Source organism: Homo sapiens, chromosome 10 (assembly GCF_000001405.40).
Source record: "Homo sapiens chromosome 10, GRCh38.p14 Primary Assembly".
In the NCBI taxonomy this organism is placed as follows: domain Eukaryota; kingdom Metazoa; phylum Chordata; class Mammalia; order Primates; family Hominidae; genus Homo; species Homo sapiens.
This window is the reverse complement of record NC_000010.11, coordinates 42,374,157-42,497,761: the sequence shown is the minus strand read 5'-3', so window position 1 is coordinate 42,497,761 and position 123,605 is coordinate 42,374,157. Positions and strand designations below refer to the sequence as shown.

Below are 123,605 nucleotides of genomic sequence, written 5' to 3'. Positions count from 1 at the left end.
AACTATGTTAAATTTAGTGGGTTGAATTGGCCACACGGATGGCCACTGCTGTAGAGAAATGATTGAAATGTCCGCTCCTGTATCTGCCAAACCTTTAAATTTCTTTCCCTGAATAGTTATGTCACAGGTAGGACGTTTATCAGTAATTTGATTTACCCAATAAGCTGCTTTGCCTTGTTCATTCGTGCTTCCAAATCCTCCTGTTCATTTAATTTCACTTTTTCCCATTACCACATACAGCACAATCAGGAGCTGTACTATGCCCTCTCCTAGCTCTGCTTTCCAGCGAACAGAAGTAGATATAACAATGTGGATTTCCCCATTGTAATCTGAATCAATGACTCCTGTATGTATTTGTGCCCCCCCCCTTTTTTTTTTGAGACGGAGTCTCGGTCTGTCACCCAGGCTGGAGTGCAGTGGCGCAATCTCAGCTCACTGCAAGCTCCACCTCCCTGGTTCATGCCATTCTCCTGCCTCAGCCTCCCAAGTAGCTGGGACCACATGCACCCGCCAAGACGCCTGGTTAATTTTTTGTATTTTTTAGTAGAGACGGGGTTTCACTGTGTTAGCCAGGATGGTCTCGATCTCCTGACCTTGTGATCCGCCCGCCTCGGCCTCCCAAAGTGCTGGGATTACAGGCGTGAGCCACTGCGCCTGGCCTTGTGCCTCTTTTAAACTTAAACTAGACTTTCCTAAAAGTAATCCTATTGTCCCCGCTGGCAAGAGTCTACAGACTTCTGTTGGGATCTTTTGTGGGGGTTCCCCAGGCAGAAGGCTCACAGCTTTTGTGCAATATAAATCTACTGCGGCACTACCAGCGGTGGTGGGTGACAGACATTGTACAGGGGTGAGGGAATGGCCTGAGCTGGAAATGCCCCGGTTTAGAATGGGGCCCGGGAAGGGCCCCTCATGGTATTTCCCAAAATCGGGTTTCCTACTTTATCAAACTTAAGAGTGACAATGATTAACCCAATGTTTTCCTTTTTTACATTTTGGACATATTTCAGACTCAGCAGTTTTCTTTTTTCCCCTATCTGGCAGCCTGGCTCGCTGATTTTTTCTACATTCTTTTTTAGTATGACCATGCTTCCCATAGTTAAAACAAGCTCCAGGAAATGGAGTATTTCCTTTGTCCACTCTCAGTCCTGCCATTGCCTGTGCCAACAAAGTAGCTTTATGCAGATTACCTGTGATACCATCACAGGCCTTGATATAATCAACTAAATGTGCTTTCCCTCTGACAGGTTGCAGAGCAGCCTGGCAATTGGGATTAGCATTGTTGAAATATAATAACTGCAACACTATATTCTGAGCAGCCGAATCTGCATCATCTTTTTAAGAAGACTCCTGTAACCGAGCTATAAAATCAAGGTATAGTTCTCCTGGTCCCTGTTTTATAGCACTAAAGGAAGGGTATTGTTCTACACCTATAGTGATTTTTTTCCCAAGCTTTAATGCACACTCTGTTAAGCTGCTCTGTGGCATCATCCTGCATGACCCCTTGGACATCTAAACTAGCCCAGTTGCCAACCCCCAAAAGTTGGTCTGCAGTTATACTAATTTGAGGTTGGGCCTGGGCATTGCAAGCAGCCTGAATGGCAGTTTCATCTGCCCACGAAGTTTTAAATTTTAAGAACTGAGCAGGAGTTAGACAAGCTCGAGTAAGAGCATCCCAGTCAGTAGGAATCATCCAACTGGAAACAGCAACATTCTTTAACAGTCCCATTACAAAAGGAGAACCTGGTCCATACTGATTTATAGCTTGTTTAAATTCTTTGAGTAATTTAAAAGGAAAAGGCTCAAATGTAGCTATAATATTTCCCTGTTGATCTGGGGGTGGTGTATTCTAACAGGGAACTGCCAAGCCTCTAAATCACCCTCTCATCTAGCTTGCTGAATTCCTGCGTGAATAGAACTAAGAGCAGTCGCTTGAGGTGCTGCTCAAACAGTCACTGGGGCAACTACTTTTCGCCCAGTGTCCTCTGGAAAAGAAAGATCTTGAAAGTCATTTTCTTCAAAATAATCATGAGGGGGTGCAGAAGGGTAAGGATGAATCTCTCCCTCCTTTGCTGCTTTAGCTTTAGCTGGTAAATAAATGTGCTCTGTACTCTCTTCTGTTACTTCATTAAACTCTCCTTCCTCCTCATCATCCGTGTGAAAAAGTTCCAAGGTGAAACAAACCAGACCCCAAACGTGTCCCATTGTTACCCTGACGCTTCCGAGCGCCCCTTCTTACTCACCAAGGAGATTGCTTTAAGAGTATTCACATGTCCTTCAGCTAGTTTTCCTTTCCAAATGTTGCTCCGGTGACCCTTCAACCTGGATTTGAGCCCCCACAATGGACTCCACTTGCTGAGACCAGCTCGGTCAGGGAGACCCTAACCCAGCAGTGCTAGAGGAATTAAAGACACACACACAGAAATATAGAGGTGTCAAGTGGGAAATCAGGGGTCTCACAGCCTTCAGAGTTGAGAGCCCCAAACAGAGATTTACCCACGTATTTATTAACAGCAAACCAGTCATTAGCATTCTTTCTATAGATATTAAATTAACTAAAAGTATCCCTTATGGGAAACGAAGGGATGGACTGAATTAAAGGAATATGTTGGGCTAGTTAACTGCAGCAGGAGCATGTTCTTAAGGCACAGATCACTCATGCTATTGTTTGTGGCTTAAGAATGCCTTTAAGTGGTTTTCCACCCTGGGCAGGCCAGGTGTTCCTTGCCCTCATTCCTGTAAATCCACAACCTTCCAACTTGGGCGTTATGGCCATTATGAACATGTTATAGTGCTGCAGAGATTTTGTTTATGGCCAGTTTTGGGGACAGTTTATGGCCAGATTTGGGGGGGCCTGCTCCCAACAGCCCTCATATTTTATTGGTGAAAAGGCAGATCCCAAGAGACAATGAAAAAGATACTTGATTTCTACTGTAGGGTTGATCCTGGAACAATCTGGGCCTGAACTGTGCAGGTCCACTTACAGAGGATTTTTAAAAACAAATGCAGTAGGTCCGTATGGGCAGTTTCCACATTTGAAACCAAACGTGGTAGGAAAATACAGTATTGGTCAGGTTCCAGGCCTACATGCACAGAGGGTTGACTTTTCCTACCCACAGGCTCCACAAGGCTGATTTCAGGACCTGGGCATACATGCATATGTGCCGAGACCAGCTTGGTCAAGGAGACCCCAACCCAGTGGTGCTAGAGGAATGAAGACAAACACACAGAAATAAAGTGCAAAGTGGGAATCAGGGGGAAAACAGCCTTGAGAGCTGAGAGCCACAAACAGAGTTTGACCCACATGTTTATTGACAGCAAGCCAGTGATAAGCATTGTTTCTATAGGTTACAGATTAGCTAAAAGCATTCCTTACGAAAAACAAAGCATACTTAGAGAGGAGTAGAGAAACAGTCTCTGGCCGATTATCTGCAGCAAAAACATGTTGTTAAGGCTCAGGCCACTCATGCTGTTGTTTGTGGTTTGAGCAGTTTTCCGCTCCGGGTGGGCCAGGTGTTCCCTACCCTGCTCCAGTAAACTAACAACTTCTAGCAGTGGGCGTCATAGCCATCAGGAGCACGTCACATTCGTGCAGAAATCCTGTTCATGGTCAGTTTAAGGCCTGTTTATGACAGGCTTAGGGCCTGTTCCCAGCATGTCCCCTTTTCTGTTTTTGCAAAGCGATAAAAGCAAAGGCAGCTTCGTCATGGTGGGCTACTTCTCGCAGGATTCGGGATCCACATCTGCAGACTACACAAAGACAAACAATACAGATTAAAGGCACAATCATCATTGAAATCACAAAGTCTCCAAGTGTCTTGATCCACTTGTATGGGTGAATAGCTGCTAATCCATCTGCAGCTCCTTCAAGCACTTTAGTTCCTGTCATTAATGTCAGATGTGCCTGAGAGGCTTGAAATATGTGTTCCTTCAGTTTTGCAATATCCAAAGATAAATTTCCAGTATGATCCTTTAAATGTCTCTTAACTCTTTCCCACTCATGCTCTGTTTCATTATACAGGTGAGGAGTAATGCAAAAATCAGAAGTATTTCAATCACATTGTTAACTGCATTCTATATTTTAAACTAACTACATGATCTCCCAACCATACGATAGTTTGTCGGAGATCATTAATCTGATTGGTTAATTTCTGGTGTATATTAGTTTGGGAATTCCACAGCAAAGTAGAATTTTTCTGCCAATTATTTACATAATCTGCTGTTTGTACTGTGTTGGTAAAGCAACTCCAGCTACCGTGGCAGTAGCTGTGACAGCAATCAATCCCATAATGATTAAAGTAGCAATGAAACCCTGAGAGTGCCTCAAAATCTTTTGAAGAATTTCAGTAATAATATGCACAGAAGGAGAGGCTTCTCAAGGACGGGAAAGCTTTACAGGTATCCATACTCCTTCTCGGGCTCTTACCACTAAGATAGAATGATCAGTATTATACAAGGAAGAATTCACACAAGAAAACAATCTACATTCTTGACAGTCACATGATGATTAGGGAGATCAAGTTTTAAATCACTCACTACAAGCAGAAAGGGAGGACAGACACAACTATGTATCCAGACTGAATCATTGTGAGCCAATTCTAACATGTAATTAGGATTATATTGGGATGGCTTAGTATATTTCCCTTCCCAAATCTTTTATCTTTTTCAGTGCCATTAATATTTTCCACAATTCCTTATGTTTAGCTCCTACAGCAGGTCGTATCATTTGGGGTCGAGGTTCCACCATATCACCATATGTCCAAATAATAGGAACTTTTGTTGTATTTTTTATAGTGTCTACCATCTGATCATTTTCTTTAGATGCAGGGTGACCATTACCTACAGATTGAGAAGTGAGCCTTATAAATGCCCCTTTAGGGGACCAATCAATAGTGACTCCATATGAATCATTACACAACACCTTTGCTTGCCCTGCAATACAATCTTCCCAAGTAAATATCTTCATTTTTTTCTGAACATGTTCAATCCACTATACAGATAGGTTTTTGAGGGCGGTAAACTTTGGTTACAGGGGCATAATCATTGTAATAAATACTAAGGTCAGAAAGCATATGTAATTGTGCCACAGAGATGTTACCTTCAGGCACTATTGCCAGCCAAGATTGATGACTGGGAGGTAAGCACCTGTTGGCTTTTCCCAAGCAAGTAGTTAAATGCTCAAATCCCAACGAAATATTCATAATTGTTCCCTCCTTTTGGGGGTGAGATGGGCCTCTATCATCTGTAGAACCAGGTATCCAAAAGCTATCATTAGTGTATACCTCCACTGGGGGGTCTAACCATGTCACTGGCCATGAAACTGGTGGAAAAGGAATATATGCCCAATAAGTATAATGTTTTTTGTTTCAGCAGGTGCTGGGGGAATACTCATGGCAATGGTGAGCACAGCCATCATAGCTACCATTAGATTACTCATTGTAGCTGGTCATCCGCTTTCTTCAGATTTTCTTCCGCCATCTGTGTCAACTTCTTGATCTGGCCCCACATGGGTGGCTGTGCCCGATGAATGTTGCTTGCTGGGACTGATGTCTTCCTTATTGTCAGTCTTGACATGGCTGCAACTGGGGGGTCCTTGGGTTCTTCCCAAAATCTCTTCCTCAGTATCTGGCTCATGACAAGATTTCAGGTGTCTTGATGGTATCCAAATCAGTTGCTGGTTTTGGCCTGGAGAAACACAAGCATAACCTCTACCCATGTTATTTTTACCTATTTCCCAACTTTCTGTTATCGGATCTCTCCACCAAACCAGTTGCTCTGCTTCTGTCTGCAGCCGGTTTCTGTAGATGCTGTTCAGCTGCTGATTGCATCTGGCCTTTAGGCAGGCTCAAAAAATTTAAAGACAATAATGCTAGATTCAATTGCATATGTGGAGTCCCGTAGTCATTGTCTCCCTCTTTCTGTTTATTCAATTGTCATTTTAGGGAGATATTCATTCATTTCACAATGGCTTGTCCTTGTGAATTATACGGGATGCCAGTGATATGTTTAATATTCCATTGACAGAAAAATGTAGCCATAGTTTGACTAGTATATCCTGGGGCATTGTCCATTTTAACCAAAGCTGGAATACCCATGACTGTGAAGCATTGCAGAAGATGCAATTTAACACAGGCAGAAGATTCCCATTTGACAGATAGGCCAAACAAAGTGAGAAATTGTTACCTACACATACATGCACATAGGCCAATTTACTAAAAGAAGGAACATGAGTGACATCCATTTGTCAAAGACAGTTTGGTTGCAATCCACAGGGGTTAACACCCCCAGTAAAGGACAGAGAATGAATCATTTGACAGGTTGGGCATTGTTGAATAATGGCTTTAGCCTCTTTCCAAGTAATATTATATCTTTGTGTAAGACCAGAGGCATTTACATGAGTCAAAGTGTGAAAGTGTTTAGCATTAGATAATGCCGTGGCAACTAAGTGGTTAGCCACTGGATTCCCTGTAGTTAAAGGTCCTGGAAGGGGTGTATAAGCTCTAATATGAGTAATGTAAAAAGGGTGCATTATATTCCTAACTGCAGTTTGTAACTGGGTAAATAAAGTCATCAGTTGTTCATCTGTATGAAATCATAACTGAGCATTTCAATTAATTGTGTGGAATGAGCCATGTATGCAGAATCAGAAATTACATTGACAGGCATCTCAAAAGCAGTCAGCACCTCAATTACAGCTACAAGCTCCGCTTTTTGAGCTGAAGTATAGGATGTCTGGAAAACTTTATTTTTTGATCTGGAATAAGAAGCTTTACCATTACTAGACCTACCTGTAAAAACATTTTCAGAACATTCAATTGGTTTAAATTTAGTTATTCTAGGGAGAATCCAATTAGTTAATTTCAAAAATTGAAATAACTTTGTTTTCGGAAAGTGATTATGAAGAACACCCATGAAATCAGCTAAATGGGTTTGCCAATTAAGAGTATTTATAAAGGCCTGTTGTATTTGTGCCTTTGTAAGAGGGACAATAATTTTTCCAGGGTCATATCCATGCAATTTAACAATTTGAGTTCTCCCATTTCCTATCAGAGTAGCAATTTGATCTAAATAAGGAGTTAGAGTCCATGAATTACTATGTGGAAGAAAAAGCCATTCTACCAAGTCCTGCTCTTGGACAACACCACCAGTAGGTGAATGCTGAGTTGGAAAAATCAATAAGTCTAAAGTCTTTTCTGGATCTATTCTATTTATTTGAGCCTTATGCACTTGCTTCTCAATCAGCTGTATCTCTGCCTCAGTCTCTGTTGTTAATTGCTGAGGGCTAGTGAGACTAGGATTTCCTGTAAGGATAGAAAATAGATTACTCATGGCATAGATAGGAATGCCTAGAGCAGGTCGTGTCCAATTAATGTCCCCTAGTAATTTTTGAAAGTCACTCAAAGTTTTCAATTGAGGCCTACGTATGGTTACTTTCTGTGGCACAATGGTAGTGTCATTTACTAAGGTCCCTAAGTAGAAGTAAGGAGTAGTAGTCTGAATTTTGTCAGGAGCTACAATTAAACTGGCAGGAGAAATCGGGTTTTGCAAGTGATCATAACATTGGAGTAATATTTCCCGAGTGGGGGCAGCACAAAGAATATTGTCCATATAATGAATAATTTAACACTGTGACAAATCTTTTATGAGTAAGTTCAATTGCTTGTCCTACATAAGTCTGACAAATTGTTGGACTGTTTAACATGCCTTGTGGCAACACTTTCCAGTGAAAATGCTTAGCAGGCTGCGTGTTGTTTACTGCAGGAATTATAAATGCAAACCATTCACAGTCTTGCTCAGCTAAGGAGTTAGTAATGAAACAGTCTTTTAAATCTATGACTATTAAAGGCCAATTTTTTGGAATCATAGCAGGAGAAGGCAACCTGGGCTGCAATGCCCCAGTAGGTTGTATAACTGAATTAACGGCTCTAAGATCTGCCAACATTCTCCATTTATGTGATTTTTTCTTAATAACAAGGACTGGAGAATTCCAGGGGGAAAATGTTGGAACTATGTGTCCTTTTTCTAATTGTTCAGTAACTAAGTCCTCTAAAGCCTCCAGTTTTTCTTTACTCAGAGGCCATTTTTCTAACCAAGCTGGCTTATCTGTTAACCATTTTAAAGGCATAGGTTCTGGAGGCTTAACAATGGCCTCCATCAAAAATGATATCCTAACTCTGATGAGAATTCTGTCCTTTCACTTGAAGGGGTTTCTTTAACCCTTGTAAATTTTTTCTTAATCCCATGCCAGGCACATACACCATCTCTTGCATCATATGCTGACTCTGAGAGCTATATAATTGTTCTGGAATTAACATTTGTGCTCCCCATTGCTGTAATAAATCTCTTCCCCATAAATTTACAGGTACAGAAGTTACAATTGGTTGAATAGTCCCAGATTGTCCATCGAGTCCTTCATGATGCAAAATATCACTGCTTTGATATACTTCAGAGGCTTTACCAACTTCAACTGTGTTAAATCGAGTGGGTTGAATTGGCCATGTAGACGGCCAGTGCTGTAGAGAAATGATTGAAATGTCTGATCGTGTATCTAACAATCCTTTAAATTTTTTGCCCTGAATAGTTATTTCACAGGTAGGATGTTTACCAGTAATTTGATTCACCCAATAAGCTGCTTTGGTTTATTTATTTGTGCTTCAAAATCCTCCTGTACATTTAGTTTCACTTTTCCCCACTTCCACATACAGCACAACCAGGAGCTGTGCTATATGCTCTCCTGGCTCTGCTTTCCAGAGAACAGAAGTAGATATAACAATTTGTATTTCCCCATTGTAACCTGAATTAATGACTCCTGTATGTACTTGCACTCCTTTTAAATTTAAACTAGAACTACCTAGAAGTAATCCTACCGTCCCTGCTGGCAAGGGTCCACAGACTCCTGTTGGCACTTTTTGTGGGGGTTCCCCATGCAGAAGGCTCACAGCTTTTGTGCAGCATAAATCTACTGTGGCACTACTGGCTGTGGCGGGGGACAGGCATTGTACGGGGTGAGGGAGTGGCCTGAGCTGGAAATTCCCTGGTTTGGAATGGGGCCTGGGACAGGCACCTCATGGCATTTCCCAAAATCAGGTTCCCATCTGTCTCAAACTTAGACTGACACTGATTAGCCCAGTGTTTTCGTTTTTTGCATTTTCGACATATTTCAGGCTCAGCAGTTTTCTATTTTCCCCCAACTGGCAGTCTGACTCACTGATTTTTTTCTACATTCTTTCTTAGTATGACCATGCTTCCCACAACAAACTCCAGGAAATGGAGTATTTCCTTTGCCCACTCTCATTCTTGCCATTGCCTGGGCCAGCAGAGTAGCTTTATGCAGATTACCTACGATACCATCACAAGCTTTAATATAGTCAACCAAATGTGCTTTTCCTCTAATAGGTCACAGAGCAGCTTGGCACTCAGGATTGGCATTGTCGAAAGCTAATAACCAAAACACTATATCCTTAGCAGGCGAATCTGTAATTACCTTTTTAAGAGATTTCTGTAACCTGGCTATAAAATCTGCATAAGGTTCTTTAGGCCCCTGCTTGACAGCACTAAAAGAAGGGTATTGTTCTCCTCCTGAAGTGATTTTTTTCCCAACCTCTAATGCACACTCCTCTAAGCTGCTCTATGGCATCATCCTGCATGGCCACTTGTGCATCTATCTAAACAAGCCCAGCCACAAACCCCCAAAAGTTGGTCTGCAGTTATATTAATTTGAGGTTGGGCCTTGGTGTTGCGAGCAGACTGAATGGAAGCTTCATCTGCCCACCAAGTTTTAAATTGTAAGAACTGAGCCAGAGTCAGACTAGCTCGAGTAAAAGCATCCCAGTCAGTAGGAATCATCTGACTAGAGACAGCAACATTCCTTAACAGTCCCATTACAAAAGGAGAACCTGGTCCATATTGATTAATAGCATGTTTAAATTATTTAAGTATTTTAAAAGGAAAAGCCTCAAACATAGCTATAATATTCCCCTGTTGATCAGGTGGGTGTATTCTAACAGGGAACTGCCAAGCATCCATATCACCCTCTCATCCAGCTTGCTGGATCCATGCCTGAATAGAACTGAGAGTGGTCGCTTGAGGTGCTGCTTGAACAGTCACTGAGGCAACTACTTTTCGCCCAGCGTCCTCCAGAAAAGAAAGATTCGGAGGGTCAGGCCACTCTTTTTCTTCAAAATGATGAGGGGGTACAGAGGGGGAGGGACAAACCTCCCTCCTTTGCTGCTTTAGCTGGCAAGCAAAACTGCTCTGTCACCTCTTTTGTTACTTCATTATACTCTCCTTCTTCCTCTGATTCCTCCTCATCATGATCTGTGTGGAAAGGCTCCAAGGTGGGATGAACCAGAGCCCACACTGACCAGATATTTATAGGAATATCCTCAGCACCATCCCTATATGCCTTTTTCAGTGCTCTGGCTACCTTTTCCCAGATCTCTATATTCATAGTTCCTTGGTCCAGAAACCAGGGGCAATATTTCTCTACCACACTACAAAGCTGCATAAGTCGGCTAGTACTAACCTTCCTTCCCCCTTTTCTGAGGAGCTGCCAAAACAGACTCAAATAAGACTCATGCCTGCTCGACCCTTGTCCCATTGTTACCCTGATGCTTCCAAGCTCCCCGTCTTACTTACCAAGGGATTGCTTAAGAGTACTCTGGTGTCCTCCAGTGTAGTTCCACGTTCTCCGTCGCTCCAGCAACCCCTCAACCCGGGTTTGAGCCCCTTGTTGGACGCCACTTGATGAGACCAGCTCGGTCGTGGAGACCCCAACCCAGTAGTGCTAGAGGAATGAAGACAAACACACAGAAATAAAGTGCAAAGTGGGAATCAGGGGGATAACAGCCTTCAGAGCTGAGAGCCACGAACAGAGTTTGACCCACATATTTATTGACAATAAGCCAGTGATAAGCATTGTTTCTATAGGTTATAGATTAGCTAAAAGCATTCTTTACAGGAAACAAACATTCTTAGTGAGGAGCAGAGAAACAGTCCCTGGATGATCATCTGCAGCAAAAACATGTTGTTATGGAACAGGCCGCTCATGCTGTTGTTTGTGGTTTGAGCAGTTTTCCACTCTGGGTAGGCCAGGTGTTCCTTGCCCTGCTCCAATAAACCAATATCTTCTAGCAGTGTGTGTCATAGCCATCATGAGCACGTCACATTACTGCAGAAATCCTGTTTATGGCCAGTTTCTTTAAGGCCTGTTTATGACAGGCTTAGGGCCTGTTCCCAGCAGATTTGGGTGTCCAAAGTGGGTCCTGGAACCAATCCTCTGGATACCAAGGGACAACTGTGTTTGAACCATGGTTTGAGTTTGGAGAGATTAATGACAACAGTGGCTAAGCATGGGAAGGATTTCTATGGTGGGACTGCATTGGACCACCTCTGAATGTGTGTATTATGACTCACTGGAGCCTGTTGTGTTAGCCCATAAGGAGGGTAATTATTGTTGACACTTGCTCATCCTCTACAGTTTAGTCAATTGAATGTGCAGTTTAGTAAATTAAACAATTCTAAATTATTATTTGATTGGGGTTAGCAGGATGCAAATAATAAGATTAACTCAGAGTATCCTAAAAATTCCCCCAGTTGTATTTAGTTTTGTGGAATTATGTCCTCTTTCCAATTTTGCAACATTTCCTTGCATGTTAAAACATTCTTCCCTGAACCCACAATGAGTCTTTTACAACTCTTCTCTGATACAAGAAAAAAAGATATTTCAATGAAAAACAGAGCTTGATTTTGTACATAAGCTAAAAACAAACAAAACAAACCCAGAGGTGTACCTGCTCTGCTCATTCCCTTGTGCCCAAGAGAAAAAAAAGAACACACCATCACGGAAACTGATGCCTTAGGAAATCTTTTATTCATCACTTGGAAACTTATAACCAGCACACTGAGGGCAGTAGCCATTTCTCTCAGCTGCTTGTAGATAATTCACATCTTTGCCAAAAGACTCTCCTTCAAAAAATGTGGAAAACTGATTTCAATGAGTTAAGGAAATACAAGTGATGAGGAATGGAGAAAAAAATAACACAGAGATAATCTGTCTTGTCACATTTTATGCCTAGATATTGAGAGTATCAAGGAGATGTGTGCCTGGTGATGAATAAAGACAACCAGCTGATCTTTGAGGCATGGAATTGGGACTTGGAACTGCACCCCCCAGCTCAGATTTTCTGTTATTGACCTTCTGGAGAGACAGGCATATTGGCGTCCTTGGTTTACCTACACTAAACTTCTTGCATACAGATGAGCAAACTGAGAGCTAGCAAAATGAACTGGCCCAAATTTACAGAATTAAGTGACTTTGTCACATGAGTCAGTGAAGAGCCTCAAAGATTAGTGAAGTCTATAAGATTGTGGGAGAGTCATCAACTAAGTTATGCAAGCTGTCCCATCCCTTCCCAGATTTCACATGGAAAATTTCAGTGGGAACAGAGGCAAATGAAGGGAGTTGGGTACACATATGAGGGCTGGTGTGGCCATTGAGATGCCTGAGCATTTACCAAGGGAGTTTTTATTTTTAGAAGGAAATATCTGCAGCATCTTACCAAACGCTTTGCCCGGGATCTCAGAGGCTCTGAGAACACTAAGCTCTGCCTGTGTTCCTACATTACGAAAAACCAAGAGGGATGTCGCCCTTGTGCTTGTGTTTTACTGAGAGGGAGGCTCATGGTCCCATCCAGACAACCTCCACACCCCGCCTTTGATCCCAGAGGCTGATGGAGAATGTCTTAGCCAGCTGCAGCCCTAGGTATGGTTCTAACACATGGAGGATCCTCTGAGAAATCTATAGGGCTTCATTAGGGCCATTAATAGGGTTGTTTGTCTTGCCACATTTCTGGGACTTTCAAATTTTTTTAATGGGTAGCTTTAATATTATTATTATTTTTTTTAATGGAGTCTTGCTCTGTCACCCAGGCTGGAGTGCAATGGCACAATCCCAGCTCACTGCAGCCTCTGCCGCCTGGGTTCAAGCAATTCTCTTGCCTCAGCCTCCTCAGTAGCTTGGATTACAGGCACTCACCAACAAAACTGGCTAATTTTTGTACTTTTAGTAGAGACGGGATTCCACCCTATTGGCCAGGCTGATCTCGAACTCCTGACCTCAAGTGATCCACCCTCCTTGGCCTCCCAAAGTGCTGGGATTACAGGTGTGAGCCACCACACCAAGCCATATTTGCTTCAATATTTTAACACAAAATGATACTTTAACTTATCATCCAGTGTTCCCACTATTCAATAGGATGCAACTGCTGTGCTTTTTTTGAAATAACTATTTTTGAAAATAATTATTTCAAAATGTAGTCCTCCCACAAAGTCCTATTTCTATTGGGATTTTAAAGGATTACACAAAATAGCCATCACATTTCACTTAATGTGCCCTATGTAATGCAGCACCCAGCCTGCTACAGCCACTTGGGCGGCTTTTGCCCACTTTCTCCTCCAGGATCTCTCACATGAATCAAGGCTGTGATCAAATAGAACATTCTCACTCCATCCCCTCCTAACCCCCAATTCAGATTGTAGCCCACCCCTCAGCAGTCCCTATCCCCTTTCCTTCATTTTGTTCCATAACTTTTGACACCTTCCCACATTGTATGGTTGTGCTTTTCTATTTTTTTTTTTTTTTTTTTGGACGAAGTCTCACTCTGTCGCCCAGGCTGGAGTGCAGTATTGTGATCTCGGCTCACTGCAAGCTCTGCCTCCCAGATTCACGCCGTTCTCCTGCCTCAGCCTCCTGAGTAGCTGGGACTACATGTGCCCGCCACCACGCCCAGCTAATTTTTTTGTATTTTTTAGTAGAGACGGGGTTTCACCATGGTAGCCAGGATGGTCTTGATCTACTGACCTCATGATTCACCCAATTCAGCCTCCCTAAGTGCTGGGATTACAGGTGTGAGCCACCATGCATGGCCAGTTGTGCTTAGTTCTTTAGTGAACTATTTGCTCTTCTGCACAAAATTGCAAGTTCCACAGGGACATATTTTTTTTTATGGCTTTATTATTTGCGGTATGTCCAGTGCCTAGAAAAGTACCTGGCAAGTGTTGTGAAGTATCTCCTGAATAGAGGCTGAATGTTGTGGTAAGTTTCACTGTGATTCCTCATCTTGTGCCTGCACTTGCAAGTTTCTTCTTGTCTGCCCGGGGAGGTGCACTCAGCACTCTCAGCCCCCCACCACTCAAGGTCCCTGTCTGCATCAGTGTAATTGCCATCGAGTGTCAACAGCACAATCCCTTCCCCCACTCTCATTCAGAAGCTCCTCATCTGCTCTGGGATGGGACAAACTCACTCTTGTGTCATCATTCTTCCAAGTTTATTAAAATTCAAAATGTGAGTGTCTACTCTTTTCTTTCTCTTTGTCCTTTTGTTAAAACTTCCCCTTTGAAAGAGGAGATGCCAAGGTTTAGACTAAATGGGAGAGAAATAGTGGGAAACTGGAGAACAAGGGAGGAAAACCACATTGGTTAATCTATCAAATCATTATATTTCTATATGATTAAGCATAAAATAAAATGTCTTTGAAGAAGTTATGCAGTCCAAGGGGTCTCTAACTAATAAGCAGGTCCTGAAGGACATGGTAAAGCCCATATCAAAGCTGAGTTAATTAGCATTATATCCTGATGAATCTGTGGGGACAAGCAGTTCAGCTAAACTTTCATGAAACAAGGACAGCATTTGGGGGGGTCTGTGTCTGACCTTGTCATAGGTGGGACATCCTTTGAGGGGGATCCGTGAGTCTTAGCTAAGTCAACGGGGAAGGGGAATTCTTTGCGGTAAGGCAGGAACACAAGGTGGGGATTTCTTTAACCATCACAGTTTCCCAGTGCCTCAGGGCTCAAGTAGAATTCAACAGTGTCGCTATCAGTACCTGAGCATATATCATGAAAGAAATAGCTTAAGGCTCCAAATACATATTTACTGTGGAACTGCCAAACAACCATGTTCATGGATTTTGAAAATATCATGGCATGCTGCATCTTGCCATCTGGGACATGTTCCAGACTCAAATGAATCCCATGGACATAAGATTAGCCACAGACAGAATTGTGAAGAACAACAAAACTCCTTAAACTACATGGGTAATTCAGAACCTCAGTGAAAAAAAAAGAAAACTGGAAGGCATGGGGCCACTCTGTGAGTTATGAGGTGCATGATTCAGGCCATTCCTTTCAACCACAACCACAGATGCAAAAGACGGTGGAACTGAGTAACTTGCAGCCTTGTGATGAGCACCAGAATCAAGAAGATTGATAAATACCTGTTTCTCTATGGAATCAATCATTCTTTTCTTTTTTCTTTTCTTTCTCTCTTTTTCTTTTCTTTTCTTTCTCTCTGTCTCTCTCTCTCTTTCTCTCTAATTTTGAGATAGAGTTTAGCTCTTGTCACCCAGCCTGGAGTGCAGTGGCGCAATCTCTGCTCTCTGCAACCTCCGCATCCTGGGTTCAAGTGATTCTCCTGCCTCAGTCTCCTGAGTAGCTGGGATTACAGGCACCCGCCACTACACCTGGCTAATTTTTTGTATTTTTAATAGAGACGGGGCTTCACCATGTTGGCCAGGCTGGTCACGAACGCCTGACCTTGGGTGATCCACCCACCCTGGCCTCCCAAAGTGCTGGGAATACAGGTGTGAGCCACCATGCCCGGCTCTCTATGTAATTTTCTAATCTTCAATTTTGTAATATTTAATTTTCTTCTATAGAAGACTGAAGATTTTCTATAGAAATTAAAGATTTTCTGTAAGCGTCTCACTCTGTTGCCCAGGCTGGAGTGTGGTGGCACAATCTCAGCTCACTGCTACCTCTGCTCTTGGGTTCAAGCGATTCTCCCACCTCAGCCTCCTGAATAGCTGGGATTATAGGTGTGCACCATGACGCTCAGCTAATTTTTGTATTTTTAGTAGAGACGGGTTTCGCCATGTTGTCCAGGATGGTGTTGAGCTCCTCAGCTCAAGTGATCTGTCCCCCTTGACCTCCCGAAGTGTTGGGATTACAAGTGTGAGCCACCATGTCCCGCCTTATGTTGTTAGTTTTTAATCTAAAAGAATGCCTCTGTCTTCGTAGAGTTTTGCTCAGTGTTAATGACAAAATCCTTGCCAAAGTCCCACCAGGTGCCCCATGTGCAGTGGCAATGCCCTGAGCTCCCGCATGTTGCAGGCTGCTTCACTGGATGCTGAGACTTGGTTATTGCAGAAATGCTGAGACTGCTAATTAAGGAAGGAGGAGATTATAAGTAAATAATCTTCCTGAGGATTTTTTTTTTTTTTTTTTGAGATGGAGTTTCACTTTTGTTGCCCAGGCTGGAGCGCAGTAACGCGATCTTGGCTCACCGCAACTTCCGCCTGCCAGATTCAAGCGATTCTCATGCCTCAGCCTCCTGAGTAGCTGGGATTACAGGCATGTGCCACGACGCCCAACTAATTGTTTGTATTTTTAGTGGAGACGGGGTTTCTCCACATTGATCAGGCTGGTCTTGAACTCCCAACCTCAGGTGATCTGCTCGCTTCAGCCTCCCAAAGTGCTGGGATTACAGGCATGAGTCATCATGCCCAGCCTTTTTTTTTCTTTTCTTTTCTTTTTTTTTTTTAAGATAGAGTTTCGCTGTTGTTGCCCAGGCTTGTGTGCAATGGTGCGATCTCAGCTCACTGCAACCTCTGCCTCCCAGGTTCAAGCAATTCTCCTGCCTCTGCCTCCCAAGTAGCTGGGATTCCAGGCATGTGCCACTATGCCTGGTTAATTTTTGTATTTTTAGTAGAGATGGGGTTTCTCCATGTTGGTCAAGCTGGTCTCGAACTGACCTCAGGTGATCTGCCTGCCTCAGCCTCCCAAAGTGCTGAGATTACAGGCGTGAGCCACTGTGCCTGGCCTTCATAAGGATTTTTTAAAGCTATTCACAAACTTCGATCACAAATCTACCCACAGAAGTTGTTTTCTCTGGGAAACTACATTCCCATTTGTGCATAACACAGTGTGGACATGGTGGCTGCAGCTCTCCTAGGGCCTACTGTGGAAGCTTCTTCCTCAACAGAGCCTCAGGATTTATCAAAGTAAAAAAAAATAAAAAATTCATATGGTATCTGACTGCTGCCACTGCTGAAGGAATGTGTTATTTCTCAACCACTAATAAAACACAGAAACAGTTTCATTAAAGATGAGTTGTTGCTTTTCTTTTGAGTAAGAATATCATTATTCTAAGACTTCTATAGTTGTTGATCTGATCAAGTAAATATAGTGAAAGTTTTTTTGTTTCAGGTTATGAAGCAAAGCATTTTATTAGATGCACCACAAAGGGCATATTAATAGTAAATGGCAACACAATTTTAGATTATTAGCACTAAACTACATTTTAAAGATAATGTATAATACTTCTACACAAGGCCTGGCACGGTGGCTCAAGCCCGGAATTCTAGCACTTTGGGAGGCTGAGGTGGAAGGATTGCTTGAGCCCAGGAGGTGGAGGCTGTAATGAGCCGAGTTTGCACCACTGCACTCTAGCCTGGGCCACAAAGTGAGACCTTGTCTCAAACAAACAACAAAAACCAAAAACAAAAACTTGCCACGGTCCACGGGGAAAGTGGCCATGGCCATGTCAACAGGACACTTCAAACCCATGGTGTTTGTAGGTTTGAGGCAGCCACAACATCAGATGTGTTTTCTGGGCTCTGCTGCAGGAACGGAGGAGCTGTGCTGGGCCCCTCGCCCCACTCTGAAGTTTGGCCATGGGCTGGATGTGCTTTTGCTTAAGGAAGATGCCACAGGCTCCTTCCTCCTTCCCAGAGACAGACACAGGTCCCCAAAGCCTCCCGTACCTGGCTGAGGAAGCCAGGCAGACATGTTCCCTGTCCAGAAGGAAGGCCCCAGAGCTCCTCAGGATCTGGAAGCTGAGGAGGAATGCAGAATGGTGTCCCTGGTCAACCCCACTGACCTTGGGGTCATCTGATTTGCAGAGCTGATACCCTGGCTTGTGGGGGAAGAAACATTATGTGTATTTTGAGATTTGTGTTTGTTAACACGTATTATTATCAAGGCCAAGGAAGTCTACTGAGAAGGAAGGAGGAGGACACTGAATACCAGCCCAGGCTGCAGTGAGGCCTCCAGTAGCCTGCTGTATGACTTAATAAATGCTGAGTCAATGCAGAGTTGCGCTTGAAATCATCTCCCAAATCACTCCATTTAAATGGATCTTCCTGAGTCTGAGCTTTCTGCTTTTGGGAGGGTTGTTAATAATTTGCCCACATATATTCATAATGAATTTCTTCATAATGAATGAATTCATGTGGTGTGTTACTCCCCTTCATGCCAAATATTTTCTTATGCCACATACCAACTGCAGAGCTATCAGATTAATTTTGAAGACTTCAGTATGTTTCAAAGACAAGGTATCTGACCAATTCTTATGCAATTGTTTTTTTGTTTTTAGATCTCAAGTTATAGTGTTAAACGCATAACATTTTTTCACTAGATTCAAATTACACAAAGCTTTTGGCTCAGAAAATGCTTAATCAGCATTTGATTGCAGAAAGTTAATAAGCTAATATACAGAAAGTTAATAAGGTAACATACAGAAAGTTCAGTTGCTAACTTATCCCATTGCCAGGCCTTTAATTTGGATGGCCACAGTTGACACTCATGAAAGTCACCACTGATGTGGTGCTGGCTGTGTCCTTCCTGCCAATGTTTTGTGGGTATCATCCATGTGGAGACCTCGATTTTCGGTGGAGTGGCTCCTGGCTTTCTCCCCACTGGACATATCCAGCTCAGCTCCCTTCATCTCCTCTTCCAAGATAACAAGTGTGTTGTTTCACCTCTTTCTCCCTACAAAGCCAGACAGCTTACAAAGCAGGGGCTGTTCCATGTACATCTGACTTTCTCACCCAGGTCTGTGTGTGCACATCTGCATGTGCCTGTAAATATGTGTGCACATATGTGCATTCATGTGTATATGTGTGCCTGTATGTGTGTCTGCACATGTATGCCTGTGTACCAAGAACCCTGAGGTCAGTGGCTGAGTATGAGGAACTTGAAGCTCTTACAAGTACTTTGAATACGGAAAGACACATTTGTGCCACATAGGTGCATTAGTCCTTTGCAGTTGCCTAACAGTCCATTTTATTTTAATGCTAATGTTTGTGATTGTGCGGTGGATTCACAGAATGACAGAGTCGGTGCCTCCCCAGCATCATTGCTCTACATGCATGACCATTATCCAGTGTGTGCACATGTGGGCTGCTAGAGTATTTAGAGTAAACTGGGAGTTCATGGAAACCTGGCTGCTCCCAGAAGCACTCAGCACAGCCTAACATGACATAAAGTGTTACAATTAATAAATAAATTAAGCAAAGCTACTGCATACAAGATCATTATCAACCAGATTACTATATACAACTATGAACACAAAGAAATGAAACAACAAAAATCAAACTAGAGAACAAGAACCTATGACAAAAATAAGCCAATAAAGGGCTAACTTACAGATTTTAACAATAAGTCCTTCAATTTAACATAAGGAAAAAAATCCCTAAAGATAAATCAACAAAATAAGAAGAGTATATGAAGAAAAGTAAGGCACAGAGGCCAATAAATATTTTCTAAACTCTACCTCACATGAAACAGGTTACAGCAAGAGGATCTCTGCAGGGCAGGAGTCCAGAAACACTGAAAATCAATCACCTCAACTTCTTTTTTTTTTCTTGAGAAGAAGTTTTGTTCGGTTGCCCAGGCTGGAGTGCAATGGGGCGATCTCGGCTCACTGCAACCTCTACCTCCCAGGTTCAAGCGATTCTCATGCCTCAGCCTCCCGAGTAGCTGGGATTACAGGTGTCTGCCACCACGCCCTGCTAATTTTTGTATTTTTAGTATAGATGGGGGTTTCACTATGTTGGCCAGGCTGGTCTGGAACTCCTGACCACCCACCTTGGCATCCCAAAGTGTTGGGATTACAGGCGTAAGCCAACGTGCCCGGCACCTCAACTTTTTTCTCAAGAATCAAGAAAGAAAAATCAAGTGCAAAGAATACAGGATGAAGGCAATAATAAAGATAACAAACATCAATGAAATGGAAAAAAAAACATAACACAAATAAACCAAGGCTAAAAGTTGTTTTTATAAACAACATAGTTAATAAACCACTAGCAAAACTGATTAAGGAAAAAAGATTAAAGAACACAAGAGACCAGTATCAGAATCAAAACAACAGCCTACGTAACAGTATTATAACAAGATAATCAGAGAATTTTGTGAAATTCTCCCCGGGAGGCCGAGACTCCTGCTTGTCCTTCCTCCGCTGCCGGCACCCCAGACTCCCGGACTCACCCTCGGCTGGGTTGCCGTCTTCTCCTTTCAGAGATGGATGCCACAGGTTCCGGGCTTCTTGGGCTCTGGGAGGACGCGCAGCGGAAGGCGAGGTCGCTATATGAGGCCGCTCCAAAGTCGCCTCGCGCTGTTGCTGCGTCACTGCCTCCAGCCTCCAGCATCCAGGGAGAGTGCAGGCAAAACTGATTAAGGAAAAAAGATGAAAGAACACAAGTGACCAGTATCAGAATCAAAACAACAACTCTACATAACAGTATTATAACAAGATAATCAGAGAATTTTGTGAAATACATATGATCAAAAGTCTGACAACAGAGATCGCAACAGATGCTGAACCCAACTTACTAAAACTGGCACAAAAATAGCATAAAATAAGAACACTCCTATATATATTAAACAAAATTAACTAACTAATTTTAAAAATCCAACAAATCAACAATAATGCTCCACAAGGAAAACACCAGGATCAGACTTTGAAAATGTTCCAAATATTTAAGGAAGAAAAAAATATTGACACTGCTCACTCTCTCTCAAAGAGAAAGACGAAAGGGATGGTTTTTCAATTTGTTTCGAGAAGCCAGCATTACATTAATACACAATCTGATCAGACAATAAAAAACCCAGAAATAATAGATGTTCTGTTTCACAAACACAGATACAAATATTCTAAGAAAAATATTGTTACATGAACTAAACCAAGCAAGAAATTAAAACTGAAATTAAACAACAAAGACCAGAGTAGGAAACAACAACCTACAATAGAAATGAACCAATAAAGGACTAATCTCTAAAGTGTCTTTAAAAATGCTTCACATCAATGTAGGAAAAACACAAATGATCCAAGACAAAAAGAACACTATGAAGGAAAAAAAAGGGGGGTGCATGGGCGAATAAATATTTGCTAAGCCGTACTATGAAGAGGGTTATTTCCAGTTCCAGATGAGAGATACCCACAGGCAGCCCGGGGGGTGGGACCCCAGGGGACAGGACCCCCAGAAGGTGACAGAGATCCTGGCAGTGGGGGACCTGGGGCAGAAGGTGACCCCATCCTCTTCCCGGGCTGCCGCTCAAGGCTCCTGCCGCTCCCGGGCTCCAGCGCCCTCTCACCGGGTCCTGATCAGGGCTCCCTTTCTCACCCCGGGTCAGGCAGAAGGCCCCGGACCCCAGTCCCAAAAGAAACGGAGGCTGCAGGGCTTCCACGCAGGAGAGAAGGGGAGGGCTCCTCTCCGACCCGGGCTCCTTCAGCGCCCACCCCAGCGGACTCTGAGAGGGCGAGGAGGAGGTCGGGGGCTAGGTTCAAGCCGCACTGGGCCCCGGATTCAAGAAAGAAACGGGCTCCTGAGACGCCTGTGCATCAGAGGGGTCCTGGCTCGGCCTGGGATGGGGCTCGGGGAGAGTCAGACGATCTGCCAGGCTCCCAGCCTGAGGCCGCCCTCCCCGGCGCGCAACCCCCGCCCCCACCGCTGGGGCCCTCCTGCCTTTCCCGGCACGTCGCTCCCCGAGAGGCCGAGACTCCTGCCTGTCCTTCCTCTGCCGCCGGTATCCCAGACTCCCGGACTCACGCGCGGCTGGGTTGCCGTCTCCTCCTTTCAGGGCTGGACGCCACAGGTTCCAGGCTTCTTGGGTTCTGGGAGGAGGCGCAGCGGAAGGCGAGGTCGCTGCATGAGGCAGCTCCAAAGTCGCCTCGCCCTCGCGCTGTTGCTGCCTCACTGCCTCCAGCCTCCAGCATCCGGAGAGAGTGCAGGCAGGCGGCACCCAGTTCTCTTCCTTCTCCTCCTGCCCACGGCGGAGCAGCCTCCAGCATCCAGGGAGAGTGCAGGCACGTGGTGCCTGGCCCTCTTCTTTCTCCTCCTGCCCAGGGCGGAGCCATACAGACCACGCTGCCTGGAGCAGGGTGAAATGCGGAAAGCCCACGGAGCAACTATTTATAATGACTTATTTAACTAGATATCCTGTAAGGCATGTTCGGATTGGATGAGAGCCACTGTGCAAAACAACTCTGATTGGATAATATGACCCAATCAGGGCTGGCTGAAATGTTCCTTCTCGTCCTATCAGACTCAGGGTATAGATGCTGGGGTGGGGCAGGAGCCAGCGCCCCCACCGGAATTTGTGGCCACTTCGCCTTTGGCTTTGCCTCCTGCCATGCCCCGCAGGCCCGGAGAATGTGGCCCCAGACTGAAATGAGAAGAAGGTGGCCCCGCCGAGGGTGAGTCTGGGGAGGCTGGAGTGGGGGCTGTGAGGGGGTGCCCGGGCAGGAGTCTCGGCCTCCGCTGGGAGCAGCATATTCAGTGTGTAATGTGAATAACAGGCAAAATAGGTCTTAATTTTTTGTATTATTAGTGACAAAGACTTCCGGTCAACCGCAGGCCGTTAGGAGTTATGCTTTGGGGGAGTTGAGAGTTAAACTTGGATTTTTGACTGTGGGGGGTTAGCATCCATATCCCCCACATTGTTCAAGGGTCAGGTGTATTTTAGAGCACTGGCATGAATCACTTTGGGTCCCACTTGTTGAAAATAGGCATTGACATTTGGAGGCGCCTCCTTGTAGCGAGCAGGTACTACTGATCTCTCTCTTCCACGTACTGACCTTTCCCCAGCTTCTGTGGAACCCTGTTTCCTGGAGTTTACTTACATTCTTTAGTCAATTCTTCTCTAATTCTTCTGAAAGTGGATTTGGAGCAAGGGAAGAGAAACCTGCAGTCTTGGCTGTGTCCAGGTTTTGGTTCTGATTCTTGTGTGCGGTCCACATTCAGATTGGGGTCCTTAATGAAATCCATGGCTTCATCTCTCCTTGCATGCCAGCATCACCCAATCGTGTATAGTTAAACTCGAACTCCCTTTGCACCACAGACTCCCATCTCCAGGTGTTTAACAGGAATTGGATACTGAGCATGTGATATTTTTACCTAAACCTAAATACATCTTTTTTCCTTGTTTCCCTGTGTGCTTGTCCCCTGCCCAACCATCAGCACCACAAATCTAGACGCCTAAAATTCATCCACCTCCTTTGTAATGGCACCCAACCACCACATACAATCCTTTTAAATATCTCAGTTCTGTATTTGGAAAATTACACATTTTAACTGTCTTTTCACTTCATTGCCTTTCCATTACTCTAGGCCCTCATGGTTTCTTCACTGTTAGACTAATGAGCTATGAGTGTTTACCCTCCTAATCCTGCATACTCCTTAAAACCTCAGGCAGAAAATGGAAATTAAACTCGTGGGCATTCAAGGACACCCCCACGATTTTCAGGGTAAAGTTTTTATGGCTTAGCTTAATGCCCAACGACTTTCACATTCCTCTGTTGATAATTTCAATCTCTTGAAATTCTCTCAAACAAAAATAACTAACACTTGTTAACAACTTCGTGTTTCCAGGAAATACTTTAAGCAATTAAAGTCATAATTAAAGTAACATATGCAAAAACCCTATCAGTACTGCTTTTATACTTAAAGTTTTGTTTAAACGTAACCCTGTTTACTTGTTTATGTGTTGTCTATGGCTGCTCTCATGCTGCAGAGGTCGAGTAGAATATGGAATAGATGATGTGGACCACAGCTCCAAACATGTTTACTGTTTTGCCATTTTCAGGAAAAGTTGCTGGATGACTCCTAATCTAGTTGAATGTCTGTGTTACTAGTACAGGGAGATCCTTGCCAGCCAATGTCAGATAAACAAGTTGATTTTATGGACAATTTGTCTCATATATACAAGCACATTTCCAGTTTTTGTAACTGTTAACGATTTATTTTCCCACTTAGTTTGCTCCCTGTAACTTTGAGTGGCTCAACTATTCATCCTGTTTTGATTTCTTCATACCATTTACCCTCCTTCCAGATTATTTAATCAGGTGTTTTTATATTATACCTCAGCAGGGTTCTGAGCTTCTTGTTTGTTTACATGTCTCTATGACCCTCTTTGTTGTTTCATAAATGGATTGATGATATGTAAAATGTACATATTCATGGAAATAGCATTTGTTCCAAGTGACAAAACTATTTATAAAATGAGGATTGTAATTATGTGTGCTATTTGAATTCTGTACATGTATATTTCTGTCCTTGGATTGGAGGCAGAAAAGGGGTGGATTTTGGCTTCAGGCATGGTTTTCTCATCAGAATCCTAAGGTTAGTTCCTCTAGGCATGGGGCTGTAGGATGAATATCCCAAGGTGACAGTCATTGTTGATCCTTAGACCTTATTCTCAATGGGATTTTTAATAAGTGTACTAACATTTTAAGAGCTGTATTAGTTATAAGAAGAAATAGAATCAATTTTTATTTTAAAACGTTTCAATTTGAAATAATTATATACTTCAGAAAAATTGAAATAATATTAACAGTATTTCTGCATACCCTTCACCTATCCCTAATGTTAATGTTTAGCATAATCATAGAACAATTATTAAAGGTGAAAAACTCATACTGAGTCAGTACAGTCAACTAATGTTCAGAGCGCATCTGAATTCTCCCTCCAGTACCCATTTTCTGTCCTCATTGCATGTAGTTCTCATTTTTCGTCAGCCTCCTCCAGTTTGCATAATTTTCTCATTATTTCTTTTGTATTCATGGCCTTGATACTTTTTAAGAATTATATTTATTTTGTAAATATTTTGTAGACTGCACTTCCATTTGGGTTTGTGGAATGTTTCATCATGAAGTAACCTTCCATCTAATCATGAGGCAACATCAGACAAACCCAAATGAAGGTACAGTCTATGAAATAAATACGATTCATGTGGCAGGAATGTCACAGAAGTAATGTTACATACTTCTCAGGGCATTTTATCAGATGGTACGTGATGTTGCCATTACTGGTGATGTTAATCTTGGTACAGTGGGGGCTGCCAAATATTTTTCCCTTTTTAGCTGAAATGTATCATACGGGGAGACATTTAGAGATATACAAATATCCTGTTTGATATTGTATTCTCCCCCATTAGTCCTAGGACCCATGAGTAGATTTTTACCTATAGCAGTTATTACGGTGGAGGTTGCCTAATGATTTCTTTCCATCATTACTTCTGCATTTATTTGGAATGTTCTAGTAGGAAACAGCTGTTGCTTCTACACCACTTATTTATTCAATTATTTATATTATTATGGACTCATGGCTGTTTAGTGTATTCTTTGGATTATGATCCAATGCTAATATTATTTATTTTATTTTCAGGTTGTCTCAACTGTTGGAGTGATCAGACCCAACACCAGGCCATGGGGGCTACTAAGTCTGGCGGAGTCAAAGGAACGAGAAAAGACAAGTTAAAAGAGAAAGTGGGACCATGCAGCCAATGCTAGTGTGGAGGCTGCAAAGGCCCTGAGCTCTGGGATCCCACACTATTTATTGATGATCAAACAAAGAAACAGGCAGTGAAGATGTGGGGGTTGAAAGGAAGCGGTGTATCAAGTGAATGAGCTACAGCTGTGACGGTTTAGCATTTTCTTTGAAACATACGGCTACTTGAGATAAAGGGAGTGCTAGAAGCAAGGAGCCAGCAAGTCTAGACACATTCCAAAGACCACGAGGGGTTTTAATCCTAGACCCTGGACGTGTTCCAAGCCCTGCCTCAGCTTCTCTCCCAACACTCAGCTTTTCTCCCAACACTCAACATTGGCCATTGAGAGCCCCTTCAGGTTGGCACCTGTTTCCTTTTGATATGCCTTCATCATTTTTGAGTTCTTCCTTATTTTTGGCATCACAAAGTGTTCCAGGCTTATCATGCATCTTCTCTGACCTCAGCCCTGAAATTAACCCTATTTCTAGGGAGCCCTGGTTCATCATTAACTGGAGAATGGTACTAGAAACCATGATCTGAGCACTAGGTGTGCTCATTAGCACTGGAATGTCATTTACTCTAGGATCTCTCCATTGACAGAGCTAAGAACTCTATGTTGGTGTACTCACACATGCATTGACATTTGTCTATACCTATCTGACTGTGTACCTACCTACCTACTTATAAAAACTGTGAGTTCTTACTGTTGCCTTTGATTCCACTCTAACACCACTGAGTTTATTCTAGCTTTTCCTTCTTTGTAACTTCTAACAGTGAGAAAATTGGCTTTTATTTTCCAAAATATGTTAACTTGTTTGTTTGTTCCTGGTGTGTGTGTGTGTGTGTGTGTGTGTGTGTGTATGTGTGTGTATAGTAGATTGAGAATTGTGAAACCGTATGCTTGTTGAGAAATAAATTTACTAATTAGAAAATAGTATTTGTGGGACTTTTTTTTGTCTTTAGCTTTCAACAATGAAAATAGTTTTCCAAAGTTACTTAGGCTAGTTATGTTCTTCCCCACCTCTTTCTGCATGCTCATATTATTAGATTTCCTTTTATTAGATTCCCATTTCATTAGGTTCCTTTTTATCCTTTTTAGATATCTTATGCACAAATGTGCAGATAACATGTATAATTTTTAATATCCCCTTCTCATTATATGAAGTGTAGCTTATACCACGTGTGTGTGTGTGTGTATATATATATATATATATACACATTCTCGCTCTGTGTTTTGCATTTTTTCTTTCCACTTAACAATATAGCCTATATTTTAGAACATATTTAAACTTACTTTCATCTTAGCATGCTGTGATAGCAAACAGTTTCATTATTTTTCAGCCATAGAATTTTGTCTATAAAATATTCACTTCAGAAATGTAGAAATAAAGCATCAACATTAACAGAAACATTGTCTTTTTAAGGTTTTTCTTTTTTTTCTTTTCTTTTCTTTTCTTTTTTTTTTTTTTTTGAGATGGAGTCTCATGCTGTCGCCCAGACTGGAGTGCATTGGCGCGATCTCCACTCACTGCAACCTCTGCCTCCTGGGTTCAAGCAATTCTCCTGCCTCAGCTTCCCTGAGTAGCTGGGACTACAGGCGTGTGCCACCACACCTGGCTAATTTTTGTATTTTTAGTAGAGACAGAATTTCACCATGTTGGCCGGGCTGGTCTCGAACTTCTGACCTCAGGTCATCCACCCACCTTGCCCTCCCAAAGTGCTGGGATTACAGGCATGAGCCACCACGCCCAGCCAAGGTTTTGCTTCTTAAAACTTAACATTCTGGGGTCACTCGGGTATTTTCCCACTGTAGACTTATGTTAAAGTAGTATAAATTTTTGGTAGTAATTTAAATGTCTTTATTTATAAATGCACATTTGTGTTTCATTTCTAGCTGGTTGCAGTGTTTGATAAGCAAGATCTACATCATGGAGGTGATGACATCAGTGCCAGCTCCATGCATACCCAGAGCCCGGAGAGATTTACTAGTGCTAGTGAGCTTGGCACCAACAATGTCTCAGCCTTTCAGTCTGATCAAGCAGCAAGTGAAATTGAGGTCACATCTTCAGTACTTCATGCAAGTAAGTGAAAGCTCTTTCTTCTCTGCATACTTCATCTTTTTTTTTTTTTTTTTGAGACGGAGTCTTGCTCTATTGCCCAGACTGGAGTGTAGTGGCGCAATCTCAGCTCACTGCCACATCTGCCTCCCAGGTTCAAGCAATTCTCCCTGCCACAGCCTCCTGAGTTGCTGGGCAGCTGCCGCCATGCCCAGCTATTTTTTGGGTATTTTTAGTAGAGACGGGGTTTCGCCATGTTGGGCAGGCTGGTCTCGAACTCCTGACCTCAGATGATCTGCCCACCTTGGCCTCCCAAAGTGTTGGGATTACAGGAGTGAGCCACCACACCTGGCCACTTCATCTTCATTTGAAGGATACAAAGTTTTGTCATCCATTCTTGCTTCTGTGAATGCAAGGAATTCATTCCTTAAACAGATAATAGAATTCATTACCTGTTTTTATCCAGAATTCAGTTTAGAACCTTGGCAAATGTCTTTCAAGAGAAGTAGGCATATTAAAATCACATTTTAATGAATTAAACTTACTTTAGTCAATTTTTCATGGCAGGGCAGGATCCATCAAGGCAGGGGGATAGAGAAATACTTAAACACTGGTATGGCCCAAGTCCCAACCAGTTTTAGTATATGTGCTGCTGAAGTGAGCACCCAAAGTCCCAACCAATCTGAATGAATCATTCCACCATATCCAGCCAATATTAATATTATTCATAATAAAATCTTAATAAATGAAAGTACAGTAAATAAAAAATGAATATAAAATACCTAAACATAAATATGTCTTAAAACACTAGTTGAGGGTTCTAAACATACCAAAAATAACTGTTTCAAGACGCTTTAAAGCATTGCAATTTGTACAACCAAAAGGAAATACATCTTAAGGAAAAAAATGAATTGCCAAACAAGGACCCTAAAACTGTTTGTTGTTGGCATTGTTCATCTTCAATTTGTAGATCGGTATTATAGGATGAAGGAGATGAGGAGAAATAATACTTTAATTCTGTCATTCCTGGTGTCATTGAGGACCTAGGATTCTTAGTATAGGAGAAAGGGGATACAGATAGAAGTTACAAAGTAATAAACAACTACTTTATAGTCCTCAATTTGGATAGGACAAGTCATCATGGATTCATGATTGTTTTTTCTTTACAACCTACACTTTATTGATTTTATAGCAGGAAATTAGAATGGAGAAGATTAAAAGCTTAAAGACATTGAACTGTCCCAGAATGATAACTTTAGAACTTGAATGAATTCAGAAATCTGAAAATTTAATGAATTTAAATTATATTGTGGAAATTTCGAATTGCTTTAGGACTGGATTTAGTCTATGTCTTTCAATATATCAGTGTGTTGTGGTTTCACAGACCTACAACAATACACAGAAATATTTGATACAGGTTGCTATTTATAGATTTTCTTCTTGTTATTTGGTTTGAAAGTGCATATGTTATTGCACTTTCATGCAGCTAATATGATGGTTATTGGTCATCAGTAATAATTTCTTGAGCTCATGATTGATGCAAAGCATTGTGCTAGGAGTTATGGTGGATACACAGAGGTTTAGAACTACGATCCTGGCTTTAAGGAGCTTGCTATCCAGTTAGGTAGGACTGATGGGAGTTCCCCCCTTCACCCTTTGCACATTTTGCACTGAGAATTTACTGATCACCTAAAGTATATCACAAAAACTGCTGTACATTTTCTGTGTACTAACTCATGTAATCATCAAAATAAATAGTCTGAAAAGGAAACTGAAACTCAGAGGCATAATTTAACTTGATTCATGTCATGATATGTTTTAACTCTCAAAAAAAAGAGAACCCAGAAGGAAGGAGCACTCCTGTATGTATTCACAGAAAAAGGCACGAATCAAGGACCAACTTAGTAAGGCAGCATTTCTCATATCCAGGCTGTATTCTGGAAATAACAATTTTTTTTATAAAAAGAGATCAGAGTTCCTTGGAGAAATACCTGAATTTAGGTCTGGACAGAAGATGTATGAGATGATTCTGGATCAATCTGACATATCATCAAATAAGGATGCTATGAAACATAACTAGGGTATATCAGAGGGCCTAGGAGATGACATGATGCTCCTACTGTCCAAAAACAGGACAATTGGAACTTCAATTGGTATAGTAACAGCAATAAGTGCATGGATTTGTAATTATAATAAATAAGTTTACAAGCAAGAAAAAGGCTGCGAGTGATCCAATTTATTATTTGGAAAGCTGATAAGGGAATAATTCATCTATTCTGCATTTCCTGTGTGGGTGATGTCACTGGATAACTAACAGATCAAGGGGAAGTTACTTTTTATGTAAGTATTTCAGCTAATAAATGAAGGTGTAATGATAGCATTAGAATATTACTATTTTGCAACTCCTAGTGAAATAATAGATCTAGGGATTGATCATTGTATGAAAGGACAATAAAAACTGGGGACCCAATTTACTATGCCAAAAGAAAAAAAGGTAACCTGAAAGCTGAGTCATGCAAGAAGCCACCTTTCCTTGCCTTTGTAAGCAGTTACAGATAAAAGTTTAAACATTTCCACAGGTAGCTACCCCGTTCATCTTTTCTAATTAAGTGCTGATTTATTGAGCATAAGATCAGTACATAATTGACTATTTCCCTACCTGCTCCTTTTCTCTTGCAACGTGAGGATCACCACACATTTCCTATTTCCTCTCTAGGTCACTTTTCCTTTTTAAATATTGAAGCCCTCAAAATCATCTTTGGAGAAAATCAGAGACCACAGACTGTGTCTGTGATTCTGTATTTATTTCTTCTGGGCATGTTCTTAACCTTGGCAAAATAAACTACTACATTGATTGAGACCTGGCTGGGATACTCTTTGGTTTTACAATTGCTATGGTCTTAATGTATCCCTCAAAATGTATCTCTCAGAACTCTAATCCCTAAGACAGTAGTGTTGGGAGCTGCAGCCTAATGGAGGTGTTTAGGTAAAAAAGCTACATGTTATTTGGAAAACTGATAAAGGAGAGAATAAATTATTTATCTATTCTGCATTTCCCATATGTGGGTGGTATCTACTACCCTGTAGTAGATGAGGGGGATGTTACTTTTTATATACATACAAAATAGTTACATCTTATATAAGTATAAAAAGAGCTTGAAGGAATCAGTTTACTTTTTGTCACTCTTCTGTCATGTGAGCACATCACATCCATCCTCTCTCCCTTTCACCTGCCTCCATGTGAGGATGTAGTAGGAATGCCCTCTCCAGAGGCCTCTTGATTTCAGACTTCCCAGCCTGCAGAACTGTGAGAGAATAAATTTCTGTTCTTTATGAGTTACCTAGGTTCAGGAACTCAGTTATAGCAACAGAACACTCCCAACTGGAGTTCTTCAGCACACCCCAGTCCATCCCCTCACTAACCCCCCACCTGTCCAGTCTTATCTGCCTTTATATCAAAAGCCCACAGCTAACCCAGAGGGCTTCAGCCCTGCCCTGCCTGACTTCCTAGGAAGCCCCCCTCTCCACCCACCCTGATCAGAACACTGTCTGAAGGTTCTCTCTCACCATTTTAAAAAGAAATTTGTCTGACAGAGAGGTTCTGGTGAGGAGGCCAGCTCCCACATCAGAGGGAGATTGCAGTTTGGGCTGGACCAGGATAAAACAGTGCTGTCCTGGGGCTGGCCGTCTGATAAGGGGCTCCAGAAAGTGCAGTGATGGAACCCTGGGAGGCTTTCTGCTCTCCTGTCTGCAGGTTCCTGGTGAAAGGACCTATTGGCCACTAGGGTGTCTGCATATGTGTTTGCATGTGTGTGTGTGTCTTTGTGTGTGTGTGTCAGAGTGATGTGTGTGTTCTTGGCTTGATTTCTTTCAGCATGAAGCCCACTTTTTTGCTGAATGTATCTCATTGTTTCCTGAAACTCAGTGCATTCAGCTGGCTCAAGGGTCCTGGGGCCTCGCCGTGGCATATTTGCACAAGCCTAGTGTCTGTGCAGACTGTACACTGGAGTTCAGTTGTAAGACCCTTTTGATCCCTTATCCTGACCCTGTAATAGAAAAGCCATTTCATTTAATGGAATAGAAACCCAGATCTAATGGAGAGATGGTCTAATCTGCCATACATTGGAGCACTATCCATTGATTTGGACTTTGTGGCATTGATGGACATTTCCAGGTTCTCTAGGTGGTGGGCAGAGACCTCACTTTTTAAGAAACTCCCCCACTCCACCCCTGCCAATGAGGACACTGCTTGAGGACATTCCTGTTAATGTTAAGTAGAAGAGATGGTTTCTTTTCTTTTTTATTTTTTTGAGAAGGAATTTTGCTCTTGTTACCTAGGCTAGAGAGCAATGGCCCGGTCTCGGCTCACTGCAACCTCTGCCTCCCAGTTTCAAGCGATTCTCCTGCCTCAGCCTCCCAAGTAGCTGGGATTACAGGGGCACAACCCCACGCCCAGCTACTTTTTTAATTTTTAGTAGAGACAAGGTTTCACCATGTCAGTCAGGCTGGTCTCGAACTCCTGACCTCAGGCTGTCCACCTGCCTCAGCCTCCCAAAGTGCTGGGATTATAGGCATGAGCCACCATGCCTGGCCAAGAGATCATTTCTTGATGTTGAATTTCAGGTAGGGAAGCCAGCTCCTGCATATCAGGGTGGCGGTGCTTGGGCTGAGACAGGTCTAGACAGCACTGTCTGAAAATGGGCTCAAGGAAGTAGCTGTGAAAGGCCCCTGGGATGTTTTCTGCTCCCCTCTCTGCAAATGTCCTGGAGGGACATCCTGTCACTTTGGGGTGTGTGTGTGTGTGTGTATGTGTGTGTGTGTGTGTGTGTGTGTGTGTGTGTGTGTGTGTGTGTTCATCACTTGGTTTTGTTTATGTTTTTGCTTTTCTTCATGAAATCTGCAGAGTTGCCAAAAGTACCTTGATGTTTTCTGAAAGCAGAGCCAATGACCACACTCCAGGGACTGAGTCCTCAAATCTGTGGTATTTGCTAAGGATGGGTGTATACCTGCAGACAGTGTGATGGGGTTCAGGGCCAAAGAACACTAGTTTCTGTGCCCTGTTTCTATGTTAAAAAGACATTTCATTCAACTGGATAACAGGGCAATCTGGTGGAGAAAATGTCTACTCTGCCATAGGATGGGGCAGCAGCCTGCAGTTCAGAACACTGGTGTGTGTCTGGAAATTTCCAGAGCCTCCCGTTGCTGGTAGAGGCCCAGAAGGTAGGGGGCATTTGTCTGCAGATCAAAGGTGAGGGTTCTGCTCACCCCATTATCTTGGCCGTGTTTGCACCCTTGAGTTTGAGGGTTGGATGTCCTGACTGACTGTGCCATAGGAGGGTATGAGACTGAGGGTGTGACAAAGCTATAGGCTGTGGGGATGATGTACATAGGGAGCTTCCCTGCTGCCTGTGGCAAGAGTAAAGAGTGAAATGCTTGGGGCAGGGAAGAGACAACAAAAGTCTACAGAATCTATTGTCCCCAGATCATCTCCCATGGTAGTCCAATCATGGCCTAACATCCTTAGCTACCAATTGCGGAGGAGACTCTGCGCATTTGTGTTCATGTGGCCTTGGATGTTGGCAGATTCAGATTGGTGCCCCAGGCACCTGTGCCTGTAACTGCAGTTTCAGCAGGCTCAGGACTAGGCTAAAGAGCCTCCAAGCTTCCTCCAGTTTCCTGGTGCATGCATGTGCAATATGCTCCCCTGGCCTGGGTCTTTTCTGCCTCTTCTTGCCAGTTGGGTCAGAACTAGCTTATTAACCAGTGTTTTCTGAGATTTAATAGAACTGGCTCAGACCAGTTGGAGACTTGAAAAGGGCTATGTGATAGTAATAGATTTTTAAAGATACATTATTATTTTAGAGTAGATTTGAGTGTACAGCAAAATGGAGTGCAGAGTCCAGAGTTCCCATATGCCCTCGATTCCTGTACACTCTTGGGTCGCTCCACCAATGACCTCCTACACCAGAGTAGAATATTTATTATAGTCAGTGAACTTACATTGACACATCATCATCACCCAGAGCAATACTCTTGGTGGCACACATTCTAAGGGTTTGGAGAAATGTATAATGAGAATGAAATGTATAATGAATGTATCATTATAGCTGTTATGATATCCTGCAGTGTATTTTCATTACTGTAATAATCTTGTGCTCTATTTATCCTTTCTTTTCCTAACCATTGGAAACCACCAATCTTTTCATTCTCCATAGTTTTGCATTTTTCTGAATGTTATATACTTGGAATCATAGCGTAGATAACTTTCCAGATTGGCTTCTTTCAATTAGTAATATGCATTTAGTGTGTAATACACAGTTAGTAATAGCTCATTTCTTTTCAGAGGTGATTAATACTTCATTTTCTAAATATATCACATTTGTATTTATCATTAAGCTACTTAAGGACATCTTGGTTCCTCCTAACTTTTGGCAGCTATTTTAATAGCTGCTATAAACATCTGTGTGCAGGTTTTCGTGTAGACATAAGCTTTCTGGTCATTTGGATAAAGACCTAGGGAGTGCAACTGCTGGATCACATAGTAAGAGTGTGTTATAGTTTTGTAAGAAACTGCCCATATTAGGAGAGTCTTTAGAATGGTAGAAGAGAACGTGTTCACATACTGAGAATCAGTCCCATGAAGGAGGTAGAACTTGAAAATCCAGAAACAATGACATAACCATGAGAGCTGTTAAAAGATACAATTAGGCTCTTTGAAACATTAGGAAGTATATTTGAGCATTCGGAAATGTATAAACCAAGCAGCCTGAGACTGCAAACATCCCAGAGCTCCAACAGAGAGGCTTAGGGAGGGTGGGGGAAGGCTTTTATATGGTGAATATGAAAGAAAAAGAAAATACTTGATTGGGGAAAGTGCAGCAGTGGCCTCATTTGGAACATTACGGTGGAAAGTCTCTGGTTAGATGATAGTTGGTGGCTTGATTGGTTAAGCTTAAGTTTCCTTTTATTATTTAATTGAGTCAAGTTTTGGTTTGTTGAAGGAGGAACTGAGCATACTGGAGCCACCTCAGCCTCATAGCCATCTGTTTATTTGATCATTTTTAACAGAGAAGATCCTTTTAAAAATATCTGTTGCCCCACCTGGAGTGTGGTGGTGTGATCACGGCTCACTACAGCCTCAACCTTCCAGGCTCAGGTGATCCTCCCACCTCAGTGCTCCCCACCCTGAGTGGCTGGGACTACAGGCATGTGCCACCACACGACCATGCTCAGCTACTTATTTGTTTGTATTTGTTTTAGAGATGGGTTTCCCTAAGGTGCTTAGGCTTGTTTCAAAATCGTGGGCTGAAGTAGTCTGCCTGCATTGGTCTCCCCAGGTGCTAGAATTATAGGCCATCTAAACCTTTTATCTCAGATTTGCCTTGTGAGAAAAGGAAAGGTACTTTTTCTGATATGATGAGTCAGAGAAAGATGAGGTGGTTGCATCCTGTGCATATTAGTTTCTTAGGTGATGGGAAGATGATCGGCTCTTGCCTAATGGGATATATTTTCTCCTTGAATGATATGGCAAGATATTCAGGTGAAAGAAGTAGAATAAAAGTTAGAGGAACATAGAAAAGATTGGTTATACATGTTGGGTTTCTGAAGAAATGATGTCATTGGAGAAACAAAACTTTTATTGATTTTTGGAAATATTTAGGGCCAATTTGTTATGTAAGTAATTTGAATTTATGATGACACCTCTGACCACTTTTTGATATTTTTCTGGTTCAGCTGAGTGGTGTCATTGAGCCAACACAAAGTGGTGCTCATCCAGGGATGAGATTTTGCCAGAGAAAAGACAAGCATTGAGTCAGGGAGCTTAAAGTAATTAAGAGAAAGTGACTATCTAAAATTGCTTAGGTAGGAGAGAGATTGGATTTTTGTGTATTTGGTATTTGGGAGAAGAGGGGTGTGGGTATGTACATGAGATGTGTTGTTTATTCTCTTAAGAGAGAAAATGAGGGGATTAATGGACTGTAGTTCTGGACAAGGTGGAAAACTCTTAAAGTGGAAGTATTGGTGCAAGTGCTGTGACAGGCTGGAATGGTGCAGTCAGTCCCTTCATCCATAAATCAGTAGAATATTAGCAGTTCAGACTCAAACCTTGTAAAAAATAGGTGGAGAAAAGGAAGTCCCTCACAGTAACTGGCACCATAATCAAGACAGAATGTTTCTAGAATAAATGGAGTTATCTGCTTTCAGCTCCAGGTTGTAGCTATTCTCTGCCCTGATGACATGCGATAATAATTTGTGATCCTGATGTCTTAAAATGGGGTCACTCATCTCCAGTAGAATTAAGTCCACAATGAAGTTGTCCCCTCATCCCCAAAGAGATAAACATATATGATTGGACTGAGACGATAACAACTACTGCTGCCTGGGATCATGAGAGACCTGAAACGAACTGATAGGAAGTGAAAGGTGGCTGAGAAAATGAGAATGGACCCATCTGCATAGGATCATGAAGCCAGCAAAGATAAGGTCTTGTCCAAGATGCCTTCAGAAGCTTTGTCCATGAGAACTCTAAGGACTTCTCCATACCTGGTGGCTGCTGCTGTGATCTCTGCCCAAAAGGAACCTCTGACCAGTATCTAAAGGGCTTCTGGACCCACTGGACTCTTCTGGAGGCACATTGGTCTCCCGAGTCATTGTTGTGGTTTTTTACTCCCTTTATTACTGCCTGTGTGTAGAATGATATTGCCTAATTGATTATGTGAATAACTCTTGATACATGGTACATCTGAGCATATGTAATTGGCTGCCATGTCATTGTGAAACCTCACAGCTTCACTCAGTGTCAGCACAGCTAGGCAGCCTGCACCTAATGCAAATATCAGTGGGCATAGTCTGCAGGCACCTAATGACTCAGGAACTTTGACAGTCACTAAGAGTGTATCTCCAAGGAATAGTCCAACAACACATGGCTGGCCTGACCCAAGGTAACTATATGTCCAATCCAGGGTCATACTGAGTGGACATCTGCCAAACACAGGTCATTCCCCCTGCCTGCCATTGAGCATTCAAAAGTGACTGGTGTAAGCAGACATGAGTGAGCTTGTTCAACTCAGTATTTGCTTCTTCCGATGGAATCATACTCAGGATCTAGGTCATTGTGCCTTGTTGGAGTCCTACACATTTCACTTGTAAATTATATTTGAAAATTAAATTACCATGTTGCTAGTCATTCACAAAACATTTTTAAAAATTGCATTCTAGAACCCGTGTTAACATCCTGTGACCTGTAGAAAACAATAGAGAAACGTATTAGGCAAAAAGTTCTGGCAAAGACCAGTCTGATACTGGCCTGATTACTCAACCTCAGGCATTGGTCACATTAACTCACAGAGCTAACAAAAATAAAAAGTACTAGTCTTGTTACTCAAGACATTAGGAACTATCAATTTAGATAGATAAAAGATTTTACCTAACAAAATATTATAATGTCATCCTGAAGAATATGTCCCTCTTCCAGAGAACCTAGGAGGTTATCATCATGTCTGGAAAGCCCGACCAGCAATAACAGTGAAAGTTACATAGCTGCCTGAGTGCAGAAATATAATCTCTACTGAAAATAAGTTTTATACTAGGCACAAATTTCAAGACATCCATAGAATTTTTGCTCACAAAGTCAAATCACATGTACAAATTCCATATGGTTTAGAAGTTAATGGTGGTAAATTCATTATGCTTAAGGGAAGCAAAGTAGGACAAATGATTGGAATAGAAAATAACTCCAGGATTCATGATGAATTAATTGCTAGAGCACAAAATATCCAAGACCTTCATGACTTATGCTGCGGATGGGTAACAGAAGTTGGATGAGACAATACCCAAAAGTGATTCCCAGGTTTACCTAAACTAAACAATGGAAGACTGTAGGAGATGCCATTAAGATATCTCATGAATATGGAAGATTATTATTCACTTTTGATGGGACAGGACTTTATAGGGCACCTGGAAAAATTCTCATGAAAAACGACTTTTACAAAATGTCAAGTTATGATATCCAAGATGAAACCAGTGAGTCACAACATTCACATAATATACTGTACAACCCTGATCTCTTGACTGTCATCAAATGTTTCTTACCTCTAAACCAAAGTTTCACTTAATAATTTAATTTTTCTCATTTTTTCTGTCCTCTCAGCTTAAGAAAAGATCATTACAAACTTTTTTGTATGTTTTCATATATGCTTGCAAAGGATTGTAAAATTTTATTGTGATTATTCTTGCTTTAAGCCAAAACTTCCCTAATCTTTCTTTAGAGATTGTGGAATGGCATGCTAGTTTCCTTTCCATATCCAATTGTTTCTTCTGTATTCATTACCCTAGCTATATGATTATGTCTTTTGAACCTCCCCTGCAGCTAGGTGTGGTCTTGTGACTAAGTTTTAAGCCAATAATTTGTAAGCACTGTGCTATGAGTACCTTCTAAAAAACCTTCCTTCTTCTTTACTCCCTCTACCCTGTTGTCTGGAATGAAGATCCAATAGCTGGAGATCAGTAGCCATCCTAGGTAAAGCAGGCAACATGGTCTGTTAACTCCCTTACTGGAAGATAAGTTTTACAAGAATAAGAACCTTGTTTATGTTGGTCCAAGCAATAGCCCCAGAACTTACATACAGTGTGCGGCATGTTTGCTAAGGGCTCAGGTACTAAATAGGTATTGAATGAATGGATGAATTAGTTTACTTTGGAGCCATAAAGAAACAAGGTCTCAGCTCATTTCACAGAATCAAGCTCCTGATTAATTCAAATCACAGTACTCCAACTTATTTCTCTTTGCTCTCTCAGACTTGCCAATGTCATGGTAGGATAGGATTTTTCTTAATGTACTTCAATATTGTCTTCAACCAAAATGTTTTAAAATCTATTTTCATAACAATGCTTCCCAATATTTTCCTGTTTAGAGAGTTTAAAATTCTTCCTTTTTAAAGTCATGGATATCTGTGGGCCGGGTGCAGTGGCTCGCGCCTGAAATCCCAGCACTTTGGGAGGTCGAGGTGGGCAGATCACGAGGTCAGGAGCTCAAGACCAGCCTGACCAACATGGTGAAACCCCGTCTCTACTAAAAATACAAAGATTAGCTGGACATGGTGATGTGTGCCTGTAATCTCAGCTACTCAGGAGGCTGAGGGCAGGAGAATCACTTGAACCCAGGAGGCAGAGGTTGCAGTGAGCCAAGATTGTGCCACTGCACTCCAGCCTAGGGGACAGAGTGAGATTGTCTCAAAAAAATAAAAAGTAAAAGTAAAGTCATGGATACCTGTTTTTGAGTGTGTCTGTTGTTAAGTGCAGGCACTATTTTGTAACTTTAAATAGACATCATCTCAAGTCAACAAAAATTATCCAAAATGGTATCTAATGATATTTCTAGGTCTTCAGATGCTATTAACGCAGATTGTAGCCACTAGGTCCTGAGGGTTTTACTAGATATTGGTTACTGAAACTGAACTTTCTTGAATTCTTTTTTTTGCCACTGTGGCTTCCCACATTTCAATGTATCACCTATTTTTGTCCTCGAACTTAAATATTTTCAAGAAAATTAAATTACATATGAATCATCCCTTCTTCCCTGATTTTTGAAATTACCCATTGCTTCCTATGATGATGATTCTTCTAGTCCTTTTTGTAGTGAACTTATGTTAGAGTTTGTAAATATTCACACATTTTGGAATTTCATATAATTTTCTTCTTCTTTTTTCCTCTTCCCCGAAAGTTGTTGTTACTTCTTTTAACTCTTTGTGGGAAAAATTAAACCCATGTTTCACTTTTTTGATATACTTACTGGTAATTGAACTCCTTGGTTTATGCTCAAATTGCTTTTCCAGTTATCCACTTTTAGGGAAGACATTATTTGGGTTTTGTTTAGTGTATCAAGCTTTTTTGTTGTTGTTGTTAGATGTATCAAGAATTGTAGACTTTTCTATACATAGCATCCTTTTTCCCACAGTAGTTTTTTGAAAAGTCTATTAAAATAGAGGTCATCAAAAGATCTCTTCCTAAACCTTTCCTCTACCAGAAATATCTCTGGAATGACATGGTCCTTTCTCCCATCTTGCTTTTGTAGAAGTCCAAAGCTAATCTGCCCTGATCCAGATTGCATGCACTTGTGCCTTTTGAGGGCCCTTCTGCATTTGTTCTTCCTTCTCTTCTAAACTCAAAAATGTATTTTCTCTGTTGACTCTTTCCCTTTAACATAGAAGTATACTCATCCTTTTTGTTGAATCTTGGAATAAAAGACTTTCTTTACCATATTTACCCTTTAACTACTACCTACATCTCTCTTCTCAGCCAAATACTTGGAAAGAGAAGCCCTCAGTTTGTGTCATTGTTTTCTCACCTCCAGTTCAATACTTTACCCATTACCTGACATCCAGCTCACTCACACACACACAAGCCCAATCACTAAGTTATCATAGCCAATTTGTAGCTTTCCTGCCCTCCTGGCAACATTTGACTCTGCGCATTGAGATAATACATGTTGAGTACCTATTGACCAGGCACTGTGTTAGGTGCTGCTGTTATAGAAATGAAAAGCAGACATCATCTCCTTTCTAATGACTTACAGAGGCAGCCATTCCTGATTTATATGCAGGTCTGTTGACTCCCAGTGCTCACTTTGGCAAGCTTCACTTAATGCCGTGGAAATCACCCTATTCTCCAGGTTTTTTTTCCTCCCAATTCTTCTTACTGTACACAACTTCTCAAGGTAATCACTTCCATGACCATGGCTTCAGTTGCATTCTCTATTCTCTGAGGACAATAGAATTTTAAATGTTTTGTTTCATGTAGTAGCTTTATTTTATACAAGGTGCCTCATTTGCTATAACCATAGATTCAGAATTGCTCCATGAAAGTAATAAATGAAAAATGGTGATATTATTAGCATGCAAATTTTAGAAAATTTCCCCAGTTACTCTTAATGGTTTGATTTAGTATGTGTGTTATTTTTGAAAACATATGTTGGGATGTCACAAATGAACTTAGCCTACAGAGATTTATATTCAACTTTTGACCATAGAATTCCATTTTATGTGACACTGAGAATAAAAAACTATCTTTTCCTCCTTACCTATTTCACTTCCTACATTCTCTGCCAGGAGGAAGGCACTGCTACATACCCAGTCTTCCCCAGCAGAGCCTGAGCAGCTCTGTTTTCCCTCTACTTCCCCTCTTCTTTCACATCTCTTGACCACACACTTCCTATTCCATCTCTGAAATGATCGGAAAATTTTTCCTCGACTTTTGTCACTGCCACTGCCTTTATCATTATTCTTCTTTTAGATAAAGTCTCTTAATTGGTCTTGTTACTTCCTTCAGTCCTTTCTTATTATACAGACCACTATACCCACATCTGACAGAGACTCTTCACCTTTGTATGGTTCAGTGACTCAAATTTTCAGAATAAAATTAAAACCATCCCAGCATCAAATTTGGGGTCAAATAGAGGTGAGTCTGTATCCCAGGTTTATACCCTGTCCAGCAGTGTGGTCTCAGACAACTGAACTCCTTAAGCCTTTGTTTTTGTATCTGCCTATGAGCATTAAGAGTTAGGACTGTTTTGGTCTGGCGCGGTGGCTCATGCCTGTAATCCCAGCACTTTGGGAGGCTGAGGCAGGCGGATCACAAGGTTAGGAGATCGAGACCATCCTGGCTAATACGGTGAAATCGCGTCTCTACTAAAAATAGAAAAAATAGCCCAGTGTGGTGGCAGGCACCTGTAGTCCCAGCTACTCAGGAGGCTGAGAAAGGAGAATGGCGTGAACCTGGGAGGCGGAGCTTGCAGTGAGCCTAGATCGCGCCACTGCACTCCAGCCTGGGTGACAGAGCAAGACTCCATCTAAAAAAAAAGAAAAGATGTGAAAGGACTGTTTCACACATACAGTGCCTGGCATGTAGAAGGGACTTAATCAATGTTGAATGAAGGGGAGGCATTTTAAAATCCACATCAAAAAAAGGTTTTTCTTTTAAAAATGTACTAATCTACTATGTCACTTTCCCTCCAAGCTTGACTTCTACCTTTACTTTCTGATATGGTTTGGGCATGTCCCCACCCAAATCTCATCTTGAATTGTAATCCCATAATCCCCACGTGTTGAGGGAGGGACCCAGTGGGAGATGACTGGATCATGGGGACAGTTTTCCCCACGCTGTTCTCATAATAGTGAGTGAGTTCTCACGAGATCTGATGATTTTATACGTGTTTGACAGTTGCTCCTTCACACGCTCACGCTCTCTGGCCTGCCACCATGTAAGAAGTGCCTGCTTCCTTTTCCACTGTGATCGTAAGTTTCCTGAGGCCTCCCCAGCCATGTAGAACAAGAGTCAATGAAGCCTCTTTCCTTTATAAATTACTCAACCTTAGGTATTTCTTTATAGCAGGGTGAAAATGGACCAATACACTTTCTGATAATCACACTTGAGTAATTGGAGAATTCATACTACCTGGGATCAAATCATGGCCCCAGCCTGAGCAGTCGTGTGACCTTGGGGAGATAACTTACCTCTCCATTTCAATGTCTTCTGTAAAACCTGTAAAATGAGATTGTTCTGAGGGTTAAATGAGCATAGCATAGTTAGAACACTGTCAGGCACATACTGATTGCCAGATATTGAATATTCATCTTTATTGAATTAGGACTGTGGTACCCCACTTTACAGCTCTCTATTTTGTATGACAAAATCATGCTTAATGCTTTTTAGTAAAAGAGAGAAAATCTGAAAGTCCTTGCCATGGAAGGAAGAAACAGAGGGTAGAAAAGGGAGTTGGTAAGTTTCAGCATTTCAGAACTTGGAGGGACAAGTTAGGTTTCTATTTTATGGAGAAGGAGGTGGAGGCAGGATGGGTCCTAAGGTGTGATTCAAGACACACAGCCATAATTCTTTATTGAGAGTAGAGCTAGGGCCCCAGGGACCGCTATGGTCAAGTTGCAGACAAAAACTACCACTCATTGGAAGACAGGAGAGGAATATTTAGTTACAAAAGCAGTCAACAATTCAGGTGTGTCTACATTAAGTCAGCAAATAAAAGTTGTTCAACTTGGTTGCTAATGGGACCCACTCTACTAACTGAGGGTTTGTATAGAACTCATAGAGGAAGATGGCTTCAAGTAAGGAAACACCTTATGCTTTTCTTAGGACTAAAAAGCTCAGGAAGCTGGTGATGAATGAAAATCTTAGTCCCACTGGCACTGCATGAGGGGCCAGGAGAGCAGCAGCAGCATAAGTCACAGGGTGGGGCAGCCCAGGCAGGGACATTTTGAGCTGTGGGGGAGGGGTGGCAGCCAGGGTGGGGCACTGTGAGGTGTCGGGGAGGGCACTGTGAAGTGTGGGGCGGGGCATTGTGAGCCACAAGCCTGGGCTCCCACCTGGGCCAGTGGGCTTCAGTCTGTAGGTGACTGCAGAAGGAGGAGGAGCTCCATCTGTTCTCTCTTCAGGCAGTTGTTGTGTGTCTCAGCGCTTGTTGGGTTCACAACCTATTAAATAAGCCGGCTGGTCTTCACCCTCCCAGACAAGTCAACTCAGGGGAGTCAGCAGGGCACGGGCCTTGGCCCGCAGCCCCAGCTGGGGCCATGCCTGGGCTGTGAAGTGGGCAGGCGAGCAGCAGGCAAGACCATCTCTGCAAGTGCAGCATAGCCTCAGCCTAGGGCAGCGGGAGTGTGTGGCCCAAGCTGTGAGCAAAGGCACAGATGGTGACAGGAGTAGAGGCACCCCATGGGAAACATACTGACCTGTTGTGTGTGCCCCAGGGCCAGCCCTGGGTTGCACCAGCACCAGGGATTGGTGTGTCACTGTGAGTCTGAGATCTATGAGGCAGCAGCTGGGGACCTGATAGCAGGAGTGCCTGTGGCTGCTGCTGTAGAGCCTGGTGAGGTGACTTTTGTAGCTGGTGAGGGCCTCCACATGCACCACATCTGTGAACGGGAGATGCCTGAAGGTAAGGAGGTGACAGGTGCCTTCTGCCCTCGGCATACTTCTGGCTGCTGCTGTCCCCAGGGTCCTCTGGGAGGCATCCCCCACCTCAGGCTCCTTTCTGCCTGTAGCCAGCTATCCTAGGCCTGTCCAGGAACAAAACCTGGCTTGCCTTGCGTTCCCACCCCTTAGTCTTTCCCCAAAGACTCCAGTTAGTTTATTTTTTCCTTCCCTCCAAAACTCCCAGTTCTTGCTCCCTCATCTCATTCTCCCCTTCTGGCATGGGACCATTTATTTATGGCTGTTCTTGTCTGTAGCTCTATTTAGTATCCTGTGGGACTTTGTTGAGGCTTCTTTGGAATATTCTCTCCCTTTTCTCAATAAAAACTCAAATATCCCAACTTTCCAGTACCCATCTCATTCTCTTTATACCTATCCAGGTGGTACCTAAGTGAAGGAACCAGGTAAGTGCCTAATTGTTTCCTTTGTTAAAGTAGCCAAATCTCAGGACAATTCATACTGAAATATTTGGGGATTTCTTATTTAAAATCAGAATGCAGGTTGCCATAGGAGAGACTATATGGGTTGCTTTAAGTCACCTGGATAGAAGCTGCTTAGTTTCTTCTAACTAAGTTGAACACAGAAGGAAAGAAAATGGAGGGTGCTTAAAATAATTGGGAAAGGTGTGAAATGTCATGGCTAGGGCTGCAGAAAAATGGGTGTGGGGGGGTTCCCCCAAAGGAGTGTACCTATGAGGCTCTGATTACTTTAAAATTCTTACTTTAACACAAAATGTGTCTGCAGATTTATTCTGGCGACTTAACAGACATTATTTACCTCCTCGTTCTAAAAGAGAGGTGGGGATGATTCGTGGTCAAAACTTTCAAAAGACATAAAACGTAAACGTAGACTTTGAATGTGTAATATAAAGATTGAAGGTTAAAATGTCAGACCTTGCCTGTGTAAGAGTGTTTGTTGCCATGGCTTCCCCTTTGTCCTTCCCCCTCCTGACAATAACATCTTGTTCAAAGATAAGAAACTTAAGAGTTTTTCAGTCTCTACACTGCTGGGAGAGGCGGGGGATGGGAGGGGGTAGAAAAGAGAAAACACTTAGTTGGTTTGCCTCTAAACTTTTGCAAAGAGGTGAATCTAAGTAAAAAGAATTCTGAGTAACAATATGGTTCTTGAATAAAAACTAAATTTTTACAAATAGAAAACATTGTATCATAAAGATATTAAATCCACTGGCTCTTTGGTTTCATTTAAATGCCAGAGATTTATTACTGTAGAGGAAATGTCTTATAGCTCTTCTATTTAAACTTTGATTGGGCTTCGTGTAGCCAAGACAATCCTAAACAAAAAGAACAATGAGAACACATGGACACAAGGAAAGGAACATCACACACTGGGGCCCATCGGGGGTGGGGGGCAAAGGGAGGGAGAGCATTAGGACAAATGCCTCATGCATGTGAGGCTTAAAACCTTGATTATGGGTTAATAGTTGCAGCAAACCACCATGGGACATGTATACTTATGTAACAAACCTGCATGTTCTGCACATGTATCCCAGAACTTAAAGTGAAAAACAAAAAAAAAACAAAAAAATAACAACTTTGGTTGGGCTTTTATTTTTTTCAGAGGTAGAATAATTAAGACTCATGATGTGTGACTTTGTAACTTGGAGTACTATACTCGCTTTTCAAGATATTAAAGAATTTAAACAAATATGTGAATTAATTCATTATACTTTTATACACAAAGCATGTAAGTACTTGTGTAAACATACTCCACTTGGTGGTGTAAGGAAAGCCTCTGAGTGATTTTACACACCAGTTAATAGACGGGTAGTGTTGGATGAGAGCCCAAAAAAGGCTCTTTATTGTCATTCTTTAGGATTACAGCACAGTTTATGTATGTCTCATTTGGCTCTTTGCAATACAAATAAAGGCCTATATGTGTTCTCCCTACATTTTGCTAATGAAGAAATGAGGACTTAGAGATCTCATGTAACTATGGAAGGCAGCTACTCAACAGAACTAAGGTTCTGTGTCCTCAGAATGACATGGAAGAGATAGATATGCTGAATTTACTTTTTTAAAATTTTAAAAACTCCAGATTACATCTTATATTTTGCCTATAAAATAGACCTGTCTTTTAAAACATATTGCCATCTTGTTTTATTCTATGCAGTTGATTTTACACAACTTAAAGGCAAATTTACCTTTTTTTTTTTTTTTTTAAATGAAGGAGGTTCTCACCATGTTACTCATGCTGGCCTCAAATTCCTGACCTGGGCTCAAGTGATTTTCCCATCTCCGCCTCCTGAGGAGCTGGGACTACAGGCCTGTGCCATCTTGCCTGGCTCTATCTTATGTCTATACATTCATTTCAACGGATAAGGATAAAAGTAGAGGTAGTGAAATAGCCTAAATGCAGCAGTCAAATAAATGAGTTGATAAATTTTTATAAATGATCACATCTTTTTTTCTTCTCTCCCTCTATAGATATACCTTTGGAGCCCAACCCTTCTGACCATCCAAAGGCAAGCACAATATTCCTGAGAAAATCTCAAACAGATGGTGAGACAACATTGTTTTTTCTGCCAAGAAAAAGATCGAAAACTCTTGTTGTTTGATCAGATGTATTATAGAAAGTATTTAGAAAAACTCATATTGGTTTAATTTTTTGAACTTTTCACATATTCGCTTGTCTTATTTTAATATGTGATATACTTTTTTTAGTTGTTACTGTGTTAGTGAAATCATGTAAATTTTTTATTTATACATTTTGCCATCTTTTTATCAACACAATTTGTCATGTGATGGAGGAGTCATAGATTTATCTTTATTTATAATTCTTTGCCCCTTTTTCCTTGCTCCTAAGGGTGCATTTTAAAGATAGAACTTAGGCTTCAGCTTGGTTTCCATTTAAACAAATAAAAAAAAAAAAACTGTTGTTCATCAACAGAGATTGAATCTGTGATTTTGGCCTCCTCTTGCACAGTCCTCTGATCACATGCATTTATCACATCCAAGTTTATACTTCTCGGAACTTTTAAGTCATTAACCTTGTCATCTGATGTAAATTTAAACATGCCCTACTTCTGCTTATTTTCCTTAATGTTATGTTAAATCCTTGTTTGTTTGCTAAAAAGCCATACACAGCCAAGTTTTCCAGTTGATTTAAGCAACAAGAATACAAGTGAGGATCTATATTAATATGGGAAGTAATGCAGTGCAGTAAATATGGGAGTTTATAACTTTTTTTTTGTAGTTTTGAGTAGACTTTGCCTGTCTTGAGTAAGTTATTTCTGGTTAGAATTTGTGTTCATTTTTGTGTTACTATAAAGAGGTACCTAAGGCTGGGTAATTTATAACAAAAAGAGGTTTAATTGGCTCATAGATCTTCAGGCTGTACAAGCATGGCTTCAGCATCTGCTTCTGGTGAGAGCCTCAGCAAGCTTACAATCATGATGGAAGGCAAAGGGGAAGCAGGTGGTTCCACACAGTGAGAAGGGAGGGAGAGGCAGGTAGAGGGAAGGTGTCACACTCTCTTTTTTTTTTTAATTTTTTATTTATTATTATTATACTTTAAGTTTTAGGGTACATGTGCACAATGTGCAAGTTAGTTACATATGTATACATGTGCCATGCTGGTGCGCTGCACCCACTAACTCGTCATCTAGCATTAGGTATATCTCCTAATGCTATCCCTCCCCCCTCCCCCCACCCCACAACAGTCCCCAGAGTGTGATGTTCCCCTTCCTGTGTCCATGTGTTCTCATTGTTCAATTCCCACCTATGAGTGAGAATATGCGGTGTTTGGTTTTTTGTCCTTGTGATAGTTTACTGAGAATGATGATTTCCAATTTCATCCATGTCCCTACAAAGGACATGAACTCATCATTTTTTATGGCTGCATAGTATTCCATGGTGTATATGTGCCACATTTTCTTAATTCAGTCTATCATTGTTGGACATTTGGGTTGGTTCCAAGTCTTTGCTATTGTGAATAATGCCGCAATAAACATACGTGTGCATGTGTCTTTATAGCAGCATGATTTATAATCCTTTGGGTATATACCCAGTAATGGGATGGCTGGGTCAAATGGTATTTCTAGTTCTAGATCCCTGAGGAATCACCACACTGACTTCCACAATAGTTGAACTAGTTTACAGTCCCACCAACAGTGTAAAAGTGTTCCTATTTCTCCACATCCTCTCCAGCACCTGTTGTTTCCTGACTTTTTAATGATTGCCATTCTAACTGGTGTGAGATGGTATCTCATTGTGGTTTTGATTTGCATTTCTCTGATGGCCAGTGATGATGAGCATTTTTTCATGTGTCTTTTGGCTGCATGTGTCTTTTGGCACTTCTTTTGATAAGTGTCTATTCATATCCTTCACCCACTTTTTGATGGGGTTGTTTTTTTCTTGTAAATTTGTTTGAGTTCTGTGTAGATTCTGGATATTAGCCCTTTGTCAGATGAGTAGGTTGTGAAAATTTTCTCCCATTTTGCAGGTTGCCTGTTCACTCTGATGGTAGTTTCTTTTGCTGTGCAGAAGCTCTTGAGTTTAATTAGATCCCATTTGTCAATTTTGGCTTTTGTTGCCATTGCTTTTGGTGTTTTAGACATGAAGTCCTTGCCCATGCCTATGTCCTGAATGATAATGCCTAGGTTTTCTTCTAGGGTTTTTATGGTTTTAAGTCTAACGTTTAAGTCTTTAATCCATCTTGAATTGATTTTTGTATAAGGTGTAAGGAAGGGATCCAGTTTCAGCTTTCTACGTATGGCTAGCCAGTTTTCCCAGCACCATTTATTAAATAGGGAATCCTTTCCCCATTGCTTGTTTTTCTCAGGTTTGTCAAAGATCAGATAGTTGTAGATATGCGGCATTATTTCTGAGGGCTCTGTTCTGTTCCATTGATCTATATCTCTGTTTTGGTACCAGTACCATGCTGTTTTGTTTACTGTAGCCTTGCAGTATAGTTTGAAGTCAGGTAGTGTGATGCCTCCAGCTTTGTTCTTTTGGCTTAGGGTTGACTTGGCGATGTGGGCTCTTTTTTGGTTCCATATGAACTTTAAAGTAGTTTTTTCCAATTCTGTGAAGAAAGTCATTGGTAGCTTGATGGGGATGGCATTGAATCTGTAAATTACCTTGGGCAGTATGGCCATTTTCATGATATTGATTCTTCCTACCCGTGAGCATGGAATGTTCTTCCATTTGTATCCTGTTTTATTTCACTGAGCAGTGGTTTGTAGTTCTCCTTGAAGAGGTCCTTCACATCCCTTGTAAGTTGGATTCCTAGGTATTTTATTCTCTTTGAAGCAATTGTGAATGGGAGTTCACTCATGATTTGGCTCTCTGTTTGTCTGTTGTTGGTGTATAAGAATGCTTGTGATTTTTGTACATTGGTTTTGTATCCTGAGACTTTGCTGAAGTTGCTTATCAGCTTAAGGAGATTTTGGGCTGAGACAATGGGGTTTTCTAGATATACAATCATGTCGTCTGCAAGCAGGGACAATTTGACTTCCTCTTTTCCTAATTGAATACCCTTTATTTCCTTCTCCTGCCTAATTGCCCTGGCCAGAACTTCCAACACTATGTTGAATAGGAGTGGTGAGAGAGGGCATCCCTGTCTTGTGCCAGTTTTCAAAGGGAATGCTTCCAGTTTTTGCCCATTCAGTATGATATTGGCTGTGGGTTTGTCATAGATAGCTCTTATTATTTTGAAATACATCCCATCAATACCTAATTTATTGAGAGTTTTTAGCATGAAGCGTTGTTGGATTTTGTCAAAGGCCTTTTCTGCATCTATTGAGATAATCATGTGGTTTTTGTCTTTGGTTCTGTTTATATGCTGGATTACATTTATTGATTTGCATATATTGAACCAGCCTTGCATCCCAGGGATGAAGCCCACTTGATCATGGTGGATAAGCTTTTTGATGTGCTGCTGGATTCGGTTTGCCAGTATTTTATTGAGGATTTTTGCATCAATGTTCATCAAGGATATTGGTCTAAAATTCTCTTTTTTGGTTGTGTCTCTGCCCGGCTTTGTTATCAGGATGATGCTGGCCTCATAAAAGGAGTTAGGGAGGATTCCCTCTTTTGCTATTGATTGGAATAGTTTCAGAAGGAATGGTACCAGTTCTTCCTTGTACCTCTGTTAGAATTCGGCTGTGAATCCATCTGGTCCTGGACTCTTTTTGGTTGGTAAGCTATTGATTATTGCCACAATTTCAGCTCCTGTTATTGGTCTATTCAGAGATTCAACTTCTTCCTGGTTTAGTCTTGGGAAAGTGTATGTGTCTAGGAATTTATCCATTTCTTCTAGATTTTCTAGATTATTTGCGTAGAGGTGTTTGTAGTATTCTTTGATGGTAGTTTGTATTTCTGTGGGATCGGTGGTCATATCCCCTTTATCATTTTTTATTGCATATATTTGATTCTTCTCTCTTTTTTTCTTTATTAGTCTTGCTAGTGGTCTATCAATTTTGTTGATCCTTTCAAAAAACCAGTTCCTGGATTCATTAATTTTTTGAAGGGTTTTTTATGTCTCTATTTCCTTCAGTTCTGCTCTGATTTTAGTTATTTCTTGCCTTCTGCTAGCTTTTGAATGTGTTTGCTCTTGCTTTCCTAGTTCTTTTAATTGTGATGTTAGGGTGTCAATTTTGGATCTTTCCTGCTTTCTCTTGTGGGCATGTAGTGCTATAAATTTCCCTCTACACACTGCTTTGAATGCGTCCCAGAGATTCTGGTATGTTGTGTCTTTGTTCTCGTTGGTTTCAAAGAACATCTTTATTTCTGCCTTCATTTCGTTATGTACCCAGTAGTCATTCAGGAGCAGGTTGTTCAGTTTCCATGTAGTTGAGCGGTTTTGAGTGAGATTCTTAATCCTAAGTTCTGGTTTGATTGCACTGTGGTCTGAGAGATAGTTTGTTATAATTTCTGTTCTTTTACATTTGCTGAGGAGAGCTTTACTTCCCTTTCTCTCTTAAACTACCAGAATGAGAATTTGCTTCTTACCATGGGGATGGCACCAAGCCATTCATAAGGAATCCACCACCATTACCTAAACACCTCCCACTATGCCCTTTCTCCAACATTAAGGGTCATATTTTAACATGAGATTTGGAGGGGGGAAAATATCCAAGCCATGTCAGAGTTGTTTTTCCCAGTTCCTTCCAGAGCTATGGGCTTCTCACACATAGAGAGCATAGAAGAGGTAAAAACAAAAGCTATTTCATGTCCCTCACTCTTCAGTGGTAGGAATGTTTGCCTGCAAGGCCCTTCCAGCATCAAAGGTGGAGGCGGTGTAGGAAACAAAGCATGGCCCAAGTCCTCTTGGAGCTTTTATTATGCTGGCCTTTTTTTTTTTTAGAAAAAAATGATTTTTTGTGCTGCGGACACCATGTCCAATCAGGTTTGTATAGTCATTTTAAAATTTAAATTTAAGATAAGTTACTTTCCAGTTGTTTTGTTTTTAGTGACATATTAGTAGATGATCACTAAGTGTGGTTCGAGATGCTTACAGGGATTCTGGTGCATCCAGAGATAGGTGCCTGGCCAGAAAGTAGTTCTTAGAGCTGTTAACTCTCAGATTCTGGCAAATAAAGTAAGCTATGTGTAAATGCAGAATGAGAAAATACTCATGGCTCATATATGCAACAGTTAAATTTTTTATTAGCTAACTTTTTCATCTGTCCCCATTTTTTTTTTGCCCTTTTCTTTTGTGCACAAGGATTCTTTCATTTGTGTGTAACAGAAACAAAAAGTAAACTAGGTCAAAAAGTAAAACTAAGTTATTAGATTTTACTCTATGAGATTTATCATGCCAGATAATTTAAATATAAATTGTTGAAAGTAATTTTTTTAAATGGAATTTTTCCTCATTTAGGAGTAATTAGTAAGACATTAACTACTACTCTTATTTTATGGTATTTTTATCAGAAGTGACCATTTTCTTTTTCATTCTTAGTACAAGAAAAAAAGAAAAAGCAACTATGCAAAGCATGTACGTAAACAGTCAAAAGGTTAAGAAATTGATAGTTTGATATAAAAATATGTCTCTCTTGATTCCTTGAAATTATAGTGGGGACCCTGTGGTGATAGCACGGACCTCTTTTTGTATTTTCCTAAGTATAAAATTTATTCAGAGAAGTCTTCAGCTTAGAAATTTTAAGAATTTCTGACATTTAAGTTAAATTTCAATACTCTGGTTGTGGTACAAAGATCTGCCTTAAATATTTAATCATATTCTTAATCAAATAACAAAAATAGAATAGCTAAGAATTAACAAATAACAAAATAACAAATACAGAGTAACAAATACAGAGTAACAAATAACAAAAATAGAATAGCTATCAGCACTGTCTATTGACTTTGTCATAGCGGGTGAAAGCATACCTTCCTCACTACACCATGACCTTATTTTTCTCCCTCTGTTTCTTCCAATTGTAGCACACTTTTTAATTAAATCACTAATATTTACATGATTATCACTATGCAAATTCTATTCACTGCTAAGTCATATGATGTTTTCACTGTGCCTCTGCATTATATGTCCTTCATTCTTTCTCTGAAACAGTTCTGAAATCTGAGCATTTCTGTACTTTTTCTGGATCATCTCTTTTTCCCTAGCCTATGTTACTTTACCCAGCCAAATGCAGTAAGTAGCCCCTGGCTGGTCTGTTTGCTTTCACATCCATTTTTTTTTTTTTAGCCTGAAGCTAATTTTCTGACTATATTCATTTGCCTGTTTTCTAACAGCTGTTTTCCCCCCAAGTGTTGCTGCATTTATCACATGCCTTTCAAATATACTTTCCATCTGCTAAAACACATATATTCCTTTTTTTTTTTTTTTTTGCCAGGGGTGGGGGGTAACTTTCTTTGGCATTTTGTCATCCTAGTTCAATACAGAGTGGCTTTCCCTAGATATGCTCAATGTCTGCTTTTCTGTGCTAGCTCCTTGAAGTCTTTTGGGATCTCACATAACTGCCATCTTGTGTGGGATCACCTGAGTCCTAGATTCTGTTTCCTTCTGTCCTGTTATCCTCACTAGTTGTACTTGAGCACATTTTCCTGGGCAGAGATGTTTAGGGATCTGGCCAGTCTTAAAATCCCTTCTTTTTGATACAGAGCAAACTTCTAGGTTGAATCTAAACTTTATGGTTCTGAAGATATTTTGCAATTGTGCAATCATTACAGTGTTGTTCTTGACTCTGTTGCCATTGTGAGATACATTATTTGTAACCAGGTTTTATGTCTCTGTGGAAGCTTTTTAGCAGCTTCTTTCTCACTGAGATTCTGAAATTTCATAACAGCTTGGTGGGAATCTTTTCATTTTATTGAGGCTACTAAGTCTGAAGACTATCTCTTCTTGAGAATTTTTTTATTTTCTCTGTTCTTTTTTTTCTGATAGTCTTGTTATTCAGACACTCAGCTGCTTAGACCAGTATACCTGCAGTGGTTTTTAATTTTTCCCCTTCGATTTTTCAGTTTCTGTGACTTTTTACTCTAACATTTCTATTGAATTTTATATCTTTTTCAGAGTGTTTTCAGATTTTTTTTGTAAGTTTTGCTCCTGATTTTGACTGGTCCCATGAATCCCTTTTTTCTGTTGTTTTGATGTCTCTTGTTGGAGGCTTCCCTCCAATGTGTGGTGGTCCCTGGCTTTATTTGGAAGCTGGACTTCTGTTAACTGGTGGCACTCAGTGTGAGGTTTTGGAAGCCAAACTAGCTTTTCATTTGTGGGACTTCAGTGTATTATCTGGGGATCTTTATTCGAGCCAGTTCAGTTTCTTCTGAGAAAGGATCTCCCAATTTTCTTCCTGGGAAGTAAAAGAATGGCTACTTGCTTTCCAAAAGCAGAATTAGGGAAGCAAGTTGGAGTTCTATTTTTGGTGTACAGTTTTCTTTATATCTCAGTTTTACGCCGTGGTATTTCTGAACCTAGAAATTCTCAGGTTTGGTATATCCAGAGAACACACATCTAAGTTTCTTATCAGATGGGTCGACAGGTGGCCTTGGAGTTCTAACCACAGATTTTCTGACCTTGCTGGCTTTTGTTTTATGTTTTACCCTACTTTCCAAAGTTCCATTTGCCTGTAAATTCACAGCCTGCCTTTAGTTCTACAAGACAAACTGGCTTGCTTCTCTTCCAGTCGCTTTCTGTAGGGACCAAAGTTGTGCTTCTGTGTTATTTACCACTCCTTTATCTACTTTTTATGACCCAGCATTTATTAAAAATCATCTCTGTCAACGTTCTCTCTTGATCCTGTGTGTAACCTGTATTTTATGTATGACTAACGAGACTTCCAGAGGCAGAGGAAATAAATCTGTGGCCAATCTATTATACTTAATCCAAATTTGGGACCTATATTTACATGTGAATCAAAGTTTAATTTCAATATAATTAATGGTATTAACCCAGACAATTTTTTTAGTGATGTATCTATAATAAGCATATTATACTTTTCTCCTAAGGCCTTATTTAATATTTTTATTCAAACTTTCACTGCCATATTATCCCAATACCTCACAACATAGATGGAGCTGTTTTCATGAATGCCCAAAGTGTTAGAAATATTTAAGTTAATTAAAATTTGTTTATTTTTAGCCTGGTCAACATAGCAAGAGCTCATCTCTACAAAAACATGTACCCTAAAACTTAAAGTATAATAATAATAAAATTTTAAAAAAAAGTTAAATAACAAATTAGCCAGGCTTGGTAGCATGTGCCTTTAGTTTTACCTACTCAGGAGGCTGAGGCAGAGGATCGCTTGAGCTCAGGAGTTTGAGGCTGCAGTTAACTATAATTGCACACTGCACTCCAGCCTAGGCAACAAAGGGAGACCCAGTCTCAGAAAGAGAAAAAAGTTATTATTTAAAAACATTTCTAAAATTTGTCCTGCTAAAAAGGAGAGAGGAAAACGTAAACTTGAGTTTTCATTTTATTTTATATTTGCTGAGAGGAATGCCGTAGTTTATTTATTTATATATTTTTATTTCCATAGGTTTTGGGGGAAACAGGTGGTATTTGGTTACATGAGTAAATTCTTTGTGATGATTTGTGAGATTTTGGTGTACCTGTCACTTGAGCAGTATCCAGTGAACCCAATTTGTAGTTTTTTATCCCTCACCCCCGTCCCACCCTTTTCCTTGTGTCCCCAAAGTCCATTGTATCATTCTATGTATTTGCATCCTTATAGCTTAGCTCCCCCATATGAATGAAAACATAAGATCTTTAGTTTTCCATTCCTGAGTTACTTCACTTGGAATAATAGTCTCCAATTCCATCTAGGTTGCTGGGAATGCCATTAATTTATTCCTTATTATGGCTGAATGGTATTTCTTAATCCATTTGTTGATTGATGGGCATTTGGGCTGATTCCATATTTTTATAATTACAAATTGTGCTGCTGCGAACATACATGTGCAAGTATCTTTTTTGTATAATGATTTCTTTTCCTCTGGGTAGATACCCAGTACTGGGCTTGCTGGATTGAATGGTGGGCCTACTTTTAGTTTTCTAAGGAATCTCCACACTGCTTTCCATAGTGGTTGTACTAGTTTCCATTTTTACCAGCATTGTAGAGAAGTGTTTTCACCTTTTCCACACCAACATCTATTATTTTTTGATTTTTTGATTATGGCCATTCTTGCAGGAGTAAGGTGGTATGGCATGTGGTTTTGATTTTCATTTTCCTGATCATTAGTGATGCTGAGCATTTTTTCATATGTTTGTTGCCCAGTGGTATATCTTCTTTTGAGAATTGTGTATTTATCTCCTTAGCCCACTTTTTGATGGGATTGTTTGTTTTTTCTCTTGCCCATTTGTTTGAGTTCCTTGTAGATTCTGTATATTAGTCCTTTATCAGATGTATAGATTTTGAAGATTTTCTTCCATTTTGTGGGTTGTCTGTTTACTCTGCTGATTGTTCCTTTTCCTGTGCAGAAGCTCTTTAGTTAAGTCTCACCTGTTTATCTTGTTTTCATTGCATTTGCTTTTGGGTTCTTGGTTATGAAGTCTTTGCCTAAGCCAATGTCTAGAAGATTTTTCTGATATTATCTTCTACAATTTTTATGGTTTCAGGTTGTAGATTTATGTCCTTGATCCATCTTGAGTTGATTTTTGTATAAGGTGAGAGTTGAGGATCCAGTTTCATTCTCCTGCACGTGGCTTTGCCAATTATCCTGGCACCATTTGTTGAATAGGGTTTACCTTCTTCACTTTATGTTTTAGTTGGCTTTGTTGAAGATAAGCTGGCTGTAGGTATTTGGGTTTATTTCTGGGTTTTCTATTCTGTTCCATTGGTGTATGTGCCTATTTTTATACCAGTACCATGCTGTTTTGGTGACAATGGCCTCACTGTATAGTTTGAAGTCAGATAATGTGATGGCTCCAGTTTTGTTGTTTTTGCTTAGTTTTGTTTTGGCTATGTGGGGTCTTGTTTGGTACCATATTTTAGAATTGTTTTTTCTAGTTCTGTGAAAAATGATGATGGTATTTTGATAGGAATTGCATTGAATTTGTAGATTGCTTTTGGCAGTATGGTCATTTTCACAATATTGATTCTACCCATTCATGAGCATGGAATATCTTTCCATTTGTTTGTGTCATCCATAATTTCATTCAGTAATGTTTTGTAGTTCCCAGTGGCATATCAAAAAGATAATCCACCATGATCAAGTGGGTTTCATACCAGGGATGCAGGGATTGTTTAACATATGCAAGTCAATAAATGTGATACATCACAGAAACAGAATTCTTTTTTTTTTTTAATTATACTTTAAGTTTTAGGGTACATGTGCACAACGTGCAGGTTTGTTACATATGTATACATGTGCCATGCTGGTGCGCTGCACCCACTAACTTGTCATCTAGCATTAGGTATATCTCCCAATGCTATCCCTCCCCCCTACCCCCACCCCACAACAGTCCCCAGAGTGTGATATTCCCCTTTCTGTGTCCATGTGATCTCATTGTTCAATTCCCACCTATGAGTGAGAATATGCGGTGTTTGGTTATTTGTTCTTGCGATAGTTTACTGAGAATGATGATTTCCAATTTCATCCATGTCCCTACAAAGGACATGAACTCATCATTTTTTATGGCTGCATAGTATTCCATGGTGTATATGTGCCACATTTTCTTAATCCAGTCTATCATTGTTGGACATTTGGGTTGGTTCCAAGTCTTTGCTATTGTGAATAATGCTGCAATAAACATACGTGTGCATGTGTCTTTATAGCAGCATGATTTATAGTCCTTTGGATATATACCCAGTAATGGGATGGCTGGGTCAAATGGTATTTCCAGTTCTAGATCCCTGAGGAATCGCCACACTGACTTCCACAACGGTTGAACTAGTTTACAGTCCCACCAACAGTGTAAAAGTGTTCCTATTTCTCCACATCCTCTCCAGCACCTGTTGTTTCCTGACTTTTTAATGATTGCCATTCTAACTGGTGTGAGATGGTATCTCATTGTGGTTTTGATTTGCATTTCTCTGATGGCCAGTGATGATGAGCATTTTTTCATGTGTTTTTTGGCTGCATAAGTGTCTTCTTTTGAGAAGTGTCTGTTCATGTCATTTGCCCACTTTTTGATAGGGTTGTTTGTTTTTTTCTTGTAAATTTGTTTGAGTTCATTGTAGATTCTGGATATTAGCCCTTTGTCAGATGAGTAGGTTGCGAAAATTTTCTCCCATTTTGTAGGTTGCCTGTTCACTCTGATGGTAGTTTCTTTTGCTGTGCAGAAGCTCTTGAGTTTAATTAGATCCCATTTGTCAATTTTGTCTTTTGTTGCCATTGCTTTTGGTGTTTTAGACATGAAGTCCTTGCCCATGCCCATGTCCTGAATGGTAATGCCTAGGTTTTCTTCTAGGGTTTTTATGGTTTTAGGTCTAACGTTTAAGTCTTTAATCCATCTTGAATTGATTTTTGTATAAGGTGTAAGGAAGGGATCCAGTTTCAGCTTTCTACATATGGCTAGCCAGTTTTCCCAGCACCATTTATTAAATAGGGAATCCTTTCCCCATTGCTTGTTTTTCTCAGGTTTGTCAAAGATCAGATAGTTGTAGATATGCGGCATTATTTCTGAGGGCTCTGTTCTGTTCCATTGATCTGTATCTCTGTTTTGGTACCAGTACCATGCTGTTTTGGTTACTGTAGCCTTGTAGTATAGTTTGAAGTCAGGTAGTGTGGTGCCTCTGGCTTTGTTCTTTTGGCTTAGGATTGACTTGGCGATGCGGGCTCTTTTTTGGTTCCATATGAACTTTAAAGTAGTTTTTTCCAATTCTGTGAAGAAAGTCATTGGTAGCTTGCTGGGGATGGCATTGAATCTGTAAATTACCTTGGGCAGTATGGCCATTTTCATGATATTGATTCTTCCTACCCATGAGCATGGAATGTTCTTCCATTTGTTTGTATCCTCTTTTATTTCCTTGAGCAGTGGTTTGTAGTTCTCCTTGAAGAGGTCCTTCACATCCCTTGTAAGTTGGATTCCTAGGTGTTTTATTCTCTTTGAAGCAATTGTGAATGGGAGTTCACTCATGATTTGGCTCTCTGTTTGTCTGTTGTTGGTGTATAAGAATGCTTGTGATTTTTGTACATTGATTTTGTATCCTGAGACTTTGCTGAAGTTGCTTATCAGCTTAAGGAGATTTGGGCTGAGACAATGGGGTTTTCTAGATATACAATCATGTTGTCTGCAAACAGGGACAATTTGGCTTCCTGTTTTCCTAATTGAATACCCTTTATTTCCTTCTCCTGCCTAATTGCCCTGGCCAGAACTTCCAACACTATGTTGAATAGGAGTGATGAGAGAGGGCATCCCTGTCTTGTGCCAGTTTTCAAAGGGAATGCTTCCAGTTTTTGCCCATTCAGTATGATATTGGCTGTGGGTTTGTCATAGATAGCTCTTATTATTTTGAAATACATCCCATCAATACCTAATTTATTGAGAGTTTTGAGCATGAAGCGTTGTTGGATTTTGTCAAAGGCCTTTTCTGCATCTATTGAGATAATCATGTGGTTTTTGTCTTTGGTTCTGTTTATATGCTGGATTACATTTATTGATTTGCGTATATTGAACCAGCCTTGCATCCCAGGGATGAAGCCCACTTGATCATGGTGGATAAGCTTTTTGATGTGCTGCTGGATTCGGTTTGCCAGTATTTTATTGAGGATTTTTGCATCAATGTTCATCAAGGATATTGGTCTAAAATTCTCTTTTTTGGTTGTGTCTCTGACTGGCTTTGTTATCAGGATGATGCTGGCCTCATAAAAGGAGTTAGGGAGGATTCCCTCTTTTGCTATTGATTGGAATAGTTTCAGAAGGAATGGTACCAGTTCCTCCTTGTACCTCTGTTAGAATTCGGCTGTGAATCCATCTGGTCCTGGACTCTTTTTGGTTGGTAAGCTATTGATTATTGCCACAATTTCAGCTCCTGTTATTGGTCTATTCAGAGATTCAACTTCTTCCTGGTTTAGTCTTGGGAGAGTGTATGTGTCCAGGAATTTATCCATTTCTTCTAGATTTTCTAGTTTATTTGTGTAGAGGTGTTTGTAGTATTTTCTGATGGTAGTTTGTATTTCTGTGGGATCGGTGGTGATATCCCCTTTATCATTTTTTATTGCATCTATTTGATTCTTCTCTCTTTTTTTCTTTATTAGTCTTGCTAGTGGTCTATCAATTTTGTTGATCCTTTCAAAAAACCAGTTCCTGGATTCATTAATTTTTTGAAGGGTTTTTTGTGTCTCTATTTCCTTCAGTTCTGCTCTGATTTTAGTTATTTCTTGCCTTCTGCTAGCTTTTGAATGTGTTTGCTCTTGCTTTCCTAGTTCTTTTAATTGTGATGTTAGGGTGTCAATTTTGGATCTTTCCTGCTTTCTCTTGTGGGCATGTAGTGCTATAAATTTCCCTCTACACACTGCTTTGAATGTGTCCAGAGATTCTGGTGTGTGGTGTCTTTGTTCTCGTTGGTTTCAAAGAACATCTTTATTTCTGCCTTCATTTCGATATGTACCCAGTAGTCATTCAGGAGCAGGTTGTTCAGTTTCCATGTAGTTGAGCGGTTTTGAGTGAGATTCTTAATCCTGAGTTCTAGTTTGATTGCACTGTGGTCTGAGAGATAGTTTGTTATAATTTCTGTTCTTTTACATTTGCTGAGGAGAGCTTTACTTCCCAGTATGTGGTTAATTTTGGAATAGGTGTGGTGTGGTGCTGAAAAAAATGTATATTCTGTTGATTTGAGGTGGAGAGTTCTGTAGATGTCTATTAGGTCTGCTTGGTGCAGAGCTGAGTTCAATTCCTGGGTATCCTTGTTGACTTTCTGTCTCGTTGATCTGTCTAATGTTGACAGTGGGGTGTTAAAGTCTCCCATTATTAATGTGTGGGAGTCTAAGTCTCTTTGTAGGTCATTCAGGACTTGCTTTATGAATCTTGGTGCTCCTGTATTGGGTGCATATATATTTAGGATAGTTAGCTCTTCTTGTTGAATTGATCCCTTTACCATTATGTAATGGCCTTCTGTGTCTCTTTTGATCTTTGTTGGTTTAAAGTCTGTTTTATCAGAGACTAGGATTGCAACCCCTGCCTTTTTTTGTTTTCCATTGGCTTGGTAGATCTTCCTCCATCCTTTTATTTTGAGCGTATGTGTGTCTCTGCACGTGAGATGGGTTTCCTGAACACAGCACACTGATGGGTCTTGACTCTTCATCCAATTTGCCAGTCTGTGTCTTTTAATTGGAGCATTTAGTCAATTTACATTTAAAGTTAATATTGTTATGTGTGATTTTGATCCTGTCATTATGATGTTAGCTGGTTATTTTCCTCGTTAGTTGATGCAGTTTCTTCCTAGTCTCGATGGTCGTTACATTTTGGCATGATTTTGCAGTGGCTGGTACCGGTTGTTCCTTTCCATGTTTAGTGCTTCCTTCAGGAGCTCTTGTAGGGCAGGCCTGGTGGTGACAAAATCTCTGAGCATTTGCTTGTCTGTAAAGGATTTTATTTCTCCTTCACTTATGAAGCTTAGTTTGGCTGGATATGAAATTCTGGGTTGAAAATTCTTTTCTTTAAGAATGTTGAATATTGGCCCCCACTCTCTTCTGGCTTGTAGGGTTTCTGCCGAGAGATCCGCTGTTAGTCTGATGGGCTTCCCTTTGAGGGTAACCTGACCTTTCTCTCTGGCTGCCCTTAACATTTTTGCCTTCATTTCAACTTTGGTGAATCTGACAATTATGTGTCTTGGAGTTGCTCTTCTCGAGGAGTATCTTTGTGGCGTTCTCTGTATTTCCTGAATCTGAACGTTGGCCTGCCTTGCTAGATTGGGGAAGTTCTCCTGGATAATATCCTGCAGAGTGTTTTCCAACTTGGTTCCATTCTCCCCATCACTTTCAGGTACACCAGTCAGACGTAGATTTGGTCTTTTCACATAGTCCCATATTTCTTGGAGGCTTTGCTCATTTCTTTTTATTCTTTTTTCTCTAAACTTCCCTTCTCGCTTCATTTCATTCATTTCATCTTCCATTGCTGATACCCTTTCTTCCAGTTGATCGCATCGGCTCCTGAGGCTTCTGCATTCTTCACGTAGTTCTCGAGCCTTGGTTTTCAGCTCCATCAGCTCCTTTAAGCACTTCTCTGTATTGGTTATTCTAGTTATACATTCTTCTAAATTTTTTTCGAAGTTTTCAACTTCTTTGCCTTTGGTTTGAATGTCCTCCCGTAGATCAGAGTAATTTGATTGTGTGAAGCCTTCTTCTCTCAGCTCGTCAAAGTCATTCTCCATCCAGCTTTGTTCCGTTGCTGGTGAGCAACTGCGTTCCTTTGGAGGAGGAGAGGCGCTCTACTTTTTAGAGTTTCCAGTTTTTCTCTTCTGTTTTTTTCCCCATCTTTGTGGTTTTATCTACTTTTGTTCTTTGATGATGGTGATGTACAGATGGGTTTTTGGTGTGGATGTCCTTTCTGTTTGTTAGTTTTCCTTCTAACAGACAGGACCCTCAGCTGCAGGTCTGTTGGAATACCCTGCCGTGTGAGGTGTCAGTGTGCCCCTGCTGGGGGGTGCCTCCCAGTTAGTCTGCCCGGGGGTCAGGGTTCAGGGACCCACTTGAGGAGGCAGTCTGCCTGTTCTCAGATCTCCAGCTGCGTGGTGGGAGAACCACTGCTCTCTTCAAAGCTGTCAGACGGGGACATTTAAGTCTGCAGAGGTTACTGCTGTCTTTTTGTTTGTTTGTGCCCTGCCCCCAGAGGTGGAGCCTACAGAGGCAGGCCGGCCTCCTTGAGCTGTGGTGGGCTCCACCCAGTTCGAGCTTCGCGGCTGCTTTGTTTACCTAAGGAAGCCTGGGCAATGGCGGGCGCCCCTCCCCCAGCCTCGCTGCCGCCTTGCAGTTTGATCTCAGACCGCTGTGCTAGCAATCAGTGAGACTCCGTGGGCGTAGGACCCTCCAAGCCAGGTGCGGGATATAATATCGTGGTGCGCTGTTTTTTAAGCCTGTCGGAAAAGCGCAGTATTCGGGTGGGAGTGACCCGATTTTCCAGGTGCCGTCCGTCACCCCTTTCTTTGACTCAGAAAGGGAACTCCCTGACCCCTTGCACTTCCCAAGTGAGGCAATGCCTCGCCCTGCTTCGGCTCGTGCATGGTGCATGCACCCACTGACCTGCGCCCACTGTCTGGCACTCCCTAGTGAGATGAACCCGGTACCTCAGATGGAAATGCAGAAATCACCCATCTTCTGCGTCGCTCACGCTGGGAGCTGTAGACTGGAGCTGTTCCTTTTTGGCCATCTTGGCTCCTCCCCAGGAACAGAATTCAAAACAAAAATCACATGATCATCTCAATAGATGCAGAAAAAGCATTTGACAAAATCCAGCATCCTTTTGTGATTAAAACCCTCAGCAAAATTAGCATACAAGGGACATACCTCAATATAATAAAAGCCATCCATTTCAAACCCACAGCCAACATAATATTGAATGGCAAAAGTTGAAAGCATTCCCCCTGAGAACAGGAACAAGGCAAGGATGCCCACTCTCACCACTCCAATTCAATATAGTACTGGAAGACCTAGCCAGCCAGAGCAATCACTCAAGAGAAAGAAAGAAAGGGCATCCAGATCAGTAACTAGGAAGTCAAACTGTTGCTGTTTGCTGATGATATGATCGTATACCTTGAAAACCCCAAAGACTCCTCCAGTAAAACTCCTAGAACTGATAAATGAATTCAGAAAAGTTTCAGGATATAAAATTAATGTACACAAATCAGTAGCTGTTATACCCCAACAGCGACCAAGCTGAGAATCAAACCAAGAACTCAACCCCTTTACAACAGCTGCAAAACAAACAAACAAAAAACCAGCTTAAGAATCTAACTAAGCAAGGAGGGGAAAGACCTCTACAAGGAAAACAGTTTTAGTGTTTTTAATGGGTTAAAATGAGAGGCAGCAGGTACAGCGGAAGAAGTCAGTGGTTGGGCATCGGTGTCCAACAGGTACTGGACCTTTGATGGTAAAGCCTTTGGTTTTGATTTACTAAAATATGAGGTATGATTATTTTCTAGTTTTTGTCATAAAACCTTAAAACCACTAAGTAAACCCTTCCATTTCTTGTTAAACATTGTAAAATTTCATACTCTGTGATTTATGCTGACTGAAGTTAGATTTGTTTCTATTTTGTGACTACCTTAAATAATACCTATAAACAGTAAACCGTTAGTAGTGTTTTTGCTGTAATTAAATGTAGTAAGACTTACCTTCCAAATTATAACTGAATTAATTTGTCAAACACTTGAACTTTTTGATTTATTCAAAATTTTATGCTGAGCAGCTAGAGGTAGGAACAGTTAGGGCTCTCCCTTACTCTTATGGAGAGGCGTACTTTCTCATGAGGGGAATACTCTGCTAGAATTAGTATCTTGTAATCGGTTAGTGTACAAAAAAACAAAACATGTGAGGCTGAGGCTACTGGCAAAGAGATCCAAGAGGGTAGATGGAGTCAAGCTTGTTGAAACAAGGAAGGAGAAAAGCATTATTCCAGACAGAGAACAGGGGTAGAGCAGGAAAATGCCTAGGTGCAGGTCAAATGATGTATAGAATAAAATTAATCAAATTTTGAAATGAACGGAAAGTATTCTCTGAGGGTCTCATTTGAGTCATGTCATGGCAGTCTTATTTAAACATGAAGTGAAAGTTAAATTTTTTAAGTTGTCATCTGTTTTCAGGGTGTGAGAGAATACTTAGGTGATACTCTTTTTATCCTCCACATAAGAAAACAGGACTAGAGAAACCTATGTCTTCCTCACTTGTTGGTGGCCTAGCAGCCCTGGTACACGAGCCTCTGAATCTGAAACACTTGTTTTGTCACAATATCGCCTGAAATAATACATTTAGGATTAGTAACTTAGTAAATGTGTTAGTCTTAGTCTTGTATTCATTGCAGTAAAATGGTCTTATACCAATATTATTCAATACATTACATTTTACTGTAGTAAATAAATAACAGAAATAGAAATCCTCAGCTGTTTTATGTCACTATAAAAAAATGAAATATTATTTTAAACTTTTTTCATTTTTTACAAAGGGAATTCATAAAATCCTTGTTAGTTTTGATGATAGGCACCACATTAAGGGCAGCATTTTATAACCTGTATCTCAAACATCCTCTGTGGAAGTTAAGAGCCTCTGATGGGTTTTCTATAGAGTGCTCATGATACCACACTCAGGCATTCATGGAGTGTAAGAAATATCCTAGTGCTTTGAAAAATTTGACATTTTAACCAATGAAAAAGTATACTTTGATAAGTTTATCTTATACTTCCCTTCCCCTTCAGGTATCTACTGAGCATTTTACTCAACAATACAGTTCATGTTCGACAATATTCCTTGATGACAGCATAGCCAGCCAGCCTCATCTTACAATGACACTAAAATCGTGAGTACAACTATAATGCCAAGGGATAGACTCCTTCATTCAAAAATTATTTCAGCCATTTGGTTGTCCTCTTCAGCAATCATTTTAAGAAATTGGAGTCAACTATATATTGATATCCAGATTTTAAATATTAAGTATCAGTTTCTCTTTTAATCTTAGACATCATGGTGGAAGGAAAAATCAGCAAATAAGCAATCCCAGAAAAAGTGCAGCTATTTGTTTGATGCCTTTATGCCTTAAGACAATGCTGAACTCAATGAGAAGGATAGGTTCCCTTTATTGAATGATTTTTGTGAAATATTAGTTTTTCAGTGCATTGCAGGCCTAAATCAATGCGTACTTCTTTGGACATTAGTCTTGGAAGAAGGAACAGCTTTTTCTCTACTGGCACCACAGTGTATCTGCATTTGATTTTCTCCCATTGTGCATGAGAACCTCATGGGCCACAAAGATGCTCTTTGAGAGCACCCTGAGATGAAGTTTATTTTAAAAGGAACAACAACCAACACCACCACAAGCTCCATTGGGTTTGTCCAGTGTACATCATTATCACTTCCTTGGATTATGAGTATTGATTTTTAGAACACAGTTTGGAAAGTGCTAATTTAGAATATTAATGTCTTCTGATGAAGGCCTAGTATCCAGAGTCTACAAGGAACTTAAACAAATTTACAAGAAAAAAACAAACCCATCAAAAAGTGGGTGAAGGATATGAACAGACACTTCTCAAAAGAAGACATTTATGCGGCCAACAAATATATGAAAAAAAGCTCATTATCACTGATCATTAGAGAAATGCAAATCAAAACCACGATGAGATACCATCTCATGCCAGTAAGAATGGTGAGCATTAAAAAGTCAGGAAACAACAGATGCTGGAGAGGATGTGGAGAAATAGAAATGCTTTTACACTGCTGGTGGGAGTGTAAATTAGTTCAACCATTGTGGAGACAGTGTGGTGATTCCTCAAGGATCTAGAACCAGAAACACCATTTGACCCAGCAATCTCATTACTGAGTATATATATACCCAAAGGATTTTAAGTCATTCTGCTATAAAGACGCATGTACATGTATGTTTTTTGCTGCACTATTTACAATAGCAAAGACTTGGAACCAACCCAAATGCCCATCAATGATAGACTGAATAAAGAAAATGTGCCACATATACACAATGGAATACTATGCAGCCATAAGAAAAATGAGTTCATGTCCTTTGTAGGGACATGGATGAAGCTGGAAACCATCATTCTCAGCAAACTAACACGGGAACAGAAAATCAAACACCACATGTTCTCACTCATAAGTGGGTGTTGAACAATGAGAGCACATGGACACAGGAAGGGGAATATCAAACACCAGGGCCTGTGGGGAATCGGAGGCAAGGGGAAGGATAGCATTAGGAGAAATACCGGGTTGATGGGTGCAGCGCACCAGCATGGCACATGTATACATATGTAACAAACCTTCACGTTCTGCACATGTATCCCAGAACTTAAAGTATAATTTAAAAAAAACATGGCGGCCAGGCATGGTGGCTCATGCTTGTAATCCCAACACTTCGGGAGGCCAAGGCAGGCCAAACACCTGAGATCAGGAGTTCGAGACCAGCCTGGCTAACACGGCAAAACCCTGTCTCTACTAAGAATACAAAAATTAGCTGGGCGTGATGGCAGGCACCTGTAATTCCAGCTACTTGGGAGGCTGAGGCAGGAGAATGGCTTGAACCCAGGAGGCAGAGGTTGCAGTGAGCCGAGATCGCACCATTGCACTCTAGCCTGGGCAACGAGAGTGAAACTCCGTTTCTAAAACTAATAATTACAACAACAAAGAGGCAAGTTTACGCTCATAATAATGTCACTTCCTCTCTCCCTTATCACAGTAGTAGAGATGAAATTGTGTTTCAGTGAAAACTGGATTCAAACCCTGTCTCAAGTCCTGCGCTTTGGGACCTATTGCATAATCACTACATGTCTGTATTCAGCCAAGCCTCTAAATCCTTGAGCAAAAAAAGAAAAAATCACTCTGGTTTGTATCCCTGGCTTCTTTTGAATTCAAAAGTTTTGATGTGTTAGCATACAATTTAAAAGTAGTTTTAAACATTAATCTTGCTCAAACAAATTTCACGCTTTTTTCCTCATTATTCTAATTTTTAGAAGTCTACTTTTGAAAGTAAAGTAAGTTTTAATTTCCCATCAACAAGTTTGAGAAATTATCATTTGGTATATTCACTATTAGTGAAATAAAGGTTTATTGAGCAAATTAATAGGGCAAATTGGCTTCAAGAAAAGATTTTGAAAAATGTTTATTATGGGTTAGTAGTACACTGTTGTCAATGGGGTAGATGGAACTCATTGGGATCACTTTTGCAAGGTTTTTTTTTTCAAAATACATGTCTGCAAACATTTGTATCTTCCCACCTCAACCTTCCCTCTGTCTCTAGGCACTGAGAAGCCCTTTAGGAAAATAGGAATCGATGTGAGGCATCTTCTTGTGAAGAAAAGCATCCCAGAAGATTCTGATTTTCACCCCAACTCAATCACTCCAAACTTTGCTGCACTTTGAAGTCACCAGGAAAATTTTTAACAACAACCCTAATGCCTGAAGTCCTACCCAATGCTAACTAATTAAACTAAAAAGTCTCATGTTGAAAATGAGGCAGTTATTAAAGCTCCTCAGTTGATTTTAATGTACAGCAAAGTTTGAGAGCACTGCTTAATTTGAGTTTAGGATGAGAAGCTGCTCCTATTTGGTGGGACCTTGGGCAAGTCAGTTTTAAGGTTTGTTTCCCTGATCTGTAAAATGAGTGTTGGATTAAATGTCATGTAAGGTCATTGGTCCTTTCCAGCATGTAACTTCAAATTCTGTGATTTTAAAATGATTTTAGAAGTGAAAACTACTTGAAGCACTATAGACATATCCATCTTAAATGCTAATGTTATAAGCTTTTTAAAAAGTGCTAATATTGTATAGACCTATTATTAACCGAGGGATTTTCCTTCCCTCAGTTATTTTGAGTCTCATTCTAGATGCTGAGAGCAAATGGAAGCACATAACTTATGTAAGAGAACCTCTTGTTTTGTGATACACAGCATCTGTGAGTAACTTAGGAATATAGTTACATGTATCTGAAGAGGTGTATCTGTTCATAAATATTTCAGTTAAACTAATTGAAGGTACCTGCCATTCATATTACACTGTGTCATGGTATACTGCCTTGTCAGCACTGCATATTTTGGGATCACTGCACCTATCATTGATTTCCTGTGTGCGTATATTTACTAATATATTTTTAAATAATTATGCAAAAGTGATTTCAAATAATTTTTTTATAAAGCACTTTCATTATGTATTTTTAGGGAAATAATTAAAAATGGGTGGTAGGAGATAGTGAACTAAACTAAAATGCAGGGCCTAACATCTTAAAAAGAAAACACTACTGTATGGCTTAAACATATGGACACATAGATGTAAACTGCATGAAGCTGTGTGCGGTGGCTCATGCCTGTAATCCCAGCACTTTGGGAGTTCCGAGGCAGGTGGATCACTTGAGGCCAGGAGTCTGAGACCAACCTGGCCATCATGGCGAGACCCTGTCCCTACTAAAAATAGAAAAATTAGCTGGGCATAGTGGTGCAAACCTGTAGTTCCAGCTACTTGGGAGGCTGAGGCTTGAGAATCCCTTGTACCTGGGAAGTGGAAGTTTTGGTGAGCCAAGATCGCGCCACTGCACTTCAGTCTGGGTGACAGAGTGAGAGAGACTCTGGGTCAAAAAATAGATAAATGCATAAAATAAATTGCATGGGATGAAAGGTTTTGTGGGTAGAAGAGCATATAACAGGGAAATATGTTGTTATTTATATATTATAATCACAACAGAAACATGTCTTCTAAAAGCATACTGCCTTGCATTTTGGTTCTCATATTTTTGCTAAAAGCCAAGAAATGAAAATAAGAAAGTGCCCTTATGGTACTGTTCTGAACTATAAGATTTGAATTTCAGAGCCGCTAGGAGAGTTTCCTCTGCCCCCCTCTTAAAAAATGTCTTCAAGCCTAACAAATGATAACATTTATTGTTATGAATATTTTTTTTCCTTCCACAGTGTGACCTTGGCACTATATTATCATATCAAGCAAAGGTGAGCTTTTTTAAAACCTGTCTTGTTATTCTGGCTAATTACTTTGCATGATATTAAGCTCAGCGTTAGATCATAGCTCTAGACATCATAAGCTGTATTGTGCCTACTAAAATATCGAAGCAAATTATTTGTGTTTTCTTTGGTCCTTGAGACTTTTTAAATTCTTAAATGATTAAGTATCCCAATGAGTATGATTTTATATTGATTATATTGATATTTACTCTGATAGAAATATAAACTTGAGATTTTTTTCAAAATCTATTTTTAGTTTAGATTTCACAGTCTTAACACTATTGATATTATGAGCTAGATAATGCTTTGTTGTGAAGACTGTCCTGTGCATTACAGAAAATTCAGCAACACTGATGGCCTTTACCCACTAGATGTCAGTAGTAACCCATGACCCAGGTTGTGACAATAGAAAATATTCCTTGAGAACAATATTGTTAACATAAAATTTTAAAAGAAAATATAACTTTTCTATGATGAAAAGTTGAGTAAAAAGTGTATCATGTATCTATATTATTGATAATCTGTAGTGTTGCGCTTAATAGAAGACAGCTGGATTCTCTAGCTCTTTCTTTGCAATTTGCTTTAAAGAAGCAATAAGATGACCTAGCCTCATGCAAATATGTAGTTGGTAAAAGGTGTATTTTTAAAGCTTTAAGACAGTTGTGGGTATTCTTTAATACTAAATCAAAACTTCACAAGTGCTAGTTTCTTAAATTAGTTACAGTGGCATTTTACATATTAGCAAATGTATTCTCAGTACTCACCGATCTTTCTTGCACAATAAATGGTTCTTTCCCCACATACTTGCATTTATAATATTATGCATTAGTTATTTGGAAAATATTGGTTTATGTTTTATTGTATCAAAAAGGACTTTTTTAATTTAACCACCAATTTTATTTTAAAACATCCTTAAGTATTGAGAAGCTGTCAAGCTTACAGTAGAAGGAACAAGTTTTTCAAAGTCTTCAGGAAAGCTTAAATTCTATCACTGGAAACAAATACTTATTTTCCTTGTGACATGAGTGACACATTTCCTTGTGAATGAGTGACAGCTTCATTTATTTTTGAGAATGATAGTTGTACCTTTTTTTTAGACCGAGTTTCACTCTGTCACTTGGCTAGAGTCCATTGGCATGATCTCAGCTCAAGCAATCCTCTCACCTCAGGCTCCTGAGTAGCTGGGACCACAGATGTGTGTCAGCATGCCTGGATAATTTTTTTGTGTTTTTGGTAGAGACAGGGTTTTGTCATGTTGCCCAGGCTGGTCTCGAACTCCTAAAGGAGCTCAAGTGATCTGCCTGTTTTGGCCTCCCAAAGTGCTGGGATTTTACAGGTGTGAGCCACTGTGCTGGCCCGGTTGTATTTTTAAATGAAACTGATGTTTCTCTTTAGTTCTCTGTAGTATATTCTCATGATGTATTTATTATTTTTAGTAATTTAAATTAAAGGAAGCTAGCAAATCTGAATCACATTTACATTTATTAAAGTTCTAAAGAGATTATTGCCCACCACTACTGCTTTGTAAAACGTTCTTGTGTTTCAGTGTGTGGTTCGAGGAGTGAAAATGTGTTTGGTTTATTGCCATTGCCTGTTAGGGAGGGTCAATACTTACAGGCAGTTGTAACTGGTTATGGTATAAAAGACTTCACAGTACAGGACATGCTATGCTGAGGAAGAAGAGGTCAGGAAACCCTCCGCAAGTCAGTATCAAGGAGAATTTGTAAAAACTGTTTGCTTTGGTGAAGTAAACACCAAAGCACATAGGCACATAGGAAGCATTATTTTACTAAACAGATATTATACTAAGATATTAACAGTTTTTGAAGTAATACACATTCTTATTTTATAGAGATGCACATAGATCTTTGGGCATATTTGATGAACAGTTACACCCACTTACAGTGTCACTTTTTTTTTTTTTTTTTTTTTTGAGATGCAGTTTCAATCTTGCTGTCCAGGCTGGAGTGCAGTGCTGCCATCTTGGCTCACTGGAACCTCTGCTTCCCAGGTTGAAGCGATTCTCCTGCCTCAGGCTCCCAAGTAGCTAGGATTACAGGTGCCTGCCACCACGTCCGGCTAATTTTGTATTTTTAGTAGAGATGGGGTTTCACCATGTTAGCCAGGCTGGTTTTGAATTCCTGACCTCGGCCTCCCAAAGTGCTGGGATTACAGGCGTGAGCCACCGCACCCGGCCCAGTAAGTCTCACTTTTATTGAGTTTGTATTTTCTTTCTTGTTTTTTTTTTTTTTTTTTTTTTTGAGATGGAGTCTCACTCTGTTGCCCAGGCTCGAGTGCAGTGGCGCAATCTCGGCTAACTGCAAGCTCTGCCTCCTGGGTTCATGCCATTCTCCTGCCTCAGCCTCCCGAGTAACTAGGACTACAGATGCCTGCCACAACACCCAGCTAATTTTTTGTATTTTTAGTAGAGACAGGGTGTCACCATATTATCCAGGATGGTCTCAATCTCCTGACCTCATGATCCACCCGCCTTGGCCTCCCAAAATGCTGAGATTACAGGGGTGAGCCACCACGCCCAGCCTGAGTCTGTATTTTCATCATAGATTTGTATCTGTTTCGTGCCCGCAGTCAAAGGCATCTTTCTTTAAGTCTTGTTCCCCATTTCATGTGGCATCTAGTCATCTTATTTTAAAAGTGTTGTAAAAAGAACATGCTGGAATAAGAACTGATCTGCAGGTATGTTTAATTAGTGAGCTAATGTGAGTAAATATACTATCCAAATAACAGAAAACATATCTTTTTAAAAGATAATTGTTAATAGTATCAAGCAGTATAAGTATATGTAAATACTTTTAACAAAGAAGCATGATTTTTATGAAGAGGGTTAAAAATAATTTAAGTTCGCTGGTTGTGGTGGCTCACACCTTTGTAATTGCAGCACTTTGGGAGGCTGAGGCGGGTGGATCACCGGAGGTCAGGAGTTTGAGACCAGCCTGACCAATATGATGAAACCCTGTCTCTACTAAAAATATAAAAATTAGCCGGGCATGGTAGCATGTGCCTGTAAACCCAGCTACTCGGGAGGCTGAGATAGAAGAATCGCCTGAACCCAGGAGGTGGAGGTTGCAGTGCACCAAGATCACATCATTGCACTCCAGCCTGGGCAACAAGAGTGAAAATCTGTCTCAAAAAATCAAACAAAAAAAAAAGAAGAAGAATTTAAGTTTATATCAACTTACATGGTGTAAAAATTTAAAAATGTACTTCCTTAGGTACATAATAGCCACATGTGGCTAGTGACTATTGTATTTATCAGCACAGGCTTAGAGCCTCATGGTTACAGGTAACTATATTTTTTCAAAGTTTATTGCAGAGAAGTATGACATACAGTCAGTAAGACATTAAAGCTTACATTTGGATGGAGTAGCTTACATTTGGATGGAATTATGTGAGGGAAAGGGTAAAAAAGAATATAAACATTTTCTGAGCTTAAGCTCATATTATTTTTAAGTGAATGTGGATGAGTATTAAATCATTATGGTATTTCAGGATCCTGCTGTTCATATTGTAAAAAACTAAAAGACATCTCACCAATCAAAATTATCGTAAGTGACACATGGGCACAAATGTGAACACTGCTGTCTTAAGAGCACCTCAGGTTTTTTTCTTCAATGGATACTTACATTGCATCCTTTCTTCTTTCAGCGAAAAGAGGTTTTGGAGGAATATTTTAAGTATGATCCTGAACACAAATTGATCTTCAGATTTGTTCGTACTCTGTTTAAAGCCATGAGGCTAACAGCTGAGTTTGCAATCGTAAGTTTGGTAAGATATTTTCTATTTATAAAGCAGCTTTAGAAGTTCTTCTTGTAAACAGGGTGGTATGGTCCTGTTTTTTAATACAGTAGGTTTCTGAAGTTATCTCAGAATTTTAAGAGAAACTTTTGAAAGCAAATACACACATTTTAGTTGAATCATCATTATGGCTTAAAATGTCACAGTTGCTTTTCTCATCACAGAACAATTGCTATTAAAGGCAGCAGGAGGGATTTCTGATTTCTCCCCCAACACATCAATAAACACATGCACACACAGTGCACACACATCCAGGTCATGTGGACAGCTTGGAATGGGGAGCAGTAACAAAACCATCTGGCTGATGGGCAGGAAGGGATGCCAGTGTAGGTCTAAGCTGAGTCCCAGGGTATATCCCCAGGCAATTCTGATGCATGTTGTCATTGACAGCTGCTGCCCTCAATTCTTTGTTCCTTGGATGATGTGTGTTTATCTATCCCTGCTGATCACCTGTGCTTGCTCATGAAGTTGCCCAGGAATGTGGTTCCAGTTGGTCTACCAAACCATAGCTGTGTCGTTACATTTACATTATCCCTACAAATTCCTTTTGTAAACCTATCATTTTAAATAATAAATTCTGCTCAAATTGTTAAAAATAGTCTTACTCCTCCCCACAACAAACCTATAGAGGAAAGTCAACTGCATGGCCAGGAATGAAAAAATACTTAGGTCAATACTTGTTTAGCAACCAGTTAGATTCTAGGGGAGAAGGCTCCTGCTGTGCACCTGAATCAAAGCCCTCAAAGGGCACTGGACCAGATACAGTCCTCTCGAGAAGCTGCAAGTCATTTGGGACTGTTAGCACATGCTAGAGGGAAGCAGGAGTGGTGTTTCCAGATGTAGAGATAGGTGATGCAGGAGGGAAAGCTGGATTGGAAAAGGGAGAGTTTTGTACATAGGCTAAGCTTGGTGTGCCTTTGAGAGAGCAGAGTAGCACAGTCTAGTCATCATTTGGATATACAGGACTAGAGCATGAATTGGACATAGAGCTACAGAATGAAGAGCAACGGCAGCTGTTTAAATACCAAGAAAGTGTGTAGAATGAAATTGGACAAGCCGGGCATGGTGGTTTCATGCCTTTAGTCCTAGCTACTTGGGAGGCTGAGGTGGGGGAATTACTTGAGCCCAGCAGTTTAAGTCCAGCCTGGGCCAGATGATGAGACCCTGTATTTTTTTTTTTTTTTTTTTTTAGAGGGAGCCTCACTCTGTTGCCCAGGCTGGAGCGTGCAGTGGCACAATCTCGGCTCACTGCAAGCTCCACCTCCCAGGTTTACGCCATTCTCCTGCCTCAGCCTCCCGAGTAGCTGGGACTACAGGCACCCGCCACAACGCCCGGCTAATTTTTTGTATTTTTAGTAGAGACGGGGTTTCACCATGTTAGCCAGGATGGTCTCGATCTCCTAACCTCCTGATCTGCCCGCCTCAGCCTCCCAAAGTACTGGGATTACAGGTGTAAGCCACCGCGCCCAGCCGAGACCCTGCATCTTAAGAAAACAAAAAGTAAGGCCAGGTACGGTATCTCATGCCTGTAATGCCAGCACTTTGGGAGGCCAAGGTGAGAGGATTGCTCAAGTGTAGGAGTTCAAGACCAGACTGGGCAATAAAGTGAGACCCATTTCTACAAAAAAAAAAAATTAAGAAATTAGCTGGACATGATGGTACATGCCTGTGGCACCAGGCACATGGCAGGCTGAGGCAGGAAGTTCACTTGAGCCCAGGAGGTGGAGGCTACACTCTAGCCTGAGCAACTGAGTGAGACCCTGTCTCAAAAACAGATAAAATGGACAGAATATAGGTTGGTAAAGACTATTATCATTTAAGGGACAAGCCCCCAGAAGAGTGTCTACTAGAGTGGGAAGAGGAAAAGCAGAAGAGGATAATAAAAGGAGAAAGAGTTCAAGATAGGAGAAGCTGTAGTCACAGTGCTGAATGCTGCCAAGCAGTGACTGATTAGTGAACACTCACTGGATGCTGACCCTGTGCCGCTCTTCTAAGTGCGGAGGTAGAGGAGAGGACAGGTGGAACACAGTTCTTGCTTTTATGAGCTTATATTCTAGGAAGATGGAACTTAAGTGTATGAAACAGCAGGAAGAGGAAGCAGGATAAAGGGATACAGAGTGATTGGGGGCTATTTTAGGTAGACAGATAAGGAAGAGCCTCTCTAGAGAGCTGACATTAGAACAGTGACCTGACTGAAGGCGCGACGGGAAAGAGTGCTGACATTACAGGCAGCAGGATGACTGCCAAGACAGACAGAAATGCATTTCATGTGTGTTTGAGGAACAAACAGCAAGGTGACCAGCATAGTCAGAGTGAAGAATGAGGGAAAGAGTGGAGATGAGGCCCTTCAGGCAGTACCATAGCTCACAGGGCCTTTTGGCTTGTAGGCTGTAGGAAGAAGTTAAGGTTTTACTCCAGTTTGATGGGAAGCTCTTGGGGAGATCTTGAGCAGGGGAGTGCCATGCTCTAAATGAAGAGGTTATGCTGGCTGCTTTGGGGACAGTAAGCTATAGTTGGGAGGCAGAGTGGAGGCAGTGAAGAGGGTTAAGAAGCAACTAGGGTAATACAGGTGAGCAGTGATAGACTGTGGGTCACCATCAAACCATGCAGACCACCAGTGAAGGTAGACGTAAGAGGCATTGCACACAGATTGGAGCAGGGGAACTGAAATGCAGGTATTTGGCCCCAACACCTAGGCAAATGGCAATGTATGCAGAGCTTTAGTTTGTCAGCGTGAAGACACAAGAGACAAGTGCCTGTTGGCAAGAGGAGCCTTGGGAGAGTCATGTCAGCAGGGGCAGGCAGTGTAGCTGAAGGAGAGATGGAAGATGAGGAGCTGGTATGAGGGTATGGTGCTGTGAGCATCAGTGAGAGGACACAGTTGGAGAGGAGTGGGGAGTGGGATGGGGACAAAGGAAACACAATTTGGAGGAAATTTCTGGTAGAGAGGAAGAAAATCTTCAGAAAGAGGTGATTGTGGGAACAGTGTGCTGCAAAAGTGAGATGGGATCAACTGCACTGAGGGAAGAGTTGGCATCAGTGGGAATAAAGAATTCTCAAACTCACCCAGAAGGGCACGTGGCATGGATGAGTGTCAGCAGGTCAGCAGCTTAGCAGGAAAGGGGACAGGAAGTAGAGGGCTTGCCATGTTGTTTCAGAGGTCTCTGATTCCTACGCAGTTGAACCCTGGGAGGGAGGTTCACTCTTGAAATACTTGAGAGTGCAGAGTTTGGGAGAAAGGGAGTGGAATCTGTAAAATTTCATGTTCAATAGCCATTTGTTTTTGAAAACATACTTGAGTTTGGCAGTGTTCAGATCAGTATCAGATCTGGCAGTGTTCTGCAATCTGATACCCTTCAGACAAGAAATAAACTTGCTTATTTATATAAAGTTTTTTCCTTTTGTTTCGATGTAAACAGTTCAAGTAGCTCACAGACATACTGTTCTGCAGAGCACCCTCTGAGGTAACAACACCTCACAGTTCACCTTTAATGTTTACTCAGCTATTCACTTTGCTCAATTCTTTGTAGGACAGATGTTTGATAGATGTAAAGTAATTCAGGGGATTGTCTCACCAACTGCCTGGCAGGTGTAGAGGAATCCCAGGGATACAGAGACTGGCAGCTGTTTCCACCTTAAAACCAACAGAATTGTCTAATTTGCAGGTGATGTAAGACAGAATAAATTTTTTGAAGTGATCATGAAGATGTGCAAGATAGGGGCTGTGAGAAGGACCATCCTTTATACACATGTGTTTCTTACCAAGTGAGCAACTGAATATGGGGAATGTTTTACAACCCCACAGACCTGCTCCTGCCATGCTGCTCTACACAGCAGCTGCTGGGAGGCTCTCTTGATCAGCAGTTTTTAAAGCTAGTGCCACAGAAGGGTGAGTTTTTGTGAGAAGAAGGTTAACATTTGCTCACTATTACATGGGTTTTACATATTCAAGCTTGACGTACTTATAAAATTCCCATCTACCTACCAGCTCCGTGTGAGACATTACATATGTAGGCACTTAAGGATTTATTGAATGACTTTATTCCACACTGGGCCTGCATGTCTGCTGTCTTTTATGAGTGTGAAGGTGACAGCACTGCCTGTCTTCATGATGCCCTTGACTGAGATATACGGTCATTCTTGTGACCAAAATTGGGCTGTGAATTTCTATGAGCAGAGTAGGTAGCAGAAGTATCTGACCTACAATTGTGATATGGCCACTTGTTTGGTCTGATCAAGCAAATCTCTGTAGAACATAAGCACTTACTTTCTGGTCAAAACCAGAAGAAATCTGTCATTCATAAGAATTCTTGGCACTTAAACTGAGCTAAATCAAAGGCCAGTGCTCTGTTTTGCAGATTTACATAGAAAGACTTGTAAGTTATGCTGATATCGACATTTGTCCAACTAACTGGAAGAGGATTGTCTTGGGAGCCATTCTTCTTGCCTCCAAGGTTTGGAGTGATATGGCTGTGTGGAATGAGGACTACTGCAAGCTCTTTAAGAACATTACAGTTGAAGAAATGTGAGTTTGTATGGTTTTTGTGAACTTTGTAACCATTTTTCAGTACTTTATGTGGTCCCATAAACTTAAATACTTTAAGAAATACTTTTAAAGCTTACGTTGTGCAGATAATGAAAATGGGCCTAAACACCACATATTTTTCCATCCAGCTTTAGAACAATAGTTCATATTTTTCATTGTTTGCTGGTAGGTCTTGGTAAATTGATGTTTTAATAATCTGCTCATAAATTGAAAAGTATTTTTCTGGTGAATATTTTTGGCATTATCTTACCAGTGTACTACCAGAACATAATAGTACAGTAAATATCTTATGGCTTTTTCAAAGCTGTGTGCAAGTTCCAGTCTCTTTGTAAGGAGCACATGTGTGGCCTTGGAAATAATTATTTGGCCAGTGACAGGTCTAAGGCCTCTGGACTGTGAAAACTGTGTAGTTTCACCCTGAGTTACACATTGTGAATTTGCCTTTGCTGGTGTTCCCCCTGCTTTTATCTGAAGTTCTGTTTTATAGAAACCTCGAGATACAGAATAGCCACAGATCCCTGTGTCCCTGTCCCATCCCAGTAGGAGTGTTGCATGTGTTTAGAAATTGGGCTGATGAGTTAGAAGTTCCAGTGTTCCCCTCAGGCAGTCTGAGAAATATTGCTGGAGCATCACCCAGTGCTCACCACACTCAGGAGGTTCCTGGGGCACTCATAAAACCACAGCAGCACTTTGGGGGCCCCGAGTTACCTGTGAGAGTGCAATAAATCTTGCTGAGTCATGGGGTTGCTCACAGATGGCACCAACATGATGCTGAAACAGAAACTTCATGGGGTCTTTCTTCCAGTCTGGCCTCATGACTGTTGTAAAGGGAAGGGCCTTGGAGCTGGTAGGCAGAGTGAGCCAGGGAGGCATTTCCAGCAGAGGCTGTCACAGTGTCCACTAGACAGCGAGAATGGCTTTGTGGGTGACATTTAGGGAAATCTGAAGGAATACCTCTTGATGACATTGAGCACCATATGAAGATCCAAGATCATGACAGGCAGTGGCAAGAGGTTTTGGGTTTTTTTTTTTTTTTTTTTACATTTTCCTGTTACTCCAGTTAAGACTGTCTTTCAGAATGTATGCATTCACAGAGGTGGAGCCTGATGGCTGAATAGCAGTCTCTGCCAATTGTGCTCCCCGCAGGAATAGCAAATTTAGCAACTGTCTAAATAAAAAAAGCACCTGCATAGGAACTAAAAATCAGGTAAGCATTCATAGTACCTGGTTTTAACTTCATATCACTGAAAGAAGCACTGAATAGTGTAGAAAAGACAGTCTTGAATTGCTGATGCCACTCCTCCCCCATGTCCTAGCAGTGGACCTGTGGTGAGAAGAGGGGCTACATGCTTGGGGGATGGAGAGCACAGCAACTGTGGGACTTTGCACTAAATTCAGTGCTGCCTTGTCATAGCAGAAAGCAAAACAAGGCTGTGCTCATCCAATGCCCACCCACGGAGGAAGCATTTAGACTAGCCCTAGCCAGAGAGGAATTTTTCATGCCACTGGTTGGAACTTGAGTTGTGAAAGGCTACTGGCTACTGTGGGATAAAATACTCTGGGGTCCTTAATAAACCTGAAAGTCTGTCTAGGCCACAAGGACTGCTGTGCTGCCCTTGAAGCCAGTGTATTTAGGGGCATGTGACCTACAGAGACAGCAACTGGGGCAGCTAGGGAGTGCTTGCCCACCCCGCCTCCAACCCTAGACAGTGCAGCTCACAGGTCTGACAGAGACCTCTTTCTTCTGCTTGAGGGGAGGAAAGAGGACTTTGTTTTGCAACTTGGATACTAGCTCAGCCACAGTAGGAGAGGGCACTGGTCAGAGTCATGAGACCCCCATTTCAGGTCCCAGCTTCAGGATAGCATATCTAGACAAACCTTGGGCCAGAAGGGAACTTGATGCCTTAAAGGGACTCAGTAATGGCAGGATTCATCACTTTCTGATGAAAGAGCCCTTGGGCCCTGAAGAATCATCAGTGGTGACCAGGTAGTACATGCCATGGGCCTCGAGTGAGACTCAGAGATGTGCTGGCTGCAGGTGTGGCCCAGCACATTCCCAGCTGTGGTGGCTGTGAGGAGAGACTCTCTCTGCTTGAGAAAAGCTGAGGGAAGAGTTAAGAGGATTTTTCTTGAGCTTAGATACCAGCTCAGCTACAGTGGAGAAGAGCACCAGGTGGACTGTTGGAGTCCCCAATTCAGGCCTTGGCTCTTGGATGGCATATCTGGACCTACCCTGGTCCAGAGGGGAGCCCACTGCCCTGAAGAGTGAGTTTCAGGCCAGGCAGCATTCACCACAGGCTGACTGAGAGCACTTGAGCATTGAGTGAGAATCAGTGGTGACCTGACAGTAATCCCCATGGGACTGTGTTGACGATATATGTGGGGACAGACTACTCTGCCTGGGGAAAGGGGAGGGAAGAGTGGGAATGGATTTGCCTGGTGGATTCAGTGCCAGCTCAGCCATGGTAGAGCAGAGCACCAGGTAGATGTCTAAGGTTTATGACTCCAGCCCTGGCTCCCAGACAGCACCTCTGACCCCATCCAGGGACCAGGAGAACTTACTGCACTTAAGGGAAGGACAGAAGCCTGGCTGGCTTCACTACCTGCTAATTGTAGAGCCCCTGGGCCTTGAGTGAAATAGGTGGCAGCAGGTAGGTGTTACAGTGGGCCTTGGCCCGCCACAGTGCTGTGCCAGCTTCAGACCTAGTGCTGTCACAGAGGTGGTGGCCACAGGGGTGCTTGCATTGCTCCTCTCTGAGCCCCAGGCAGCCTAGCACAGAGAGAGAGACTTCATTTGTGGGAAAGTAAGAGAAGAAGTGAGTCCCTGTCTGCTAACCCAGAGAATTCCTTCAGGTCTGATCTCAGACCACCAATGTGGTACCTCCACAAGTCTGCAAAAAAAAAAAAAAAAAATGACATTCTTTACAGAAATAGAAATAAAAAATGAATTCTAAAATTTATATTTAACTACAAAAGACTCAGAATATCCGAAGCTATCCTGAGCAAAAAACAAACAAAACTGGAGGAATCACATTATCTGATTTCAAATTATACTCTATAGCTATAGTAACCAGAACAGCATGACACTGGCATAAAAACAGACACATAAACCAATGGAACAGAATAGAAAACCCAGAAACCAGTTTATACATCTACAGTGAACTCATTGTCAGTGAAGGTGCCAAGCACATATGATAGGGAAATGACAGTCTTGTCAATAAGTGGTGCTGGGAAAACTGGATATTCATATGCAGAGGAATGAAACTAGACCTCTATTTCTCACCTTATACAAAAATCAAATCAAAATGGATTAAAGATTTAAATCTCAGTTGGGTGCGGTGGCTCACGGCTGTAATCCCAGCACTTTGGTAGGCCGAGATAGAAGAATTGCTTGAGCCCGGTAGTTCAATACCAGCCTGGGCAAACCAGTGAGATTCTGTCTCTATTTTTTAAAACATTAAAAATTAAAAAAATTTAAATCTAAGACCTGAAATATGAAGCAAAACATTGGGAAAACTCTCTGGGATACTGGACTCAGCAAATATTTCTTGAATATTTCATAAGCACAGGCAGCCAAAGCAAAAATGGGCAAATTAGGTCACATCAAGTTAAAAAGCTTCTGCACAGCAAAGGAAACAATCAACTAAGTGAAGAGACAACACACAGAATGGGGGAAGATATTTGAAAACTATCTGACAAGGGATTAATTACCAGAATATTTAAGAAGCTCAAAGAACTCCATAGAAAAAAATCTAATCTGATTTTTAAAATGGGCAAAATATCTGAATAGGCATTTCTCAAAAGAGGACACATTAGCCAGGCATGATGACACGTGCCTGTGGTTTCAGGTGTTGGGGAAGCTTAGGTGCAAAAATTACCTGAGCCTGGGAGGTTGAGGCTGCAGTGAGCTGTGATTGTGCCACTGCACTCCAACCTGAGTGACAAAGTGAGACCCTGTTTCAAAACTAAGAAAGGCATACAAATAGCAGATAGGTATATGAAAAGATACTCAACATCAATATAATTGATCTTCAGAGAAATGCAAATCAAAATTACAATGAGAGATCATCTCACCCCACTTAAAATGGCTTTTATTCTAAAGATAGCCAATAACAAATGCTGGTGAGGATACAGAGAAAAGGTAACACTCATACATGGTTAGTGGGAATGTAATTTAAGTACTGCCACCATGGAGAAACGTTTGGAGTTCCTCAAAACTAAAAATAGAGTTACCGTATGATCCAGCAATCCTACTTCTGGGTATATACCCAAAAGAAAGGAAATCAGTATATCAGAGAGATACCCGCACTCTCATGTATACTGCAGCACTATTCACAACAGCCAAGATTTGGAAGCATTCCGAGTGTCTATCAACAGATAAGTGGCTAAAGAAAATATGGTACATATACACAATGAAGTACTATTCAACCGTAAAAGAGAATGAGATCTTATTATTTGCAAGAACATGGATGGAAAGGTTGAATGAAATAAGCCAGGCACGGAAAAACAAACTTCACATGTTCTCACTTATTTGTGGGAAGTAAAAATTAAGACAGTTTTTTTGTTTGTTTGTTTGTTTTTTGAGATGGAGTCTTGCTCTGTCACCCAGGCTGGAGTGCAGTGGTGCTATGTCGGCTCACTGCAACCTCCACCTCCTGGGGTCAAGCGATTCCTCTACCTCTGCCTCCCGAGTAGCTGGGATTACAGGCTCATGCCACCATGCCTGGATAATTTTTGTATTTTTAGTAGTGATGGGGTCTCACCATGCTGGCCAGGCTGGTCTCGAACACCCGCCTCGGCCTCCCAAAGTGCTGGGATTACAGGTGTGAGCCACTGCGCCTGGCCTCAAACAATTTACCTCATGAAGATATAGAGTAGGAGAACTGTTAGCCAGGGCTGGTAAAAGTAGTATGGGGGATGAGGAGTAAGGGGTAATGGTTAATAGGTACACACATATAGTTAGAAAGAATAAACAAGATCTAGTATTTGATAGCACAACAGGGTGACAACACTCAAGAATTATTTAATTGTACATTTTATAGTAACTAAAAGAGTGTAATTGAATTATTTGTAAAACAAAGGTATGTTTGAGGCATGATGGATACTTCATTTACCCTGATGTGATTATTACACGTCATAGTCATCAAAATATTTTATATACCATATAAATATATACACTTATAATATACCCCAAAAACATTTTTAAAGACTTTCATTCAGAATTACTACACTGTATATTTACCAGTGAATTGAGGATTCTTGTGACTAAGAAGAGACTCACTAGTGTTGGTCAGTTGGTTTTGAAATGGCTGCTAAATTACTGCTTTGCTAATAGTAGAAACTGAGTTGTCACGGTGATATTGCTAGTAGCCATTTTAGCAAAGGATGTAACAGAAAATGAATTTGAAACAAATAGAAGTACTTTGAAAGTTGCAGAAGCTAAAGTGCTCTTAATCACTACTGTCATCAATCTGTAAACTGGTTTCTTGAAGGCAGCAAAATTTGTAATTATGAACACTTAGCTCCACTATAATGGCAGCTAAATTGTTCTCAAAACCTGCAGCTAATCCGGTGGGGCTCTAGTTCTAGTTACAAGGTCAGAGAATATCCAGAGAAATGTGCAGGTTTCCACAGATGTGAGCTCCAGAAGCAGTGGTGGCAGAAGCCAGCTCCAGTTCTACACAATGCTGTTTGTGAATGCAGAAGCACCTTGATCTATGCTCTGAACAGGAGCTATGTTCACGATTTTTAGAAAATGTAAAACATTGCAACAAAGTGTGTAATGTACATTTATCTTGTCCCTCTACTGTTGATTGTAAAGATCTCTTTTGGACTGTAAATTGAACCATTTAAAAATTAGTGTTTATCAGATTTTTCTTAAAACTTTTCAACATCTGTTTGTCTTCTTAGAATATATTTTCCTTCAGAAACATCACTAATTATCAGGGAAATGCAAATGAAAACCACAGTGTGATACCACCTTACTCCTGCAAGAATGGCCATAATTTAAAAATTGAAAAATCGTACATGTTGGTATGGATTTGGTGAAAAGGGAACACTTACACTGCTGATAGGAATGTAAACTAGTACAACCACTATGGAAAACAGTATTGCCATTCAATCCAGCAATCTCACACTAGGTATCTACCCAAAGCGAAAGAAGTCATATGAAAAAGACACATGCACATGCATGTTGATAGCAGCACAATTTGCAATTGCAAAAATATGGAATGCCCATCAATGAATGGACAGATAAAGAAAGTGTGGAATATATACACCATGGAATACTGCTGAGCCATAAAACAGAATGAAATAATGGCCTTTGCAACAACTTAGTTGGAGCTAGATGCCATTATTCTAAGTGAAGTAACTCAAGAATGGAAAACCAAATATCATACGTTCTCACTTATAGGTGAGAGCTAAGCTATGAGGATTTTATATGTGTATATATATATGTATATGTACATACATATATATATACACACACACATATATACACACACACACACACACACACACACACACACATACATACATACATATAAGTTAAACTGAGCAGCTCCTATTCAGAAAATTTGCTGCGCCGGTAAAGGGTATGCTATTAGCCATTTAAAAAACAACAAAAAACTAAGAAGATACATATCCTGTAGGCATAATGGTTTTCTTCAATAACTAAGCTTCTATTAATAAACATGTTAATTATATAAAATACTGTATTTTACACATTTAAAATATGTTTGTGGAAAAACATAAGAGATTATGAAGTGCATAGATTCCTATAGTAAATTAACTCCTGATTAGCTGATTATTAAAGCGTTATCTGATTTACATTCCTATAGTCTTATGGTTATATGAATAGGAAACTAATGTTAGAAGTAGTTTCAGTGGGGTTTTCAGTTAAACAAATGAGAAAACCATATATCTGCTTATATCCTAACTGCTTTCCATACCAGAGAACAGCAAGCATTTGTTGACTTAGCCAATGGATAAAACTTTAAAACCAAGAAACCAAATATGTTGTTGAGGTATTAATTGCTTTTATACAGTTAAGTCTTTATGGGGATTACTATGAAAGTGGTAAGATTACTCTAGTTTTATATTTATTTAAACATTTGACAAAGTGCTGGATACAGTGGCTCACGTCTGTAATACCAGCACTTTGGGAGGCCAAGGTGGGAGTATCACTTAATCACAGGAGTTTAACACCAGCCTGGGCAACAAGTGAGAGCCTGTCTCTACAAAAATAATTTTAAAAAAAGAGCCCAGCTAAGTGGCATGAACCTGTAGTCCCAGCTACTTGAAAGGCTAGGATCATGCCACTGAACTTTAGCCTGAGCGACAGAGCAAGACCCTGTCTCAAAACAAACAAACAAACAAAAATCTTCGGCCGGGACAGCTGAATAATCATTTGGCAGAGGGCTGCTCCCAGCCTGTTCCCCTCTCACTGCATTCAATTCATCCCCACACTCTGTTCTGGCCAGGGGTGACAGGTGCTGAGCACCTTGGGGTTTCATTTCCAACTTAGGAGAAACACTGTGTAAGGCCAGAACCCTACCAAAAGGCTTGTCATAAAATGGGTTTAGTCTAGCCAAGGTGTTTCTCTTTGATCTTTCTACCGTCTGAAATGTAAAGAGTATTCCTGCCCCGTAATAGTGACAGCTAATAAATGGCATCCATCATTTCTGTCATCTGATCACTATTGTGGTGCCTTGGGAGTGACCATGGAGTCTGAGTTGTGCAATGGAACCCTCAAGAATGAGCCCTGAGTCAGCTGCACGAGTGCAGAGAAGGCTGTCCCCTTTCTCCTCATCCCAAACTTGGGGTGCTGGATGCAGAATGGACTGCAAGCAGCTGTGCCCTGTTTGGACATTAGTGTAGGAATCCACCTGCATAGCCTGTATTTGTTTCAAAAAAGAATTTGGAGCTATTCTAGTAGCTCAGTGTGATATTCTTAAATAAACAGAGAAAAATTTTATTAACTGACTTAACAAAAAAACACTGCCTATTAAATTCATTTAATATTGTTTAAGGAGTATCTACAAAATTTTGACCTCAGTGTTTTCTTGCAAAAGAAGTGGAAGTAAGGACAGAGACCCTTTCAAATGAAGAATCACTGAGAAACAAAATATTTATAAGTAGTATAACATTTACTTATGCACATTTTTTAAGATTATGCCATAATCAGTTTGCATCAGGCTCTCCAATTTCGAAACACGGAGAGGATTTCCCTGTAGGGGAAATTTTCATATAAATGTTGAAGAAATTGTTAAAACTGAAAACTTTTCTGAATTTGGTAATCTACTAGGGTTCCAATCCAGTGTGCTTTCTTATATTTGTAAGGTCTGTCTACAGTGTGTGTTATCATGGGTCTTGGAGCAAATATCATGTACATGAAGGCATTTCCACATTCTGTACATTCACAGGTTTTATTTCAGAAATGAGTTCTGTTCTTCATGTGGAACTGGAACAACTGAAGGCCTTACCATGGATGTTTGTATTTACAAGGGTTTTCTCCATTGAATCCTTTCATGTTTTCAAAGAAATGAAAAAGCTGAAGGCTTTACCATGTTTCTTAAGATTAAGTCGTTTTTCTCCATATTAAATTCAAATATGTCTTTGAAAGCACGTGAGATAATCGCGTTATTAACCCAGTTTTTACATTCATGTTGTTTTTTGTTTTTCTAAGTTTTCAAAGAGAACTGGGAAAGTTGCATGCTTTCTTGTATTTCTTAGATCAATAGGGTTCTGTACAGTGTGAGTTCTTTCATGTGTTCTAATAAACTAGAGCACATGATGACTTTACCACATTTCTTACACGAGAATAATGTTTTTGAACTAACATTGTCCTGTGTTGGTTTTGTTGTGTTTCTCCTTCCCCAGGAATGAGTTGGAAAGGCAATTCTTGAAGCTAATTAATTATAATAACAGCATTACTAACAGTGTTTATAGCAGATTCTACTTCGATCTTCGCACCTTGGCACACAACAACGGCCTGTATTCACCAGTTTATCTTCTTGACAGAGAAAGAGCTTGGAAGCTGGAGGTAAGGCTACGAAGTTACTAAGGTGGGTTTTCAGTCAAACACCAATGCCAACATCTGTGACTAGGTCATATTAAGTAGTGATTAGAAAAATGGAAAGCTTCAAAATTAACTAACATACTGAAGAGCTTATTACCTTTTTGGCATTCTGTTTCCTGTATCTTTTATGGTTTTTACAAAGATCCACATTATTTGAAATTATAGATATTATCTTCTCTTTTGTGAGCATAATTCAGAATATTTTAGTCAAATTTAATTCATTTGTAATCTTTCCCTTTTGAACTTTTACCCTTTCAAATCATCATATATAAATGATTTCTTTTATTGTATTCCAAGCAATGTCTACATACATAATGCACTTACCACTCTTGACTATTTTTTATTACTCAGTTTGCAAATTTATGTCATTTCCTACTGTATATACCACAGTGCAGTCAGTCCCATGGGTTTGTTAGACAAAGCATTAGTGCCTAAGCCAAGAGACCTGCACTTAGACTGTATAAGGTGTGCGCGTCTCAAATACTGGATGCAGGAAATACATGGGATTTTACTGGAAATGATAACTTTTATGAGACAAAGTAATATTTATGGTTTGTGACTTTTGGTAAGTACACAGCAGAGTTACAGCTGACAAGGATGAACATTTAAAATAGGCATGTTTTGTGGTACCTTGGAAGTATTTTAAAATAATACATTTTCTATCATAATTAATGTACAAGTGAAGTAGTGCCTTTTGATGCTTGAGTCATTAGACTTCTTTGATGTTTCAATACAATCCAGCACATGCCTGCATCGTTAAAATTTGCTTAAAGTATATAATAACTACTGTAGATTGGGTAGAGTTTAAGTAGATTAATAAACTAACTTTTTGCAAAAGTGTACATTCATTATGTTTAAGGAACAAGTGCACAGGTAACATGATACTGCTCTTAGAAGCCTGTCACAATACTGTGACATCTTTGGGAGCCCAATTTTTAAGTAACTTAATAAAACAAGTTCCCCTTTGCTCCAGCAATCTAATTCTAGCCCTGAGATTACCTTAATGAGTTGACAAAACTTGGCAGTGTAAACCTCAGCCAAAGTAGCTATAACTGGGCCGGGTGCAGTGGCTCATTCGTATAATTCCAGCACTTTGGGAGGCCGAGGTGGGTGGATCACAAGGTCAGGAGTTCAAGATCAGCCTGGCCAAGATGGTGAAACCCCGTCACTACTAAAAATATGAAAATTAGCTGGGCATGCTAGCAGGCGCCTGTAATCCCAGCTACTCAGGAGGCTGAGGCAGAGAATTGCTTGAACCTGGGAGGCAGAGGTTGCAGTGAGCCGAGATTGTGCCATTGCACTCCAGCCTGGGACTCCTTCTCAAAAAAAAAAAAAACCAAAAAAAACAAAAAGTAGCTGTAACTGAACTATCTAAAGGAGTCTGCATGTGTGGCTTATCATCAGTGGTGATTGTTAAAAGATTGGAAACCTTTTTAAAATTGTACCTCTTTTCTATTTGACATTCTTAGGCTTTTTCAAGGATGGAACAAGACAAAGTTTTCTACAGTGCTGCCAAGAATGGGTCTCTGAGTGCAGATGATTTAATTCATCTTCAGCGTGCTAAGGCCATCCTCTTCTGAAGGAAGAAATGAGGAGTAATTTAACATCTGAACCCCTCATCAAAAAAGACAGGAAAATATCACCTCTCCTGCTAAAGAACTAGAAAAGTTGGTATTTTCTAAAGAAGAAACACCTCAATTCAAGTTAACTCAAGGACAACTAAGATTGCACTTCGTAGTAAAGAATGGGACCTTGTCAGGGCAACAACACACTCTTACACTCTTCTGTCCTGTTTAATGTAAACAGAGTTATAAAAACCACTTCAAAGTGAAGACTCCTGCCCACGTACAGATATTTGCTTAATGTGTGGGCTGATAGCTGTGAACTATGTAAGGCTTTTAAAACAATAGTTTAACTTTTTAGATTTTAAAGATAACTTTTCTGTTTCTTTTATGTTTTTTTCTTTTCCCCAATATTCCTGCATATGCATTTGGAATCAGTGCAGTATCACTGTTAAAACATGGGAGTCTAACAACTCCTAAAGCCACTAGGAGCAGTCCCAGCATTGTCAGGTATGGAAGGGCTCTTTCTTCCTACTTTTACCATGGAAGCTACAGTTACTGGCGATCATCAAGCAAAAGCTGCCAATTAACATTTGCCATTCGTATCCTTTGTAAGCCCTTCTTATTAGCAGTTTAGCATGTTTGGGGGTCATAAAAAGAGAAAGTATTGGTTATTGATTATCTACTTTTATGAAGCTCTATGGTGTATTTCTTATGAACTATAATGGTTCTCATTTGCTGATAAATTTTCTTATTAAGTAAATGTATTCAAAGATGTTTTCATAGTGCCAAGCAGCATGGTGGTCCAGTGGTTATATAAAAATAATAAAATACAAGGTGTCCTGAAAGTTTCAGGGCAGTTTTTAGCTTTAATATAGTGTGCCTGGGCCCTCCAGAGGACTGCAGCATATGTATACATGCTGTAAATCTTTACAAAATATCATTTGAAAGTGTAATTGTATTTCTTCTTTTTATTTTTAATAGATGATGCCTCACTATATTGCCCAAGCTACAGTGCAATGATTAATCAGAGACACAATCATAGCACACCACAGCCTGAAAATCCTGGCCTCAAGCAATGTTCCCATGTCAGCCTACCAAGTAGCTGGGACCATGGGTGTGTACCACTGCCTCTGGCTTTATTTTGCAGAATTTGAATGTTAAACTTTTAACCTTTTGTTTCAGTCAATATCTGCTATCTTCAAGAAGGACTGAAACAATAAATTAAAAGCTTAATACTCAGGAGCTAGGCATGCTTGTAGTCCCAGCTACTCATGAGGCTTAAATGGAGGATCACTTGAGGCCTAGCCTTGGAGGCTGCAGTGCACTGTGATTGTGCCTGTAAATAGCTATTGCACTCCAGCCTTGGCAACATAATGAGACACTGTCACTTTAAAAAATGGCAAAACTAAATAAACGTAAAAGAAATACAACAAGCTTTTCAATGATTTGTAAATGTTTGTAGCATTGTTACTTCTACAAGTATCAAAGCTTAAAATTTCACTAAGACTTTTGGAATTCTTGTGTTTTTATAAAGTGCCCTTTTCTCTTGTAAAGTAGCTCTTTGCAAGGCTTTTATCTGCATTGATCACCTCAGATTATTTTCCCTAGATGTGATAAAGAGGAGGATCCATGTTAATTCATATGTAACAAATTAGAAGGAATTGGACCCTAATAGTAGTAGGTGATGCAATACATTTTATTATCCCACATGTTAGCCTGGATGCAGGTATCATATTTCATGTCCTGCTATTTAAAAAGAACTTCCATAAACCTTAGGAATCCTACCTCCTGAAAAAGTATCATTTATGGAATGCAGAGCTTAGAGATTGGAGTATTGATTGCAGTTTTATTTTCAAAATAAATGCTACAATTGATGTGGTTTTCATTTCTCATGTTTATATTAAAAGAAAACCTAGTAAACTAATTAAAATGTGGCGAGTGTGTTTATAACACTTCTATTCACATAGTGTTGCATCTCTGCCTAACTTAAATGGTTTATATCAGTCTTGATATGTCTTAAAGCATTTTTGTAAGTTGCCTTGACCATACACAAGTTGGTTTAATTCATGCCTGTATTTAAGATGTAATATTTGTTTTCTCTTTTTTTTTTTTTTTTCAGAGGGAGTCTAGCTCTGTCGCCCAGGCTGGAGTGCAGTGGCGCGATCTCGGCTCACTGCAACTTCTGCCTGCCGGGTTCAAGCAATTCTCCTGTCTCAGCCTCCCGAGTGGCTGGGACTACAGGCGCACGCCGCCACGGCCAGCTGATTTTTTGTATTTTAGTAGAGACTGGGTTTCACTGTGTGGCCCAGGCTGGTCTCGAACTCCTGACCTCAGGCAATTCACCCGCCTCGGCCTCCCAAAGTGCTAGGATTACAGGCATGAGCCACTATGCCCGGCCCTCAATTTTAAGATAATTTATTACACTTAAAATAACTCTCTGGCCACAATACTTAGTGGCATAGTGCATTAGATGGCATCTTTGAGTAGTTGATTGTTGTGTCTGAAAGGAAAAACACATTAGAATATGAAATTAGATAAATATATCAAAGAGAAAGGATTTCCAGGAATAGTGTAGAATTAGAATGAGAGTGTTTGAAGTTTTCAGTTACACAGAAACAAAATGGAAGTACAGAAAGTAGATTTAAAGTTGCTGTACAGAGGGTGACTTAAACCACATAATTTGACTTTAGCACACTGTTTTCAAGTTTACATTTTAGTTAAAAATAAATCACTGTTGGTTTTTTTTTAGAATTAAAATTCTAGCCACTCAGCTTCAGTGATCCTCACTAAATCCTGATAATATTGGTGTATTTTTATCCATTTTAATTATTTAGCACCTAAGGTAAAATCTTCAACTTATCACCTTATCTTGATAAATTGCAAACTAGAATCAATGATCTGTGTTAAACTTAGAAGAAAAAGTGTATGATGAATCCTTGTTTATAAGATGGTTTGCACCTTATAATATGCCATTAACTAAGTAGAAGTCCTGACATATATGAGTGGTCAAAGATTTAAAAACCAGTTTGACAGAGGGACGCTGGACATAAATTCATGACTTCAAGAGTAAGTCAGGGCTGGGTGCACTGGCTCACGCCTGTAATCCCAGCAGTTTAGGAGGCTGACGCAGGCAGATCACTTGAACCCAGCAGTTGAAGACCAGCCTGGCCAACATGGCAAAACCCCCTCTCTACTAAAAATACAAAAATTAGCCAAGCATGGTGGCAACCGCTTATGGTCCTAGCTCCTCGGGAGACTGAGGCACGAGAATTGCTTGAACCTGGGAGGCAGAGGTTGCAGTGAGCCATGATCATGCCTGCACTCCAGCCTGGGGCGACACAGCAAGACTTTGTCTCAAAAAAAGAGTAAATCAATAGAATAAGGAACACTAACATTGTTCTGTCCTTTGGCTTGAATTCTAGAAGGGAATACAATCATTTAGATAAATGAAAAATTGGGTCAACTTAGAATAAGAATATAAATGTCACTGAAACTGGGCAGGTTCTCTGACAAATGTTATGGGGCAAGGAAACTAAGTTGCTAGTAGGTGGTAACTATAGCAGTTTTCTTAGAGTTTGATACCTGGGAAAGATAAGTTCTTTAACATAAGACTATGAAAACGATTATCTGAGTACCAAAGCTCAAATTTACTTTGACTTTTTGGGTTATTTTAACATTTGTAATACAGACCCCAGTGAAATTTTACTCTGGTATAGTGTGAACTAAAACTTTTACATCTTCATTACAAGGAAAAGACAAAGATCTGAAATATGTATTTGAGCCAAGTGAAATGGCCATTTTTGTAGCACAAAAGCAGTTGCCTATTGGCAGTTTTATATAGTTTATTCCAAGATGAACTATCTAATCTTAGGGCTCAATGTTTCTAGAGAAATTTTATTCTGGTCTTTTATTCACATTTCTTTTATTGTAACCTAGATGCCCATATATCACTGAAATCAAGCAACACTAAATCCTGATTTTATTACAACTCAAGGTTCAGTTTTTTGATGTAGTTTTCCCACACTTCCAAATACACTATTCCTTGGTTTAAAAAAAACATGCCAGCCGGGCGCGGTGGGTCACGTCTGTAATCCCAGCACTTTGGGAGGCCGAGGCAGGTGGATCACCTGAGGTCAGGAGTTTGAGACCAGCCTCAACATGAAGAAACCCCGTCTCTACTAAAAATTTAAAATTAGCCAGGCATGGTGGTGCATGCCTGTAATCCCAGTAGTCAGGAGGCTGAGGCAGGAAAATTGCTTGAACCTGGGAGGTGGAGGTTGTGGTGAGCCGAGATCGCGCCATCGCACTCCAGCCTGGGCAACAAGAGAGAAACTCCGTCTCGGAAAAAAAAAAAAAAAAAAATGCCAAAGCCAATCTTAACCAAAAGCCAAATTACTCTTGATTCTGTATTCAGGTTATGCAGTGTTTCTGGAAACTAATTTTGCTGCAGTGTGCTGGTTAGCTAGAATCTTCATCACCCAGCCCTTTCCCTAACCACATTTAAGATTTCTGTGGCTTCATTATTTCCTCACACAGGACCGTTGAATATGGAACTACATTTTTGACAGCTGGCAGAGAAATCTCCCAGGTAAGTGCTAGTTTCTATGCAAATTTGTAGAGAACACCCAGAATCTATCAAGTTAAGGATTAGATGACCTTAAGTCTAATGGCCAGACACTTATTACCCAGTTGGGCCCAACAATGTGCCAGCGAGCAACGCAAAAGATCTAGGAGCCCTTCAGAAGCCTGCCCCATAGGACACAGGTTTCTAAGGCAATTTCTACTGAAGTCTATCTTTTTTTTTTTTTTTTTTTAGACGGAGTCTAGCTCTGTCGCCCAGGCTGGAGTGCAGTGGCGCAATCTCAGCTCACTACAACCTCTGCCTCCCGGGTTCAAGCGATTCTCCTGTCTCAGTCTCCCGAGTAGCTGGGACTACAGGTGCCCACTACAGGCTGGTCTCGAACTCCTGACCCTGTGATCCACCCACCTCGGCTTCCCAAAGTGCTGGAATTACAGGCATGAGCCACTGCGCCTTGCGTCTATTGAACTCTTTTAAATGCATTTGGCAAGTGACAGAACATGTACTTAATGTGAAATTTAAAGAATATCAGCTTGTGGTTTAGGATTTCTAGGGTACAGAAAGAACAACTAACTGGGAAAGAAAAATGGTATAGACATTATAAGAATCTTGAGTCCATTGGAAAATGGTTAACATTCTCTAAAAAAGAACAGGTTAGGTGACTTTTATAACTGGTGTTAGGAAGCTGAGCAATTGGACTGTGATTAAGAAAACTCAGTGATAGTCCCAGAACCTAAGGTCTTTAGTAAAATATGAGTAGTATCTACTTCAAAAGACCTCCATGGATTCCCAAAATAGGCTGCTTGCTTCTTAAAAAAATATATTGCTTCATCTTCACCTTCTCAATTCTACAAACCTTTACCTGTCACCTCAAGCTGGTGACTCCTGTGTCTCCTCAGTGTGACAACTGACTCACAAGCAGAGCTTCAAGTGTTTTATACACCTCTTCTTCCAGCCCCTGTTTCACCCAAGACCCTTAGAACCCTCCTTAAATAAAATTGATTATCCCAGCCTCACCCTTACCTTTTCTACTACTTTCCAATGTGGCAGTGCTTGATATTTGTCATCGTGACCCACTGCCAAAGCATTAGCACCAGGTTCTGGAACATGCAGGTTGTATGTAGCTCACGAGCTAACTGACCCCTTGTAATTCCCTTATGTGAGCCCTCTGTGTGCGTTCTCTGAAACACCTGTTCCCAGTTTGCTGCACTTGCTGATTCTGACCTACTCACAACCCTACTCGTGTATTCTCAATCTAGCCTGAATATGAGGTTGTACCTCTTCCTTCCAAAACCTATTTTCTCTGGCATTAATGCCTTGTTCTGAAGGTAACACCCTCTCATCTAATGGAGAGGATTCCATCTCTACCTCTAAAATCAGCTTTCTATATTCATCTCCTCCACCAATTCTCCTCTTCAAAATTGCATTTCACCTCCCCAACTTGGGGATGCAGCAATTTTGCGTCATTCCTGTAACGGTCCCAGTGTTTTTCAAGATGTGATCCCCACCCACCTCCCTCTTAGCAGCTGAAAGAGCTTGTGAAAAATGCAGCTTCTCTAAATGCAGTATGGTATCCTGGATTTGATCCTGGGACAGGTAAAGAACATGAGTGGAAAACCTGATGAAGTCTGGAGTTAGTAGTAATGTGTCAACCTTGACTTTTTAGTTTTAACAAATGTACCATGTCAACACGAGATGTTCACATTAGTGGGGAACTGGTAAGGGCATACAGAAACTGAGTTATTTTGGTGACTTTTTCTAAGTTTCTTTTTATAAAACAGCCTTTTGGGCCCCAGAACTAATGAATCTCAATTCCTGGGGCTGAGGCCTGGGAATCTAAAATTGTAACAGATACCCTAAACGATTATTAGATTCAAATGGAAATCCTTGTCAATTTCCTTTTATTTCTTGTCTGAACAGTTGCTTCTCCCTTGTTTCACTTATCTTAACCTGAGTTAATCCTTGAACTCTTCTGAATCCTAGGATTTAAGTACTGTTATCTGTTTTTCCCAGATGAGAAAACTGAATAATAAGAGGTGAAGTGTCCAGGATCATAGAGCTCATAAAAGGTGAAGCTGGGACTTATATTCCCAATCAGCCTGGCTCCCAAGTCTATGCTTATAGCCGCTCTGCATTAACCCTATTTCTATTCATGATGAGCTCAAAAGCTCTGTAACTAAATCAACCAAAAGCAGCCTTCTCACCAATATTATCCTGGGCCCACCTATTTCTCCACCTTTCTAAGTCTGGCAGTCCCTCTTGCTTCAGCATGTGAACTTTGCCCTTTCCTTTCTGTCTTTCTTTGTTTATTTGTTTTGTTTTTTTGTTTTTGCTTTTTTTTGAGATGGAGTCTCACTCTGTTGCCCAGGCTGGAGTGAAGTGGTGCGATCTGGGCTCACTGCAAGCTCCGCCTCCCAGGTTCACACCATTCTCCCACCTCAGCTTCCCGGGTAGCTGGGACTACAGGCGCCCGCCACCATGCCCAGCTGATTTTTTTTTTTTTTTTGCATTTTTAGTAGAGACAGGGTTTCACCATATTAGCCAGGATGGTCTCAATCTCCTGACCTCGTGATCCGCCCACCTCGGCCTCCCAAAGTGCTGGGATTATAGGCGTGAGCCACCATGCTGGGATTACAGGCATGAGCCACCGTGCCTGGCCCCCTTCTTTTCCACTGGAGGAATATGAGCAATGGGAAAGCATGGGGAAGATGTGCTGATGACAGTCCTGCACGCGGAAGGTGGAAGGTGCAGTTGCCCTTCTCTCAAGACTCAGCTCAACAACTATATTTTCTGGTCTGCCTCTCCCAGCTGCTTTAACTTACATACTAATGTAATCAAGTTCACAGCACCCGCCTTAACATGAAATTACATGCTCTCATATATTGCTAATTCACTTCTCACTAGATTTACGTGGTCTCCCTGAAACACTTTAAGCTCCTAATTACAGAGTCATGTCTCCCACATGCTATGTCTCAGAGTATGATGGAGAATGCTGACATACCAGGCCTTAAAGTGAGGTGGTGTTGGTAGATTCGTGGCCAATCTTTATTTTGCCAAAGCAGCAGTCAGCAGAAGGTGGTGGGAAAATAGCATTTCAGGCTCAGTAAGCATCTGTTTAGATTACCAGGGAGAAGCCAACTCTCAGTTTGTACCTGGGCTTCCTGATGTGGATTTACAGCTCAACAGCAAGTTGTGGATCCAACAGCTGAATAGAAAAGTTTGGGGAGTTTCTGTCCTCCAACCAGATGCACAAAAAGCACCGTGTCTATTCAGATTGTTTCAGCATAAATGGAGCATTTATAAAATGGAGGGCAATCTTGGGCAATGACTATTTTTCCACGTATCTTCATTTCTTCAAGTGGATCATGAAACAATAACAGGATTGCTAGGAGAAACCTAGGAAGTATATTCAATTAAAACATGTTTTAATTAGTTCTGCCTCTGTGATTGGAATTTGCTTGAGTTTAAGATTAATAAAATTTTTGCTGCTTATATTTTAAGTACATTTGAAAAATCTGATTCTAAAATTAAAATCCACATCTCTCCTTACATATCCTTAGGAAGCAGTGTATCTCTGCATGCAAACATGAAGAGAAAGAGATTTCTATGGCATCTCTTTATTTTCTTTGCTATTGCTTTAATGCATTTTAAAATTAATGTACATTAATTGGGAACAAAGAAACAAAAGCACATTTGTTTTTATCATACATAACTAATCTCCATATTTAACAAAAAAAACCATTTTACCTTTCTACAAATACAAGCAAAACTTTTTTTGCAAATAATAAAGTTAACAGAAATATATGGGACTAACATAACAAAATACAGCTGCCATTCTACTGACTCTCAGGAAGAAAATAAAAACAAGACTTACCAAGATGCTCTGGGTTGTCTTTTGTTAGTGTTAAAACCTTAGATTTATAATCTCATCTATATTATATAGATTTTAGCCATGATAATGTCCATCTGTGGGTACATTGTCAAAAACAATGGAACTTCATGTTGATTCAAACTATTTGTATAGTATGTACATTTTGTAGTTGTGTATCTACAGAATATATATAATGTAGACGAGAGATTTAGTGACTTTTGATATGAGTTTGGTGCAGGTGGATTACTGAGCCAAGTGAGGTACATGCTAATTCAGTAGTTTAAATGCAGGCGTTAAATACTCTTTGTGGTGTCCAGATATGTATAGTACCTGTCCCATGCAGTGTATGCACTGTCATGTTAAATCCAGAACTTACACATCAGAGCCTGTGATATTTTATTTGTAGATAATCAACTTGAATCTTCAAATTATTACTGGTAGATGATTGTAAATCTGCTTTACCCTTTATCTAAAAAGCTAACTCATTGTGGCATAAAAATTTTCTTTTTCCAACCCCAGTTTTCATTACTTGGAGACACATTGCTGGTCAGCCAATTGAGTGGTGATACTTAGGGGAAAGACAGAAATAATTCCTACCATCTGGATTTTTTCAGAATTGGGAAGGGAGAAAAACTATCCCCAAAGACAATGAAAATCCATTCTATCAAGATGATGCAATGACCTGCAAAGAAAAATGCACTCCAGGCACATTCAGGGCCACAGTGAAGAGGCTCTCCAGAGGGTGGTCACTGAGTACTTCAATGAGCAGAATAGAGGTGGGAGGATCCATATGATGGGATATCATGACTTGACACTAGAATCAGGTGTATTAATATTCCAGCCAGTACTGCCACTTGTTTTCTTATTTCAACTTGCATTCAGGGTGTGTCATCTTGAAAAGACTTGTTTTCTCATTTCAACTTGCATTTTTATTAAGTATTCAATGCATTTTATTGACAGATCTTGAAAGATAGGAAAATATTCTCAAAAAAAAGTGACTATCACAAAAAATCTAATGATATATTTAATTTGTTAAAAATTCTTATTTTTATTTGTTCTTCTCCTGAGAATGTGTAATAAATATCTGAGGTCTGTACCTTCTGGGGGTGGTTTCAAGCAGAATCTCAGAGCTTAGTTTTAGGGATATTACTGGGTGAGAAGGAAAAATTCTTTTCCTTTATACCTGCAGAGAAATTAATATAGTTCCACAAGAAATTGTGGTAGGTCAATTGGTGATTTACAAAAAAAAAAATTAGTTTCTCTTTTTGTACAGTGGAGTATTTGTGACAGTGGATAAATCTATTCTGTAGGTGGGTGCGGTGGCTCACACCTGTAATCCCAGTGCTTTGGGAGGCTGAGGCGGGTGGATCACCTGGGGTTGGGAGCTCGAGACTAGCCTGACCAACATGGAGAAACCCCGTCTCTACTAAAAATACAATATTAGCCAGGCGTGATGGCACACACCTGTAATCCCAGCTACTCGGGAGGCTGAGGCAGGAGAATCGCTTGAACCCGGGAGGCGGAGGGTGTGGTAAGCCGAGATCACACCATTGCACTCCAGCCTGGGCAACAAGAGTGAAACTCTGTCTCAAAAAACAAAACAAAGAAAAACTAAATGAATAACCTTGACTGGAAATCAGAGACATGAGCCCGTTGACTGCAGGCTAAGGCCAATCTTGACCTGTCAAAGGAGTTCATGAATAGCACAGTCATATCTTCCTGGGGAGCTTCCCCTGGAGCTATCCCAGCCTGCTCAGAGCAGCCATTGAAGGAGCCTTTATACTGAGTGAAGCTACAGAGCCCTGGAAAGCTGGGAATCCACAGGCAGACATTGTGAGAGTTGAGATGGGAGGCGGGTTGTGATGTCCTCTGTGAGGGTGTAATTGTTATTATCCTGAGGCTGTTTCTTGATACTGTCAAATAAATTCAGATGTAGGTAAGAAGTGACTTTATTTGAAAAGAGTATTGCAATGGGGAAAGCACCAAGCATCACATCTACAATCATCTCAAGAGAGAAAAGGACTGTACAGTTTCATATGGAGGAGCAAACAAGATTAGAAGGAAGGTGGGAGAAAGAGAGGAGAATGGAGAATGGCAAAATCAGATTGAAGGGTAGAGAATGTTCCACCCTAAAGTCAGCCTTTTCTTAGGAGGGGCATAAAGGTGGGGTATATGTTAGCTCAGACTGAAGGTGGACCAGAGTCTGGGAGCCTGAGGAAAGGAGAGAAACTTAAGCAAAGTTTGTTTAACAAGTATTTTGTTCTGAACACTGAAGACAAAATTATTTGTTTATGAGAGAAAAATGAGAATTTAGAGAGTCTGTGAATTTATGATATCTAAAAGAGGAAGCATCATCTAAGTCATAATGAAAAGGGTATTTATTTTCAGTAAGCTGTTCCTACAGAACACAAAGGATGGAGGGTTCTTAATCATGGCTGTTTATCAAGATTTACTACCCACCCCATTTTTTCCCCGCCTTACTTTGTCCTATACCTTTTTTTTTTCCATTTGGTTTTCCTGAGTCGTATCCTATATAATAACCTGATAAACATAGGTAAAGTTTCTCTGCTAAGTTCTGTGAGTAGTTTTATCGAATTATTAAACTTGAGCAAGGGGGTTATGGAAGTCCATGATTTATGGACAGTTGCTCAGAAATATAGATGGAATTCCTGGAACCCAGGAGGCAAAGGTTGCAGTGAGCTGAGATCACACCATTGCACTCCAGGGTGACAGAGTGAGACTCTGTCTCATAAAAAATAAATATTTTAAATAAAATCTTGTTTTAACCAATTATTTTTTGTATTCATGTAATTTTGTTAATATCAAAGACCCACCTCTAGAAAGACCATTATAATTCTTAATCACACCCAACTGAAGTATACAACCTCGTTTTCTAAAAAAAACACAAAGTTTCTGTTAACTAACCTTTCTACAACCTATGTAGATGATGCACAACATGCTTAAACTTTCTGTTTTGCCTAAATATTTCTCTTTCTTGAACAACCTAGTCATTTTAGGACAAAAAATTTACCACACAAAATGTCTTCTTATGTAAAATTGTTTCCTTTTCACCTTTACCAAAAATGCCTCTTTATAGCTTTAACTTTCTTACATCTCTTATTTCCTGGTTTCTTTTACCTTGTTTTATACATAACTTTTAAAGAAGCTTTGAATTAAACAGAGATATTTACCTTTTAATAAGAACATTTAAAAAATGTTTTCCTGTGTTTTTAAGTTGGAAATTACCTACTTAATATCTACTAATAATCTTAGATCCCTAATCGTATGGCAAGTCTCTTTACAAGCATTTAGTCCATTACACTTACCAGATTATTTAATATTTTACCTAGGCTTTTTTTTTTTTTTTTTGAGTTAGTTTCACTCTTGATGCCCAGGCCAGAGTTCAATGGCGTGATCTTGGCTCACTGCAACCTCCGCCACCCCAGTTCAAGCGCTTCTCCTGCTCCAGCCTCCTGAGTAGCTGGGATTACAGGTGCCCGGCCACCGTGCCCAGTTAATTTTGGTATTTTTAGTAGAGATGGGGTTTCACCATGTTGGCCAGCCTGGTCTCGAACTCCTGACCTCAGGTGATCTGCCTGCCTCAGCCTCCCATAGTGCTGGGATTACAGACATTAGCCACCTTGCCCCCCCTTTACCTAGATTATTTATGAAAACTTTGATAGTCATTATTTAAATTGAATTCCCTGTTAATCATTTTTATAGCTGTGAATTTCAGATGTTTATTTAAGTGAGACTCTTAAGGTTAAATATAAGGGTATTTTTACCAATAACTCAGAATTTAGCTGTTTTCATTAAACCAAGATATTCCATGTCCTATTTATCAAAAATTACACAAGCAAAGATCATTCTGTCTTGGGCTGGGTTTTATACTTTTATAACCCTTATGGCAAATCTTCCAGTATTCTTCAGGAATAATCATGAAATCACTTGATCAACAAATGCAAACAAAAATGCTAATAATTCTTACAACATTTCTAATATTATTTTGCCAATAACTTGAAAGCCAGCTTAAATGTGACTTAAGTCACATGAACTTGAAAAACCATTTGACTAGTCTTTTTTATTGATAAAATGGTTGATTTATGCACTTGTATTTTTCTTTAAGACAACGAATTAGAGCTCTCTGTTTATAGTAGAGAAACATTGTGCACACAACACATAAATACGTAAACCTATTAGGCACGCTGACAGAAGTATGTCTTATAGATTCATAAGACCTCTTTTTTTCCCTATCCTAGACTTTTAAATTTTTTTGTCTCTTTATTTTTGTTTTTTATTTAAATGGGTTTTTGGGGAACAGGTGGTGTTTGGTTACATGGATAAGTTCTTTAGTAGTGATTTCTGAGATTCTGGTGTACCCATTATCTGAGCACTGTACATTGACCAATGTGTTGTATTTTGTCTTTCACCCGCTTCCTACGCTTTCCCCGAAGTCCCCAAAGTCCATTGTATCATTCTTAACGCCTTCGCATCCTCATAGCTTACCTCCCACTTATCAGTGAGAACACATGATGTTTGATTTTCTGTTCCTCAGTTACTTCACTTAGAATAATGGTCTTCAGTTTCATCCACGTTGCTATGAATGCCATTATTTTGTTCCTTTTCATGGATGAGTAGTATCCATGGCATAAATGAGGTCTAGGGAACGCCAAGGCTACTGAGAGTAGGTGGGTTAGAGACATGGGTGAGAGTAGATAATTCTTATTCTCTAGGTCCTCCCTGCTTCACAGGTGCAAGCTGCTTTGGCACCTATGGGTGGCATCTGCCAAGGTTGCCAGCACTCAGGGATCCAAGGATGGAAGTGGGAAAGGGGACACTCTTCCTTCTCTCCCTCACATACCACAGGTATATCTGCTAGGAAGAGAAGGGAACCAGGCACGCCTGCTCCCTTCTTTCTAAATGGGTAGCCATTCATCTTCAGTCTGTGACCCTTTCGAATGCATGCTGAAACACTGGGACTCCTTTGATAAAAACATATTTTCCTTTCTCCTCCTCTGTCCTCTCTTCACAGATAGGTAGTTGTGTCTCCATACTATGGGACACTTTCCTCAGATGCATTCTCCATACTGGAAAAAGTTAATTTCCCAAACCTTAAACTGGTTGGCTTAGCACTGGGCTCAGGGGAAGGGAACCCAGAAGCCCAATATGCTGGCAAAAAGTTCAAGTTTTGTTGTTGCTGTTGTTGTTGTTGTTGTTGTTGTTGTTGTTTTACCAGTTGGGCTTTTGGCTTCCCTCTCCGTGTGCAAACTGGTGAAAAGCCTTGGGACTTTTGAGCTGTCCTTACCCCTCCTCTTGTTTCGTTTTGATGCATGTTTTCTAATAACCTGCTGTGTCTCTTCTCCCCTTCAGCCATCAGACTTTGAATGGTCAGGTAGCTGGAGCCTTGGACATTGGCCCCTTCTGCCAGGGACCCTTAGATAGGCCTCTGAGGGGACAGTTGAGTCCCCAGACTGCTCCTGATAGCAGGAAGCAGTATCCTTATTCTAACGGTAGTTAGATGTACTTCCTTAGAGGGAGGAATGAGGCAGCTGAGTAAAAAGGGGCCATCAGAGAACCTCCCACCGGCCTGCACACTGGGAGGGGTGTGCACTGGGGTGGAGCCTTGGGAAGCTCGCGGTGGGGGGAGCCTGGCCCCTTCCCTTCCTGAGTGGAACCTGGAATTCAATCTGTGAAGCAGGAAGCCTATGCTAGCAGGACTCTTGTACTGCTGAGGAGCCCTGGTTCCTCTTTATCCTTAATAAATTCCATTTTTCTCACCCTTCAAAGTGTCTGTGAGCCGAATATTTCATGACCGTGTGACAAGGACCCTGTCTTTAGCTGAACTAAGGAAAAGTCCTACAACATCTTTAAAAGGAAAAAAATGTTTCCCTTAATTGAATTTTTCCAGTCTGGAATGTTTTGTGTTGGTCATTTATGCCTCATCAGGCATTACCTGATAAAGAATCACCACAGCAAAAAAGATAGTTTTTTTTGGTTTTTATTTATTTATTTTTTTTTGAGATGGAGTCTTGCTCTGTCGCCCAGGCTGGAGTGCAGTGGTGAGATCTCAGCTCACTACAACCTCTACCTTCCAGTTTCAAGCTATTCTCCTGCCTCAGCCTCCCAAGTAGCTGGGATTACAGGTATGTGCCACCACGCCCAGCTAATTTTAGTATTTTTAGTAGAAACAGGTTTCACCATGTTGGCCAGGCTGGTCTCAAACTCCTGATCTCAGGTGATCTGCCTGCCTCGGCCTCCCAAAAGTGCTGGGATTACAGCCATGAGCTACCACGCACAGCCAAAAAAGATAGTTCTTTAAATTTTATTTCAAGATGATTCATTGAAATAATTTTAATGGTGTTTTTATTTCTAGCACTTGATACTAATGCTGGCTTTTTATTGAAGAAATATTGATTGAGCACTTAATAGCACTTATTATTTGGAACATATGTAGAAAATGGTTCCTGCTTTCTTGTTATTTATAGTCTAAAGAAAACTTGTGTAACCCCCTTTACAAAAACAAATATTTTATTTGTTTACATCTACCTTATAAAAATAATTTCAAAAAGATCTGACATTCTTGAATAATTTCTATATTTATTTTTGGTTTGATTCTCCATGATTGTGAGGGAATAAAAATCAAAGAAACCATTTTATATTCTGGTCTGAAAAATGTTGTCTCAACAGTTTTTTTAACTTAGAAGTTCCAAGTTTCATGTCTTCGTTGTATTTTTAAAGATACTATTTTTTTGAACTTAAAATTTTTACTGAAATTGCCCCTTTAGAAGTCACCACTAGCTAGGGATAAAATTTTTGTAATTTACTCATTCATTATTAGGTTTATTACAGAGTCAATTATTCAATACTTTGTGTTGGCATATTTTGTGAAACATATTTTGATTTTAAATCATTTTGATGTCTTTCTAAGGGAAGGATTTTGAAACATGAGATACACAATAAATTGCAATTGTGTTGAGATATTTTGTAAACCAATTTAATAACTTAATAGTTTTAAAAGTTAAATAGGCTGGGCTCAGTGGCTCATGCCTGTGATCCCAGCACCTTGGGAGGCCAAGGCAGGCAGATCACGAGGTCAGGAATTCAAGACCAGCTTGCCCAACATGGCGAAACCCTGTCTCTACTAAAAATACAAAAAATTAGACAGGAGTGGTGGCGGGCACCTAGTAATCCCATCTACTTGGGAGACTGAGGCAGGAGAATCACTTGAACCCAGGAGGTGGACATTGCAGTGAGCCAAGACCATGCCACTGCATTCCAGCCTGGGTGACAAGAGCGAAACTCTGTCTCAAAACAAAAAAAGTTTTAAATAAAATTTAAGAAAATGAGTAGGACACAGAGTATCAAACATTATCCAATGTTCAAATATAATGGAGCAAACAGAAAAATAGTGAGAATTAGTATTCCTTTTATAGTTATGTTGACAAAGGTAAATAATTATTCATCTCCTGGCATCTGTTTTACTTGATTAAAACTATGGGTGACTAAAATTAAAGTTAAATATATTAGAATTTCTACAAATATATTTTATTATATATCTTGTATTTCTTACAGGAATACATCTCCACTGACAGTGCTGCATTCCCATATCTATAATGAAAGAGTAACATCTTGATCTCAAAAATGGTTACTTAGTGAATGCAACATTGCTGCATTATTATGATTATTTCATGGAGTTATTAGTCTATTTGTATTTTCTTATAATTTAGACCCTTAGAATGTTTGTAGTGTTCTTCATATGTGGAAAGATGATGCCCACGATTCATACTGTATTTGATGACAAAACTTACTAACAGTAACTAGCCATGTGCTTTTTTTCTAGAGAAGAGCAATCTAATCAGAATTATCTTTCATTATGCATGAATGACCAACAAAGGTAGGGGCTTAAGTCCCTTTCAGTTTTGTGGAACTTATTTGTGCTTTCTCTATCATTGTCAAATTTTTATTGTAAAGCCGTTATTTCATGATAGCATTATATTTCATTTTCAATATGGTGTCTCTTTGTCAGCCATTTATCCAAACTGAGATCATTATGTTCCTTTGGTAGATTTTTTAGGAGAGCGGTTGTCATCTGGAAAATCACCAGACAATATTAGCTATGTCAGTGTGAGAGTTCACAGAGCAGGAGCATCACCTTCTTGGACAAGCCCCTCATTCTAAAGTTCACCTTGATCAAAAACTCCTGAATCCAAAGGGCATCAGCCTAATGCCTAAGGTCAGCATTATCATAAACCACAAATACCATCCCTGACCAGAAACATTCCAAACCCCTCCCCAACCAGAGACATGCCAGCCCCGAGGTAAGCCCCCTCTGGCTGGGAAGATGCCAGCCCCAAGATAACCCCCTTGTGGCCGGAAGATGTCAGCCTCAAGATAACCTCCTTTCCACCCAGAGACATTCCAACCCTGCCATAAAACTTATCCCCCACAAAGAAACATTAAGCTTGTGATAAGCCCCCTTACCCTAAAACCAATATATACTCTTAGTCTGTAAAAGAGAATGCATCTGACCGAAATCGTCCAGAAGCCCCTCTCAGGTTTATTTCTCTAAAATAAATCTGTTTTTAACTGTTGAGCTACATTTCGTGTTTCTTTCCTCTGTCTTTAACTCTTACATTTGGTGCGGAAACCCAGGATGGGTTCTGGGGACAGAGAGTCTCTTGCAACCCAGGAAGCAGTGGGCAGTGGCAGCTCATCCTGAGTTAATTCCTGGATCCTGAGGGTTTCTGGCCACACACCCCATCTTTTCTGTCATTTCACTTTTTGACCGATTTGCAAGAGGAGGACAACTAACCTGAAGGGGACTGCAAGGCTCTGGCTGGGGCTATTCCCCAGGAAGTTCTCTAAACCCTCAGGTCTCCGGAATCAACCTCTGACTGGCCACAATGGGTATTTTGCTCTCTTCTCTCCTCTTCCTCCCTCATCCTCCCTTCTCTCTGTCTGTCTTCCTCGTGCAGCTCCAGTCAAAGAGGCCCTTTGCCTATTCCAACCAGAACATCCAACATCAGATAGTCATCCAGCTGATGGGTAAGATCTGTCCTCCCCTGGCTTTCTTGCGGTACCTGGGAAAGTCAGATCTGCTATCCTGGTCCTTGGAGGACCAGCGGGACTAAGCTAGAAGAAATCTTGGGGACACCCAGTTTCTTCTCAGGTTGACCATTCTCTTTAGAAAGAGGACTCCAGGTCTCTGTCTTTCATCTGGGGATGCCTAGAACAAAAACAGACACCCTCGGCTTCTTCTCACCAGTCTACATGGGTGCCAAACAATCACACATTCCTACATCCTCTCCACTGGGCTGTCTCCTTCACAACCTTGCCAAAGTTGGCTTCTGGGGAAGCCAAAGCATTTAGTCTTTAGCCAAAGCATTGCAACATGGCCTGACCCCAATAAAAATTAGATAATGACAGCTGATGGCCCAAAAATGGCACCTTTGACTTTCAAATTCTCAGGGACCTTGACAGCTTTATAACCAGGAATAGCAAATGGCAAGAGGTTCTCTATATTCAGGCTTTCTTCAACTTTAGATCCTGACCCTCCCTATGTCAAGTTTGCACCCCTCATAAAATCCTTCTTCTCAATTAAAACCCTCCCCGGGTCTCTCCCTCCTCTGAAAACCCCTTCCTCCAAAACCCCTTCCATCAAAACCCCTTCTTCTGAAACCCCTTTTGACCTGGCAGATGAACTCCCCCCATATTCCCATCCCCTGCATCTGCTCCTTGACTGACTGAACCCTCTGCCCCAGTGGCCCCTCCTGCCCCCAAGCCTTCAGCACCAGACCCCACTCCTCCTCCTCCACCTGTTACCTGTTCAAAAACTACCACTCAAACCACCTCTGCCATTCTTCCTCTCCAGTAACTGGCTGGGGTTGAAAGCATTGCTCATGTTCACATCCCTTTCTCCATATCTGATTTGTCGCAGCTCAAACAGCATCTAGGATCTTTCTCTGAAAACCCCTCCCATGATCACCGGGAATTCCTGCACATAACCCAATCCTTTAATTTAACTTGGCATGATATTTATATAATTCTAACCTCCACCCTCACTCCTGATGAAAAAGAGCATATCTGGTGTTCAGCTGAAGCCCACACAGATGAACTCCATAACAAAGCCGCTATACAAAATCCAGTGGCCAATGATGCAATCATCCATAGAGACCCAGATTGGACTTACCAACAGGGAGACAATGGCATCAGGTGAAGGGACGACATGATTACCTGTCTCCTCTCAGGGATGAACAAAAATGCCCATAAGGCAGTTAATTACGAAAAACTCAGAGAAATTACACAGGAGACCTAGGAGAATCCTGCCATTTTCTTATCATGCCTCACTGAAGCCATGCTAAAATATATCAGTCTGGATCCAGAATCTAGAGAAGGGCAAACTTCTCCACCTCCAATTTATTTCCCAGTCTGCCCCAGATATCCAGAAAATATTACAAAAATTAGGGGAGGGTCCCCAAACATCTCAGTGGGATCTCCTAAATGTGGCCTTCCATGTCTTTAACAACAGAGATGAGGAACAAAAAATTCAAAAAGACAAACATCTCTGGTTAAAATGCCAGATGCTCGCTTCTGCTGTCCAAAAGTCAGTTACACAAAAGCCCCCCGATAACCCCAAGGGAAACTCCCTCACCTCTCCAGGAGTCTGTTTTGTATGTGGCAATAAAGATGTTAAAACAAAGTCTTGTTCTAACCCCTGGCCTCCAACAAACCGTGCCCAACTTGCAGTCTTTGGGGACACTGGAAAATGGACTGCCCCCAACGGGGACACCCTCCCCATTTGGATGCAGCTCATAATCAGGCCCCCTGACTGTCACAGGAGGAAATGTCTTCACTGCTGGTGCTGACAATGGAATATCCTTGGCCCCCATGTCCATTGAGGACCAGGATCCTTAGCTCCCATGTCCAGTGAGTCCACAGAACCCAGGGTAATTGGTACAGTATCCAGTAAGATTATTTCCTCTCTCCTGGATACTGGGGTGAGCCTATCAGTATTAACCAGATATCAAGGCCCATTAGAATGTTCATCCATTTCTGTTGTTGGCATAAAGGGCATACAAGAAACCCCACGCAAAACCCCACGCCCCTATACTGCTTATTTCAGGGAACCACCCACACTCTTTCTTGGTCATTCCTCACTGTCCCACTCCTTTACTAGGAAGGGACATCCTACACAAACTAGGGGGAATCATTCATTTATTGGCCCTACATCAAAGCCACCCTAACTTATTATGTCAAAAACAAAACCCCTCCTCAGACACTCCACATCAAAAAGTCTTAAAACCCAAATTCATCAGCCAGGTAAATCCCATAGTATGGAACGCCAACTCCCCCATAATAGCTGTCCATCATTCTCCAATTAAATTTCAGTGAAGGATCTTAAGTGCTACATAGTGGCCCCACAATATCGCCTCAAAGCTAATGGATTATGGGGACTCAAGCCCATCATATTCCAAGTTTTGGTTGCAAGTATTTTTTTTCTTTGAGATAGGGTCTCACTCTGTCACCCAGGCTGGAGTGCAGTGGCACAAAGTTGGCTCGCTGCAACTTCTGCCTTCCAGGTTAAAGCAATTCTCCTGCCTCAGCCTCCCTAGTAGCTGGGATTACAGGTGCACACCACCATGCCTGGCTAATTGTTGTATTTTAGTAGAGATGGGGTTTCACCGTGTTGGCCAGGCCGGTCTCAAACTCTTGACCTCAAGTGATCCACCTGCCTCAGCCTCCCAAGACTGCCAGTATTTTAATTCCCACCCATTCGCCCCACAATACTCCTATTCTCCCAATCAAAAAGCTGGATGCCTCCTATAGACTGGTTCAGGATTTGTGACAAATCAACTCTGCTGTTGTTCCTTTTTATTCTGTTGTCCCAAACCCCTACACCCTCCTATAGTGAATTCCTCCCAACACTAGCCATTTCTTGGTATTGAACCTCAAGGATGCCTTTTTATTATTATTCTACATCCCTCCTCTCAAAACCTTTTGCTTTCACTTGGACTGACCCTGACAAAGGCTACTCTTAACAACTCACCTGGACTGTGCTCCACCAGGGTTTTAGGGACAGCCCTCACTATTTCAGTCAGGCACTTCAATTAGACCTCTCCCAGCTACCTCTACAACCTAGCATCTTGCTTCAGTATGTGGATGATTTACTTATTTGCAGCCCCTCTCTAGAACATTGTAATCAACATACTACCAGGCTTTTAAGTTTTTTGGCTAAATGTGGGTACTGGGTGTCCAGAAGGAAGGCCCAATTAACCTCTCCAAAAGTATCATACCTAGGATTAATCATAACTCCAAATACTCGATTAATTCCACCAGCATGAAAGCAAGGCATTCAACAAATCCCTTTTTCTAAAACAAAAAGGGACTTACTTTCTTTCCTTGGATTATCTGGATATTTCCAATTATAGACAGCAAATTTTGCCATTATTGCTAAACCCTTGTATGAACACACAAAAGGAAAGCTTGACCAAACACTCACTCCCACCCCAGACCGTTATCATGTTGTCTCTCACTGAAACATGCCTTATTACAGGCCCCTGCCCTAGGCCTTCCAAACCCCTTGAAACCCTTACATCTATATTTACACAGTTCTTATAATCAGGCCCTTGGACTATTAGAACAGCCCGTGGGAGATTCCCTCCAACTGGTAGCATATTTTTCAAAACAACTAGACCCCATTTAGAAAGGCTGGCCTCTTTGCTTAAAAATTTTGTCCATACCCTCTCTAATTATCCCTAAGGCACAAAAATTCACATTCTATGAACCCCTTCAGGTATTTTCTTCTTACAGTCTGCAAGACATGCTCAGCCATAATGTGATCACTTCCATCTCATCCTCTCTCATGTAGGCCTTACATGCAACTCTCCTTCAACTGTCTATCTCTCTTCATAGATGCTCCCCATTAGTTCCGCCACTCTTTTGCCTTCAGCACGAATTTTAGACCCCAGCCACCACTCATGCTCTGATTTAATTGAAAGTTCTTGGCCAGTTGCAGTGGCTTATGCCTGTAATCCCAGCATTTTGGGAGGCCAAGGCCAGTGGATTGCCTGAGCTCAGGAGTTTGAGACAGACCACCCTGGGCAACATGGTGAAACCCCATCTCTACTAAAAATACAAAAAATTAGCTGGGTGTGGTGGCAAGTTCCTTTAGTCCCAGCTACTCAAGAGGCTGAGGCATGAGAGTCGCTTGAGCCCTGGAGGTGGAGGTTGCAGTGAGCCAAGATCACGCCACTGCACTACAGTTTGGGCTACAGAGTGAGACTCCATCTCAAAAAAAGAAAGAAAATAAAAGAAAAGTTGTCTCACCATGTTTCACTACCTTACTTCCACTCACATAAATGGAGCCCCAGATTGGTTTATAGATGGCAGCACATCAAAAAACCCTCCCCTCCAAGCAGGATATGCCATCATTGAGGGATATCATGATGATACTCACTCTCTCCCACCTAGAAGGGTCATAGAGGCTGCCCCCTTGCCTTTGGGCACATCCTCCTTCTCCCAGCAAGCAGAATTAGTTGCCCCAATAAGAGCCCTAGCAAAAAGCACACAAGTTAATACATACACCAATTCTAAATATGCCTACAACATCATCTATTCCAATGCCCAAATTTGGAGTGAGTGGGGCTATCTTATGGCTAAGGGAACTCCTATCATTAGTGGAAAACTAATCCATCATTTGCTTCCAGAAAAGTCTTTAGTTATCCATTGCAAAGGACTTCAATCAGATAAAAACATTTCGTTAGGAAATCATGAGGCTAACTATTGGGCAAAACAAGCCTCAACCAATCATCCAATCCCCCAATACCTATTTCCCTTTATACAACATATCCCTTCTTTTATCCAGAACACCAAATACAACAACTAGTCACAGTGGGGGCACAATTCAAGCCCCCATACTGGTTCATACAAAACAAATTAGTTGACTGGGTGCAGTGGCTTACGCCTGTAATCCCAGCACTTTGGGAGGTCAAGGTGGGCAGATCACGAGGTCAGTAGTTCAAGGCCAGCCTGGCCAACATGGTGAAACCCCATTTCTACTAAAAATACAAAAATTAGCCAGGCCTGGTGGTACGCACCGGTAATCCCAGCTACTCGGGAGGCTGAGGCAGGAGAATCACTTGAACCTGGGAGGCAGAGGTTGCGATGAGCCAAGATCGTGCCATTGCATTCCAGCCTGAGCAATAAAGTGAGACTCTGTCTCAAAACAAAACAAAAGAAAAACAAACAAACAAAAAACAAATTAGTCCTACCTGACCCTGAAAAACTACTGTTGTATGGGGATCTTATCTTACAATATTTCTTAAGCTCCCATATACGCATAAGCCCAGATATAAAGGAACAGCTAAAAGCCATTTCCCATCAATGTTCTATTTGCTGAAATGCTTCACCCCACTCCAACACTAAACCTCCTTCTTTCCCAAGCCAGGGGACGCCTTCTAGGACAGGAATGGCAAATTGATTTTACCCATATGCTCCCAGTAAAAAGGATTTGATTTCTTTCAGTTCTGGTCGATACCTTTTCAGGATGACTTGAGGCTTTTTCCACAACCAACAAATGGGCTTCTACTGTCACCTCCAAATTAACAACAGAAATCATCTCCATGTTCGGCGTGCCTCTTTCTTTTCAATCTGACATTGGTCCTGAATTCATCTCTCAAATTACTCAAACACTTGCACAAGCCCTACAAATTGCCTGTAAGCTATGCATCCCCTCTCGACCTCAATCTTCAGGAAAGGGTGAGAAAATGAATGGCACTCTAAAAAACACCTCACCAGGTACTCACTCCAAACACATAAAGGCTGAGTTACACTTTTACCTTTGGCCCTTCTAAAAATTTGGGCTCTCCCACATAAACCCTTAATGCTCAGCCCCTTTGAACTCATGTATGGGAGACCACTTGCCCCATTTGTTCCATCTGTGGGTCAAGTGCCACCTCTACCAACTCCCCCTGTTTCCCCTCTTCTACATACCATACGCCATTTCATTTGGAAATATGCTGACAAATACCTGCCACAACTCGTCACCAACTCTTCTAATCCCTTCCTACAGCCAGGAGATTGGTCCTGGTAAAAGATCCCAGCCCTACCCCCAATTCCTCCCTCACACCTAAATGAAAGAGACCTTACCAAATCATTCTTACCACACCCACGGCAGCAAAACTCCAGGTACTCCCTAACTGGATTCATTATACTGCTCTCAAGAAAACAGAATTCCCTTCACCACATACCCAACCAACCAAATATAAAATCCCTTCAGCCTTCTCTTGTGTCTCCCCAGGACCTGTCTGTCTCCCCAAAAATCCACATAAACCACTTATGTGTCTTTCTCTCCCAAACTTTCATCACTTCCTAACAAACCATGTTACAGACTTTCAGTGGTACCCCTACAAAACTCCCATTATATAACCTGATCAGCTTCTTAACTGTTCTTTTATTTTATTTTTTATTTTTATTTTTGAAATGGAGTCTTGCTCTTTTCTCCCAGGCTGGAGTGCAGTGGCATGATCTCAGCTCACTGCAACCTCCACCTCCTGGGTTCAAGCTATTCTTCTGCCTCAGCCTCCCGAGTAGCTGGGATTACAGGTGCCAGCCGCCATGCCCAGCTAATTTTTGTACTTTTTAGTAGAGACAAGGTTTCACCATGTTGGCTAGGCTGGTCTCGAACTCCTGACCTCAGCTGATCCACCCGTCTTGGCCTCCCAAAGTGCTGGAATTACAGGCAGGAGCCACCGAGCCCAGCCCACCTCCTTGCTGTTCCATGGGACCTATGGCTTCAAGGAACTTTCCAGGACTTTACTCCTACCCAAATAATCTTTTTCTCTTTTTGCTTGTTTTTTTCAGTATAAATTCCCTAAGTAAATCAACCTCACCAATACAACCACTCCTCACTGCTCTCAAGCTTGAACACTCTATAAACCTTACACAGTCCTTCTTGCTGCAAGCTAACTCTTCCTTTGCTCTGGAATGCTGGACGTGCTTATCGCTGTTTTCCTCAGCCTACACAGCCCTTCCCGCACCCCTTCATGACCTTTCAGGAGGGAGCATAACCCTAATTTATAAATTCCAAAAAGGAGCTTCCTTTTTTGAAAGAGCTGACACCCTTGTTGATGATTATCCTACTTGCAGGGCCAATCAGGCTATCAAATTATTTCAAATCTATTACAACTCCTTGCAATGCCTCAAGCCCCAAGGCCCTCCCATTAAAGGGCCTATAACTAAACACACCCACCTTTTACAACATGCCTCACTTTGCTTTTCAGCCTCTGAGGGAAATCTCCCTGTAGGATCCTTAACACCTAACCAGTGCAACCATACTATCATTTTTAAATACTCCCTGACCATCAAACTAACCAAGTTAACTACCAAATATCACTTGAAGCATATGGAGCATTTCTCTGTCCGGCTCATTTTATGGCCTCTCCCTCAACCAATACCTCCTGCATAACTTGTGCTGTCCCTTGTGCCCACCTTTTTCCATGGCTCAATATCAATGGTGCAACATCTGATCAAATTAAGTGTGTAAAAAATAACTCTTCCTATGTTTCTACTATAATAGGTGTCTCTGTGGCCTCCTCTTTGTCCATCTGGAGTAATGAATGACAGGAAAGGAAAAACACTCCATCTTTAGTTCACTTATTCCCCTTCCATATCTCTGCCTGTATACACGACAAGGCCTGTACTTTTTGTGTGGCACCAACACATATCTTTGTCTCTCTACCAATGGAGAGACAGAGTCTCGCTCTGTTACCCAGGTTGAAGTGCAGTGGCACAATCTCTGCTCACTGCAAGCTCCACCTCCCAGGTTCACACCATTCTCTCACCTCAGCCTCCCGAGTAGCTGGGACTACAGGTGCCCACCACCACTCCCTGCTAATTTTGTTTTTGTATTTTTAGTACAGACGGCAGGATCGTGGCCATTCCACAGACAACTATGCAAAAACACCTACAGACGGCATTGCTCCTATAGTCAACCTGAGACCAGAAAACTCTCTGTCCCCTCATCAGCAAGAAGTAGCCAGAAAGAACATGCTACCCCTCATCTTTGTTATAACTATGGTGTCTGGATTGACAGAGTAGGAGCGTCGCCATCTTGGACAAGCCCCTCATTCTAAAGTTCACCTTGATCAAAAACTGCCTAAATCCAAAGGGCGTCAGCCTAATGGCTAAGGTCAGCACAACCATAAACCACAAATAACATCTCCAAACAGAAACATTCCAAACTCCTCAACGACCAGAGACATGCTAGCCCCAAGATAACCTCCCTCCGGCCAGGAAGACGCCAGCCTTGTGATAACCCCTCTCTGGCCAGAAAGATGTTATCCCCAAGATAACCTCCCCTCCACCCAGAGACATTTCAATCCCTCCATAAAACTTCTCCCTCACACAGAAGAATTCCAAGCTTGTGATAGGCACCCTCACCCTAAAACCAATATATACTCTTAGTCTGTAAGAGAAAGTGCTCCTGACCAAAATTGGCCAGAAGCCCCACAGTTATATTTTCTCAAAAATAAATCTGTCTCTAACTGTTGAGCCGCATTTTGTGTTTCTTTACTCTTTCTTTAACTCTTACACAAAGCATTATGGATTTGTGTTTTGAGCTCTCCAAGTTTGTTTGAGCAAATTTCTAATCCAAACTTGGTTAGAAATTTATGACAGAAATATGACTGGGTTCAGGATCCCATTGGATTTGATAATTAACTGGATGGAATCCAGTTAGAGGTCCCTTTTCTCTGAATAGGTCAGATATCAACCAATAGTAAATGACAATATTACAGGGCATATAAACTTTGGTTTTTGGAAATTGACAGAGTTTTTTTATGTTCTAGTGCTTTTGTTTCTTTTTCTTATGACCTTAGGCAGGGAAAAATTGTTGGCTAAATTGATCAAGAAGAACAGTGCCAAAGCCAAGATTCAAGGTAAAAATGGGATTCTTAATTTCTTAAGAACTGAATAATCCACCTCCTAGCTATGGCTACATTTACATATATAAGTATTAGACCCCAGAAGCAGCAAATTCTTAAAGAAATGGCAAAAACATACTAAAGGTAATTTGAAATTACAATGGAATGTTCCAAATAAACAATACTGCATTTTAAGAGGTGTATTTGAAAATGAGGTTTTTCTAATTAGTCTTATCTAGGAATGACTGTTGATGTGCACAAGCTTATAAAAAGATTTCAATATTGTTTTTTAAAAAGACAATAAGAGGCAAAGGAAAAGGCTTAAGTGAATCACTGGTAAGACAATTAACTATGCTACACTTTTAAACTATGCTCTTCCTGAAGGTGAGAAAAAAGTTATCCTAGATAAAGTGTTTATAAAAGGTAGGCCCGGCTGGGCATGGTGGCTCACACCTGTAATCCCAGCACTTTAGGAGGCGGAGGTGGGCGGATCATGAGGTCAAAAGATCGAGACCATCCTGGCCAACATGGTGAAACCCCATCTCTACTAAAAATACAGAAATTAGCTGGGTGTGGTGGTGCACGTCAGTAGTCCCAGCTACTTGGGAAGCTGAGGAAAGAGAATTGCTGGAACCTGGGTAGTGGAAGTTGCAGTGAGTCGAGATCACGCCACAGCACTCCAGCCGCCCTCAGTCTCAAAAAAAAAAAAAAAAAAAAAGGTAGACCCTCAGCTAAAATAGGCTCACACCTTTTTCAGATTTATCCTTCCTGACTCCAGCCATAAGAGAATGCTTTCTTTGCCCTGTTCTTTAATGGGCTCCACCCTAAACTCGGTGATTTTAGTTAGGAAAGAGGAGCTAAGTTAAAAAGACCACATATTAAACTAAAACACCTCTTCTTGGAGTTTAACTGGTTGTTTTGAAAACATTTTGTAAAAGAAATTTACATCTATTAAGAAAATCTCCATTTGTAAGGTGTCTGCCTGTGTACGTTAGAAACTCTTATTATTTTAAAACTCACACATTATACCTTTGTTTAAGGTGCTTTCTATTTTGTCTTAACTAAACTTTTACTTACACCATACTTTTCTTGGTTTGAGTTAATGATACAATATTTTTGCCTTTCACAGATTGTAAGGATTGGGAAAAAAAGCAAATACAAAACCAATATTTTTCCCTAAAGTGTTAGCTTTGTGCTTTAAAAATATAAGTGTTCTTGTTTCACCCAAGAGTTGTTCCTTTAGACATGCAAATTAGTTGCCTAGCTAACAATCATTTAGGGCAAAGAAGCAGGAAATTGGAAGATTGATATGTTGAATAGGGAAATTAAAAGTATTTAAAAGTCAGCAAATGAGAATTTTTAAATGAAAGCTGTAAAATCTGCTTCTGTCTGTGTGTTTGTGCTATGTGTATGTGACAATATGTTGTAAATAAAACATGTTTTAAAATTCCTGGTAAATAGAACTGGCTTCAAAATTATCAGTTAGATATACTTTGATACTTGCTTGATGTGACTGTTGTCTTACAATTTTGGTTTTGAGTCTGTGGATTCAGGGGTCTGGATAGGTGAACATGGTGAGGCCTGGGGACAAGCACTCATTGCCTAGACCATCAGCTGAAGGCAGCATCAAGTGCAATATGACCCTTTTTCTGGCCTAGCTTTGCCTCCTGACAGTTCTGGAAAATGTGGGATCCCTCTCCTGTGCTGAACTTCATACCTGTTATTTCAATTTAGGATTCAATCAGGCCCTGTCCTTCATAGCCATTTTGTGTGCCAATGGCTATTTGAGACCCAGTGAAATGGCCTCATTGCCTGAGGTATCACCAGAAGTTCTTTGTCTCATGACTAGGAAAATTAAGAAGCACAGACAGCAAGGGTGAGATGGGAGCAAAAGTTTAATAAGCAAAAGAAGAAAGCTCTCTGCCATGGAGAGGGGGCCCAAAAGAGGGTTGCCATTTCACAGTTGAATACAAAGGCTTTTGTGTGTATGTGTTTGTGTGTGTGTGTGTGTGTGTTTGTGTGTGATGGAGTCTTGATCTGTTGCCCAGGCCAGAGTGCAGTGGTGTAATCTCGGCTCACCACAACCTCTGTCTCCTGGGTTCAAGGAATTCTTCTACCTCAGCCTGCCAAGTAGCTGGGACTACAGGCGTGCATCACCATGCCCGGCTAATTTTTGTATTTTTAGTAGAGATGGGGTTTCACTATGTTGGCCAGGCTGGTCTTGAACTCCTGACCTTGTGATCCGCCCACCTTGGCTTCCCAAAGTGCTGGGATTACAGGTGTAAGCCACGGCGCCCAGCCGAATACAAAGACTTTTACGGGCAAGATAGTGGGGCAGGATGTTTTATTTACATAAGGTGCAAAAAACCGGTTAGAAGTATGTATTTTATTTGCATAAGGCACGAATTCCTGACAGCTTCACCCTGTCCTTCTAGTATGCACATGAACTCTTAGTCTAAGTTATTCCATGTTGTTTAACTTTCCTTAACTGTGGATATGTTAGGTGACAGAATTTTCCATTGTGGATGTGCCTGGTTCCTCTTATCTGTGCAACTACAGGCATGTTCCAAGCAAGCCCCCTGACTGTGCAAGTTCCCTTATCTAAGTATGTCCTCAAAAGGAAAGGAATGTGTTCACTGAGGCCCACCATATATATGTGAAACTTGCTGATTACACAGAAGGCATTTTTTTTTTTTAATGTTGGACCTTACTTACTTATCTGTTTTGCAGCCTGATCTTTCAGGCAACTCTCTTGTTATAAAAGGAATTTTTCTGAGGACTTTGTTCTAAATATCTGCTTAATTGATTGGTTCCTTTCTCTTCTTCTTCTTCTTTTTTTTTTTTTTTCGAGACGGAGTCTCACTCTCGCCCAGGCTGGAGTGCAGTGGTGCAATCTCGGCTTACTGCAAGCTCTGCCTTCTGGGTTCACGCCATTCTCCTGCCTCAGCCTCCCGAGTACCTGGGACCACAGGAACCCACCACCACGCCCGGCTAATTTTTTTATTTTAGTGGAGACGGGGTTTCACCGTGTTAGCCAGGATGGTCTCGATCTCCTGACCTCGTGATCCACCCACCTTGGCCTCCCGAAGTGCTGGAATTACAGGCGTGAGCCACTGCATATGGCCCTTTTTTTTTTTTTTTTTTTGAGACACAGTCTTGTACTGTTGCCCAGGCTGGAGTGCAGTGGTGCGATCTCGGCTCACTGCAACCTCCACCTCCTGGGTTCAAGCAGTCCTCCTGCCTCAGCCTCCCAAGTAGCTGGGACTACAGGCACACACTGCCACGCCCAGCTAACTTTTTGTGTTTTAATAGAGATGGGGTTTCACAATGTTGCCCAGGCTGGTCACGAACTCCTGAGCTCAGGCAATCCACCCACCTCAGCCTCCCAAAGTGCTGGGATTACAGGCGTTGAGTCACCGTGCCCTGGCCTTTCTCTTCTTTCACCAGGATGACTGAGAAAGACATTAGAGAATGTACCCAGGTCATAGTTTCAAAATCCTTTTCAATAATTTAAGATCTTAAAGACATGTTATGTTAATTTAATAATGTTTATAAAATCAAAGTCATTTGTACATTAAAATACTAAAACATTAATTATTAAATATCACCTTAAGTTTATATGCTTTGGTATCTTATTTTTATGTGATATAGAAAAGCTGAGTATATTTAGATCTGTTAGTAAAAAGAACATTGAAGACACATTTCTTTAAACAATTATAAAATAATTTTTATATACAAATATGGATACAAAACTATTCAAAATTGCTTTCTAGGGATTTCGCTAAAAATGAGAATTACTAAGAGTTAATGGAATTAATTATAAATATAAGTACATCTGTAATGTGTAAGACAAACAATTCTGCATAATTTGCAAACAAGCAAGATGTGCTTTTGATGAGGAAAGTTATAAAGGCATTAAAATATGTGTTTGTTTAAAAAAATTTTTCAGTTTTGTCAGATGTGTTTGAACCAGAACAAATTTATCTCATATAAGGGCTGGGTAAAATAAGGCTGAGACCTTCTGGGCTACATTCCAAGGGTGGTTAGGCATTCTAAGTCACAGGATGAGACAGGTCTGCATGAGATACAGGTAATAAAAACCTTGCTGATAAAACTGCATATGGTAAAGAAGCTGGTCGAATCCCACCAAAACCAAGATGGCAATGAGAGTGACCTCTGGTCCTCCTCACTGCTCATATGCTAATTATAATACATTAGCACGCTAAGAGACACGTCCACCAGCACCATGATAGTTTACAAATGCCATGGCAATATCAGTGAGTTACCATATATGGTCTAAAAAGGGGAAGACTCCTTAGCTCCAGGGATTGCCCACCCCTTTCCTGGGAAACTTTCCACCCCCTGTTTAGCATGTAATGAAGAAATAACCATAAAAATGGGCTACCAGTGGCCCATGCTGCTGCTCTGCCTATGGAGTAGCCATTTTTTATTCCTTTACTTTCCTGATAAACTTGCTTTTATTTTACTCTATGGATTTGCCTCAAATTCTTTCTTGTGCAAGATGCAAGAACCCTCTTTTAGGGTCTAGATTAAGACCCGTTTCTGGTAACATTTTTCTGGTGAACCACAAAGGGATGATAATGAGGAGACCCCTGACCCAAAGAAAGTAGACTGTACCACTGATTGGCTGACTTTGTAAGTGAGGTGCATTTACCCAGGTAAAGGATGGGATTGGGTTAGAAGCCCAACTTAGGGGAGTTAGAATCTCTCCTAAGACACAGAGTGTTAAAGGCCTCTCTTAAAAAAAGGCAAGGATGCTTGACCAGCCTTGGGTTTGAGGCCCAACTTAGGAAGGTTAACGTCCTTCCTACGATTTAGGGGGTTAGAGGCCACCCTTTCAGTAAAGTCCCTCTTGGCTAAGAATGGGTTTGACACTATGGGATGTTAACTGCTATTTTCTTTAGATTAATCTGCCTTGCACTCTCTGCTGATGGTTGTGGGTGACAGGATTAGGCATGTACAGGATTGTGGAACATGGTGAGCTTTTACCTCCCCAAAAGGGAGAAACTTGAGAGCTGATGGAACTGCTGGAAAAGATCTTTTCAACACTGATGAGTGGCTGCCTGAACTTTTGATTCAGTGTTGCTGCAGTGAATGAGTCTCTCTCTGGCCCCCCTGAGCTTCTTGCCTTCCCCACCCCACCATAGGCAATGCTTTTCTCCCTTCCCTTTCCTTTATCTCTCTGTGCAAACCGATTGAATGAATGGTAAGCATCACTGTTTATCTCCTCTGTAAAGTGTTGATTAATCAGAAGAAGGATTTGTTAGGCTAGTTAAGCTGTAGCCGATCTGTTGTACTTTGTGCTATGATTATGTCTTTCTGTATCTTTCTGTCAGAAAGATGGGTAACTTAGGATAGAACATGAGCTTGGGGCCCCATAAGTCCACTGTTCAAGACACCCCAGCAAACTGGTCAGTTAAGTCCTTGGGAACTTGACCTTGTAACCATGTGGCAGTACTTTCTCTTGGTCTCCTCCTTCCAGGGAACAGGAATTCAGGGGTTCATGTCATAGTTAAGTCTAAAAATTATCTTGAGCAGTGAAAAGCCTTTAAAAGCTCAAAATTTGCTACTCTAGACTCCTTCTGGGAAGAGCAATAGAAACCACCTAGTGCTGTAGCTTAGCAGTGAAGGCTTTGCTGTTTTACAATGGTGGGCCCGGGTTTGATTCCCAGCTTAGGGAATGACTCCTTTCTGGTTTGAGTGACCTCTTCCTAGTTTGACATCTGCATGACCTTTATCATTTGTTGATTCTCTTCCCCTCCACCAATGATCTTGAATTTTCCTTTCACTGAGCACAGAAATATTGGCCATTTGGCCTGGCTAAAGTCGGGTGATAAAAGATTTTAAATGGGCTGGGAGTGAGAGGAGAGAAAGACCCTCTCGCTTTGTTTTATATTGTTTCATATTCAGTAAAAAGAACAAGGAAGTAAAACCAAAGACAGGCAGCCGGGCGCCAGGCCCGAAACCAGGCCTGGGCCTGGCTGGCCTAAACCCAGTAGTTAAAAATCAACTTATGATTTAGAAGCTGATGTTATTCATAGATTCCTTACATTGTATAGAAGAACATTGTGAAACTCCCTGCCCTGTTCTATTCCTCCCTGACCACCGGTGCATGCAGCCCCTGTCACGTACCCCTTGCTTGCTCAAATCAATCACGACCCTTTCACATGAAATCTTTAGTGTTGTGAGCCCTTAAATGGGACAGAAATTGTGCACCCGGGGAGCTCGGATTTTAAGGCAGTAGCTTGCCGATGCTCCAAGCTGAATAAAGCCCTTCCTTCTACAACTTGGTGTCTGAGAGGTTTTGTCTGCGTCTTGTCCTGCTACAAGCGTGGTGGCTCTTTCCTATGCAAGCACTTTGGGAGCACTTTGCCAGCACTTCGGGAGGCCAAGGCAGGCAGATCACCTGAGGTTGGGAGTTCAAGACCAGCCTGACCAACATGGAGAAACCCCATCTCTACTAAAAACACAAAATTAGCTGGGCGTGGTCACATATGCCTGTAATCCCAGCTACTTGGGAGGCTGAGGCAGGAGAATCGCTTGAACCCGGGAGGCGGAGGTTGCAGTGAGCCTAGATCATACCATTGGACTCCAGCCTGGGCAACAAGAGAGAAACTCCATCTCAAAAAAAAAAAAAATTAAAATGATTTTTTTTAAAGAGCACTATGGTTAAAAGCTTAATTAAAAGTGGCTATTTAAGCTCTAACAGCCTGGAAATCCATGGGAAAAACAAAGGAGGCACCACAGACTCGGTTTTTAAGGCTGAGACCTATTTGGCTGGATTCTAAGGAGGTTAGGCATTCTAACTCACAGCATGAGATAGGAGGTCTGCATGACACAGAGGTCACAAAGACCTTGCTGATAAAATAAGATGTGTTAAAGAAGCTGGCCAAATCCCACCAAAACCAAGATGGTGATGAGAGTAACCCTTGGTCATCCTCACTGCTCATTATATGATAGTTATAATGCATTAGCATGCTAAGAGACACTCACATCAGCACCATGACAGTTTACAAATGCCATGGCAACATCAGGAGGTTACCCTATATGGTCTAAAAACAGGAGGAACCTTCAGCTCCAGGAATTGCCCACTACTTTCCCAGGAAACTCATGAATAATTCACCCTTTGTTTAGCATATAATTAATAAATTATCATAAAATGGGCAACCAGAGCCCAATGCCACTGCTCTGCCTATGGAATAGCCATTCTTTATTCCTTTACTTTCCTAATAAACTTGCTTTCAATTTACTCTATGGATTTGCCTCTAATTCTTTCTTGCATGAGATCCAAGAACCCTCTTTTGGGGTCTGGATCATCTGGTAACAGTTTAAAGTTACCAAAAGATTGTTTCAAATTAAAAGCACAAAAAGGATGCAGATAAAACTAAAATATAAAAAGTTTAAGAAATTTAATTACAAGAAATTATAAAAATGTATGGAAATCTAGTGTGGTCAAAAGATGACAGATTTGATAGATTTATTTATAAGTTCTTATTTAAAAATAGCTTTAGTATTGATAAACTAATATAAAAGTAAACTTTGATTTTTGAACAAAATTGTATTGATATGTATTATTAATAAAAGAAAGCAAATATTTTTGTTCACCTTTTGAGTAAACGAAAAGGAGAGTAGAGAAAAGACAGACTTTATTTCACGCTGTTTTTCTCAAGTCTGTTTATTGGAAAACTGAGTCTCCTCTATCAAAGAGTAAAGTGTTTTGTTTTTTGAAAACATTTTTTGAGACAGGATCTTGCTCTGTCACCCAGGCTGGAGTGCAGTGACACAATCATGTCTCACTGCAGCCTTGACCTCCCAGGCTCAAACAATTATCTCGTCTCAGCCTCCTCTGTAACTGGGACCACAGACACATACCGCCGTGCCCAGCTAATTTATATATATATATAAAATACACACACATACACATATATATACACACCCATATATATATATTTATATGCATAGTAATATTTATATATTTATATATATTATGTTCATATATATTATATAATATTATATATTTTTATATATAGTAAAAAATATATATATTTTACTGATGGGGTTTTGTCAGGCTGGTCTTGAACTCCTGGGCTCAAACCAGGACAGCCAGATTTCCTTATTCAGCCTCCCAAAATGCTGGGATTACAGTCATAAGTTACCATGCTCAGCCCTAAATTATTTTAATTATTCCTTCGGCTACATGAATGACTGTTATTTTGTGATGACCTTTGATCATATGTTAGTCAAATGTTTTAAACCTTTGACATATTTGACAGGCTTCCCAACATCAAATTTGAGCTCCAAAATTGTCTTTTCTTTTACTCAACTTTGGGATGTTACAGAGGGACCCCGCAGCATCCAAAAAAGAGGTAAATGGGATTACAGAATATGTTAAACTACATGGAAATTATTGTCAAATGAATAATGATGTTTAACTTTCTTCAAGTTATATATATATACACATACATATACAATATATACGTATATACACATATACATATATACGTATATACACATATACAAACAAATATATATATGTATACACATATACACATATATGTGTATATACGTATATACACATATATGTGTATATGTGTATACATACTTATATATATTTGTTTGTTTGTTTTTGTTTTGAGATGGAGTCTTGCTCTATTGCCCAGGCTGGAGTGCAGTGGCCCGATCTCAGCTCACTGCAACCTCCACCTCCTCAGTTCAAACGATTCTTCTGCCTCAGCCTCCTGAGTAGCTGGGACTGCAGGTGGGTGCCACCACACCTGGCTAATTTTTGTATTTTTAATAAAGATGGGGTTTCACCATGTTGGCCATGCTTGTGTCAAACCCCTGATATCGTGATACACCGCCTCAGCCTCCCAAAGTGCTGGGATTGCAGGAGTGAGCCATCATGCTAGGCCTCAAGTTATCTTTTAATAAATATGTTATTAATGTTTGTTCCAAAATTATGTGGAATTTCTAAAGTTCTAATATATCTGAATGTACACTATCAGTTATAATTATGGTTATTTTGATAAATTACTGTAGGCCACAGATATAACCAAATTTCCCTGACAGCTGTATCTTTTTTGTTTATTTGTTTGTTTTGAGTCTCTCTGTGTCTCCCAGGCTGGAATACAGTGGTGCGATCTCGGCTCACTGCAGCTTCTGCCTCCCGAGCTCAAGTGATTCTCCTGCCTCACCCTCCCAAGTAGCTGGGACCACAGGCGCCTATCACCATGCCCAGCTAATTTTTGTACTTTTAGTAGAGACGTGGTTTCACCATGTTGGCCAGGCTGGTTTTGAACTCCTGACCTCAAATGATCCACCCACCTCAGCCTCCCAAAGTGCTGGGATTACAGGCATAAGCCACTGCGCCCAGCCACCAACTGTGTATTTAAGTATGACCATTTTAAGTCATATCTATAGTTACTGACTTAATTCTGATGCAGTTTCTAAAAACTTCACAAGCACACAAAATATTAGAGTGTTATGTCTTTAAGGAGGTCATGAAAAGAGTGGTAAGAACCCAGACATGTTGCATACAGGTTTTAGATA

The 123,605-nt window shown here is 40.8% G+C and overlaps 1 long non-coding RNA gene and 1 pseudogene across 2 annotated transcripts; one reads left to right on the top strand and one right to left on the bottom strand.

Annotated features, from left to right (window-relative positions):
- Positions 1-2,424: 2,424 nt before the first annotated feature.
- Positions 2,425-22,271, bottom strand: LINC00839 (long intergenic non-protein coding RNA 839). The gene is made up of 5 exons (NR_026827.1): positions 21,882-22,271; positions 20,320-20,501; positions 10,636-10,783; positions 5,420-5,682; positions 2,425-3,747 (listed from the first exon to the last, which is right to left on the bottom strand). It is a non-coding gene; the product is annotated as a long intergenic non-protein coding RNA 839 (long non-coding RNA).
- Positions 22,272-25,521: 3,250 nt separating this feature from the next.
- Positions 25,522-89,588, top strand: CCNYL2 (cyclin Y like 2 (pseudogene); annotated as a pseudogene). Its single transcript, NR_103829.1, has 9 exons — positions 25,522-25,957; positions 27,494-27,680; positions 46,079-46,153; positions 64,408-64,508; positions 68,611-68,646; positions 72,325-72,444; positions 76,833-76,999; positions 85,901-86,063; positions 87,569-89,588. The product of NR_103829.1 is annotated as a cyclin Y like 2 (pseudogene) (transcript).
- Positions 89,589-123,605: the final 34,017 nt, after the last annotated feature.